This window comes from Paroedura picta, chromosome 3 (genome assembly GCF_049243985.1).
Source record: "Paroedura picta isolate Pp20150507F chromosome 3, Ppicta_v3.0, whole genome shotgun sequence".
NCBI classification, from domain to species: Eukaryota; Metazoa; Chordata; class Lepidosauria; order Squamata; family Gekkonidae; genus Paroedura; species Paroedura picta.
In genome coordinates, this window is record NC_135371.1 from 64175272 (window position 1) to 64308520 (window position 133249).

Consider the following 133249-nt stretch of genomic DNA (forward strand, 5'->3'; position numbering starts at 1 on the left):
ATTAACTTCATATAACTTGGTCTGAACAACTGTAATGAAATTTGAATCTTGAATTTGAATCTTCCGTTTCTACATGAAAACCCAGCAGCTGAGCAGCAATTCTTTACCATTAAGCTCACCACTACATGAGCTATTAGGGTCTTTCACTAGTCCCTAATGAAAACTCTCTTGACACTACCTATGTTTCGTTACAATGGTTATATAAGGTAAAAGGTCACAATCCAGGGTCCTGTAATAGTATTTTTAATAGCAGCGGGAAAATCCATGGCAATGTGAATTTTCAGTCACAAAACTTAACAAGCAGTTGCAAGTCAAATAAGACCAAAAGTGACAGACAAGACAGGGTGACAGAATGAAGAATATCTGTGACAATCAAGTGGGACGAACCCACAAAGACCATGTTCAATGCATAGCAAATTAAGCAAGCAGTGAATTGCTTGTTTGGTTGCCTCAGCAATGAGGACAACAACATCACAATGATGTACCTGGATGTCTAATAGCGGTCCTCCATGAGCCAACAAGCCAAATGTGCAGCCCACATTTAAGGCCAAACCAGTCATGAGGAGAAGGAGGAGATATCCTGGAGATGCTGACTTGGGTGAGGGAGAAGAGGCACAGCATGCAGTTGTAACCCTCTTCTGAGGTCTCCCTGAGTGGAGATGTGGTATCTATTGAGACACAGAAAAGGGCATAAAGAGCAGCCACAGCAGCAACCACTTTCATAGCACCAGTAAAAAGGCAGGATGCTTTTACTCAGTGAGGGGTTTTGGAGCCACAGACAAGCCCGCTGAATATCACATATCACATGAGTTGTACTCAAATTACAGCAAAGGAAGGACTGAGTATTGGATAAATGAAACACAGCATAACAAAAGAAGGTTTAAAATATTTCAGAACTGTACCATAATTTGTGGAAAATTCTCTAGGCTGTAGCCTCTTGTAGCTTCATAAGTTTATCCTGTACTGAGTTTTGAAGTGAAATTATTGCTGTAAGAGTTCCTAATGAATCCTTATGGAGAAAGGTGAAGGGAGAACAGGCATGGATTGTTCCATTAAACAAAAGAGAAGAGTTGTTTCTTATATGCCATTTTTCTCTACCTGAAGGAGTCTCAAAGTGGCTTACAGTCGCCTTCCCTTTCCTCTCCTCACAACAGGCATCCTGTGAGGGAGGTGAGGCTGAGAGAGCCTTGATATTATTGTTCGGTCAGAACAGCTTGATCAGTGCTGTGACGAACCCAAGGTCACCCAGCTGGTTGCATGTGGAGGAGCATGGAATCAAACCTGGCTCATCAGATTAGAAGTCCACACTCCTAACCACTACACCAAGCTGGCTCTTAGAGTTTAGGTGTGCTTAATTATCTTAGTTTGATAAATTCACTTGTTTCTGTTTAAAAAGTGGCATATCCCTAAAGAAATTCCTAAAGGGTAGTACTGACACACTTTGAACCTGTCTTAAAGCTAATGTTTTTTCTGGTTTAGTCTTCTAACCCAGTGGTCCCCAACCTTTTTATCACCGGGGACCACTCAACGCCGGGGACCACTCACCAGGGACCACTCAACACCTTTTACTGAGGCCCAGTGGGGGGGGGGGGTAGTTTACTCCTCTACTCTCAACCACTGCCCTAACGCTCTCTGATTGCTATGGTAATGTTTAAACATCCCTTCAAAATAAGATACAGACACGCCACAACAATGAACATAAGGAACATTTTATTTTCATGGAAATTTTAACTCATGACAATGACAAATAAATGGGAACCCTGAGCTTGTTTCTCTGCAACGAGATAGTCCCACCTGGGAGTGATGGGAGACAATGACACCCAAAGTGTGTTGTAAAGGGCCAGGGGGGATGAAGTAAAGGGCCGGGGGGGGGAAGTGTCCTTTGGGGCCCACCTCCAATTAGTCGAAGGACCACATGTGGTCCGCAGCCCACAGGTTGGGGATCGCTATTCTAACCTTATTTTGGTGCCTTTTCAGCCATAGACTAAACTGTTGATAATATGTTAAATGTTCCACTGTAAATGTTCACCTTCTTATCTATGCCTGTAGTTTTAGCTATAAACATACTATAGTTACTAAGCATGTATGAAATGACTCCTCAGAACTCAAATGGAGTCCTGTGGTTCTGTGCTCTAGCCTAGTGGTCCCCAACCACCGGGCCACAACCTGGTGCCGGGCCGTGAAGGCCCTGGCACTGGGCCGCGGCTTTCTCTCCCCGCCCCCCCCCCCCCGCAGTAAGAAACTTACCAGGCCACAAGCTTGTGGCCCGGCAAGCTCCTTACTGTGGGGGGAGGGAGAGGGAAGCAGGGCTGCGCACGCGCGGCCGAAAATGCGCATGGGCGGCCTGCGTGGCCAGGCAATCGCCCTCCTTGCTGCCGCCGGTCCCCAGCCTGAAAAAGTTTGGGGACCACTGCTCTAGCCAATAGCCTAGGTAGGTTATAATATGGCTCCCATAAAATATGCATGCAGAAAAAAGACACAGAGGACCATTCAGTGGGTGCTATATCTTGCTACAAATAGTCAATAAGAATTATGAACCATGTAACAAAAATATACCCTTAAAATGGTCAAAAGTTCATGACCACCATGCCTATCAACTAACACATGTATCTCACCCACATGCCCTGGGGTTTCTTGACAACCCTGGAAGGGTTTCCCAAAAGGATGGGAATTATTTATTTTTAAAATTATTAAACATTTATTGGGTGATATGACCATATATGATCATGTCGACCCAGCCCATAATGGCCAATAATGGACCAGGAGGGGTCTGGAAGGGGAGGGGCCCAGGTGGGTGTGTCCACAGTTATGCTTCCCACCCATATTCTGCACAATCACGCCACTTCTGGGGTTTCTCAAAGCCTGAAGAATGTTTCAGGGGTTTCTCAATTGTAATAAAATTGAGAATGGCTGCTCTAGATGCTCAAATACATTGATTTACCGTCTACATACAATTTGTTGTGTCCGGTTTGCTTGACTGGATTCTATTTCAAAAGCTTTCCTAAAGCATCCTAAATGGATGCAACACCACTCGTCCTAGCAGGACCTGTGACCCAGGCCTCCTGCTGCCTGCCCTTCCTTTTGCTGACTTGTAACCTGGATTCAGTCAGTATAAAGTCTTAACCATCTCAGTTTCTTTGAGTTACTGAGCTAATTACCAGCCTGGCCACACAGGCCAGGGATGCACACAGGTACTGTTTATATATCATCGTAACTACTGGAGAGATCCAACAAAGGGGTCATTGGCTAATATTAAAGCACAAGAAAGGGCAAGGGAGTTGATACAAGGACAATATCATTTATAACCCATAATACTAACTTAAGAATTTGGAAGGGGGATTCTGGAAATCACAGTTGAAAGTGTGTCACAGAATTATAGCAGCAGAAAGTACCTGACACCTTATCCCTCTTCAGAACAGGCAAGGTTTGTGAGTTGATCTGAGAGGATATTCCCCCCAAAACAAACAAACAAACAAACAAACAAGGATTGTGTTTAAAAGGAACAATGTGTATTTGGAATTACAGACCAATTTTGTAAACTCTTTTTAGGACCAACTTGAAGGAGAAAGAGAACTTCCCTTCCATGGACTGAAATTCCTGTCCCACACACATACACACATTTGCTATGACTCCCTGTGAGGGTGAAAGCTAATGGTCATGGCTAAGCTGCTGTTTGTAGATTGCTGTATGTCTTTAGCAGCAGTGGGAGAACAGTAAATACCTCACTAACTGCTTCCTGGAATGTTTTTTTTTAATTGGCAGTTTTTAATTCAGGAAAGTATTAAAATATGACCTCCCACTTGCAGTTGGAAATGGTGACTTCCTCAGCTGTTCCCTCAGAATTTTACTACCTCATTTGACTGCACATATAGTGTGGTCCTCAGGTATCAGGTGATGGGAAATAATGTTTTTCTGTGCTCAGCAGCGTGGAGAGCTGCTGCCAATCAAAATAGCCCATGTTGAACTAAATGGACCAGTGGCAGTTTCATATAATTAGAGTGTTTCCCCCTGAAGCATCAAATAGGTTCCATGCATCTTATGGACCTATCCCTGCAGTGTTTCCTGATATTTTGGACTCTGGTGAAGAAGGTGTGCTGCTTGCTTTTAAATTGTACCTTCCAGGAACAGAACATGGCTACCTTCATAGACTAACCCTTTTCATATAGTTACCTCTAAAACTTTGTTCAGTTTGTATTCGTGTTGCTTTTCTAGGGTTTTGACATTTAAACATCCAGCTTTGCTTGGAAGTTATCTTCTGTGAAACCATTCTCAAAAAAACACTATATAAATGATGCTAAATGTATCTCCTGAGAGTTTTTGCCCATTTCTTGTGAGGCAAGATAGAATAGTGATCTCATCATAGATTAAGTAACTCAATCAGAATCTATTACAGAATAAAAACCCTTTCCCCATATTAGACCATCAGGTTATAAGAGGCCTGGATATCCTTTTTAATCTGCAATAGAACAGACAGCTACTATTGCCTTTTTGCATTCGATCTATTCAAGCCTGATGCACGGGCAAGTTACCATCCGAGTGTGGCTGCTGCTTTCAAGGGCCAAGGAGTTAAGGTTTATTGTGCTCTCTGATCTAACAGGATGATCTATGTTAAGGAAGAAATAATACCTGGGAAGATACAAAGCACAGACGTCCATCGTTGTCTCCCTGAGCATCTGGAGGCTGAATCATTGAACAGAACTAGGGATGTGAAGATGGATAATCAAAATTTGACCCGAATCATAGCCATGGTTGAGTATAGTTAATATAGACCACTGCAGTAATGATTGGGAGGGAAGGCCCCATGGTTTAGCCCAGATCTCAGAAGATAGGTAGGATCAGTACTTGGATATCATCATCATCCATCATCATCATCATCATCATCATCATCATCATACTTTGATTTATTGCCCGCCATTCCCAGAGGCTCATGGTGGGTTACATCAGTCTGAATAAAACCCCATAGAAACTCCATTAAAACCCCAGACTTAAAACATCACAATCCGATGAACAGAGGGGTTAAGAGACCACTCTGCAGGGAAAGGCAATGGCAAACCACCTCTGCTTCTCACTTGATCATGAAATCCCCTTGCTGAATCACCATAAGTCTGTTGCAATTTGCCAGCAGATATGTACATACTGCAATAATTTCTGTCATTTAGTAACAATTGAATGTTTTGGGATCTGATAATTGGTCTGGTGCTTCCCTGTCCAGTTTTGGTTCCCTGGGCAGCGGGAAGAACAGTAGAGAAGAGAGCCAGCATGGTGTAATGGTTAGGAGTGCGGATTTCTAATCTGGTGAACCGGGTTCAATTCTGCATTCCCCCACATGCAGCCAACTGGATGACCTTGGGCTCACCACAGCACTGATAAAGCTGTTCTGACTGAGCAGTAATACCGGAAACACTATGCTTGTATCTGTTGGCTGCAGAGGAGAGGACACGCAGTAATGGGTTTAAACTACAAGTACAACGATATAGGCTAGATATCAGGAAAATATTTTTCACAGTCAGCAGTGGAATAGGCTGTCTAAGGAGGTGGTGAGCTCCCCCTCACTGGCAGTCTTCAAGCAAAGGTTGGATACACACTTTTCTAGGATGCTTTAGGATGTTTTGGGCTAATCCTGCGTTGAGCAGGGGGTATGGCCCCTTCCAACTCTATGATTCTATGATTCTATGATTCTATGATTCTATGATTCTATGATCTATTGTCAGACAGACAAAAAGGGGATAATAGAGTCTTTTTCCTGATATGCCTGATAAAGAAGATTACTATGGGTAAATACAAGCAACCTTTTTATTCCAGCCTGCATTGTATTTTGCAGTCACCTTACTATTGGCAGTGAAATTAAACAAGCTTTTCCGATAATGCCCAATAAGCAATTATCTTTACACCGCCCGTGGCGCCGCGGGCGCCACGGACTAAATAAAACAGTAAGCCCTTGGAAGGCGGGCTGTGTCCGGGATGAGGAAGGGTGCCGATTGGCCCCTTCCTCATGACAGACTATCGGAGGGACCAATCGGCAGGCGTGAAGCGCCTGCCGATTGGTCCCTCTGATTCCTTGCTGGAGCAACTGGGAGCCGCGCGTAGCGCGGCTCGCAGTTGCTCCTTGGCCGCCGGCCTGACGCCTCGGGAGGCGCAAAGCGCCTCCCGAGGCGTCAGGCCGCCGGTAAGGGAGCACCCGCTAGCCGCGCGTAGCGCGGCTGGTGGGTACTCCCTGCCCGGCGGCCTGACACGGTGGGAGGCGCGAAGCGCCTCCCGCCGCGTCAGGCCGCCGCCTATGGAGTCCCCGGCAGCCGCCCTGCGTAGCGCGGCTGGCGGGTGCTCCCTGCCCGGCGGCTGGACGCTGCGAGAGGCGCGAAGCGCCTCTCGCAGCGTCCAGCCGCCGGGCAGGGAGCACCCGACCTCTAAGAGCCTCTAAGCTGCCGGCACAAGAAGATGGCCGCCGGCAAGAAGACAGCGCGAGGGAGCCGCCCACCAAAGGAGCCGCCGCCGCCGCAAAGGAGCCGCCCGCTGCCGCGGCCTCCCTGCCTGGCGCCTTGACGCCGCTTTTTACAGCCGCTTCAACCCCCGGCCACGGAGCCCCCGCCCTCTACAAACGCATCGCCGGCACAAGAAGATGGCCGCCGGCAAGAAGACCGTGCCAGGGATCCGCCCGCCGAAGGACCTGCCCGCCGCAAAGGAGCCGCCCGCCGAGAAGGAGCCACCGAAGGAGCTGCCCGCCGCGAAGGAGCTGCCCGCCGAAGGACCCGCCTGCCGCGAACAAGACACACTGCCCGCCGCAAAGGAGCCGCCGGAGCCGCCCGCCGCGAAAGAACTGCCCGCCGAAGAACCCGCCCGCCGCGAACGACACACCCAAGGAGCTGCCCGCCGCGAAGGAGCTGCCCGCCGTCGCTACAGCCCTCTCACCGGTAAGCCACCTTTCCTCACCCTGCCCTCGCCAGTCCCTCGCTCTCCCCCCCCCTGCTAGGGCCCATTGTATTTGGAATGCAATGGGCTATTTTACTAGTATAAGCAATAAACTTCATTGAAATGCTGCAAGAATCTCTCTTTTTTCAATGAACATTGGTTGAAGAGACCATCGGGTACTGGACTTCTTCCAACAAGTTTAACCCACTTTCCACTATATTGTGACTATAAATAATACACAATAATACACAATCACATACTTGATTGTTGTTAGCATCCCACACTGACTATAAAATTTCTTAGAAAGAATTCTAAGAGACATACAAGATTACAGCCAACCCTATACACAGCAATAGAATCAAGCTGTTTGACGTATCCACTTGGTGATGAAGTTGCACGGCTTTTCATATTGGATGTCCTGGGAAAGCAAGCATACCTTCACTCTAGGTCTGCTCCCAGAGTATGTTGGAATATACAAGATCTGCAGCATGTATAACTAAGTAGAATATCGTGTCCATTTACTGGGCTTCCTATATGCCAACCACCACAGCGTCCCCTTGATGGCCCACCAAATCATCAATTTCTGGATGGTACAGGGTGGTGAATAATTGCTGGATGACTAAGGTGTAACACACTTGCCTCATGCAGGTGGATGTAAAGGACCCCTGATCAGTCAGTATCTCCTTCAGGAGACCCACCTGTGTGAATAACCTCATCAGGGCCTGAGGTACTTCCTCACTTTGCATGGTCCAAAGGGGAATTATTTCTGGGTAATGGGTACCATAGTCTACCAACAGATATCTGGCCCTTTGCAGGGTCCTGAGAAGAAGATCTACAAAGCCCATAGCAATGCTCTCAAAGGGTGTCTCAATGATAGGAAGGGGGGCCATAGGAGCTCAGGGAGGACCCCGTCCCTCCGTGTGCTGACAAACCTCACAGTAGTTCTTGTACTTCATAGGACTTGTTAGGTCAGAAGAATTGTCGCAGAATGCAGAATAGGGTTTCCTTGTCCCCTTGATGCCTGGCCCACCAGTGCTCATGAGCTATCTCTAGCACCTTCCACCAGTATGCTGCAGGTACTCAAAGCTGCTTTACTAATTCCCCTATAAGCCCCCCTTCAGATTACCTGTGGCAATCTCTGAGTCCTCTGCTGGTCTTCCACCACCCCATCTCTCCAGCTTGTTGGTGAAGGTCTTCTAATATGAGGTCACCCTCCTGAACTGTTTGCAAGTCCAGGTTATTTTGTAAATATTTCTGAAGATTGTCACTGAGCCTGGCCTCCTCTCCATCATCTGTCCTCACTCAGGTGATGCTCAGCTTCCACTCTCCATTGGTGGTAGGGGCTAGTCAGTGGGAGGCAGCATCCTTCAATTTGTTTACCAGGACTCATGGCCATACTCCCTGTTGGTATACAGTAGCTTGGATTGTCTAGCGGTAGGTCTCAACAAAATGTCAAATTGATCCAAGATAGCCTGCTTTAACACCTCATAGTCCTCTGAATTTTCTTTGGCCAACTCCTTCAAAGCCACCTGAAATAAGGCCACCCTGTTAGATAAGGACCTATGATAAAGGACCATTGGTCCCAGGGCCACCTGTCTGCCTCCACAATCCTTTCAAATGTGGCCAGGAAGACCTCTACATCATTCTTGGGACTCAACTTGGCTAGTGAGGGCCATGGAACATGCTCCAGGGGCCCTGGTCTCTCTAGAGGTACCTTGGTCAACCTGCAAGCCCTCTATTGTCCTTCTGAAGTCCTGGATGAGAGGCTCCTGGGCATCCACCACCTCTATCCAAATCTAGGATTGATTTTCTACTAACCAGCAACTGAACTGGGCAAAGTCCATATTGGGCCCCTTGAACATAGTTACTTCAATAACGGACCCTTCTGGAGAAATGTTAGAGTCTGTTCTGGGTGGGCCGCCATGGACCATTGTTGATGAGGACTTGCTAGGAGACTGAGGGATAGATTCTCTGATTGGGCCCTCCGATTGTCAGTCTGGCAGCAAGGGACCAATTGCAAGCCGTGCACAGCGCAGCTCGCAATTGGTCCCTTGCTACCGGACTGACTAATTGGGAGGCGCCAAGCACCGAGCCCTGAGGTACCCCGCTACTCACCTCCCTCCAGTCTGATGAAACACCACTGACAACAACTCTTTGAGTGCAGTTCTCTAACCAATTCCCTATCCACCTAACTATCTGAAAATCCAGATTGCAGTCCTTCAATTTATCCATCAGAACATCATGGGGAACCTTATCGAAAGCTTTACTAAAATCCAAGTAAACGACATAAACCGAATTTCCACGATCCAGCAAACCTGTTACTTGCTCAAAAAAGGAAACCAGGTTGGTCTGACAGGACCTGTTGGAGACAAATCCATGCTGACTTCCTTGGATCACCAAATTGTCCTCCAGATGTTTGCAGATCGCTCCCTTTAATATCTGCTCCATTATCTTCCCCACAACAGAGGTCAGACTCACTGGTCTGTAGTTTCCCAGGTCATCCTTCCTCCCTTTTTTGAAGATCGGAATAACGTTTGCTCTCTTCCAGTCCTCCGGGACATCTCCAGTCCTTAAAGAGGTCCCAAAGATGATGGACAAGGGTTCTGCAAGTTCTCTGGAAAATTCTTTGAGCACTCTCGGGTGTATTTCATCCAGCCCAGGGGATTTGAGCTTATCCAGTGCAGCTAAATGCCTCTCAACAACCTCTCTGTCCATGTCAACCTGCCACCCAGACACTATCTCTTGGCTACTGCCATCTCTAGATGTGCCTAAACCCTTTGACCTGTGGGAAAAAACAGATGTAAAATAGGCGCTAAACCTTTCTGCTTTCTCTGCATCTTCCATTAGAGTTTGTCCATCTGCACCCAACAGTGGGCCTATTGCCTCCTTTACTTTACGTTTGCTCCTCACATAACTGAAAAATCTTTTCTTGTTATAATGGGCTTCCCTGGCCAATCTTAGCTCACTCTCAGCTTTGACCTTTCTGATGATTGATCTACAGTGCCTAGTAACCTGTAGGTACTCTTCTTTAGAGCTCTGTCCTTCCCTCCATTTCCTGAACATTTCCCTTTTCTTTCTTAGTTCCTCTTGAAGTTCTCTGTTCATCCAAATAGGCTTCTTAGAGCTCCTGCAGGGTTTTTGTCTTTCTGGGATTGTCATTGATTGAGCATGCAATAGCTCTTGTTTGAGTAGCGTCCACCCTTCACATGCTCCCTTCCCTTCCAGCATTCTCATCCATGGTATGACACTTATCATGTCTCTGAGTTTATTAAAGTTTGCCCTACGGAAATCCAACATCCGTGTCTGGCTACAAACTTCCTTGGATCCCCATCTCCAAAGGAATTCTATAAGGAATCCATTCCTAGCGGAGCGGAAAAAATAATTTGTTAAGGGCACCAAAGGTGGGCCCTGTCTGTGATGAGGAAGGGTGCTCCTAGGCCCCTTCCCCCGGACTGACTATTCGGGAGGCGCAAAGTGCCTCCAGATCAGCCCCCCTTCCTGAAGAATCCAGGTATAGTTTCAAAGTCCAAAGTCCAAGAACAGGTATTCCAGCCATGTAAGACCAAACCAGTCAAAAGGATGATAAAAAGGTACAAATCAGAATGAATGAACACACTTTATGTGTGCCTGCAGTCGGCCTGATTCTGTTTGACCCATCAAATGTATTGCTAAGATGATACACTTGTGCAGCCAGTATATGCCCACAGTCAGACAAGCATTCATTCTTTGTGATAATGAGAGGGAATGTGAGTACAAAATTCCCTCTTGGTCTCAGCCTTGAAAGTCCCATGATCTCACTTGCACCTGTGTCCATTTCTTCCCTTTCTCTCCCTCTCTGAAATATCAAGTCACCATAAGATCCCAGAGAGGGGCCTTCTGTAAAGGTCTAGGTCTAAAAGCCTAGACCAAAGATTTGAAAGATCAAGGAACTGCTAAGCAAAGCCAGTTTCTTGACAACCCTAAGTGACAAAATTGAAGCATACAGGGCATTGTAATGGATGATAGTATGTGCACACATGCATACAAGAGAGAGAGAGAGAACTCCAGCCCTAAAGCAGAACTTCAGCCTTTTTAAATTGTGAATCTTCATGGTGTTAATACAGGCCTCAAAAGCAAAATAAATAAATAAATAAGCAACAAGCTAAATGCAGAGCTACTGCACCGTGATGGGACACTGCTATTCTGTTCCTGTAACCGATCAGAGAGAGAAGTTTGTGGAACATATGACTTGCTCACATCTGCTACCATATTAGAAGCAATAGCTCATAAACCATCCCTGCTCAGCTTCCTGCTGACACCCAGCAGTTGCTTTTTAGACTTCATTTTGTACCCTGTCCTTGGAAAAGCCACCTGCTGTGGCAAATCCCTGTGCCATAAATGTTTTAGAAGAATGACAAGAAGGTGTACACCATCAGCTTATTTGTGCAAGAAGAAAAACAAAAAGAGGACAAATAATACTCCCTCCTCCTGCAGCCTCCTCGATGCTTATGCAGCAGTTTAAAAAATGTTTTTGCTCACTGAAGGCTTTCAGTGCTGATCATGGAGTGTATACTGCTGTCCCAACTCTGAAGTGTCACGATGGATTTTGTATTCATGATACACAAGGGATTCTTCAAGTAGTTGGCTGAGATGATGTTGAAGATGCCTTTCGGACTTCAACATGGACTATTTCTTTAGGGCTAATTAACAGCTCCTCTGCCTCCATGGCAATGTTTGGTCAGTTCAAAGCTTGAAGGCAAACATAACACTGAATTCTGCCGTTTGTACTAACCATGAAAAGTGATGGGAGGGAATATTGAGAAGACATTGTACTCATGATCACAATTCCCCTCCCTCATAATTCAGGACCGCTTCACCTTCTGTGCTTATTTAAACAGGTGATTGAAGAATTTATTGTTGTTGTTGTTGTTAGGTGCAAAGTCATGTCCGACCCATCGCGACCCCATGGACAATGATCCTCCAGGCCTTCCTGTCCTCTACCATTCCCCAGAGTCCATTTAAGTTTGCACCTACTGCTTCAGTGACTCCATCCAGCCACCTCATTCTCTGACGTCCCCTTCTTCTTTTGCCCTCGATCGCTCCCAACATTAGGCTCTTCTCCAGGGAGTCCTTCCTTCTCATGAGGTGGCAGAAGTATTTGAGTTTCATCTTCAGGATCTGGCCTTCTAAGGAGCAGTCAGGGCTGATCTCCTCTAGGACTGACCGGTTTGTTGGCCTTGCAGTCAAAGGGACTCGCAAGAGTCTTCTCCAGCAGCAGAGTTCAAAAGCCTCAATTATTTGACACTCGGCCTTCCTTATGGTCCAACGTTCGCAGCCATACATTGCAACTGGGAATACCATAGCCTTGACTAAATACATCTATTTGCCAGGAATTGAGAGGGCTGGATGCCATGATCTTTGTTTTCTTGATGTTGAGTTTCAAGCCAACTTTTGCACTCTCCTCCTTTACCCGCATCAACGGGCTCTTTAATTCCTCTTCACTTTCTGCCATTAGAGTGGTATCATATGCATATCTGAGGTTGTTGATATTTCTCCCTGCAATCTTGATCCCAATTTGTGATTCCTCTAATCCCGCCTTTCTCATGATGTGCTCTGCATACAAGTTAAATAGGCAAGGCGACAGTATACAGCCTTGCCAAACTCCTTTCTCAATTTTAAACCAATCAGTGATTCCATGTTCAGTTCTCACTGTTGCTTCTGGACCTGAATATAAGTTTCTCAAGAGACAAATAAGATGCTCTGGTATTCCCATCTCTTTAAGAACTTGCCATAATTTGTTGTGCTCCACACAATCAAAGGCATTAGCATAGTCAATGAAGCAGAAGTAGATGTTCTTCTGGAACTCCCTAGCTTTCTCCATGATCCAGCATATGTTGGCAATTTGATCTCTAGTTCCTCTGCCTCTTCGAAATCCTGCCTGTACTTCTGGAAGTTCTTGGTCCACATATTGCAGGAGCCTAGCTTGTAAGATGTATACCACTGAGCTAATTATATACCACACCTCTCTGGGGAACATTGCCTTGATAATACCTCTGTTAAAGACCTGGGTGAAATCCCAAAGTCCAAATAATATACAGGTTAACTTTGTCCATTGATATGATAACCAATTCCCTGTCTCAGAGACAAGTTTTTCCCTTTGTTTTTATTTGCCTTTCCTGTCTGAGTTGCTTGTCTTCCTGTCTGAAGAACTCTGGCTGTCCCACCCTGTCACAGTACAATATTTTGGCTGTTGGCTCAGCACAGTTATTTGAGGGAAGGATTAGGAGACCGCTTTAACTTAAGCAACTGAAATGGCACTCAAGGCATTTTGAGATTCAAACACAACAAAATATTTTGTTTAACATAGAGGGGGAAGGTCAGGTGAAATCAGGAGTTGAAATTTCTAAGATAAAACCAGTACATGCATAGATTGAAACATAATTTTGTTGTTTCAGCCTAATAAGAGTTTCTTAAGCTTTCAGAATGATGTAAATCTTAATGTTGAGAGGTTTTTTAAAGTGTCTTCTTCAACACTTCAATACACTTCCTTTGAGTAATTTCTAATTCTTTTGTATTCCAGAAGGTAGGTACACTGTTTCCAGAAAACAGATCCCTTCTGTTGAAACATCAGTACTCTTTGTAAATTTTAACTGACTCTTAAGGTCCCTAAAAGGAGTTTCTAACCACACCAGGCCAGATCTCTCTGCACTCTTGAGAGATCTGTACATCTGCATGACCAGGTAGGAAAATTTCTTCTCTCTCTAGAAGATCTATCCCATTTCCTTGGCCTGAATGGGAGTCTCCACATAATCAAAGGCTTTAGCATAGTCAATGAAGCAGAAGTAGATGTTTTTCTGGAACTCCCTAGCTTTCTCCATGATTTGTTGGTAATTTGATCTCTAGTTCCTCTGCCTTTTCAAAATCCTGCCAGTACTTCTGGAAATTCTCGGTCCACATATTGCTGGAGCCTAGCTTGTAGGATGTTGAACATAACTTTGCTAGCATGAGAAATGAGTGTAATGGTGCGGTAGTTTGAACATTCTTTGGCATTGCCCTTCTTTGGGATTGGAATGTAAACTGACTTTTTCCTATCCTGTGGCCATTGTTGAGTTTTCCAAATTTGCTGGCATATTGAGTGTAGCACTTTTACTGCATCGCCTTTTAAGATTTTGAATAGTTCTACTGGAATGCTGTCACCACCACTAGCTTTATTGTTGCTCAGACTTCCTAAGTCCCATTTGACTTCACATTCCAGGATGTCTGGCTCCAGGTCAGTAACTACCCCATTGTGGTTATCAGGGATGTTAAGCTCGCTCTTGTATAATTCCTCTGTATTATTTTGCCACCTTTGTTTAATCTCTTCTGCTTCTGTGAGGTGCCTACCATTTTGGTCCTTCATCATACCCATCTTTGCATGAAATGTTCTCTTCATACCTCCAATTTTCTTGAAAAGATCTCTGGTCTTCCTCATTCTATTGTTTTCTTCTATTTGTTTGCACTGTTCATTTAAAAAGGCATTCCTATCTCTTCTAGCTATTCTCTGGAATTCAGCATTCAGTTGGGTGCATCTTTCTCTTTCTCCCTTGCTGTTCACTCCCCTTCTCTCCTCAGCTATTTGTAAAGCTACCTCAGACAGCCAATTTGCTTTCTTGCATTTCTTTTTCTTTGGGATGGTTTTAGTTGCTACCTCTTGTACAATGTTGCGAACCATTGCCCATAGTTCTTTAGGCACTAATTCCTTAAATCTATTTGTCACCTCTACTGTATATCCTTCTGGGATATGATTTAGTTCATACCTGAGTGGCCTAGTGCTTTTCCCTACTTTCTTCAATTCAAGCCTAAATTTTGCAACAAGAGGCTGATGATCTGAACCACAATCAGCTCCTGGTCTTGTTTTTACTGACTATATAGAACTTTTCCATCTTTGGCTGCAGAGCACATAGTCAATCTGATTTCTGCGTTTAGTTCATTTTGTACTCCAAGGCCAAACTTGCCTGTTATCCCGGTTATATTTTGGCTTCCTACTTTAGCATTCCAATCCCCCATGATGATAAGCACATCATTTTTTGGCGTTGCTTCTAGAAGGTGTTGTAGGGCTTCATAGAACTGGTCAACTTCATCCTCTTCAGCAGCAGTGGTTGGGGCATAGACCTTGATTACTGTGATGTTGAAAGGTTTGCCTTGGATTCGAACTGAGAACATTCTGTCATTTTGAGGATTGTATCCCAATACTGCTTTTCCTACTTTTTAAATTGATTATGAAGGCTACTCCATTTCTTCTGAGATATTCTTGCCCACAGTAGTATACCTAAAGGTCATCTGAATTAAATTCACCCATTACTGTCCATTTAAGTTCACTGATTCCTAAAATGTCAATATTCAGTCTTGTCATCTCTTGTTTGACCACGTCCAGCTTGCCTTGATTCATGGATCGGACGTTCCAGGTTCCCATGGAATAAAAATCTTTACAGCATCAGACTGTCTTTTCACCTCTAGTTACCTCCACAACTGAGTGTCCTTTTGGCTTTGGCCCAGTCGCTTCATTCATTCTGGAGCTACTCGTACTAGACATCTGCTCATCCCCAGTAGCATATTGGACACCTTCCGACCTGAGGGGCTCATTGTCCGGCGTCATATCGTTTTTCCTTTTGGTACTGTCCATTGGGTTTTCTAAGAGCCTCTTGTGGCGCAGAGTGGTAAGGCAGCCGCCTGAAAGCTTTGCCCATGAGGTTGGGAGTTCAATCCCAGCAGCCGGCTCAAGGTTGACTCAGCCTTCCATCCTTCCGAGGTCGGTAAAATGAGTACCCAGCTTGCTGGGGGGTAAACGGTAATGACTGGGGAAGGCACTGGCAAACCACCCCGTATTGAGTCTGCCAAGAAAACGCTAGAGGGCGTCACCCCAAGGGTCAGACATGACTCGGTGCTTGCACAGGGGATACCTTTACCTTTACCTTTTATTGGGTTTTCATGGCAAAGATACTGTCATGGTTTTCCATTTCCTTCTCCAGCGGATCACCTTTTGTCAGAGCTCTCCGCTATGATCTGTCCGTCTTGGGTGTCCCTGCATGGCATAGCTCATAGCTTCACTGAGCTACGCAAGCCCCCTTGCCCCTACAAGGCAGTGATCCATGAAGGGAGTCTGATAGAATACCTGCCAACAAAGGTGTTAAACAGGGCTGCGTTTTAGCCCCATATCTATTCAACCTTTATGTATCCAATCTGGCTGAAAATTTTACGGGAATCCATTGCCACATCCCAACGCTGGGAAGTTCTCCGGTCCCTCTCCTCTTTTACGTGGACGACGCAGTCCTCCTTTCTTGTATCAAGGTTGGCCTAAAACCCTTCTTCAAGCTGTCTCAAGCCATTGCAATCAAAATCAGCTCTGGATCAACTTCACCAAATCTAAAATAGTTGTATTTTCTAAATCTAGAAAGCTCACCAAGTGGAAAATAAATGAACACTCCTTCGAGCAAGTGCATTTTAAATACTTAGGAGTCCATTTCCACCACTCTTTGAAATGGACTCTACATTGGAATCAAACATCAACCTGCACAAATCTCAAGGCAAATGCAATAGCAAGATTTTATTTCTCTAATGGAGGCCAAAATCTCCCTTCCGCTATTAAGATTTCCCAAACTATGCTTATCCCAAAACTTTTCTGTGGCATACCAGTATGGAGTATAGACCTCCCTGTAGGAGTAGAGAGGCTGCAATCTGCCTTTCTTCGTTGATTATTGGGTCTCCCCAAATGCATTTCTTCCTCCACAATATACTTGGAGACTGGCGTCACCCAATTGGCCTCTCTAGCCTGGCTCCGTATCTTTAAATACTGACTCCACCTGAACTTTAGAGTCCAAGTTGGGAGCTTAGTCTATCTTATGTTGTCTGATAAGTTTCTATCACCCTGGTTCATGAAGATTAACATCAAACTACAGTCTTTAGGCCTGTCTATTGAACTCTTGGAAAACCTTGAAGAGAACCAAGCTTTGTAAGCAACACAACCATCTTAGAGAACGCTACATATATCCTCTCCTGGGGGCGAGCAAGATCCACAGTCCCTCGACAGTAGTGCACTCTCTTTTACTGGATCACAATCCTCAAGTAACTGAAGGCATTGCAAAATCCCTCCATGGAATTTTCTGCAAGTGAGCTGGGATTTGAATTGCTTTGATTTTCCCAGTTCGCATTTTTGAAAACACTATTCTAAAACCTTTATTGCCGAAGCAGCATACTAATCCCTTGATGAAATTGGGTAGTCACTCTGAAGAACCATCAACGGATGCTCGCCAGCAAGATTTGATACAGTGGACTGATCTACCCACTCAACCATGCTTGGATCCAACTCATTTTGAACCTGAAAACACAATAGAAGAAGACCTATTGAACTCCTACTCTGATCTTCCACCTACAGAGCAAAAAGAGATCACTACCAGATTGGAACATCTAAGGCTTAAGCTTTTGAGTACTTCAAAAGGCATGCACTCACAAAGCACAGAATCTCCTCATCAAAACAATGTACCGCCAGCAAGTACATCTGGGTCATCTCAGCCGCTGATCCCAACCTCAATTTTAACAAGTAGAGGGAAGCAAAACGAACCCACTACCAGCACCAATCGGGAGATCTTAGAGGGCACTCTGCCCAATGAAAAATCCAAAAAACCGAGAGAGGAAAGCACTACACTTGCACCATCATGTAATAATGGCTGTGTAGTCCTGGATCCGGAGGGAGATCTGAATAAGATCACAAATGAGCCCTGACAATTAAAGTGTCTGTCCTGGAATATTGGGGGGTGGAAGAACAAGCTCCACGACACTGATTTTTTAAAGTTTTTGCAAATTCATGACATTATTCTCCTGCAGGAAACATGGATCCAGGAACAGGATTTCCTTTCTATTCAGGGCTACAAGGCCTTCTCAGTCCCAGCAACCAAGATACATACAAAGGGACGGGGGCGTGGAGGCCTGGTTACCTTTGTTTCCGTTGATTTAACGGTTGATGTTTTAATCTTAGAAAATAGTCAGTACAATAACTTCCAGGTCCTATTAGTTAAGGGACTTTTCCCCAGAAGATTAATATGTATTAATGTATACATTCCACCTAATAGTAGTAAGAGCCAAGGAGACGATCTCTGGGACTCCCTGGCTGATACCATAGAATCCTTGCTCCTTCACTATCCAAATTCCTATATTATAATGGGTGGTGATTTCAAAGCAAGAATAGGCTCTGGGGCAGTTGATGTAGGAGGTAATAAGAGTACTTAAATAGCCACCCATGCCTATCTCTCGGATCGTTCCTCAAAGGACAGGATTGTCAACAAATTTGGCCTCAAACTTTTAAAACTGCTCTCTTTGGCCAATCTACACATTTTGCATGGTATCAGCTTGGATATATCAGGAGGTGCTTATACTTACCTATCAACTTATCGAGCTAGCACGATTGATTACATCACAGTCTCATCTGATTTACTTAACCTAGTAGCCAAGTTTGAGGTTGTTGATAGCTTGTTAAGTGACCACTGCCCACTGAGACTAACACTTAAAACTACTGGCAGTAAAATCTTGAAACCAGTTTCTGAATTAGCAGGTTTACCATGTTCTAGGAGACTCAAATGGTCTGACCAGCTTCAATCCAAATTCTCCCAATTTTTGCAAACCAAGAAACAGAATCTTTGAGGCATGCTATCCTTCAGTCAGATAATGATGCTATCCAAATCTGGGAAGCTATTACTACTCTCCTAAAGCCGTTTCTTGTTAATAACAGACAAATCAAACTTTCACCATATTCAAATAATGGTTGGTTTGACCAAGAGTGTAAAACTCTCAAAAAATATATAACCCACACCATGAGGAAAGCAAGGAGAAATACTAATGAGTTCTGGATGCCCCAACTTTTGTATTTAAGATCACAATACAAAAAATTAATTAAACAAAAAAAGCTCGAACATGCCAAATCCTTATGGAAAGAATTAGATCGGGCGGTTTCTGAGAAAAAAGACTCACGTTTTTGGGCACTAGTCTCCAATAGTTTAAACACCTGGTCCCATCATCTGGAGGCTCAAATACCAGCTAAAGATTGGGCCCTGCATTTTAGCAAGGTCTTTGGAGCCCATTTGGCTTCACCCCCAACAGCCATGTCACATTTACAACATATCCCTCCTGATCTAACAGATCTCCCAGTTTGGCCCACAGTTTCAGAGGCTGAAATCAAAGGCCTGATCTCCTCATTGACATCTGGTAAGTCCCCAGGGGAAGATCTGATCCCTACAGATCTTTATAAAGCCTTTCCATCATGGTGGTCTCCTATATTAGCAAAAACCTTCTCGCAAATTAACAATACAGGCCAAATCCCCCCTGGATGGAAACTTAGCATTGTTGTGCCCATTTACAAAAAAGGGGACAAATCAGCTCCAAATAACTATAGGCCTATTAGTTTGTTGGACATAGCAGCAAAACTGTACAGTAAGTACTTACTGATTAAGCTGGAGGAATGGGCAGATGAAAATCATATTTTATACCCACATCAAGCTGGATTCAGAAAGGGCTTTAGTACTATTGACCAATGTCAGTTACTTCAGCAACTGGTCTATTCAGGGATAAATGGCCCTAAGAAAGTGTTGTACATTGCATTCGTTGACTTGGCCGCAGCTTTTGATTCTATAGACAGGCAGCGCCTATGGCAAAAATTAGCAGACTTGAACATTGATAGGCGGCTCCTATTTCTGCTGCGGGAGTTGCACTTTGACACTTATGCTCAAATTAGAGTGGGAATTTCTGGCTCCCTAACCAACAAAATTCCAACATGCAAGGGTGTCAAGCAGGGATGTGTGTTGGCTCCCCTGCTGTTTAATTTATACATTAACAACATTGTAGAAAGACTCTCTGGCCCACAATTTGTTTCTCCCATACTAGGAGGTCAAAAAATATCTATTTTACTTTACGCAGATGACATGGCCCTAATTTCCCTCACAAAAATTGGGATGCAAAGACTACTACAACAACTTGGTGCTTATTGTAAAGAAGAAGGTCTTAAAATAAACTACGATAAGACAAAAGTTATGGTCTTTAGAAAAAGGGCCAAAAAGTTCTCTTGGAGCATATCTGGAAATTCTGTTAGCCAGTGTAACTCATTTAAATATCTGGGTATCACATTTAGTGAGAGGCTGAATTGGAAACTTCATCTGGACACCATTAGAGCCTCTGCAACACGCCTAGTGGGCACTATTCTGAAGTTTTATTATACAACAGGAGGCTTCCTCATCGATCCAGCCCTCAAATTATACAAGTGCAAGGTTATCCCCCATCTTTTGTATGGAGTAGAGGTCTGGGGATGGAAGGAAAACTTCATACCTAGGCTAGAATCTGTTCAAAATATATTCTTAAGGCGAATTCTAGCCCTACCTAGGGGAACTCCGGCTGTTTTGATGAGGGCAGAAACAGGTCTGCCTTCTCTTAGTGCCCGAGTACATTTGGCAATTTTAAAACAGTGGAAAAACCTCAGGTTAGCCAACATAAACAAATTTAGTCATCAGTCCTTTAATATAATGGTATCTAAGGATCCAGCACGGCATTGCCTTATTAATAGCCTTATTGCACGCTACTCCATCCCCGATGACCTCCTAAATCCTTCAGCTAATAACTCTCACCTTAGAGACTGGATCTTCAAAAGTGATGCCCAGTTAGACAGAATGCAAATTTTGGAAATTAAGACAGCAACATGGTTTAAGCGGTTTAAATATGACCATCGTAGATCCTCTTATCTAATGAAGATCAGTAACCATAATCTCAGAGTAGCTTTTACATCACTTCGATTCGAAACGATGCCTACAGAGGTACTGGCGGGTCGATTTAGCTGTACGCCAAAAAACCAGCGTTTCTGTATTTGTGGTGCACAAGCTCTGGAGGATTTACCCCACTACATCTTTGACTGCTTACTTTATGCTCAACCCAGAGCCAAATTCCTCAATGAGACCTTACGGGGTTCTAACCTTCACTCCGTTGCTGAAAAGATAATCTATCTTTTACCTGACCAGGTTGATGATGTAACATATAAAACCGCCCTATTTGCCTTGGCTGCAAGGAAAATAAGGGCCAATGTTACAACCACTAAGGCAGCCTCTTAACACTCTTGCACTTTGTATGCTGTTTCAGTTTTTTGGTCTTAAATTTTATATTTTTATACAGTTCCTTTTATTCTATTTTACTGTTTGTAAATTTGTATTTTATATTTTGTAAAGGCCTATGGCTATATACAAATAAATGTATCTACTACTTACAAATTAAGCCATAGTGGAAGGAGAATTCTTCTAAGGAAGAGAAGGAGGACTCCTTCCTAGTTTGTAAGGGGAAATCAGGGATGCATTTTCTAAGATATATGTGTGAGTAAGAGCTTCAGTTATCTGAAAAGACAGTCAGACATTAATTCATCCAAAAAGGGAGAAGGTGGTAGCACAAGTTAGACAGGATGTCTTTCTAGGAAGCAGAGAGAGTTCAGGAGAACTCCATAGATTAAAAGAACAAGAAAAGCCCAAACATGTTTAAGTAAACTTTAACATCTGAAAGAAAAGCCTAAGAAAATCTGAAAAGCCTGTAATTAAGAAGTAAAATGAAATAACTAACTGGTATAAAGAAAACAGATTCCTCAATTCCAGCTACTCTTTATACCTCTTTGTAAATAAAATCCTTTAAAACTCCTCAGTGCCATTCTGACACTCTTTTTTTAAAAGAAAGGACAGCTCTACATTTTCCCAAAAGGTTTCAGGGTTGAATAAAACCAAAAAATTCTAACTGACAAGGTGAGACAATGAGCTTCTTTATTATAACACAGAAAACCACACTACAAAGGCAGCTCTGTCTCTGAGAGAACAACACCCCATTTTGGAGGGAAAACTTACCTTATAGTGGGGAAGGTGTGTAGAGGCACTAAGCCATTGAACCAGTGTAGCTGGTCTGAAGAAGGTCTTGGAAAGAGGGTCTATCTAGCAATTTGATGGCAAGTTGATGTGTAAGTCTACTGATCAGTAAACACCCCTGTCATGTAAGTATCTGGTAAGTCACTTTCTCTTCACTACCTCCTTCCTCTCTCCTTCTAAGTCTGACAGCCAGTGCCAGGAAAAATGCCAGATCAAGGCCAGCATCCACATACACTAAGGTGAGACAGCTGACAGGGCTCAGGGATTCTGGCGGGGACCAGTGCTGCCAGTCTCTTCCTATTTAACTGCCTGCTCACTTGTGAATGCTTTGCCACCCATGCCATCAGGGAAATGGCTGTGGGCAGTACCACTGGATATGAGGATGGGCAGTGGAAGGGCTTGTGAGTCAGGTAGGGAGGAATGAACAGACAGGTAGTGAAACATGTGAGTGAATGGTTGGGACGGGTGCCCCTGGGAACTCTCTTCCCAGAACCCTAAAAAATCTGGAACCAGTCCTGGGCCAGAAACTAATGGTTCCTAATAGTACCAGGTGCTGTTAATTGTCTCACTCTGACTAATTATAACAATTTCATTAGAGAGGTGGATCGAGTTCAGGGGGCTTTTTGCACGGCTTCAAAATCGCACAATGGTTGCTAATTGGAAACGCTATTGATTTGCCTTAACGCACGACGTCGTAGACAATCTGCAACACTCCTGAAACCGATCAGCAAAAAGCGCTTCGTTGTAGCGCTTTCAGGGGAATCCCAAAAAGTGGATTCACCCTCCGGAAAGCGCTACACTCTTGCAAACAATCTGTAACACTAGCGATAAAGACCTGTGCGTTAACATTGTTGCGGTTTCTTCAAAGTCCCTCCTCCTGAGCCTGTCCTCCAAACTTCCGGTGAAGCGATCGCCATTTTTTTTTCTCCGAGCGAGCGGGGATAAACGCACCAGCGAGCCTCTTTCAGTTTAGAGGCTTCCCCGGCTTCAGTCCCTCCCCTTCAGTCACTAAGCACACACATTTAACACAGTCATTCAGCCGAAAATCGGCCCGTGAGAGGGGGGGAGGGGGGATTTTTTTCTTTTCACTCGAGGCAGCGTGCCAACGATCATACGATCAAACGACAGCTCAAACACATTAGGCAGCTGGATGGGTCTCTCCGTTGCAACGAATCTACACAGATTCGTTACAATGGGTGTGTTTTTTTTAAAAAAAAACCTTTCTTAAAGGGAAAGGGGCTGTTTGGGAGCATGCTAACGGCTGCCCATTGGCTGCTTGACGGCCAGGGGCGGGACGAGCTCGGCAATAGCGCTTCCTTTCTAGCGATTTCTGCCGAGACCGGAAGCCTGTGGGAAACGCTACAAAACGCAACTGGATACCACTACAAAGGCAGGTATGCATAACGACGAATTCCACTATTTTAAATGGCGATTTTTCATTCAGTGACCAATTTGCAACAAAGATCCCGGTGCGTAAAGCCCCCAGGTTTTGATTAAATATAGTCTGACTGACTGCCCCAAATATATAACTAATTTTCAGAGACTGGGTCTTGATTGGATTGCTTGAGTGTGAAGTCTCCTGAGGCCAAATTGGGGCTCACCTGCCAGAGCAGTCCTAACTCCAAAGTCACCATTTGCCAAGGGCACTTTTTGTGATCCAATTATACAGGAAACAAATGTAGCAGGAAAGCTCTAGTCTAGGGCAAATTGAGTACACACAACTCTGCATGTGCACACACTGCCTTTTTTTGTTTGCATGCCACAAGGAATTGTCATTTGGAGCCAGAAGAGACTAAGAAAGACACCCTTTTGTTCCTAGTAACAATATGCTAAATCTCACTGTAGTTATACTTGCCCTTTTCTTTTGACTTTCTTTTGTCTTTTCTTCCCAGAGTTACGGCAGAATAATGAGCCTAAAGAAGGAAAAAGGACACGGAAGGCCATCACTGGTCTAGGATCCATTTTGATATCATCTTATGCTACAGAGGAGTTTAAAAGATAAAATCCACAACCATGATACATAAATGGAATGCCCATATTTAGAGGCAATGTATCTGATGTGCCAGGAATAAACAGCAGGGAAGATAGGCCTTTATGTTTTGACCATTGCCTTTATGCTCTGCAGGTGTTTAGATGATCAGAGTGGGGCTCTTTGACCTGACCCTACTGCTGGATAAATAGGGGGCAGCCATAGCCATGGGTGCCTTTTACCAACTTTTACTGGTTAAACAGCCACTGCCTTTCCTTGGCAGAAATGATCTGGCCATTGTGGTGCATGCCCTGGTCACACATAAATTAAATTTCTTCAGTGCACTGTATGTAGGGCTGCTCTTGAGAAGTCTTCAACAACTTCACCTGTTTCAGAATGCTTTATCCTGGATTTTAATTGGAGTGGATCATAGGGCCCACAGCACTCCAGTCTTGGCCCATCTACACATGACTCTCAGTCTGTTTCACCATGATTCAAGGTGCTTATGCAGACCTTTAAAGCCCTATGTGGTTTGGACCCAGGAGACTTTAACCTGCCTGATAACCAAGTTCATCTTGGACACCCTGCTATAGGTACACCCCATCTTCTGAAATTAGGCAGGTGGCAACCTGGGAGAGGACTTTCTTGGTTTTACTACCAAAATTCAGGAATTCTCTCTCCAGGAAGATTTATCTGTCTTCTATTGCCAGTTTCTGCCAGCGGGTGGAGACTGTTGTTTGATTTGGCGTTCTCTCAGTGATTCCTCCTTCCTGGCCAATGTTTTAGTTGTTGTGATTTATATATTAATTTATTAGCCACGTTGGTAGCCCTTGTGAAGACAGAAATGGAATAGAAATTTTGTAAAATAAATATGGTCACTGATTTGAAACAGGATTCAATCTGTACTAGACAGACACATCGTCTGATCCAACAGTGCCTGTGTTCTTAAACATTTTCAAATTATGTTTTTATGCCCACTAGATTTTAATTCATACTATGCCTTTAGTAGACAATGCTCGATCATTTGCTGTGATGCTCTTTTACTTGTCCAGTGAGGAGGGCAGCATAACAGATGATAGTGGAGGATTTAGCAGGGTGCTGCTACAATTTCATGTACTTCCTCTCACAGCATTCCTACCTTCTTCTCCATCTCTCTTCTCATATGTTTAGATACCAACCCAGAGGTAACTATAAATATTTTTACAGTATAGAGACATTATAATATGAAAGTGCCCCACAAATCACTGCAGTAAATTAGAATGACAGTTGCACGGGATAGAAATCTGTAGAGATGAATTATGGGCTCACTTTCCACCCCACCCCATGACCTTACTGCATTCTGATGTTTGCATTACAGCACCTCTCATTTTCACAGACTGGCCCATGATCTGCATCCTTACACAAATGCTTGGATTAAGCCAGCACCTGCACAAGTGGCTCTTGTGAGTCAGCATAAGGCTCACTTATCTCTTGCTCCTTTCCCAGCTTCTTGGGCAGTACCTTGGGCTTCTGTTCAAGCGTGTAACTGACATTGGAGCTCATCAGTACAGAGGTTCAGTATAATGACATTTTACTATCTTGCTGAATGGGCAAGGGAATGCCAACAAGGTAGAAAGACAACACAGGAACCAAATATGGTCATATCACTATCACTGGCAAAAAAAAAAGAGTTTCAAACTGGTGATGGCAAATAACAATTTATTCCAATGGAAAACAAATTCTCAAACTTTCCAAATCATCAAAATTAACTAGGTATATTCCATTTTTGGTATCTTCATCAGTGATATGTAATACTCTTAATATTTTGTAAATGAATCCTCTTTAACAGCCTGACCATCCTATGCATGGCCAACAGCAATGGAAGCTGGAGGTTGGTGTTGGCTGGATGAGTAGCAGGCATAGCAGGGCACAGTAAAAAAATTAATTCGCAGGGCAGATGAGGGAAGTCTAGGGAAAGAAAATAATGTATATTAGAAGAGTTGTTTTTTTATACCCTGCTTTTCACTACTTGAACGAATAGAATTATAGAGTTGGAGGGCACCTCCAGGGTCATCTAGTCCAAACCCATGCACAGTGCAGGAACTCACAACTACCTGCACACCCACAGTGTTGCCAATTCCATGCTCAAGTTATCCCTCCACCAAAAATCTCCAGAATCCAGCCTTGCCTGGAGGAAATTCACCTACCATCCCACAGTGGCAATCAGCAATTCCCTGGGTATGCAAGTAAGGGCCACTGGAACATTCCTTCCTGCCCCCATCTACTCACAATCTGCCTAAGTTCATAAACAGCATTTCTGTCAGATGACTATCTAGTTCCTGCTTAAAATCTTCCAAAGAGGGAGAACTCACCACCTCCAGAGGAAACCGGTTCCACTGAGGAACTGCTCTGTTAGGAACTTCTCCCTAATGTTTACCTGGGAGTTCTTTTGAATTAATTTCAACCCATTGGTTCTTGTCTGACCCTCTGGGGCAACAGAAAACAATTCTGCTCCAACTTCTCTATGACAGCCCCTCAAGTTTTTGTAGATGGTTATCATATCACTTCTTAGTCATCTTCTCTCCAGGCTAAACAGACCAAGTTTCCTGAATGTTTCCTGTTTATGCCCCCCGCAGGGCTCTTTGCTCTACGGGTATGAATTTACTGGTTGTCCCGGGCCCCTGGAATATATGCCTGGTGGAATGAGCTCCTGGAAGTGCTAAGGGCCTTGTCGGAGTTGTCAGCTTTCCGCAATGCCTGCAAGACAGAGCTTTTCTACCAGGTGTATGGTCGAGGCCAGAGCAGTACCTGATGTCACCATCTGAGGATCTCTAAGTTGAGGTCAACTAGGTTCATCTTCGTGGGTTCTGTGCAGTCCCACATGGGGTCTGCGGAATCACAGGCCTGCTTTGGAGAAATAACTATCCAGCTTAAAGCTCAAAAGTCTCCCAAGAGTGCTCGCCCCTCCCCTCACACTTTCCCACCCAAAGTCACATGATATGGGAGGAGCCAGCACTCTCCCCTCAGTCCTTTTTTTGCCACTGGAAGGAGAAGGATGCTAGCCGACTAGCTCTATTTACCGCAGGTGAGGAATTTCACTATTCCAACTAGGATTGAAGACTTCTGTGAGGAGAATGGTGCTTTTTAAGAAGTGTGTTCAGTGTGGTGCCAAAATGGCACAAACCGATAACCATTCTTTATGTCTACTTTGCCTGTGAGAAGGCCTCTCTACCACCATATGCTCCTCCTGTAAGAAGCTTATGCCAATGACTCATGATGATAGAGCCAGGCATTTAAAGGCTGCCCTATGGGAGAAGTCTTTGATGGCTATAGACACTCCAGGGCCTTCTACTTCTACAGCCTCTTTACAACTGTAGGCTGCAGAGACTCAAGGGGCGGCCACTGAACCACCAAAAAAGAAGAAAAAGAAGGCTGTTCCTCCTTCTAGTTTGTCCCCCCTAACCTCTGTGACATCTAAAAGGGCCAGAAGGCAAATCTTCCCCTCGCCACAAATACCACATACGGGGTCGAGTGGTCCCGAAGGCAGGCCTGGAGGTGAGACAGGCAAGGGGGGTGGGGGCGCCTGGCAGGCCTTCCTCTCCAAGCTCAGGGTCAGGCACAACTGGCTGAGCAAGGACGTTGCGGGCGATGGGCCCACAGAGTCCCATGGGTGGGGCTGGGGGGGGTTGGCCTACTTTGCATCCGACAGGTCTGGCCTCCTTCAGGCACATCTGCATCCGCAGCAGGGACCCAGGGACCCCTTGCAGCCGAGGAGCAGGCCCCAAGAAGGGGATGGAGGACAGGGCGCGGAGTGAGGCCTCAAGGCTGAGAAAATGCTTCCTTGTCGGCTGCTGAACATGCTGCTAAGTCACCATCATGATAGTTGCACATCTTCACATGCAAGGGTTTTTACTCTATCCGTATCTTGATGATTGGTTACTAGTTGGCCATTCTCAAGAAGTTGTGTCTGCTGTTTCCACTTCAGTGGACCTGTTGTGTTTATTGGGGTTCATCATCAATTTAGACAAATCTCACCTAATGCCTACTTGATACCTAGAATTCATAGGAGCTCTTTTGGATGGTAATAAAAACATGGTGTTTTTACCAACTGACAGGGTTGTTTGGCTCTCTGCGTTAGCACAGAAAGCCGGAACATTGAGATACCAGTCTATCCTCCAGATTCTGCTGGGGCACATGACATCCACTACAGCAGTTACTCCACACGCCAGGCTCCATATGAGGCCTCTCCCCTATAAGCTTACTGAATATAACTGCTAAACTCTATAGTAAACATCTGTTGCATAAATTAGAGGATTGGGAATCATCTAACTGTGTTATTTAATCCAATCAGGCGGGGTTTAGAAAAGGACAAAGTACTATTGAACACTGTCAGACTCTTTTTCGATTTGTCACTTTAAGTATTAATGGTCCCACCAAAGCCTTTTTTGTAGCTTTCATGGATTTGGCCACAGCATTTGATACTATCAATAGAGCCCGCCTTTAGGAAAAGCTAGCCAAAACAAACATTGATAAACAATTGCTATTCCTCCTACAAGCACTACACACAGACATACATGCAAAAGTTAGAGTTGCTATTTCTGGCTCAGTGACTGACCCAATTCCAATTCAAAGAGGAGTTAAACAGGGCTGAGTCCTGGCTCCCATGCTATTTATTTATTTATTTATTTATTTATTTATTTAGATTTATATACTGCCCTCCCCGAAGGCTCAGGCTTTAATCTTTATCTTAATGAGATTGTTTTGAAGTTAACTGGACCAGAGTTTACTTCTCCCTCCTATCAATCCTATTATATGTGGATAATATGGTTTTAATTTCACGCACCTGCATTGGTTTAAAGAGATTGTTGGTCAAACTAGAGGACTACTATAATGAGGAGGCTCTTAAAATAAATTACAACAAGACCAAAATTATGATCTTTAGGAGAAGGCCAAAGAGATTTAAATGGAACATCCATAATATTCCCATTGAACAAAGCAGCTCATTCAAACACCTGGGATTGACTGTCACTGAGACACTGAGCTGGAACAGCCATTTAGCCCTAATTAAGGCCTCCAGTCTTAAAATAATCGGATTCTATGCATCTAAGGGTGGATTTCTTATTGATCCAGCAATAAAACTATTCGTAGCCAAGGCCTTACCCCTTTTCCTTAATGGTATCGAACTCTGGGGATGGAGGGATCACCTGATTTCTAGTTTGGAAGTGATTCAGAATAACTTCCTTAGACGTATTTTAAAGGTAAAGGTAAAGGTATCCCCTGTGCAAGCACCAGGTCATGTCTGACCCTTGGGGTGACGCCCTCTAGCGTTTTCATGGCAGACTCAATACGGGGTGGTTTGCCAGTGCCTTCCCCAGTCATTACCGTTTACCCCCCAGCAAGCTGGGTACTCATTTTACTGACCTTGAAAGGATGGAAGGCTGAGTCGACCTTGAGCCGGCTGCTGGGATCAAACTCCCAACCTCATGGGCAGACAGCTTCAGACAGCATGTCGCTGCCTTACCACTCTGCGCCACAAGAGGCTCTTGCGCCACAAGAGGCTCTAGACGTATTTTGGGCTTACCTAAAGGAATTCCTGCTGCACATATGTATACAGAGTTAGGGCTTCCATTGATTAGGGCTTGAGTCCACTAAGCTTTGTTAAAATTTTTGGACAAAACATAAGAAAAGCACTACCAATTTAATATTCAAGCAGTGTTTTGAGCTAACCTTGACTACTGATCCTTTTCGACTTGCCTGCTATGATAAAATGCGATCACAGTATTCCATATCCCAGATGATTTATTAAGAGCACAAGTTACTGGGTCTAATCTGAGAGACTGAATCTTTAATAGTGATGCCATATTGGATAGACAAACAATAATAAAATCTAATTTTCCCCCTTTGTTTAAACTATTCAAAAAAGTCCATCTCAGATCTGACTGTTTAGTAATCATTTCTGTACCAAAACTTCGAATGGCTTTTGTCCATTTACGCTTTCAAGCTACGCCATCAGCCCTACTCTCAGGCTGTTTTTCTGATGTACCTTTTCTCCTTCACCTATGTATTTGTGGAGAACCTGCTGTTGAAGACTTCTATCATTATGTTTTGGATTGTCCACTATACCTGGAGCCAAGAACCAAATATATTAAAAGATTTTTGAATGGCCAGAACTTCCCTGTGAATTTAGACAAAATGGTATTTTTATTATCGGATACCAACCCCCTAATCAGTTATAATGTCTCATTATCTGCACTAAAAAAGTAAAGGTAAAGGTATTCCCTGTGCAAGCACCGAGTCATGTCTGACCCTCGGGGTGATGCCCTCTAGCGTTTTCATGGCAGACTCAATACGGGGTGGTTTGCCAGTGCCTTCCCCAGTCATTACCATTATTGCAAGCTGGGCACTCATTTTACCAACCTCAGAAGGATGAAAGGCTGAGTCAACCTTGAGCCGGCTGCTGGGATTGAACTCCCAGCCTCATGGGCAAAGTTTCAGATGGCTGCCTTACCACTCTGTGCCACAAGAGGCTCTTCATCTGCACTAGCAGCAAGGAAAATTCGAGCCAAATTTATGCCACCAGAGAGCTAGAGACCCGAATTCTTATCGACTTTCATTATCTATGAACCACTGCATATATTGTTTTATTGCTATTTTGATATCAACTGCTATGTTATTGCTAACATTGTAATGGCCTATGGCTGGAAACAATAAAGTCTTATACATATATACATATGAGGCCTCTTCAATTATGGTTTCTATCCATATGAAAGCCTCATACCATCAGTAGATGGAGACGCTTTTCTGATCCACGATCAGTTTTGCGCTCCCTCTTATGGTGGTCCAATCCTGCTAACTTGTTGAGAGAAATACCATTAAGGATTCAGAGAGAGGATGTGGTGTTATATACAAATGCTTCCCTGCAAGGCCAGGGTGCACATTGCATGGCACATTCAATAACTAGTAGATGGAGAGATCACGAAAGGTCAGTGCATATTAATATTCTACAGCTAGGAGCAGTAAGATATGCTCTTCTCTCCTTTACATATACTCAAAAAGGGAAGTGGGTGATGATTACTACCAACAACATAGCTGCCGTTTACTACATTCGAAAACAAGGAGGCTGTGCTGAGAGGCCATCAAAATTTGGAATTGGGCAATCACCAATGACATGTTCTTGACAACAGTACACATTGCGGGAGACCATAACATATGGGCAGACGCTCTAAGCAGGGACATCAACCAGTAACAGGAGTGGTCCCTAGCCTCCCAATACCTCATTCTGATTTTCCAAAGTTGGGGAGAGCCCACAATAGACCCTTTTGCTATGGCAACCAACACAAAGTGTCAACAGTTCTGCTCAAGGAGTGGTGTGGATCCAGGATCTCTTCGAAGCACTTTCCTACTCTGTCGGGAAAACTCCCTTTTTTATGCCTTCCCTCCCTTTGGGTTGTTGGGCGAGTAGTGTCCAAGCTAATGATGGCGGGCACACAATGCATACTGATAAATCGGTTTTGGACCAAAAAAAATGTGGTTACCCTCGCTTTACCACCTGGCCTACAGGAGGTTCTTACACCTTCCGGATCAAGATGACCTGATGCATTGGGGAGTGTTTCTCAACCCCAACCCATGACCCCTGCATCTGACAGCTTGGCGAATAAGCCCCTAACTGACCTTTCAGTGAATTGCATATTGGAGTCTGCCAGGAGGCCTTTCACCCATCGCTCTTACTCTGCTAAGTGGAAGAGATTTTAAGAGTGGTCTTACTGTATAGGGCACAATTCACGCCCCTGTAAAATTACTGATGTCCCTTCTTATCTTACTATGTTAATGGTATCAGGACTTTCAAACTCATCAATTAAGGTCCACCTGCCTGCTATTTCAGCCTCACATGATTTTGTGGATGGCAAACCCATCTTTTCACACCCAATGTTGCGTATGTTCCTTAAAGGTTTAAAACATTTGTTCCCTCCTGTTACCTCTGTGATTCCCCAATGGAGTTTGTCACTCGTTCTTTCTTCCCTCACACATAAGCCCTTTGAACCGTTGGCTATGGCAGACTTGTGTCTTTTGTCTTATAAACTAAAGTAGTTTTTCTGACTGTGATTACTTCAGCACATCAAGTGGGGGAACTAGCAGCCTTGTCTATGGAGCCTCCCTTTCTACAGGTTTTCAGGGACAAAGTCATTTTACACCCTAGCATTGTTTTTTTACCTAAAATGGTTTCCGAGTTTCACTTGGGACAATCTTTGGCATTACCAGTTTTCTTTCTAAACCCAACTTCATTTTTTGAGAGACAAATGCACACCCTAGATGTACATAGATCAGTTCTTTTTTATTTGGACAGAACAAAGGAATTTATGAGAGACAAGGCATTTTTTGTTTGCTTTCGAGGTGCCAATAAAGGTAAAGCAGCATCCTCACAAACACTATCCAGATGGATTGTACAGGCAATCGTACATGCTTACAAACTATCAAAACTAGATTGCCCTTTGAAAGTTACTTCTGATGTCTGACATCTGCAGGGCAGCCACCTGGTCTACGCCAGGTTACCTTTGTGCACCATTATTCCCTGAACATCATTTCTACAAAGGAAACAGCGGTTGGGAAAGTGGTGTTGCAATCAATATTCCGCACATAGTCCACCCCATCTCCATGGTGATTAATCTTGCTAATCTCTCATGTGGAACTGCACAAGACCCACAAAAATGAAAACAGGGTGGCACTTACCTGTAACCCTCCCTCCATCCCCACTGGGCTGCTGGTTATTGATTGCCCACTTAGCAGCAAGGGGAAAGGACTGAGGGGAGAGTGCTGGCTCCTCCAATATCATGTGACTTTGGGCGGGAAAGTCATGCTGACTCATAGTAATTACAGCCATCCACTCTAGCTGCTCAAGGACTGATAGATGATTTGTTCTAAAATTTTGCCAAAGTGGCTTACAATCACCGTCCCTTCCTCTCCCCACAACAGATACCCTGTGAGGTAGGTGGGACTGAGAGAGCTCTGACAGGACTGCTTGGTCAGAACAGCACTAACAGGGCTGTGATGAGCCCACAGTCACACAACTGGCTGCATATGGAGGAGTGGGAAAATCAAACCACCATTTCATACCACTCAACCACTACTTCTGACTGAAGTCAGCTATTAATTTTTGTTTATTAAAAATGATGGTTATGGCTCCAAGGGAGAAAGCTAGTGGACAAAACTAAGTCTGAAAATTTATGAAGCAGCAAGCTGCATATAAGGAATCTTATCATTTCTCACAGTGCCACAGACAGGATACCAAGATGGCTACATTCCTATTCTATTTATCCTCCCTTCCCCAGCCGTACCCTTTGCCAAGTTTGGGTGCCAAATCACCTTTAAGAAATGCTTCCATACAGCCAAGGTCACTTTCCCTCTAGCAATATCCATAGTCCTGCCACAGTGGTATATTTCTGGAGGGTATTCCCTGTTTGTTACAACTTGACTTTCTCCTTGGCATTGCTGCCATTACTAGTAGTATATCTTCTTCCTTCTTTTGGCAACAGCAGTCCTGTTGATCCTCTTGTCTGACTTCTTTTTATAAGCTTCTGCCTAACTTTGGGTCACTGACGTTACTCTTTCTCCAAGAACATCTAAAGAGTAAATTCATTCTGGACAACATGGGTTCTGTGCATCTAAGAATCTAAATTCAGAGAAGTCTTGTGTGGGGAATAGCTGGCAGCTTGATATTACCTCTAAGGGATCCTGCTAAGTACTGACCACCCAACCACTCCCTTTCCTGGTTCTCATTGAAGTATGTAAATCTAGTTCTTGGCTATACGTCTTCAGGCTGCAGACTCACATGACTGAATGCTCCACCATATAAACATTTTCTTATTCTGACACATTTTCTATCTCAGTGGGAAATTGATTTCCCCCTCCCCCAAGTCACCCCAGCTAAGATTATATGAATTGACACAACAAGAAGTGTTAGTCCCAACATTGTGTCTTTTGCTTCTTCTCAGAATCATCTCTGCCACCACCTCTTTCCAGGAATGTTCTACAGTCCCTAAGCAGTTGTTTTGCCTAGTTAAAACCTCACTATCTAATAAAGAGATATGTATCCAGAATATGAAGATGACATCAGGCAAAATACCCCTCTGAGGTCTGTCTTTGCTTCTTGGGTACCTTCAGAGAAGATGTTGAATGAGAGACAAACTGACAGTGAAGACAATCACCATCCCAGATTTAAACATGCTGTTTCTAAAGCAGATGAGGTAATTGTGGGAGTTTTAGGGGTTCTTCTAAAAACCAAATGATATGCCTGAAAGAAGGAGAGAACCTCCAAGGGCTTGCTTTTTCAGAAGCAGAGATGTGTTTTGGAACATGTTTTCCATTCCCCTGCAAGCATGAATGTCCTTTGCCAACAACGAACAGAACAATGTGATTTCAGAGTGGGTTAAGCTGTCAAGGACTATTAGGGTTGCCGTAGCAACCTGTACCCAGCCCTCGCACCGCACATTCATTAAGTTCTGAATCAGAAATAGGAGGCGATTGCCTATATGGTTTCCTAGCAATGATTTCAAAATAATTGGGGGAAGGGAGTTTAAATTTTTTTTACAACATGGGTGCAGAGGCACCCTCATCCATAGATATGATGCTCCTGAGAGGAAATGATAAACTCAAATCTGGGAAGTCAATTAGCTGAAATTGGGAAGAGTCGTGAACATGATTTCAGAACTATTCACAAAGATCTAGAAGAAGGATGTCGGATGACTGGAAACCCACTCAAAAGAGACCAGTTCGGCTTCACCTAATATTTCTCAGAGGTTCACTTGACCAGTTCCACTGATAACAGAGAGCTAGAGAGAGAGAGGGAGAGAGAGAGAGGGAGAGAGAGAGAGAGAGAGAGGGGGGGGCATAGGTTTGCACACTGAGGCCAGGCAATCTGGGTTTGAATTCTTACTCAGCCATGAAGCTCCATGAGTGATTTTGGGCCAGTCACAAGCATGCACTCTCCTACAGATTTTGGTAGTACTATTCATAGATGAATGTATTTGATTTTTCTCCCAATTCATAAATCAGTAAACCTTTTTGGAGGTATTCACCTTGCGAAGACTGCCAGTCTAAGCTTATATATATGGGTCTGGAAGCCCATCTCTGTCAAACATCTGACCATCCTAGGAGGAAAGCACAATGTGGAAGGAAGAAGCAGTGGATGTTGGAAGGGTGATTTACCTTACCTCCTCCTCCCGATTCTCACCTTCACTCCTAACCTCAGCTTCTTTACTCCCAGCTACAGTGAACTCATGTCTAGGAGCCCTGGCTTAAGAAATTGATCTGGGGACAAACCAAGCCTGCAAGGATTAAGAGCACAAGTTTATCATGTACTTGTGACTATGCTGTCAGTCATAGGATTTATCTTTTGGTGGGAAAACCAGATCTCCGGAAATCCAAAGTTTCCTTTAGAAAACAGTCATAGTGCTAGTGACGCATATGCTGAAGGTTGTGTAAGGAATCTTAGTAGTGTTTTCACCCTTGGAAAACCGATTGCATCAACCCATTTAAAGAGCCCTTTGCGTAATTTGTTCTGTTTCTATGACGTACTGAAATCAAGGTGCTGTTAAGCACTCTCCACTTCCCCAGGTAGTGAAAAATCCACTAACAGCACTACAGGGTTTCGTTTTCTCTGGGTGGGAGACAGCACAAGAAGCTTAAGCTGTTTATTTACAAATACTAGCAGTCTCTGGGAAGCAAGTGGACTTCTAAAGGAGACAACAAGAGCACTGATTTTTTTGTTCCTGTTAGATTCTCTGAGAAAGCAGCATTGGACCCCCTACATTCACTAGGCTGCTTCCTTTTCTGTGAATGAAACTCAACCTTCTCTTTCTGCTTCACTGTGTTAGCCTTTAAATAGCTATGCCCTGATTTCACCCTAGCAGAGACACAAAGTGGCTTACAGCATCATTCTCCCCGCCCCCAATTTATTCTCACAACAACAGCCCTGTTGGGTAAGTTAGGCTGAGAGAGACTGACAGGCTCAGGGTCACCATGGCAGAGTGGAGATTGAAACTTGAGTTTCAGAGGATCCTAGCCCCAAAATTTTAACAACTACACAAAGCTGGCTCTCTGTGCCCAAATTCAAATGGGCAACTGCTTTCCTTGCTCCCTCATGGCCACGAATGAGGAAAACGCACAGAGATGCACATTTCCCTGGAAATCTATTGTCTCAGACTCCACCCCTGCAGGTTCATTGCACATCCAGGAGGGAAGGGATCTCCTATTCATTTCCATTGGGGAAATATCAGATGCTCTGCACCCACAATCAGTTGATTAGCTATTACAAAGAAGACTGCCACCCTCCAGTCATAACAGTATGTTCATAACTTTTATGAAAGCTGTTCAGTTGCTGGTAATCTATATTAAGCTTAGTTCTGCTCATTTTGCTGAACATTATAATAGTTAAAATACTCACTAACTATGGAGATTAAAAATGTTCTGATTTCTGGAATTCTGCTCCACAGATATCATGAATATTGTTCAATGGAATGTTGACCATTTCTAACCAACCTGGGATGCCTCCCTAGCTGACATGCCCATATTTCTAAGTGGGACAAAGCATTTCTTTTGCTTCTAGAGCCATTGGGACTATGTGAAATGTACTATAGCTGACAGCTTGGGCCAAGGTAACCAAGTGTGACACCTGCAATCATTGTTACTGAAAGCTCATGAGATGCTGGTTCCCATTTCTCCAAGGCTGATCATTATGACATTAATCTGTTTAAATTAGCTAGAAATGGGTTTCTCTTATGGTAGGTGCACACTTGGTTTCAAGCTCTTGCCTGGCCTATTTTATCATGATTCAATAGAACATAATAGATTGCACCTCATTTACCACAGAATTGCCAGGGAATTCACAGCAAGATGATTGCTGACAGTTCACAGAGTGCTCATTTGTAATTTGTTATCTGCATAGTAATTTGCAGGCAAGCTGCAGGCTTTGTGATCAACACATTCAGATGGAAAACATACCATATTTGAGAGTCATAGCAACTCATAAGCTGAGCTATAGATCTCATTGCCTTGCCACTGTCCAAGTCAAATAGTTGCTGAACAGCTTTTTGACTGTGCAGTAGATATGGTGGCAGAGTTCCATTTCCTTCTGCCTTGTGGGCACTTTTGCATCCATACAACATGTGAGAATGATCCTTCCTTAAGCTGAATTAATAACAATAACGATAACGATAACGATAACGATGTATGGTCTCATCAAGTAATTAAATGATGCTGAAGAGGAATCACACCTCCCATGAGTCTGTGCAAAAATATGCATGAAATAATTTTCATAACACCAACTTAAATTAACACCAAATAAAAAATAAAACAGAACTCCAATGGCTGACTGACTGATTTGCTCATTCAGTTTTTAAAGTATTAGCTGTTGAACTGTATGCAGCAGTGACAGGCCTATGAGGGAAGAGAGAACGTAAGATTCCCATGGGACAAGGTGAGAATGTGCATGCCTGAAATATTGCCAAATATGCTATACTGCACTAGACTGAAATGTAACCAAATAAATAGGCTTGAACTACTTGCAAAAATTTGCTCTCTGCTTGTGACTAGCAAGCAGAGCATGAGTTGAACCACATCAGGTTTGAGCATCCCTAGTGATCTCTAGTAACAAGGGGTTGGTGCCTCAGTCTGCAATCTTATGGACACTTTCCTTGGACTAAGCCCCACTGAATAACATGAAGCTTACTTCAAAGCAATAAAAGGACATTGAAATTCAGTAAAATTACGTTGAAACTAGTAAATAGAATGCACAGTTGACATACATATCTACTTTCCCATGTAATGTTCAAAGAGGGGGATTGTGGCCTTGTGGACAGATGAATCCCATGGCATAGGGCATAAGCATAGCCGTGCTCTTGGGAGGTTATACTGCAAGCACAAATGGTAGAAGTATGAGCCCCTCTTGAATCCACATTCTGTTTTCTTGCAACATCTGAATCCACCCTGTAATGTAAAGTTTTTAAAGGCTTTTTTCATTACTTACTTACCTCATGGCACATATAACATTTATCTGCAGTTCAATACAATATCCAATGATCTGGTTTTCTTCAAGAGTATTAGCCAGAGGATGAATAGATGTTGTTGTTATTATTATTTTATTTTGTTAATTTATTTATACCTTGACTTAGGTTTGTAACAGATCTTCAAGGTATGTTACAGCTAAAAAACAATGCTAGCATGGAAAGAAAGACTCTTTCTCAACTCTGACCATACTTTCAGATTGGGCTGACAGTCTGGAACATCTGTGGCTCAGGGACTTGGTGGGGAGGGGAGGCTTCCTGTTATATAAAAAACCTCTTGATAGAACTTAGGAAGAAATTTTGACTGCCCTGAAGTAGAATCATAGAGTTGGAAGGGGCCATACAGGCCATCTACTCTAAACCTCTGCTCAATGCAGGATCATCCTAAACCATCTGGGATAAATATCTGTCCAGCTGCTGTTACCAAAAATGCACACACATGTGTCCCAAGACATGTGTAGTTCTAGCAGTGGGGAATTGCTTTGTGAGAGGTTTGGTAATGTAGCAAAATGGATAGTTTCCCAGTGTATCAGGTGATTACACCATTTAAAAGGAAAATAACAAAAAGTAATAGGCAAAAATATATCTAGCACACTAGCATTCAAGTGGATAGGAAAATAAAGGAGGAAGAATGTTGTAGGTATATTAACTAGTCCTGGAGAGTAGTGAGGCAGATATATGGCACAGTCAGCCAACAGTGTGAAGTATGTTCTGAATGGATCAAAATCAGAAGATACTTTAGCTTGGTAGAGACAGAGGCCCATTCCACACAAGGACCAATGTTGCCAATTGCTTTCACAAAGCAATAATGCTATTTTAAATAGTGGAATCTCAGCGTTCCGCATGCCTTCATTTGTAGTGGAATCCAGTAGCGTTTCAGTCGTTCCCCACAGGTTTCCGGTCTCGCAGTGTCTTTTTTCTGTGCTTGTTCCCGCCCCTGGCCGTCAATCAAACGAACAGCCAATGGGCGGTTGTTATCATGCTCCCGAAAAGCCCCTTTCCCTTTAAGCACAGTTTTAAAAACACACACACACACGTTTCAACGAATATGCCTTGATTCTTCCTAACGGAGAGACCCATCTAGCTGGCGTGTGAGTTGGCAAGTCATCGTTACCATGTTTCCCCGAGTAAAAAGAAAAATCCCCCCCCATGGGCACGATTTTTGGCCGAAATTAAAGGGAACTGGCAAACAGGGGGCTGTGTTGTGCTTGGGGACTTAGGGGAGCTTTAAAGCACTTCTGTGGAGGGACTGTTGCCGGAGAAGCCTCGCTGGGTGAATGAAGCCTCGCTGGTTCGTTGCTTCCCCGCTCGCTCCGAGGGGGAAAAAATGGTGATCTCTTCGCCAGAAATTCGGAGGAGAGAGCCAGGGGGAGGGACTTTGTTGCAACCGCTACATTGAGAATGCACAGGTCTTTTTTGCAAGTGTTGCAGGTTGTTGGCAAGAGTGTAGCGATTTTCTGAGGGTGAATCCACTTTTCCCGATTCCCCGGAAATTGCTACAATGAAGCAATTTTTGCGCTAGTGTTGCAGGAGTGTTGCAGATTACTCACGACGTCATGCAGAACGTAGTTTTAGTGGCGAAAAGAAAATGCAAGACTAGTGCTATATTAAAGTCGTGTGGGATGGACCAGAGTTTTTATAGTTTTGGGGGAAGAGGGGGTCATGTTGAGCTTGTGATGGGAGCATGTTAGGAGCATGGTGGGTGCATGTGGAATTTTCTATGGGTAGGAAGTTGTGAAATGGCCTAGCCAGGTTCAGAGATAAACATTAATGGGTCTACATAAAAGGAAACATCATGTCAATGGGTCTATCTATGGAGGTGGGGGAAACGATTTCCCCTGGCAGATTGGCCAAGAGTGAGTCATAGGTGGGAGATAAAGGAAATTACCCAGGAGCCCCTAGGCAAACACAGTTCTGCCAGTCACTGAATCAGCAATACAATACAACATTGTGTGTTTCTGGCTGCAACTGTCATGTCAAACCTGAGGCTGAAAAAAAGAGTTTGGCCCAGCATGGTCTTGGCAGACTTTAACAGTACCTGGCTTGGACACAAGCCTGGACTACTGTGGGGTGCCACTGTTTTTGTTGAGGCCAGTATGCCATGCTGTAGGGCAGGGTCCTGCCATACATAACATATGCCCCACTTCTGGAGCAAATTACTTGAAACTTCAAGCTTGTTTGCTCCAAACCTTTGTAAGCTGGTCGCGACTGTGGTAGATCATAGAACTTATATCAGAACTACAAAGAGAGAAGTAGGGCCATCTACTGCCACTACCAAAGCTGATTTCTACAGATACTTATGCCAGTCAAAAGCAAAAGTAACCTCTGGAGGAGCATGGGGGACAGGGGTAGCTAGAGGTTGCCAGTTCTCTTTCCTCATACCACCCTATCTAATGTGGGTAAGATTTAACAAACAAAACTGCTACAAAGCAGCCAATAAATCCCGGTGAGAGAACCTGAAAGACTTTGGCATCTGGACTGAGCAAAGGCAAGCATACTATTGAAGAGGAGTTGGGATAAGAGACGTTCCTGGTGATCCAGAAAAATTCTAACTTCCCAAAGTCCTTGTTCAGTGCAATGAGCAGTGTAATAGGCAGTACATATACTTTCATTTGAAATCCGATAGAAAAGATGTTCGTTTAGGAGGAGACCCAGAGGCTTAGAACAGGGGCCATCAACCCCCGGTCCGAGGCCTGGTGCCGGGCCGCGAGAGCCTCAGCAGCATTTGCATGGGGGCCCAGATCGCCCTCTCCCCCCACCCCTTGGCAACGGGCCGCAACCTTAAAAAGGTTGCAGACCACTGGCTTAGAGCATCCATAGGGCTCAAGCCCTTGGGAAACCAGATTCAAGACAGGGGGATTCCAAGCATGGCAGTCCCAGTAGGGAAGGACAATTGCTTGCTGCAGAAGAGCAGCAGGAGCAGAAACTCTGAGAGAGAATTCGGAGAGAACTAGGAGGAAGAGCATACTTTACCTTGTTTAGTCTCCTTGCATTCCCATGGCTAACAAATGACTGACCTGAAAAGGAATGGGGGCTGTAGCAGGGGCTATTTGCACCAAAGATTCAAAAGCCTCAGGAAAGAAATCCCCCTTGCATCCAAGACAAGAGGAAGCTTTTTCTAAGCTGTCCTGACCCTTGGGATTTACCCAGGATCAAATGATAGGAAGGTCTCAGATAAGTCTTCCACAGGGTCTATCCCGGGGTTGCCTGGCAGTTGTGCTTGGCTCTCTGGGACAGGGTCACCTTTCCATTTTTTCAGTTGAGAGCTGTGGAAGCCAGACGTTCCCTTTCTTAGGCAGAGCGACCTGGTAAACAGCAGAGGAAATTCTTTTGGTAATGGGGACAGGACCCAACCATTTAGCAGACAAAGAATTATCTTTCTCAGAAAATTTCCAGTACATTACTAGTTGATCCTCTTCCCACTGCTTGGGATTGAGGACCCATCCTAGTCTTTTGTCTACTAATTGCTCACCTCTCCCCAGGTGTCTAGCTACTTCCTTGTGAACAACAGCAATCTCTGTAAGCAAATTCCTGACCCATTCACTTTTCACTGTAACAGCTTCTAGACTAGAAGGAAGCTGAGTATCAAGCCTAAGGGTCTCAGGAAGGACCATTTTTTCTGCAGGTCATGATCTGGTGTGGGCTGTACCTCGGATCACCATGGGAATGATAGGGAGTTTCTTATCCTAATCTTTCCCAAATGAACGAACCATCTTACACAGAGCCTCCTTAAGGGTACGATTAGTGCGCTCAGTTCTGCCCGATGCTTGGAGGTGACAAGCTATATGGAACCTTTGCTGAATGCCTAAGGCTTTATAAAGTTCCTTTTTTACTGAAATGGAAACCTAAATCTGAATCTATTTATCTCGGGGCTCCAAAACGGGAAAAGATGTTGTTAAAGCATGGCTTTTGTGGCCCACCTCCCTCTGCTCCCTCCAGTAATGTTTGGTTCAGCCTCCTCATAATTCCCATTGGTTCTGCCTGCCCTGTCTTTCGTGCTGCACTGCCATACAACCACACTGGAATTGAACGCTACAGAGGAATTGCCATGGATGGATTGCGTCAGCACCCAGCCACACTGTTGAGGTACCTTATTTCCAATTCAGCCACTGCATACCTATTCCCTTAGGGAAGGGACTAGGGGTACCATAGTGGAGGTACAACACAGGATAACTCTGTACATTTGTACATTTCACACACAGCCACACACCACAAACAAAGGAATGTATGTATACCCTAAGTTGTATTCCTCATGCTTAAAAAAGTACACCGTTATCACAGAGTGGGAGGAGGGATCCTGACACACTTTGCTTGATCTCTCTCAATACTATAGTGAGTAGGGCACTGCCCCACCTGAAGTATTTATTTTCCCTAAAAAATCCTTTTTACTTCTAATATGAGAACTTACATTTAAAGAAATAGAAATTTTGTGTTATTTTTAGTCTATAAACATTCCTGTATTTTTTAAATCTCTTTTGCATTCCTATGACTATGAGCAGATAGCAGGCTTAAAAATTATAAGTAGAAACTTCATTTTATTTTAAAAATATCTACCCAACTCAGGATACATAAAGCAATAAACATTTTAAACATTAAAACAACATTTTAAAAACATACACACATGCATATATACACACATCTTTAACCGCTCCTGTGGAGCGGATAAAATAAAGCCCTAAGGGCTAATGGGGAGAAGTTAGGGCGGGCCATGACTGTGATAAAAACTCAGAGGGGTGAATCAAGAGCCACGAAGCGGCTCCTGATCTGCCCCTTCGAGTGGCACTTGAGGGCCAAGTGGCCAATGGGGAGCCATGCAAAGCACGGCTCCCCATTGGCTGCTTGGCGTGGCCTCGCCTCATCTGCCAGGGGACTCACCGGGCAGAAGGACAAGCAGTCTTCCAACACGGTGAGTCCTCCCAGCAGCTTCCCCTAGCCCTAGGGAAAAGAGCAGGGATGCCATGTCGAAGATGTGGTGTCCCTGCTCCTTTACCTCCCCCCCAAAACGCACCCACCCACCGCCAACTACCTCCCCCTCACCCCCAGACCCCTTCCCGTGCCACCACTGCTTGCAACACAACACACATGCACACACACATGCGCCCACCCACCGCGAACTACCCCCCCTCGGCCCCAGACACCTTCCCATGACACCATGACGGCCACCAGACCCCTCTTGCCCTGCCGCCATCCACGTCCTTCCCACCCCCACCCTAACCGTCCCTTTCCACACCTGATCGCTGCTCACCCCGCACCTCCTTACCTTTCCCCCATCCTCCGCTTCGCCGCCCCTTTCCTACAGTTCCTCCAGCACCGCAGCTAGGCCGCGCGGCTCCCACCACGGCGCTAGACTGAACTAGTCATGTGCAGACTCCCGCGCATGCCTAGTTGCCCTTCCTAGCTCACCAATGCAGGCCCAGCCCCCCCTCCACCACACATGCGCTTCCTCCCACACATGCATTTTTGCCCTACCCGTCTCCCACGCCGGCCCCCCTCCCAGCAAAGCCACGCTGCTTTCCCCGCTTCCCCCGCCAGCCCCCCACCACCACGATTCTGCCTCCCGGCGCCTATGCACGGGGAGAGGACACCGACCGATGCCCCTACTTCGCCCATTTTAACAAATGGGCTTTATTCCTAGTACGTGTAATATTTAAACAATTAAAACTGCAACATCACAGATACACCAACAGGGAGGAAGGTTAATAAAACTCAGTAAAGAAATGCAAAACAAATCAAAAAAGTCCTCTGGCAGAAGAAAAACAGAGGAAGACAGAGTAATGTCCCTGGGAAGGGAATTCAGAGTTGTAGCACCATGACCAAGAAGACCCTTTCTCAGTTTGCCATCAATCTAGCCTCAGATGAAGGAAACACCCAAAGCACAGTCTTTGAAGAGGACTGATTTGGTAAGTTCATATAGGAGTAGCCAGTCCTTAAGGTATGCCAGCCCCAAACCGTATAGGTTTGAAGTAGATTCAGAAATAAATTGGGATCTAGTGGAGATGGAACAAGATTGGAGTAATACAAGTCCCTATGGCCAACACCAGTCAACTTTCTGGCTGCAGCATTCTGTACCAACAGTAGTTCCTGGAGAATCTCCAAGGGCAACCCCATATAGAGTGCTTTGCAGTAGTCTAATCTAGACCTTACCAAGGCATGTAGCACAGAGGCAAAATGGTTTTTGGCCAGGAAAATCTGCAGCTGGCTCACTAGCTGACACTGCTGAAAAGCATCCTGGGCAGCCGTTGACACCTCTGTATCCAACAGGATTCTTGGGTTCTGGATCAAACCAGAATACTCTGTAAGGAGCCAAGAGCAAGAGCTAAAGGACTCTTGGCTGTTGGCTTTTCGACAGAGGATCAAGCCGAAGGGTCCAGTGAAGTGTAGGACTGTTTGTGGAGCATTTCAGATTAATCAAACTGGCATGAAGACTGAAGAAGGTTGCATAGTGACATGTACCATCTGCAGAATGTTTGTCTTCTTACCTCAGGGGGACAATCTTTACAAATGCAGCAAGTGTTAATTAGTGGCTCTGCAGGAGGAGAAGGTCTGGGGATTAGAGAAACGATTGATTACACTGCAGGAGGGGGGAAATCTATCAAAACAAAACCAAGAGCGCCCAATATAGGAGGGTAATAAATAGAAGAATGTTACACATAGGAGTAGACGAATAAGGAGAAGGTTTTACCCACTGATGCTCAGCAATCGGTTCCAAGATCTGCCTGAAGAGGTTGATTCAGGAACCCAAGAGAATGTGCTATCCCCAATGTAGAGCAATTTGAAGAGCAAGCCCCAATGTAGACCAGAAAAAAGTCACAGGCCCCCACAGGTGGGAGTTTGAGGTCTCCCCTGCTAACCCCACAAAGCTCAAGAACCACCTCAAAGTTCCCCACAAGAGAGAGTTTTAGTTCTGCTCCCAAGGATATGAAGAAACGGGTACAGGCATTCCCTGCTAAGAGTTGTAGAGGCTGAAGTGTGTAGACCAGACTTGTTGTCTTGAGAGGTCTGCTGCCTACTTGGTGCATGCATCCAGGATGTCACAGAATGGCTGGACAGACTCATCAACCCCACAGATCATTATCCCTTCCTTCTCATCCATGTAGGAACAAATAATACTGCCCAGCAGAGCATGGAACATATTAAGAAAGACTTTGTGGATATGGGGGGGAAAGGTAAAGGACCTGGGAGCACAGGTTGTGTTTTCATCAGTCCTTCCTGTAAGTGACTGTGGTTTAGGAAGAGAGAGAGAAATTATGCAAGTAAATGACTGGCTACGTCAATGGTGTCGATGGGAACAATTTGGATTTCTGGATCATGGCAAATGATGTCAATATGAGGGGCTATTATCAGGAGACGGTGTGCATCTCACAAGGGATGGGGAAAGTATTTTTGGGAGAACCCTTGCACACCTAGTGAAGAGGGCTTTAAACTAGACACAAAGGGGGAGCGAGACGTAAATTCAGAACTTGGTATGATGGCAAAATCTGAAGATGAGAAGATCACAAATCTACGGGGAATGTTACATAAGCAGGGAACTACTAGCTTACAAGGAAGTTCAAAAACGAAAACCATGAGGCACACAAAGGATGGATTGCGTTGTCTCAACATTAATGCACAGAGTATGGGAAACAAGCAGGAGGAACTAGTTGTCCTAATAGAGGAAGGGGGCTGTGACCTAATAGGAATATGCTGCCCTAGCTGGCCACACCCGGGCTCATTCCAGTCCAGGTCTTGTGCCACGATCTGGAATTCCGCAGCATTGTCCCTCACGGATCGGGTCCCTTGGCAAAGCTCCCACAGACACCAGCTGGCCCGAATCACCTTCTGAGCATCCCCAAATGCTTCATCCATTTTGGACACAAAAGCCTGGAAGTTGGCCAGCTCGAGAGCATCTGCAATGAGCAGTGGTGTAGCCCACCGGGCAGCTGGCCCTTTAAGCAGGCTGATAGTGAAACTGACCTTAGCCTGCTCTGTGGGGAAACATTTTCACCTGGGCCAGGAACGTGGTAAAGTCCTCCCGGCATCCCTCATATTTCTCTGGAGCCTTGAGAGGGCAGGAGGGCAGAGCACCTTGGGTAGCGGCTCCAGCTGCTTACTGCAGCCCCAACACAGCATTGGTGATCTGGTGCACTCGTGTTTCCAAGGCTTGGTTCTGCAGGGTCAAATCACCCACCTGTTGTTCCAGCAACTGGTTGCAGGCAGCCAAGTTAGTTGCTGTGGCTTGGTCCATCCTGGCTGGAGCTGCTGGCTCTGAGTCCCAGCCGCAAGGATGGGACGGGGTGGAAGCAAGGTATGCTGCCCTAGCTGGCCACACCTGGTAGCAGCTGCTTCGGTGAGGCCTGGGCGGCCAGCCCAGACAGAGATAACGTTCAGTCCAAGTCACCGGGAGCTAATAAGAACAACGTAGAGCCAGGCAAAGAGTAGTCAAACAGTCCGAAGGTCTGAGTCCAGAAAGTCTGAGAGTTCACCAAGCCAAATCACTTTACCAAAATCCGTCATCAGGTCCGAAGCCAGGGGGTCAAGGATTACGCAGCAAGTCACGATAGCAGAGCCGGTCCAGGGGATAGTCACATAGATTGCTTCCACGCTGGCTAGCTGTTTCTGTCTCCCTAAATGCAGCCCATCTAATGAGCTGCACCTGCAGGATGACTCAGCCCTCCTCTCCCAGCGTGAGTCCAGCTGAACCCCATCGCTTCTGACAGCTCGCCTGCAATCTCTGACTCCTTCTTCGTTCTGTCAGCCCCACCCTGTGGCTCTGTCTCAAACGTACAGCCATGTCTTCTGTGTCCGATGTCTCCTCCTGTTGAGGTCTGTTATCTGCCAGCTGCCAGGAACATCCCTCCCCCGGGTCCATCTCATTCCTCAGATCTGGCTGGGCTGTTGACCCTGGTTGCTCCGGCAACCCCGGGGAGCCGGGAGGCAGCAGCAGGGGTGTGACAAGGAATCACAGAAGCTTGGTGGGATAATACTCACAATTGGAATACTAGAATCTATCTTCAAGAAAGGGGAAAAGGAAGATCCAGGTAACTAGTGACCCATCAGCTTGACATCTGTAGCTCGCAAAATTTTGGAACAAATGATCAAACAATCGGTCCTTGAGCAGCTGGAACTGAGAGCTGTGATTTCTAAGACTCAGAATGGGTTTCGCAAGAACAAATCATGTCAGACCAACCTTATCTCTTTCTTCGAGAAAGTGACTACCTAGAATCATAGAATCATAGAGTTGGAAGGGGCCATACAGGCCATCTAGTCCAACCCCCTGCTCAACGCAGGATCAGCCCTAAGCATCCTAAAGCATCCAAGAAAAGTGTGTATCCAACCTTTGCTTGAAGACTGCCAGTGAGGGGGAGTTCACCACCTCCTTAGGCAGCCTATTCCACTGCTGAACTACTCTGACTATGAAAATTTTTTTCCTGATATCTAGCCTATATCATTATACTTGGTGCCATCTGCAAACTTGATGAGTAGTCCCTCCACCCCCTTGTCTAGATCATTAATAAATATGTTAAAAAGTACCAGGCCGAGCACCGAGCCCTGAGGTACCCCGCTACTCACCTCCCTCCAGTCTGATGAAACACCATTGACAACGACTCTTTGACTGTGGTTCTCTAACCAATTCCCTATCCACTTAACTATCTGAAAATCCAGATTGCAGTCCTTCAACTTATCCATCAGAACATCATGGGGAACCTTATCAAAAGCTTTACAAAAATCCAAGTAAACAACATCAACCTAATTTCCACGATTCAGCAAACCTGTTACTTGGTCAAAAAAGGAAACCAGGTTGGTCTGACAGGACCTGTTGGAGACAAATCCATGCTGACTTCCTTGAATCACCAAACTGTCCTCCAGATGTTTGCAGATCGCTCCCTTTAATATCTGCTCCATTATCTTCCCCACAACAGAGGTCAGACTCACTGGTCTGTAGTTTCCCGGGTCTTCCTTCCTCCCTTTTTTGAAGATTGGAATAACGTTTGCTCTCTTCCAGTCCTCCGGGACATCTCCAGTCCTTAAAGAGGTCCCAAAGATGATGGTCAAGAGTTTGCGCAAGTTCTCTGGAAAGTTCTTTGAGCACTCTCGGGTGCATTTCATCCGGCCCAGGGGATTTGAACTCATCCAGTACAGCTAAATGTCTCTTGACAACCTCTCTATCCATGTCTAACAGTGGGCTTATTGCCTCCTTTACTTTACGTTTGCTCCTCACATAACTGAAAAATCTTTTCTTGTTACAATGGGTTTCCCTGGCCAATCTTAGCTCACACTCAGCTTTGGCCTTTCTGAGGGCCATTTCCCACGGCGATCTTTGTTGCAAATTGTTTGCGGAATGAAAAATCGCCATTTAAAATAGTGGAATTCGTCGTTTTGCACACCTGGCTTTGTAGTGGAATCAGTTGCGTTTTTTAGCGTTTCCCACAGGCTTCCGGTCTCGGCAGAAATCGCTAGAAAGGAAGCGCTATTGCCAAGCTTGTCCCGCCCCTGGCCGTCAAGCAGCCAATGGGCAGCCGTTAGTATGCTCCCAAACAGCCCCTTTCCCTTTAAGAAAGCTTTTTTTAAAAAAAAAACAGACCCATAGCAACGAATCTACGTAGATTCCTTGCACTGGAGAGACCCATCCAGCTGCCTAATGTGATCTATCGTTTGATTGTATGATCGTTGGCACGCTGGCTCGAGTGATAAAAAAAAATTCCCCCCCCCCCTTCTCACGGGCTCGATTTTCGGCTGAATTTATGTGTAAAAAATAAAGGGACTTTATTTCAGCAAACGGGCTTTTATGTGGTTTGTGCTTAGTGACTAAAGGTGAAGGACTGAAGCCAGGGAAGCCTCTAAACAGAAAGAGGCTCGCCGGTGCGTTTATCCCCGCTCGCTCCGAGAAAAAAAAATGGCGATCGCTTCGCCGGAAGTTTGGAGGAGAGATCCAGGGGGAGGGACTTTGAAGAACCAGCTACAATGGTAACGCACAGGTCTTTAGCGCTACTGTTGCAGATTGGTTGCAGGAGTGTATCGCTATCCGGAGGGTGAATCCAGTTTTCTGGATTCCCCTGAAAGCGCCACAACGAAGCGCTTATTGCTGATCGGTTTCAGGATTGTTGCAGATTGTTGACGACGTCGTGCGTTATGGCAAATTAGTAGCGTTTTCAATCGGCAACCATTGTGCTATTTTTAAGCCGTGGGAAATGCCCCTGATGATTGATCTACAGTGCTTAGTAACCTGTAGGTACTCTTCTTTAGAGCTCTGTCCATCCCTCCATTTCCTGAACATTTTCCTTTTCTTTCTTAGTTCCTCTTTAAGTTCTCTGTTCATCCAAATAGGCTTCTTAGAGCTCCTGCTGTGTTTTCGTCTTTCTGGGATAGTCATTGATTGAGCATGCAATAGCTCTTGTTTGAGTAGCGCCCACCCTTCACATGCTCCCTTCTCTTCCAGCATTCTCGTCAATGGTATGACACTCATCATGTCTCTGAGTTTATTAAAGTTTACCCTACGGAAATCCAACATCCACGTCTGGCTACAAGCTTCCTGGGCTCCCCATCTCCAAAGGAATTCTAAAAAGCAGAGACATCACCCTGCCAACAAAAGTGCGTCTAGTCAAGGCTATGGTATTCCCAGTTGCAATGTATGGCTGTGAAAGTTGTACCATAAGGAAGGCCGAGCGTCAAAGAATTGAGGCTTTCAATGCTGGAGAAGACTCTTGCGAGTCCCTTGGACTGCAAGGCGAACCAACCGAACAAACCGGTGAGTCCTAGAGGAGATCAGCCCTGCCTGCTCCTTAGAAGGCCAGATCCTGAAGATGAAACTCAAATACTTTGGCCACCTCATGGGAAGGAAGGATTCTCTGGAGAAGAGCCTAATACTGGGAGCGATCGAGGGCAAAAGAAGAAGGGGATGTCAGAGAATGAGGTGGCTGGATGGAGTCACTGAAGCAGTAGGTGCAAACTTAAATGGACTCCGGGGAATGGTGGAGGACAGGAAGGCCTGGAGGATCATTGTCCATGGGGTCGCGTGGGTCGGACACGACTTCGCACCTAACAACAACAAGACCTTATGGCTTCTGTCCCATGGAGAATTTCTGTAAAAATTGCACTCTGTAGGTAATTCTTCTATCCATGCAAATACACAGAAGCCTTTGGACTGGCAACAGGATTAAAGAAGTCCCTGTTGTTCATGAGGAAATTCCTGGTTTTGTACTGATTTCTTTGAGGTGATGCACTCCCACTACGTGAGGAAGGCTGCCCGTTTTCTTACCCTGCTTGTTTAGATTGTCGAAGACAGCTCTCAGAGACTTGCAAATAGTAAGGCAGGCTGGTGTGTGTCACTAAGGTGAGAGAACAACTTAATTAGGCAATAAAAGGGATAGCTTTCTTAGTGCAATCAAAGTCAAGTCATTAGCTTCATCTGCTGATCACTCCATGCCTAGCTACAGCCCAGTTCATTAGGCAGTTACTGACAGACAAAGGCTGTAATTTATTCTGTCGGAAACAAGGCTGGCAGAGATGGAGGGGTGAGAGATGCCATGTTCAAGCAAAGTAGCACATAAAGGGCCTCTTTTGTCAGGGAAGGTTTTTGTACATGGCCTACATGCACACTTTGTACGTGTTTCCATGTGCATATGCTTATGCATATACACACACTGCTATCAGACCAGGATGATACATTCATCCCCACAGTCATCCATTTCATAATGCTATGGATAACTGGATAAAGAACAGTACTACCTCAGCCAGTGCAGTGAAGGCACTTTCTACTGCAAAACACACAAAGTAAAATCCTATACAAATGCAATCTTTTATTTAAAGTTCAATAACCATCAGACCTTCAGCCAGAACTCAAAGAGGCCTCTGACTGTTTGTGTTTTGATTTTAAAATGTCTAAAATATGTTAAAATGAGACTTCTATTGTTTAAAGTTCTCTTCAAACCCATGTACAGCCATTCTAGGATGCAGCCTTCATTACACAACAATGGATAATTGAAAATTGTTTGCTGGCAAAATTAGGTTGCAACTGAAAATGAAAGGGTTAATTTAACTCAAATTCAATGAAATTAAGAGAAGAAGAGCTGGGATTTTGTACCCTGATTATCACTATCTAAAGGGGTCTGAAACAGCATAAAAACACCTTTTCCTTCCTCTTCTCACAGCAGATACACTGTGAGGCAGTTAGGGCTGAGAGAGCCCTAAGAGAACTGTAAATTACCCACGGTGGCTGCATGTGGAGGAATGGGAATTAAACCAGTTCTCCAAATTAGAGTTTGCTGCTCTTAACCACTACACGATTCTGGCTTTCAAAAACCTAAAGGCTCAGCAAAACTTGAAAAAGGCCCAAATCACTGCTGATTCAGGGTTCCCCCCCCCCCAAGTTTTCAGCTGAGCTGTGAACCCTTAGTGCAATTTGGAACCCAATTTGCAAAACTTGAATATATTCAGTTTTTGATTCAGAATCACTGCCCCTAAAACAGCTGATTCCCAGAGACAAGCCTCTCTGGAGATCAGCTATCTGTCAGGATGTGGAGGGGGGCATTCAGACTGCCCCCACCCACAGCCAAAGTTGATCCAGTGAAAAGACATCCGCTACCAGGTGTGGTCCAGAGTGCTGCTACCATAGCACAATGCCGGGTCAAGAGAAAAGTGTGGAACAAGAACAGCGGCTGGGCACACTCTTTACTGAAGCTGGAGCTTCTTGTAGCCAAAAGCAACTGCATCGAAAGGAATTTCTAAGGCCACAATTGTAAACATCCAGACAAGGGAAAAAACAGAATTACCAAATCAGAGAAATTCCAAAACAAAATGGAGAGTCAAGCTGAGAAATCAAGATGCCAACAGGGAATATCCAGAATCAAGGTCAGTGCTACTGGTCTGGGATCATCAGGGAGTACAGCAACAAGGGTGTGGAGTCAGGCTGCAACAGAAGCTAAGTACAGCAGGGGTAGTCAACCTGTGGTCCTCCAGATGTCCATGGACTACAGTTCCCATGTATTAGAAAAGCTAAAGCTCAATATGAGCATAGGCTAGCAAGAAATACTAAATATAACAAAAAAATGCTTCTTTAGTTATATTTCAAGCAAGAAAAATAATAGGGACACCAAAGGACCACTGCGAGGACAAGAAAGTGAAATTATAACAGATGATGAAGAGAGGGCTGAACTGCTTAACTCCTATTTCTCCTTGGTCTTCTCTTGTGAGGGAAATAGTGATCAATATGGCAAAAACATAACACAACACGGGGGACAAGAATGGTGGCCTAGGATCACTGTTGGAACAGTCCACAAACATGTAGTTTCTTTAAATGAAACAAAGTCTTCTGGGCCAGATGAACTGCATCCAAGGGTACTAAAAAGACTCATTTTTCCTTTCTCCAGAATTGTAGACAGAAGGTAGCATTAGGAGAAAGCTCATCAAGCCACCACCAACTGGCTTGCGGAGTCCCCCAAGGGGCAATTCTCTCTCCAACCCTATTTAACATCTTTATGCGCCCTCTTGCCCAGCTGGTGCGGAAGTTTGCTGATGACACCCAGCTCTTCCTCCTCATGGATGGCCCTCCTGACTCTCCCCCAGAAACATTAGCCAACTGCCTGGATGCGGTGACGGGGTGGCTCAAGCAGAGTCGTCTGAAGCTCAAACCTTCAAAGACGGAGGTCCTGTGGCTGGGAAGGAAAGGTCCAAGTGAGGAAGCCCGCCTACCCAATATGGATGGAGTGCAGCTAAAAGTGGCCCACTCCGCCAGGAACCTGGGAGTGATACTTGAAGCCTCCCTCTCAAAGGAGGCTCAGATCACGACAGTAGCACGGCTGGCATTTTACCACCTTTGCCAATCCAAGCTACTAGTGCCTTACTTGGAACACCTTGCCACAGTGACCCACGCGATGGTCACCTCTAGGCTGGACTTCTGTAACTCGCTCTACACTGGCCTGCCCTTATCCTTGATCTGGAAATGGCAACTGGTCCAGAACGTGGCTGCCAGGGTCCTCACAGCAACACCTCAGAGGTCCCACATCCGGCCCATCCTCCAGCAGCTGTGCTGCCTCCCAGTTGAATTCCGGATCAGGCTTAAGGTGTTGGTTATCACCTTTAAGGCCATACATGGTCTGGGCCCAGTATACTTGATCGACCGCCTCTCCTATACACTCCTCAGAGCCTTGTGCTCTACTACATCCAACCTCCTGGTGGTCCCTGGCCCCAAGGAAGCCTGGTTGACCTCAACCAGGGCCAGAATTTCTCCATTATGGCCCCCACCTGGTGGAACGAGCTCCCAGAGGAGATCAGGCCCCTGACAGAACCTAAACATTTCCACAGGTCCTGCAAAAGGGAGCTCCTCTACCAGGCATTTGGTTGAGGTTGACCAAACCACTGCTTCCAGTTGGCCCCCGAGCTCCCCCCCTACGACCAACACTAATCAGTTTTACCCACTGGGTCCAGTAAGAGTTGAGCTGAGGCTCTCGCAGTTTCTATTTTAAAATATTATTGTTATGATCTTGTTAAGTTATTATTGTTATAATGTTATTACTGTTACTATTACCTGTTACCATATGTTAAATGTATCTTTTCCTGTTTTCTGTAAACTGCTCTGACCCCCCGGGGAGGGCGGTATATAGATATAGATATAGATATAGATATAGATATAGATATAGATATAGATATAGATATAGATATAGATATAGATATAGATATAGATATAGATATAGATATAGATATAGATATAGATATGGTGGTGGGTATATATAAAGGTGGTGGGTTCTCCATCTTTGGAAATTTTTAAACAGAGGCTAGATAGCCATCTGACGGAGAGGCTAATTCTGTGAAGGCAAAGGGGTGGCAGGTTACAGTAGATGAGCGATTGGAATGTGAGTGTCCTGCACAGTGCAGGGGGTTGGACTAGATGACCCAGGAGGTCCCTTCCAACTCTATGATTCTATGTTTCTATGATTCTGACTGGTTTGGGCAAATCTGATAAGCTGCTTGCTTCAGGTGTTGTAACTCTAGCAGGAGCACAGCTCAAATTTTCTGTATAGTGCTGCTATTCACCAGCCTTTGTTGATACAGCTGGCTGATACTGCATTCCTTCATCTGATGAGCTCACAGCTGTTTCAGCTTCTTTAGAGGGCACCTCAACAATTTATCAGACAAACTATCATTGCTGGGAGGGGACTATTCTAAGACTTCTGTCTGTAGATCAGCTGTTTGTCAGGTTGTAGGGGAGGGGTCATTTTGAACCACCACCATCCCAGCCTGCAAGCAGCTGATCCTGCAGAGAGTTGGCTTTTTCCATGGAATGAGGTCTGCTGGGCTGCTTGCCAAACTATTGATACTGTGGAAAGTTTCTCTCCACAACATAGCCTGGAGAAAAGGAGGTTGAGAGGGGACATGATAGCCCTCTTTAAGTATTTGAAAGGTTGTCACTTGGAGGAGGGCAGGATGCTGTTTCCGTTGGCTGCAGAGGAAAGGACACGCAGTAATGGGTTTGAACTACAAGTACAATGATATAGGCTAGATATCAGGAAAAAAATGTTCACAGTCAGAGTAGTTCAGCAGTGGAATAGGCTGCCTAAGGAGGTGGTGAGCTCCCCCTCACTGCAAGTCTTCAAGCAAAGGTTGGATACACACTTTTCTTGGATGCTTTAGGATGCTTAGGGCTGATCCTGTGTTGAGCAGGGGGTTGGACTAGATGGCCTGTATGGCCCCTTCCAACTCTATGATTCTGTGATAAGATGGGCTCTGCTGGGCTACCTGGCTCTAGCCTGACAGCCCAGCACACCCTGCTAAACAAGTGATGCTGCAGAAATCCTCTCTCTATGGATGAGCTGTTTAGTGGCTCTGGAGATATTTAAATGGATCTAGGTCCTTTTAAATGTCTGAACTGGAAATTTGGTATTTCTTGAATAAAAACTGTTCCCGAATCCCAGTATCGAACCTGGAGTTCAGATGATTCAGGAAATGCCAAACTGGGTTGGGGTCAATTCAACCCAAACCCAAAATTGACCAGATTTTTTTTTTTTTGCAGACCCCTAATCTGAATGTATAGGCCCCATAATTAGTCAAATTAAAAACATTAAATATTGACAGGTATAGGAAAATATACATGTCTTTGTTACAAGTTAAATTTAAAAATAGATATTGGCCCTGGTGATAGCCTCTTTTAAGAATCAAATTGTCCAGTAACCACCCAAAATGACCATTATTGACCCAGAACATACAGGTTTCAGCATATTGGCCTTAGTCTGTGGTTAAAGAAATGATATTGCAGAATGGCTCCTGACATTACAATTAGCAAATAATTTCTTATAAACTAACCAAGATGTTTTTTTTTTTACTGATTATTGTCTGTGAACAAAGACAAAGATATTAATTCTTGATAATTTGCGACCACAGTCAGGTATTCTTTCCAATAGTAATGTTTCAATTGTGTACCTTTTCTTGGTTGGAAAATTCAATAAAACCAGGAGCCTTTGATCACAGACAATAATCAATTTTTTAAAAATCATCTTGGTCAATTTATATGATAAATAATTTGTGAATAGTAATGTTGGGAGCCATTCTTAATATCATTTGTTTAACCATGGAGTAAGGCCAATATGCTGAAACCTGTATGTTCTGGGTCAATAATGGTCATTTTTGGCTGTCACTATACAATTTGATTCTTAACTGAAGAAAAAGAAGAGCTGAGGTGTTTTGTAGCCTGCTTTTTACTACCACAAGGAGCTTGCAATTGTCTACCCTTCCTCTCTCCAAAACAGACACCCTTTGAGGTAGGTGAGGCAGAGCTCTGAGAGAACTGTAACTGGCCCAAGGTAACCCAGCTGGCTGCATGTGGAGGGGAAGTGGGGAATCAAATCCAGTTCTCCAAATTAGAGGCTGCCACTCTTAACCACTACACCAAGCTGGATTAGAGGCTGCCACTCTTAACTACTACACCAGGGTTATTATCTTTGTAATAAATACATGGATATTTCTGTATATTTATCAATACTTAATGTTTTTAATTTGACTAACATAATAATTGGGCCTATGCATTCAAAGTTAGTTTTACCGTGGCACAAAGAGATTCAAATCCATTCTGATACCAAAGTAGAGTCATTTTGCTTTCTCTCATCTCCCTGTGTCAATAATAGCATGCCTCAGTAGAAAGCAAGTGGTATTGTTTCTATTTTTTACTTTAGGTTCCGTATTAGTCTATCAGGCTGCTAATCTGGATGTCTTGTTATCGGAAAAGGTGACATTGTCTTCTAATGACTATAAACATTTTTTTCACACAGGACTAAATGATTTGTAGGTTCACTAAGTTTAGTCCTCTTCATCCTGTTTCTACATTTCCTGCTGTTTTATCGTGGAGAAATGGGTCACCAATGCAGCAATCTAGTTAATAAGGTCATGGTGACACCCTCAACCTAAAGGTGTGATCCAGTTTTGAGTCATGATCCACCATTTGAAGACTACTGTCAGAGGGAATCCCTCCACCAAGCTGGGGGACTTTCAAACGTTGGAGTAGGGGGGTTCACAACACAAAATCTGACCATGTTTTAAACAAGTGAATTGGAGCCAAATGGGTTGAAAAGTTTAAGGACAACTGTCTCCTCTGACACAGTACCACTGTTTCATGTTTATTCATGCTTATATCATTAGAATAAATTTTTGAATATGTATTATTCTGACTTATTCTTATCCCTTCTTGCCTATAACCTAGAAAAACATAGTTCTAATATTTAATCAAAGAATAAATGAATAAGGAAAAACTGTTTTCTGTTTGCATTCCAGACACACACTTCCAGGGAATGTTTAACTGCCTGAGGTAAATACATTCCAGGATGAGGTCAATATTTCCATTTGGTTATGAGGTATCTGCAAACAAGCCATAGGCATAATCTGCTTGGGGTCCATTTAAATTCATGTCCTAATTGTGCCAGAGAGAAAGGAGAGACATTTATTCCCTTTGAGAAGTAGCCTGACTCTGTGACACAAAATAAATAAATATGCTGAACTGCCACAGGCAGGAATCTGCTCAGAACCATTGCTGAAGAACCATGGCAAAATGCAAAGAGTGAAGATGACAATTCTGAGGTGAGTCTCAACAAATACAGAATCAGTGATGTTAAGAGATGAGAAACAGAAAGCACCACAGTCAAAATCAAGTTTCTTTCTAAAGTGTACTTTATTATAAGCACTTAATTATTATCATCATAATTATTGCTCCCATTTCTAATGAAAAGAGGAAAAGGGCTATAACTCCAAAATAGCATGCATGTTTTATATCTTTGATGTATATATGTGACATAGGCAAATCAATCCATGTATATCTTCATAAAGTTTAAATGTACTTACCAGATGCACTGACCCATAAGTATGCAGGATTTAACTCTGCTTAGGATAGCATTGCATTTCCCCATGACTCATGTCATGTAAAAATTATGTTTCAGGTCTCTGGAATGTCCAGTTTATCATCCTTTAACTAGAAACCTAAGAAAATCCTCAGTACCTTGAAAATCCTGAGTACCTTGAAAACTGGGTTCGGCTGCAGTTTGATTCAACACTGAGCTGATATCAGTTGATCAGTACGAAACAACAGGTATGCGTACTCTGACCATTTCTGCATTAGGAGACATACCTTGTTTCAGCCTCGCTTTGGATTTCCTTTGGATGCTGCAAGTTGACTCTTGTCTTTCCACATTTGGGTTTTCTTCCCTTCATTTACCAGGCTGAAATTTGTGATATGCTTCCCAACAGCACCAGCAGAGGATGGGACAAGTAGCCCCAGGCAAATAGACTTTGCTCAATGAGCCAAAGACCAAACAAAAAACCCAAACAGATCCAGACAAAAACACAACTCTCCAACAGCCTACAAAGCCCCACTCATACTCAAACTCTGTTCTTTCCAAACCGTAACCTGAACCTCAAAACCTTCTCTCATTGACAGTAGTCAGGCCAGTAGGTATGGACACTGGCACCTATTCCTGATCTTTTGTTTGTTCTTTTTTGAACCCAAGTGCAGAAGAAAGTGTCATTATATGTCACCAACCTGAACAGTCACCTTTCACTTGTGAGGTATTGTCAAGTTCCTCCAGTGCCTCCACTTGCCTTTTTAATATTTCAAGCAAAAACTTTCCAAATTAATTCATGATAATGGATCATGGCTCTTTTTTTAATAGAATTCTTTCTCTATTTTGTGTCTGTCCCTCATCATTTGAATAAAACTTTTATGTGCCATCATTTCATCCACGCCCTCCAAAAGAGCAGTTTGCATTGCATCCATTTTTTCTTAGTGACAGGTGTATAATTAATATATATAAAACAATATTTCTGTGACTCTCCCTTGTTATATTTTTGTGTGCTACTCTTGAGGATGACATGTTACATTTATTTCTGAAATATGGGTGATTTTTTTTCCTAGAGTACTTCTCTCTCTTTTATTTCTGGGCTTTCATTTTCAGTTTTATCAATATTAAAGAGAGCCAGTTTGGTGTAGTGGTTAGGAGTGTGGACTTCTAATCTGGCATGCCGGGTTCGATTCTGCGCTCCCCCACATGCAACCAGCTGGGTGACCTTGGGCTCGCCACGGCACTGATAAAACTGTTCTCACCGAGCAGTGATATCAGGGCTCTCTCAGCCTCACCCACCCCACAGGGTGTCTGTTGTGGGGAGAGGAATGGGAAGGCGACTGTAAGCCGCTTTGAGCCTCCTTTGGGTAGGGAAAAGCGGCATATAAGAACCAACTCTTCTTCTTCTTCTTCTTCTAAATAATGCACATTTCTTTTATTTTTCTTTGTCTTTATGCTCACACAAGTTTAGATTACTTTTCATGTTTTCCCTTTGTGCCTCATTTGCTACACTTTCCTTGTTTTCTATTGCCTGTCACCATCCATTTTATACCAATTTTAAATACTGCTCTCTATTTAAAAAATTGTTTTCCTCTATTTAATCTTGATTTCTTTCAAAAGCAAAGACAAAGGCTAACCTTTTTTTCTTTCACTTGTCCTTACTGAGCCTCCAGTATTATAAATATCTCTCAGATGTGTGGTCAGAAGATATTTATCCCTTTTGATTTCACTTTAGTTTCTAGTTATCCAATTTGTTTTCATAAAATGTGCCATGTATTATGGAAAGCAAGGGCTTAAGGGCTCTTAGATTCCAGAAGGCAATGTACATCAAAAAATATGCATAAATTGAGAATTATAGATTTCTGTCCAATAAGGATCAGGGATTCTGCAAACTTCATCATGAGTATGACAGACATTCAAATTTGTCTTGATGAAACTACTTTTTTTACATGGAGTGGATGTTCTCATTTTGATGGTTTGCTCAACATTCAGATGTGATGTCATGTTGTCATGCCTCAGTGTGCCACTAGAGAAGCCTTACTGTGGCTCTTTATGAGTGTTGTCCTCCATTTAATTAATGATCTTAAGGTAGCAAATCAGAGGAACTCTTTGTCATGTCAAAAGATGCAAGCCACTAGGTTGCCTAAGAAATGATAAGTCTCCCCATGTCCCAAATATATACAGCTCCCTTGATACAGAGCAAGATCCAAACAATTTACCTGCCTTTGCCATTAATGAATACTGAGTAAGGCAGCCACAATACACAGGGAGAGAAAGGACCACTCCACACCTGATAAACATAGTGAAATACTCACCTTATGCAGATGCCATATTTTTGACATTTTGCACAATGTCACCAACATCCAGTATCCAAACAGCAAACAGGTTGCTACATCTTCCATTTTAAAGCGCTAGCAGGGGAATCGCATAGAGTGGATTTCCCCATCTAAAAAGTGAAAGCTAGAGGAGAGCAACCAGCAAGCCACATGCTAAGGAAACGTGTGGAGCCAAAGTAGCGCCATCTCTGCCTCCAATTCCCACCCTCACTTCTCCCGGGGACATTTTTTTAAAGTAAGCTGCCTGAAGCAACAAATAGGCATTAAACCGTGCAGGCAAAGCAAAAAAAAATTCCCCCAGTTAAAACACAAAGCATGCCTCTCTAAAGTCCTCCCTGAAAAAAATCAGGAACTAGATTAATTTTTAAAAGATTCAAGGTTCATGATTCCATAAGGTATGGCATTAGCACTATGCATCTATGATTAGATGCACAGGCATTTCAATGAAGTTTTACTTTTAAAAAATTAGCTGGCATTGTGGGCCCTTTAAAACATGGGTAAAGCCTCTTTGCTCTCAGATGCCTCCAAGCCTGGAGCCAGCAGCAGGTAAGGGGAGAGGGCCCTGGGCAAAGGGTCGTGGTGGAGGGCTTGCTAACAAGGGCCTCCCGGCCTCCTGACTGCCTGCTAAGAAGCTCTGTCCCGGCCCTGATAACGAGCTGCACAGCCCCCACCCGCCCCACTTGATTTGGCTGTGAGCTGCAGCCCAAAGCCACCTTAAGCTGCCTGGCCAGGGGAGGGGGCCCTTTCAAGGCCTGTTCTTAGGAACGGACTTTGAAGCTAATATGACATAATATCTCTCATGCTTGTTTCCCGGTAGGTTTCTTTTGCTTTGCACTTTCCACAATCCTTAAATGGACTTTTAAAAAACCCAAATTCTATACTTGGTTGTCTGTTCACCATTGATTTTCTACTATCCTTCCCTTCTCTCCCCTTCATTTAGAAGTAACTATTGTAGTACATTTCCACTGTGATTCTAAGCCCATGGAAATAACTGGCCATAGAAGGGTATACCTCTATTTAGGATTTCACAGTTCTGTGTATAGCACATGTAAGAAAATAATGTTTCCAAACTTTATGGAAACAGTTGCTTGAATAGATCTTTACCCAGATGTCTCTGATGCCATTTTGATTTCTGCACAAGTCTCTGTATTTGCTGTGAGAGTTCTCAGTACTATCAGTGTCTCTTATACTTTTGTTCATGCTCAGAAATGTACACATAGATCCTGCTGATTATCTCAATGAATCATTTCCCCCACCATATATTTAATATAAGAAGATTCTATCAGAACAGGGTGGCCTGGTCTACAGTTCCTAAAATATGCTGGTTTTGCATTAATATTTCCCGTATAGTCATTCAGTGTCCCAACCCTATTGCTTTTTTAAGGATTGCGTGCACACCTGAAGATTGTCAGCAATTTTGAAGGTTCTAGATTCTATCATTTCTCTGCAAACCTTAGAGGTCTGACCCTTTCTCTGTATCTGCATGGGTTTTCAATATACCCATCTGTCCTGTTCTCATATTACCAAATAGGAGAGAGATCATCACATCAAAACACATGCATGCACCATTCTGGTTTCTAGCAGATCAATCCTGTTCAGAGTTACTCCAGTCTAGGCCTATTGGTTTTAATGGGCTTAGGCTGGAGAAGCTCTGCCCAGGATTGCACTCCCCAATGACTTTACATGTTCCTGACCACTTAATCTTATCAGATGCTTCTGTTATTTCTGAAATGAACTAGAACACCATGCCTCCCTTCAAAATATAGATTAAAATGGGTAGCTGTGTTGGTCTGACATCACAAACCACAGAACTGAAAAACCTGTAGGGGAAAACCTCAACCTTCCAGGACATTCAGTAAGGCAGTGGTCCCCAACCTTTTTATCACTGGGGACCAGTCAACGCTTGACAATTTTACTGAGGCCCGGGGGGGGGGTAGTCTTTTGCCGAGGGAAGTCATCGCCGTCGCCGCCACTGCCACCACCTGAGCCCCTGCTCCACTTGCTTTCCCACTAGCGCCCCTGACTTCCCACCGCCCGCTGGGGGGTGCTGCCAGCAGCAGCTGCACAGTGCCACACCCAGGGGGAGCTGCTGGAGAGCACCAATGGTGAGCCGGCGGCAGAGTGGCAGGGCAGCCCCCGAGGCAGCCCCCCGGGGAGGAGGACGAGGAGGAGCGCAGCCCGGTACTGACTGATCCACGGACCAGTACCGGTCCCCGGACCGCGGTTGGGGACCACTGCAGTAAGGGACCTGAAAGTAGCTGTTTTATTGCAAAGGGACTTCAAGAACAGGATAGAAAGGGAGATTGCAGAAATGCAAGTTATTACAGCACTCAAAACTATGACATACCCTGGACTCAACAAGGACATAGGTTTTTTATCTCACTATGCATGCTAACCTTGTTCAACTCATGTAACCACATTCCTCACAATGTGACTGTAAGGGGACTGTAAGGGGACGGTAGGGATATGTAATGGAATTTTGAGTTTACTCCCTGGTCTTGGGATGAGATGTTGCCAGCGCAGCATTTCACTTGCAGGAATGTTTCACACTTGGATGGAGACAGATGGGGACAGCAGCAAATGGTGGGGTGGGAGCTGTTGATCACTGACATAGACAGTTTTATGTCTCCTATGTTTTTGTGAACTGCAACTGAATTCAAGGGGACTGATTCGCTGTTTTGGCAAAGAATTGTCATATGGCTGTATTTGGATGTGTGACACAGTTTACTAATTTAATAGAATTAACTTTTGTTTTATATTCTCACTGTCATGATGGTAGTTCATAGCCTGAGGAAGAGTGCTTGCACTCAAAAGCTCACCCTTCGAATAAATCTTTGTTGTTCTTAAAGGTGCTACTGGACTCTGATTTTGTTGTGTCCCTTCAAAATATGTTTGGATAGAAGTAGCATAGAACAATTTGGCACTTACATCCTCTTGAAATACATAAATCTTTCCAGGAAATTTCTCTAGCTCAGCCTTTCTCAACTATTTTACTGCTGAGAAATCCCTGAAACATTCTTTAGGCTTTGAGAAACACCAGAAGTGGCATGATCATGCAGAATATGTTTGGGAAGCATAGCTGTGTATATGCTCCCCCAGGGCCCCTCCCCTTCCCACCCCCTCCAGGGCCATCATTGGCCATTTTGAGAGGGGGTGGCAGGTTGATGACCATATATAGTCATATCACCCAATGAATGAAAGCCTGCTCTAGCTACTTGTTAGATGTCAGTCTTTTTCAGGAGGACTATTACCAGCTATGCCCAGCCAAAGGCATGATCCAGCCAAACAAAAGCATTTTAGAGTACAACCCTAAGCAGAGTTGCACCTTTCCAAACTCACTGACTTTAGCTGGTTTAGGTTCGCACTGCCAAAGCCCCATTCACTTCAGTAAGCAAGAGTCAAGTGTGCTTAATATTCTTAACATTTCAATAGGATGTTTTGGTTGCACCATACTGCGGGCCATTCCGCACCGGGATCCATGTAGCAAATTGTTTGCTGAACGAAAAATCGCCATTTTAAATAGTGGAATTCGTCGTTATGCATACCTGCCTTTGTAGTGGAATCCAGTTGCGTTTCTATCGTTTCCCACAGGGTTCCGGTCTCGGCAAAAATCGCTAGAAAGGAAGCGCTATTGCTGAGCTGTGTCCCACCCCTGGCCCTCAAGCAGCCAATGGGCAGTCGTTATCATTCTCCCAAACAGCCCCTTTCCCTTTAAGGAAGGTTTTTTTAAAAAAAAAAAAACACCCGTTGCAACGAATATGCGTTGATTCGTTGCAATGGAGAGACCCATCCAGCTAGCAGGTGATGTTTGAGCTGCCGTTTCATCGTTGCCATGCTCCCCCCCCGAGTGAAACCCCCCCCCCCTCACGGGCGCGATTTTCGGCTGAAAACAGTGTGAAAAATAAAGTGAAAATAAACCAGCAAACGGGCCTCTGCGATGCTTGCGCTTGGTGACTTTAAACAGAGGGACTGCAGCCGGGGAAGCCTCACTGGGTAAACGAAGGCTTGCCGGTGCGTTGATCTCCGCTCGCTCGGAGAAAAAAAATGCCGATCAGAGGAGAGAGCCAGGGGGAGGGACTTTGCAGAAACTGCAACAATGGTAATGCACAGAACTTTCCCGCTAGTGTTGCAGATTGGTTGCAGGAGTGTAGCGCTTTCCGGAGGACGAATCCACTTTTTGGGATTTCCCTGAAAGCGCTACAACGAAGCGCTTTTTGCGGATTGTTTCAGGAGTGTTGCAGATTGTCAACGACATTGTGCATAACGGCAAAACTGTAGCGATTTCAATTAGTAACCATTGTGCTATTTTGGACGAATGCGGAACGGCCCTGAATGTTTCTTGTGCCGCCTATTCTAATGTAGCATGCTAGGAAGGAATATATGATATAAGAGTGTAGCAACGTTCTTATTTATACAATAATCAGTAAGAACTATTATGGCCACTCTACACCTTTCTCATTTGATTTCTTTTTATTGATTTTATTAAGATTTTTATTTCCAGCCACTCCCAGAACCGGCTCGTGGCAAGTTATAAATAGTCCATAAACTAAAACCCCATTAAAATATCAATATAAGGACATAAAAATTACAGCATCGAGTAAAAGCATGGCAGTATAACTCAACTATCCTTCACCCCAACAACACCCAACAGAGGAAGTGGCAGAGAGAGCCATACCCCAATGCCATAAGATGATACAAGGTGTAGCTGCTTCTTGTTGATTTCTTAATTCAATATGGCATTTCCAGGCTGCTAAAGTATATAAAGTGTTTGTGGGAGCTGGTGGGGATATAGCTTATTGCTAAATTCAATGAAAAAGTGATTGTGGCCATGTATGTATGTGGAATTTTAAACAAGAGAATTGGGTCTAAATAGAAGCTGTCTAGTTTCACTTGTGCGAGATGAATGCCTGATTTTATCCATGTGGCAGTCCGTTTCAAAGACAATATTATTTCAATAGTCTCCCAAATGTAATTTAGAGGTTAAGAGAATGAGCAGTGAACTGACAAGCCCCTGATGCAAACATAATCTCTGCCACAGTCTTCCTACTTGGGGAGCAGATTGCTTGTTAAAGTTACAGCCTTACAAAAACATCCTAGGGAGCAAGTCACAGTTGCTTAAGGGAGGGGCTATGGCTCTGCAATAGAGTATCTGCTGACCATGCAGAAAACCACTAGTTCAATCTCTGGCACCTCCAGTTAAAGCTATCAAGTAGTAGGTAATGAGAAAAACCTCAGAAAAGATTGATCTCAAATTTCTCACTATGAGGCTGATCATCTGGTATGCTTTGGTTATTAATTTGATGTCAAATATTGTATTATTTGCATGTTGTTCTGTAGGGATAGGTATGTAGAGCATGACCCCTCAGCTCTCTCAGGAAATGTTTAAGTGTAGTTGCTTCTGACTTACAGCAACCCAAGAATTAATGACCATCAAACTGCCCTATCATTGACAGCCTTGATCACACCTTGCAAACTGAATGCCATGGCTTCTTTGATGAAATCAATCCATCTTTTATTAGGTCTTCCACTTTTATTTTCCCTAATGTTATTGTCTTTTCCAGTGATTCTTGTCTTCTCGTGGTGTAAAATGCCTCAATTTAGGTCTTTTGGTTGACCTACTGTACCTGTACAACTCCTTTAACATCATATTTCAAATGAATCAATTTTCTTCCTGTCATACACAGTAATGAATTAACTTAATCTTCCTCTTCAGTGACACTTCCTTCCACATCCTTATTTTTTCTAGTTCTTTCATTGCTGCCCTTCTGAATCTCAGCCTCCTCTGATATTTTGGTTCCAGTCTTCCTGTTGGTTGAGCCAAGGAATAGAAAACCTTGAACCACTCCAATTTCTTCACTGTCAACCTTAAAGTTGTGTAATTTTCACAACTGGGATGACTGGTGACTATAGCAGACAACTTATTTGGAATGAGTAGACCATGAACACTGGAAAGCTTTGGTTGTCACCATGATGTTCATGATGCACTGGAAGAATCTTTCATATGTTTGTACAATGGTTTCATGAGTCACCTTTTACAAGCAATCCAAACCATTGAACCAGTGATGAGAACAAGCATTTTTCAACCACTTAGCTAAGAATAATAAGTGCTGCACTTCCATAAGTATGTAGTATTTTTAAAATATATATCCTTAACTATTTTTACAGATACCCTGTAAGCTAGGTCACTGTTACTATCCAAAGATTTTAGACATGGTTTGGGGGCAGAAGCTGAGACACAGTGATTTGCCAAAGTGAGTTCATTATTGTTGCAAAATGTGAACCGTGAATTTCATAGTTCATACTCACACTTAAGACATTTTGCTCCATCCACTGACAAAAATATCTTATTACTTGTTGCCTGAGCTAGCTTCCATCCTGTTCTCTGCTCTTGGCTTCCATCCTTAGAAGTAGGTGACACTCATGTTACTTTCGTTTTCAGCATACTCTGTGGATGCTCACTCTGGAGTATGAGTCTTCTGAGGCTAATTAATTCCGGGTCTTTGATTCCTTTCTGAGTTGGACAGAGGTGCTAGCAGGGGCATGTGTGATCTTTTTGAATGTTTGCTTGCAAAGCATTAATCTACTGAGTTTCTAATTATTTCAGGATGGATCAAGCAATTACAATGAACTACATTATCAGCTCTCTGCTTTTTGACTTCTCTTTCTCTCTTACATTTTGCTTGCAAAAGATTACAGATTTCATTCTAATACACATTTTTCCTGTCCTAATTATGCAGCCAAAGACATGAGGCAGGTGGCCTAGATTTAGAGTAATAGGGCAGTTATAATATGAAGTTCATCATGTTGGTTATCTCATTTGCTGTCACATCTCCCCATGCATAAGCCTTGTATTTGGGAATTCCTTGAAGTGTGGCCATACATTAACAGGCAAACACTTCTAGGGTGGCCTGTAACAGTCAAGTGTTGGACAGTGTGCAAATACAGATGAAAGCTAGAAAGATCAATAGGTCATCCTACCCTGCAGAAATACATCCATTAGCTGCATACACTAATCTCCCAAATGAGGGGAGGGGGCAAAATTGCAGGCAGTGCAACACTAGAACCTCACTTCACATTGTGGCTATTTTTCATGTGCCAAGCCAATGATATTGAGAGTTTCTGTGCAGGCATACAAACCATGCTCGCTCGCTTTCTTTCTCTCTCTCTCTCAAGACAAGCCTACCCAGGAGCCCTGTGTAACAGCAAGAATACCCTTGATGATCTGGTCAGGTGTCTGGAGGCTGTGGTAGATTGGCTCAAGTGGAGTTGGCTCAATTTAAATCCAGCCAAGACAGAGGTCCTCAGGATGGGCCAGCATGCAGAGAGACTGGTGATACAACTCCCAATAGTTGACAGGGTGCAGTTAATACCAGTGCCTTCCATGAAGTTTGGGTGTGCTCTTGAATCCCTCCTTATCAATGGAGGCCCTAATAATGAAGCCAGCCTGCCTGGCATTTTTCCACCTGTGCCATGAAGCATCTGGCATATTATCTCTCAGAGCTGGGCCTAAACAGAGTGAGCCATGTGACGGTCATCTCTAGATTAGACTTCTGCAACTCACTTTACCCAAGGCTGTCCTTGAGACTACTCCACAAATTCCAACTGCTCCAAAACACAGTGGCTTGAGGCTTGACAGAAACTCAGGAGACAGTACATATAATACCAGTGCTTTCCCAGCTGCGTTGGCTCCAGATTGGAGGCTGAATCCAGTTCCAGGTGCTGATGCTTACCTTTAACCCTAAACAGTCTGGGACCAGTCCGGGACCCAAGAACATTAAGATCTTCAGATCAACACCTGCTTTGGATCCCCCAGCCCAAAGGAGGTAAAACTGGCTCAACCAGGGCCAGGGCCTTTTCGGCTCCGGTCCCAGCCCAGAGGAATGCACTCCTGAGGGAGATCAGAGCCTTGCGGGACCTTAATTAGTTCCACAAGAGCTTATGGCCCAAAATAACATACATCAAAAAAGGTTGGCCTCACCACTGGGAGGGGGACAAATAGAAAGACCAGGTCCTGATACCAAAAACCCCTGTCTGGAAATTTTTGTTGGGGGCATTAGTTAGTTAATAACATTTTTAACTTTTATATGATGTTTTCTAATGCTGTTACCTACCATGTGCCACACTGGAAGGGTGGGGTAAAAAATATTATTGTATATCAAAGAAGGCAAAAAGTCAAGTAAGCTAGAAAACATTAGGAGACAACTCCCCAACAGAAGTGATATGGGTGGAAACACTGGGCCCTAAAGACTACTTAAAAGTGGAGATGTGCTATTGCTCTCCTGATCAAACCCTTGAGTTGGAGAAGGAAATACGGGACTAAAGCAGATAATGTTGTGATGTTAGCTGCCTTCAGCTGCCATCACCTTGACTGGGTAAACATGTGCTTGAGCCATGCTGTAGAACTGATATTCCTAGAGGTCATAAATAACTGCAATTCAACAGCTGGTCAAAGAGCCAAGCACAGGAATAGTGACCTTATACTTGGTTCTGAATAGAGCTCACATCTGGCCAGGGATGTAGACGTTGTTGCATGACCTGTGAACAGTGATTACACCACTATTGTTCAGTATTCATGTTAGTGAAAAGTTACTGCTAAAGTTCAAAACAGTAAAAGAAAAACATGAACTTACCTCACAGGGCTGTTGTGAAGATAAGATGAAGGAAAGGAGAAGGATATAAGCCACTGAGTCCCCAGTGGGGAGCAGGGGAGAAAGAGGATATAAAATAAAGGAATAAATCATTTGATTTCAAAATGATTTATACAAAAATAAGGAGACTATTTAGAAAGAAGTTGAAAGGGCATCACAAAAGAGTCAGATTCTTAGGGGCTTTTTGCACGCCTTCAAAATAGCACAATGGTTGCCAATTGAAAACGCTACTGATTTGCTGTTTTGCACAACGTCGTCGACAATCTGCCACACACCTGAAACCAATCTGCAAAAAGCGCTTCCTTGTAGCGCTTTCAGGGAAATCCCCAAAAGTGGATTCACCCTCCGGAAAGCGATACACTCCTGCAACCAATCTGCAACACTAGCGAAAAAGACCTGTGCGTTAACATTGTTGCGGTTTCTACAAAGTCCCTCCCCCTGGCTCTCTTCTCTGATCTTCCGGCGAAGCGATCGCCATTTTTTTTTCTCCGAGCGAGCGGGGATAAACGCACCAGCGAGCCTCTTTCTGTTTAGAGGCTTCCCTGGCTTCAGTCCCTCCCCTTTAGTCACTAAGCACAAACCACAGAAAAGCCCGTTTGCTGATGTATTTTCCCTTTAATTTTTACACATTCATTCAGCCGAAAATCGGGCCCGTGAGAGGGGGGGGGGATTTTTTTTTTCACTCAGAGGAAGCGTGGCAACGATCAAACAACAGCTCAAACACATTAGGCAGCTGGATGGGTCTCTCCGTTGCAACGAATCTACACAAATTCGTTGCAATGGGTCTGTTTGTTTTTTTTTTAAACCTTTCTTAAAGGGAAAGGGGCTGTTTGGGAGCATGCTAACGGCTGCCCATTGGCTGCTTGACGGCCAGGGGCGGGACGAGCTTGGCAATAGCGCTTCCTTTCTAGCGATTTCTGCCGAGACCGGAAGCCTGAGGGAAACGCTACAAAACGCAACTGGATTCCACTACAAAGGCAGGTATGCATAATGACGAATTCCACTATTTTAAATGGCGATTTTTCATTCCGCAAACAATTTGCTACAAAGATCCCGGTGCGTAAAGCCCCTTAGAGCATGAGTCCCAAAACTGTTTGATCCTGTGAGTGCCTTTGAAGTTCTGACAGTGGGTGGTGGGTGCAAATACAAAATGGCTCCCATAGAAGACAGAGTCTACTGCAAAATGACCACTATAGAAGGAAGAGCTCTCCCAGAGAGAGAGAAGAAGAACCCCGAGGCCAGAAGACAAAAAGAGAATTTTATATATATATATTGGGAAATTGTAGTGAGAGAAAAAACAAAACCAACACTGTGGTGACTGTCATCAAAAACAGTGTTCAAGGAAGCTAGGACCACTGGGAGTTCAATCAGCTCTTTATAGTGATCTCAGCATGATACAAGCAGAGGCAAAACTGAATTGAGAAAAACCCAACAACAGTCCCAACTTATAGACAAATACATACCAAAAAGAATCTTGCCATCCAATAACCTTATTGGTCTTAAGCAGAGACCTCTCATTGGCCTTTCTGGCATTTTATTGGTTACATGACAGCTGTAGTCCTTGTTCCTCATTGGATGCTCTTACAATTTCCAGCTGGAATCTCAAGCTCCTGATTGGATGCTTTATTTTTATTTTTATTTTTTTATACTTTATTGATAATACATTTCCAAGTTAACAAATCTTGTAGTCTTTCAATATAACAAATTTAAACTTCCAGTAACATTTTATACAACATACTGTATAATTTTCACACACTGAGACAAATACAACTACACAAATTTTGAACCACCTGTTTAAATCTCAACTGTTTTCCCAATATAATTCCAAAATGATCTCCATTGATTTTTATAATTTTCTAAGTCCCTGTCCTTAAACAATGCTGTGAGTCTTGCCATTTTTGAAAAAATCCAATAGTTTCATTATCCAGTCCTCCAGCAATGGGGTCTCCTTTGTTTTCCAAACTTTTGCTACCACCATTCTGGCTGCTGTTAAGGCATACAATAACAAGACATTGAATTCTTTAGGCATTTCATCACTCATAATGCCTAATAGAAATAGTTCTGATTTCTTTTTGAAGTTAACTTCCAACATTTTCTTAAGTTCTACATATATTTTATTCCAAAATTTAACCATTTTTGGGCACCTCCACCACATATGGAAAACGTTACCTTCATGTATTCTATACTTCCAACATCTCTTGTCACATCCTGAGACCATTTTGCCAATTTTGACAGAGTTAAGTACTACCTAAAGTACATTTTATAAAAATTTTCCCTCAAATCATTACTATCCGAAAACTTAATTTGTTTCTTCCATAAGCGTTCCCACATCTCCATATCTATTGGATGGCCTAGATCTTTGGCCCACTTAACCATAACTAATTTAATGCTTTCCATTTCAGTATCCCATTCTAATAGCGTTTTATAAGCCTTTGCTGTAAGTTTCTCTTCCTTGTCTATTATATCTATCTCAAATCTGGATTTATTTATAGTAAAACCCGTTGCTTTGTCTCTCTTAAAACATTCATATACCTGTTGGTACTGAAACCATCTGTTCACTACCTCAGACATTTCTTTCCACCTCAACATTTTGATGCCTTCTTTTAGTTAGTCAAAATATCTCTATATCTAATCCACTGATGTCTCATATTCATTTCTGGTGTTTTAACTATCTCTTTAGGAGAAATCAAAAGTGGGGTACCCCTCTCTAACCTAACTTTATATCTATTCAAAGTCTGAAGTAAGGCTCTTCTTACAAAATGATTCTTAAAATCTTTATGTATCCTCTCTTTATCATGCCACATGTAAGCATGCCATCCAAATCACCTATCAACCCTCAAAATCTAATAATCTGGTATCATTCAATGTCATCCAATCTTTAATCCAAACTAATTTGACAGCTTCATGATATAAATATAAATTTAGAAGAGATAGACCACCTCTTTCCTTTAGATCTGATAAGATTCTAAAACTAATTCTTGGTCTTTTCCCTGCCCAAACAAAATTTTGAATATCCTTCTGCCATTTCAAAAAGTAATTTTTCTTAATTATAATCGGGATTGATTGAAATAGATGCATCATCCTTGGAAGTACATTCATTTTTATAACTGATATCCTTCCTAACAAAGAGAGGTGGAGTTTATTCCATAAAGTTAGATCTTTCTTAATATCCTCCCATACTTTCTCATAATTATTACGGAATAGTGTTATATTTTGATTAGTCAACCAAATACCCAAATATTTTACCTTTCTTTCACATCTCAAACCACTCATCTCCTGTAAATTTTCCACTTCTTCATACTTCATATTTTTAACCAATAATTTTGTTTTACTTTTATTCATCTTAAATCCTGCTACCTGACCAAAGTCCTTAATAACTTCTAACATCTAATTCATATTGCTTAGAGGATCTTCTAAGAAAAAGACCACATCATCAGCAAATGCTCTCAGTTTATATTCTTGCTGACCAATTTTAGTGCCCTTAATCCCTTGTTCAGATATAACTTTATTAAATAATACCTCAAGAACTAATATAAAAAGTAGGGGTGAGAGTGGACACCCTTGCCTCGCTCCTCTATATATACTAAATTCTTCTGATAAATCACTATCTGTAACCGCTCCCGTGGTATTAAATAAAAAGGTAAGGGCAATGTGGGAGGAGAAAGAGCGGGCTCTGTCCGGGATAAAAACTCGGAGGGCCCAACCAGGAGCTGCAAAGCCATCCAGGGCCAAGCAGCTAATGGGGAGCTGCGCAGAGCGCGGCTCCCCATTGGCTGCTTGGCCCAGCCTCGCCTGGCCCGGCCGGGGAGTCACCGCGCAGACACAGAAGGATGGTGGCGCAGTGAGTCCTCTGCACGGGTTCTTCTCCCACTGGGGAAAGGAGCAGGGACGCCGCATCGAGGACGTGCCCTTCCTGCTCCTTTCCCGCCCCAGGACCCTTGTTTGAAGCCTTCTGCCGGCCCCAGGCCACCTTCGCAGCATCCAGGATGCTGCGAGGGTGCCCCTGGAACCGCCAGAAGGCCGCGCTGCCCCCCCGCCCAAGAGCTTTCTCCCGCCCCTCCCCCACTCCCTTCCCATATCGCTCCCCCTCATGATTCCCACCCCCCACAGACCCTTCAAATACCCCCCTTCTTTTCCCCCACTCCCCTCAAAGTCCATATACCTCCCTGGCTGCCTTCCTTCCTCCCTTGCTTCCTCTATCTCTCTCTCTCTTCCCCCCCAACTCCCCCTTCCAATTCCCCCCTCTCACGACTCCCCCCCACAGGCCCTTCAAATACCCCCCTCCATTTACCCTACTCCCCTCCAAGTCCACATATCTCCCTGGCTGCCTTCCTTCCTTCTCCCTTGCTTCCTCTATCTCTCTATCTCTTCCCCCCAACTCTCCCTCCCAATTTGCCCCCCTCGTGACTCCCCCCCTTCACACACACCCCTGTCCCCTCCAAGTCCACCTACCTCCCTGCCTGCTTTCCTTCTTCCTTCTTTCCTTCCTTCTTTCCTTCCGGACTTCCTCTACTTTTCCATCTACTTTCTACCTATCTCTTTCTCCCTCTCACTTGCTCTTTTTCCCCCTTCCTCTCTAACACACTTCCTGCCTTCCTTCCTCTTCCTTCTATTCATCCCTTCACCCACCCCTTTCCCTCCTTTCTCGATCCCATCCTTCCCTCTTCAACCTTCCTTTCCTCCCTTATTCTTTCCTATGCTCTCGCGCATGGGTAGTCAACCTGTGGTCCTCCACATGCCCATGGACTAAAATTCCCATGAGCCTCCGCAAGCATTTGCTGGCGGGGGCTCATGAAAGTTGTAGTCCATGAACATCTGGAGAACCACAGGTTGACTACCCCTGCTCTAGCGCTCACTGTATTTCAGCTACAGCGGGCTTAATTTCTAGTTTATAATTATTGCCTTTTGCTCTAAATAAATTGAACTTATACTCCTCAAAAAGTGTTCCCCCATCTGCATCTTTTCACAAACTTGCATCATAAAATACCAAGAAATATTGTCGAATGCTTTTTCAGCATCAACAAGAATTAAGGGCATCTTCTTTTCGCAATGTTTCTCGTAATATTCAAGGATATCTAGTACTACTCTCATATTATCTTTAACATTTCTCTTTGGTAAGAAACCCACCTGATCTTTGTGGATATACTCACCCAGAACCCCTTTCAATCTTTGTGCCAGTATACTCATGAAAATTTTGTAGTCATTATTTAAAAGAGATATAGGCCTAAAATTTGCTATTTCCTCTTGATCCACATTCCCTTTGGGTATGAGCGTTATATTTGCCTCCTTCCATGAGTTCGGTATTTCATCAACTTTCAATACATAGTTTATCACTTCAAGTAGAGGTTTTACCAATTCTTGTTTAAACATCTTATAGTAAACAGCTGACAAACCATTGGGTCCTGGTTATTTCTGTCGTTTTTGCTTACTAATGTGTGTCTCCTTTGCTTACTATTGCTTACTAATGTTTCTCTACTAATGCTTGTGCAGATTTGGCTTGGAAACACCCAAATCAGACAAATCGGGGCCGTTTCAGGCACTTCCAAGCCTAAAACGGTCCTAAATGGACCGTCCGCCATCTTTAAAAGGCCGAAACCATGAGATTCTGCCCAATTGACCCCATATCGATTCGGGTCAATTAGCCAGCCATTTTGCAGCCTCGTGGCTATTACAGCGTCCTGGCTCCCTTTTTTATCTTTTTTTTTTTGTGCCTAAAATGTCCGCCGGGGGGGAGGAGTGAGTGGCCAATCAGCATGCCTGTAGCTTTTCAGCTACAGACATTTGGCCACTCATAGCAGCTTTTTTATTTTTAAATCCCTGGCTTTGTGTAGCCTCTGCCTATGAGGCTACTTAAGCCAGAGACTCTGCCTGGCAGAGCTCAGTCTGCTGCTGAGCTTTGACTGGGTGCTCCTGTGGTAGAGAGCTGCAGTGACCCATAGGTCTGCTGCCTGCCTGCCTGCTGCCCCTGCTGTACTTCTGCCTGAGGATCGTCGCTGGAGAAAACATCAAGGGTTTGATTTAGGGTTTTTTTCCTGTCCTTTTTTCTCTTTTTTGCCCCCCCCTTCTCCCTCTTCTAACTGTGTCCTTCCTCTTTTAAAAACACTTGGGTGCCTTAGAGTTTCAGTGGGTGGGGGTGCCTTTGTTTGGGGGGGGAATATTGTGTTTTAGTTATTCTTTTTTGTTGTAGTTGTTTTAAAGTTACTATTTTAAAGTTAGTGTTTACTGTTTTTAAAAGTTACGGTTTTTAAAAGTTACTGTTCTGTTGTTTTGTTTTGGGGTGTTTGCTGCTATTTTGTTTTTTTTTTTGGGGGGGGGGTTATTTCATTGTTTTTATTTTCTTTTGGCCTGTTTTGCCCAGGTGCCACCTTTGGGGTAGTGCCCTGGGTGGTAGTTCTTAGTTTCCTGTTGCTAGTGTTCTTTTTGGGGTGCAGGTTGATTTTTGGTACTGGTTAGTTGTTTGCATTTGTTGGTAAGGCTTTGCAGGGCTAGTTTTGCTCAGGTGCCACCTTTGGGGTAGTGCCCTGGGTAGCTGGCAGTTGGTTGGTTTTCAGAAGGAATTTAACCAGGAAATTCGCAATTAACCTATTGTTGTTGTTAGGTGCGAAGTCGTGTCCGACCCATCGCGACCACATAGAAAATGATCTTCCAGGCCTTCCTGTCCTCTACCATTCCCCGGAGTCCATTTAAGTTTGCACCTACTGCTTCAGTGACTCCATCCAGCCATCTCATTCTCTGTCGTCCCCTTTTTCTTTTGCCCTCGATCACTCCCAGCATTAGGCTCTTCTCCAGGGAGTCCTTCCTTCTCATGAGCTGGCCAAAGTATTTGAGTTTCATCTTCAGGATCTGGCCTGACCGGTTTGTTCACCTTGCAGTCCAAGGAACTCGCAAGAGTCTTCTCCAATACCAGAGTTCAAAAGCTTCAATTGTTTGACGCTCAGCCTTCCTTAAGGTCCTACTTTTGCAGCCATACATTGTATCTGGGAAGACCATAGCCTTGACTAGATGCACTTTTGTTGGCAGGGTGATGTCTCTGCTTTTTAGGATGCTGTCTAGATTTGCCATAGCTTTCCTCCCCAGGAGTAAGTGTCTTTTAATTTCTTTGTGGCAGTCCCCATGTGCAGTGATCTTGGAGCCCAGGAAAATAAAATCTATCACTATCTCCACTTCTTCCCCATCTATTTGCCAGGAATTTAGAGGGCCAGATGCCATGATCTTCGTTTTCTTGATGTTGAGTTTCAAGCCAACTTTTGCACTCTCCTCCTTTACCCGCATCAACAGGCTCTTTAGTTCCTCTTCGCTTTCTGCCATTAGAGTGGTATTATCTGCATATCTGAGGTTGTTGATATTTCTCCCTGCAATCCTGATCCAAATTTGTGACTCCTCTAATCCCGCCTTTCTCATGACGTGCTCCGCATACAAGTTAAATAGACAAGGCGACAGTATACAGCCTTGCTGAACTCCTTTCTCAATTTTGAACCAATCAGTGATTCCATGTTCAGTTATTTCTGTTGCTTCTTGACCGGCATATAAGTTTCTCAGAAGACAAATAAGATGCTCTAGTATTCCCATCTCTTTAAGAATTTGCCACATTTTGTTGTGCTCCACACTATCAAAGGCTTTAGCATAGTCAATGAAGCAGAAGTAGATGTTCTTCTGGAACTCCCTAGCTTTCTCCATGGTCCAGCGTATGTTGGCAATTTGATCTCTAGTTCCTCTGCCTCTTCAAAATCCTGCCTGTACTTCTGGAAGTTCACAGTCCACATATTGCTGGATCCTAGGTTGTAGGATTTTGAGCATAACTTTGCTAGCATGAGAAATGAGTGCAATAGTGCGGTAGTTTGAACATTCTTTGGCATTGCCCTTCTTTGGGATTGGAATGTAAACTGACCTTTTCCAATCCTGTGGCCATTGTTGAGTTTTCCAAATTTGCTGGCATATCGAGTATAGCACTTTTACGGCATCATCCTTTAAGATTTTGAATAGTTAACTGGAATACTGTCACCACCACTAGCTTTATTGTTGCTCAGACTTCCTAAGGCCCATTTGACTTCACATTCCAGGATGTCTGGCTCCAGGTCAGTAACTACCCCATTGTGGTTATCAGCACCTCCCATACGTCTGTATAATGTTGCCACCTTTTTTAAATCTCTTCTGCTTCTGTGAGGTTCCTACCATTTTGGTCCCTTATCATACCGGTCTTTGCATGAAACAAATAGATGGGGAAGAAGTGGAGATAGTAACAGATTTTATTTTCCTGGGCTCCAAGATCACATGAAATATCTCCAATTTTCATGAAAAGATCTCTGGTCCTCCCCATTCTATTGTTCTCTTCTATTTGTTTGCACTATTCATTTAAGAAGGCATTCTTATCTCTTCTAGCTTTTATCTGGAATTCTGCATACAATTGGGTGTATCTTTCTCTTTCTCCCTTGCCTTTCACTTCCCTTCTCTCCTCAGCTATTTGTAAAGTTTCCTCAGACAGCCATTTTGATTTTTTACATTTCTTTTTCTTTGGGATGGTTTTAGTTGCTACCTCTTGTACAATGTTGCGAACCTCTGTCCATAGTTCTTCAGGCACTCTGTCTATCAGATCTAATTCCTTAAATCTATTTGTCACCTCTACTGTATATTCGTCGGGGATATGATTTAGTTCATACCTGAGTGGCCTAGTGCTTTTCCCTACTTTCTTCAATTTAAGCCTAAATTTTGCAACAAGAAGCTGATGATCTGAACCACAATCAGCTCCTGGTCTTGTTTTTACAGACTGTATAGAACTTTTCCATCTTTGGCTGCAGGGCACATAGTTAATCTGATTTCTGTGTTGACCGTCTGGTGATGTCCATGTGCAGAGTCATCTCTTGGGTTGTTGGAAAAGAGTGTTTGCTATGACCATTTTATTCTCTTGACAAAATTCTACCAGCCTGTGCCCTGCTTCATTTTGTACTCCAAGGCCAAACTTGCCTGTTATCCCAGTTATCTTTTGGTTTCCTACTTTAGCATTCCAATCCCCCATGATGATAAGCACATCATTTTTTTGCATTGCTTCTAGAAGGTGTTGTAGAGCTTCATAGATCTGGTCAACTTCATCCTCTTCAGCAGCAGTGGTTGGGGCATAGACCTGGATTATGGTGATGTTGAATGGTTTGCCTTGGATTCGAACTGAGATCATTCTGTCATTTATTCAATTAACCTGCTGGAATTAATTTCCCCCACCTTTAAAGTCTATGGGGAATGGTGTCAGCCTCTTCGGGAGCCTCTAGGATGGGACCGCTTGGTCCAATCTTCTTGAAACTTGCAGGGGAGCTCAGGGAGGGTCTCACCTGAGTCACCTGCAAGTTGCAGGAAGATTATACCAGGGGGTCCCATCCTAGAGGCTCCCAAATACCTTTTCCCATAGAAGTCTATGAAAAATCAAGTTAAAACCAGAGATTTCCGAACCTTCATTCCATCTAATGGAGCGGATAGGGGTACCCTCTTTGGGAGCCCCTAGGATGAGATCCCTTGGTCCAATCTTCTTGAAACGTGCAGGGGACTCAGCGAAGACCCTCCCTGAGCTCCCCAAGAAGTTTCATGGGTGTAACATATACCCCCTCCCCCCCAGCCCCCAGGAAACGCAGGGGAAGGATTTCCAATGCATGTCAATGGCCCCATTGATTTGCATTGGCTCTGAATCGATTCGGACAATTCCGAATCGATTCAGATCGATCCAAATCGGCTAGATTCGGATCCGAAACAGTTCGAATCAGCTCCCTTGCACATGCCTAGTCTCCAACTCTTCTAAACTAATTTCACTATTTAATATTTCCCTCTGTTCTTCAGTTAAACTTATTTTTTGTTGTTCAATGTAATTCCTAATCTGATCTGTTTTGGGTTCTTCCTGTTTATAAAGATTGGAGAAAAAATGTACAAACTCTTAATTTTACTTGGATCAAATATTAATTCATTCCCAAACCTAATTTTGTCAATAATTCTGCTTTCTTTAGGTTTTTTAAATTTCCAGGCTAAAAATTTCCCAGGTTGGTTCGAGGTCTCAAATGTTCTTTGTTTGAGACACTCCACTCTAATTCTTTATCTGTAATTGCTTCCAATTCCTTTTTGATGATATTAATCTTTTTAACAATAGATCTAAATATCTGTACTTGGAAGTTATTTTTCCTTATGCTGAATTAGTTCTAATAATTCTTTTTGTCTCTTTTCCCTCTTCTTTCTAATAATTGCACATTGGTTGATGAAGAAACCCCTCATGAATGCTTTCCCAGCATCCCACACATTGCCTATACTTGTATCATTATTCCAGTTAATTTCCATGTATTCTCTATTTTTTTCTTTACCTTTTTCTATCACCTCCATGTTTTTAATGATCTCTCATTCAATCTCCATCCCCTCATGTTCCTTCTGCCCTCTTTATAGACAATTTCTATCTCTTTATGATCAGAAAGGAAACTAGGATGAAATTCCATATCAATAGCTTCGTTCATAACTCTCTTTTTTGCCCAAATCATATAAATTCTGGAATTGGAGTAAAATCTATTTGAGTAGTATGTATACTCTCTCTGACTTGGATTTTGCTCTCTCCATATATCCTTCAAAGCTAATTGACTCACCATCTCGTAAAAGTTTTGGGGAAGTGATCCATCCCTTTTGTCTTTTCCCTTAACTTTTTTGGTACTGTCTCTATCTAATCCTTTATCTATTACTCCATTAAAATCACCCATCAAGATCATATCCTCATTGGGTAATTCTAGTAATTTCTTTTCCAATTTTTTATAGAAGCACACTTTCTTGTCATTCAGTGCATATATCCCAACACAAGTCAGCTGAACTCCATCAACCACAATCTCAATTATTAAGATCCTACCTTCATTATCACTATAAATCATTTTGGGTTTAGTTTCTCTTTGACATAAAAAATTACTCCCCTCTTTTTCTTCCCATAACATGAAGCAAATTCAAGATCTAAATTTCTCCTTATCAACAATCTTCTATCATTCTTACGTATATGTGTCTTCTGTATGCAAATTAAATCGACTTTTTGTTTATACAAAAAATGGAAGACCCTTCCACGTTTGCATTTCCCATTCAACCCATTGACATTCCATGAAGACCCATTTGTAGAAATTAAAAAAATCAAAAACTTATAAAAGTTATTAACCACCTATTTATCTAAATCTGGATCAAGTTCTTTCTTGTATTTTCGCCAGAAAGCTTGTGTCTTGATCTGTTCTGTAAACTTTTTTTCCCCTCTGTAATTGAAGGATATTCCCTCTGGTAGCTCCCATCTGTATTTTATTCCTTTGTTCTTTAAGGCTGTGGACAAAAAAATGTAATCTTTTCTTTTCTCCAGAAGCTTTGCTGGAATCTCTTTTAAAATTTTAATACATTCTCCCGCAACACAAAAAGGTGTTTTATAATGCTCCTGCAGAATTTGATATTTAATATTCCTTGTGGTAAATTGGACAAGACAATCTCTAGGAAGTTTATGTTGTTTTGCATATACAGAGTTAACCCAAAATAATATGTCAATTTGGTCTTCAGTATATTCTGCATTAACATCTATTAATTTGGCCAGTCCATCTATCACAAATCCCCTAATATCAATATCATCCTTATCTGGTAAACCCCTAAGTCTTAGGGTACGCTCTCTTTGTCTATATTTCACCATGGCCATTTAGTCCTCAAGTTTCTCCCGTTCTTGTCTTATAGTTTCCACAGTTTGTTCATTATTACCCATTCTCCTTTTTATTTCTTTCAAATCTTCCACTATTTTTTTTCTTGTTTATTCCAGTCTTCCTTGTTTTTTGGTTAACTTTTTTATATTCAAACTCAGTTGGTTAATTGCCTCCGTATTTGTTCGCAAGATCTGCTTTATTGTTGTTAATGATTCATTTAGTTCCACATTCATCTTGTCACTTCTTGTCTGAGAGGCTTGGGAGGCTGCGTCTCCTTTACCGGCAAACGAAAACCTTCTCAGGGATGTCTGGTAATTCTGTTGGTTTTTGCCTTTATTCATTTGTTTATTCACAGTCTTCTTAATCTCCAAGTGACCTTGACATATATTCCTTTTAGCCGCACTTCTCTATCATCAAATTTTATTAGGAGAAACCAATACTGTATTCCCTCTTAAAGAGGCCGCACATATTAATTTAATTTAATTTGTCCAAAGGTATCCAAATCAAGACACAAAGCCAAAAATATTTACGTTAGCTGCCACACATTCCTATGCATGGAGGATATTTTCTCAACAATCATGCTGTTTCAATGTCCTTGAATTCTTTTCTTCACCTCCCACAGCCTTAAACAAACTCAGTTGGAAGATAAAACTCCTCCCCTCCAGTGATTCTTTTACTCACACAGTTCTTATCTCTTTGTTGTATTCAGTGGTACTTCATATTTTCACCTTTCTCTTAATTGTCCATACTAAATGAAGCTGCAAGGTTCCGGTGAGGTGATTATATCTTGTAAAGCGAACGGCCAAACTTTCAGAGCTGTGCCGCTCTTCTGTTGCGGAGAAGGAATTCCCCTTCGTCTCCGCTTCCTCTGAACAGCTAAGCTTACAGCAGGTACCTACTTTTGTTCCCCTTTCTCCAGGAACAAAAGACCGGACTCAATGCCTTCAGCAAAAGAAAAAAAAATCCCTTTAGCAGTCTTGAGCTCTAGAGAGCAAGGAAGGTCGTCTCACCTCTCCCCCATGCAACCGGAAGTCCCCCTGATTGGATGCTTTATGATCCCAGCTCAGATCTCAAGCTCTGATCTTCTGGAGAACTGCATATACAACAGAAGCTGTTTCAAACCATGTTAATAGAATAGATAGACTGCATTCCCCAAATTACATAGGTAAGGTGCTGCCAATACTAAAATGATGTCTGCATGGTTAATCACAAGAAAGACATAAATGGCAGAAAGGCTACTTTTGAAAAGTGTAAGATCTGCCCAAATAAATTGAAGGGAGCCCAGAATCTGGCAAAAGGAGCATAAGCATAATTACATACACAAAAAGGGAACTTGAGGAGTGGATTGCTGAAAGCATCAAGACAAACAATAAGCATTTCTTTCAATACAAACAGGGACTCACAAGAAACTTGGGGGTGGCATCGCTTCACCTTTGCTTCCTTCCCTCTTCCCCATTCTCTTTCAACATTCATCCTCTTTCAGCTCCCACCCTTTCTCTGGGAATCTTCTCTGGCACGCTGCTTTCTTCCGTCACCCCTTGTATGTCAGTCGTACCTTTCTGTCTCTCTCCCACCCCACCCATGCTCAGGCAATCTCTTCACTCCCTTCTCAATCTTCCCCCTTTTTCCCACCCACCCACTCCTGCTCAAACCATTTCCCCTCATTTTTCTCATACATTCTTCCCCTTCCTATTCTTTCCCCACCATGGGAACCATGATGGCTGCAGTCAGGTCCCTAGGACCCACAATGTTGACCACAATGTCCCTGTCATGAACCCCGATTCATGCACCCTCCTTCTCCAGGCCGGGTGTAATAAAACCATAAATCCTTGGGTTGGTTCCTGTCCGCCTTTCCATACCAAAGCTGCCCTCAGCGGGGTGTCCTTATCTATTCTGCTATTCTATCTATTCTGACCTTGCTTGTCTCGCTGGAGTCTCAACAGACTGTTAGGGCCATTTCGCACAGAGCTCAAAGTTGCTATTTGGTTGCTGTTAGCGAAATCGCTACTTCAACTAGCGAAATGTAACTAGCTGTGCCCGTAACGCACAGCTGCGGTTTTTGCGGAATTTAGCACTTTCACTTCTCGTCACTTTCGTAACCCACAGGCTTCCGGTTCTCCGTCTTCTCGCTACAAAGGAGGTCCCTTTTTAGCGCTTCTGGCCTCCCGTGCCCGTCAATCAAACTGCGGGCACACCTTTGACCTCGACCCTAAAGCCGGACTTGTCAGGGTTCCCTTTTTTTAAAAAAAAACCAGGAAAACCCGTAGCAACGCGTTATCGTCAAATCATTGGCGCCCTTGGAACGTGTTTTCTATTGTTTTCTATGAACCAGAGGTTGATGCATTGATATGTTTGATAGGTTAATCCCCGCCCACAGTACACGCCCACAGGTTACCTGCTTATATGCACCTGGGCAGACACGCGGTCGGCCTCTCTTTGTTTGCGTAGCCTACTGCCCGCAGCACAGGTTAACGTTGCAATGGAGAGGATTATTTTTCAATTGTTGGCTCAGATGCTTGCGGTGGTCCAGCGTCTCCGCACCACTGTGCAGCATAGGAGGGCTGCTTCAGAGGAATACCGAGAACGTATTGCCAGAGCGATGACCAGCAGTACAAGACGTTCTCAACGGGCAACCATGGCGGCAAAGAGGCACTGGCAAGCTCTGGCAGAGGTCCGGTTCCCCCCACGGTTCTGGGTGGACGAAAGATCCTCTGACTGGTGGGAAAATTTTGTGTGGGCTCGCTGGGATGATGACCACTGGATTGCCAAATTTAGAATGTCTAGGGGGACATTTTTTGAACTCGTGGAGGCTCTACGTGGACGCATGGAGAGGCAAGTCACTGGCATGCGGCGCCCCGTGCCAGTGGAAAAAAGGGTGGCGGTCGCATTGTGGTACTTGGCCACCCCTCAGTACTTCCGGACAGTAGCCCAGCAATTCGGACTCGGAGTCACTACGGTTGGCGATATCCTTAAGGAGTTCTGCCTCGCCATGGAGGCGGAATTGTTCAGCAAAGTCGTGTGCCTCGGAGACCGGCTTGGAGCGGTGAGTGTCATTCTATCCCCTTTGCCCTTTAAATTTTTTTTCTTGTTTGACAGGTCAGCAACGAAGACGCGATACACCCCACGCTGACATGCCATGGCTTATATTCTTTTCTTTCCCTTATTCCAGAGTATGGACGGGTTTGCCAGGCTTGGATTCCCGCATTGTTTTGCGGCCGTCGATGGAAGCCACATCCCTATCCGTGCCCCCGGGGGAAGCATAAAGGAGTACGGGAACAGGAAGGACTTTTGTTCTGTTCTCCTGCAAGGAACTGTGGACTTCTCCGGCCGGTTTATCGATGCCGAGGTGGGGTGGAGTGGCAGGAGGCATGATGCCCTTGTTTTCAGGGAATCCAACCTCAGGAAAGCCATGGACGAAGGGGTCTTTGTTCCAGGAAACCCCACCGCCACCATTGAGGGCGTGCGTGTGCCGGCGTTGGTCCTCGGGGACGGAGCCTACCCATTACGACGCTGGCTCATGACTCCCTACAAGCGGCCAAGGACAGACGTGCAGAGCCACTACAACCTCAGTCACTCCCGGGCAAGGAATGTAGTGGAGCGTGCCTTTGGACGTTTGAAGTCCCGGTTCCGTTGCCTGATGTCCCGACTCCATGTGCATATAGACAATGTGACTCCGCTGATCATCGCGTGTGTCATTTTGCACAACATATGCGAGGACAAGGGACATAACATCCCCTTCCCTGTGGATGAACCTGATCCTGTAGTCCTTGAGGACACACAAGACATCCCTGAAGCAAGGAGAAAAAGGATCTATGCTGAGGGGTGCAAGGTTCGGGACGCCATAGCCACCCACATCTACAGAAACAGGAGGCGTGTTTAATTGTTTTTCCTACTCTGTTGTTGAATAAAGTTTTGTGTTCTTTGTTTAACCTTGTCTTGTGCGGTTTGTGTACTTAGCCAGCAAAAAAAAGGGGATTCTCTGGTCCAAAAGCACTTTGACAGCCCTAAATGCTAACTCCCCACTGAAATTGACAAACACAATACGGAAGCGCTGAACGGGGAGGCGGGTAGCCAGGAAGTATTGGCGACCCCTGTCAAACCGGAGGATCAATCCACTTATGTTCCAAGGAATAATTTTATTGGTGGGCAGCTTTGATACATTTAAAATAGGGGTGGTTGATCGGAGCAACGCACGTTCGTTCCCTAACCGTCATTCCGAAGATGCCGAAGCCACGGAAGGGCTCCTTCTGGCAGCGCGCCGAGGCTGAGGCACTTCTGGAGCTTGTGCTCCAATCGAAAAGTGTTGGCCGCCTTATGGCCAGCACCCACTGCCACACCAAGGGTGCTTACCTGGTGTTGGCATCAAAGCTGAGGGAGAGGGGCTATGTCCGGACCTGGGAGCAGGTCCGGACAAAATTTAAGCGAGTGAAGCTGGACTTCCTCAACAGTCTGGAACAGTGGGGGGGGATCCCGCAGCCAAGTGGGAGAACGGTCTTCCACGACCAGATGGTGAAAATATGGGAGAAGGCTGGGAAGCCCCCCCTGGAAATGAGGAGGCATATGGGTGAGTGCTGCCCTCGTTGTGTTTTGCCCTTAAACATGCATGGAATGACTAGCTGCCTCTTTCCCCTACTGTCCCCAATGAAATTCGAGAAAGTATTTAGATGCTGTCAACCCCCTCTGACTTAGCCCGCCAGTACTGTAGAACCACTTTGGTTATGCGCTTAGACTCTAACTGTGGTGTGTCCACCAGCTGTGTTTCATCTCTGGTTTGTGTGCTTTTACTTATGATTTGTCTTTTTCTTTGCCCAGCCACACAATCACCATCCAAGCTGGCAAAAGCACCTGAGCGTGAGGAGGGGGAGGAAGAGGGACCTTCCACCTCAGGACAGGCTGCAGGTGAGAGTTTTATGTCTGTGAGGGAGACCCATTTGTGTGTACCCCCATGGAGCCATATGGGAGCCTGATGTGATGCTTCCATTTGAAGTGTGATCAAATTCTTTGTTTGATTTCTATAGCAGAAACTATGGAGGCAAGGCTGCGTGCCATGGAGGCCAGGGTTACTTCCTTAGAGGCTGAAGTGGCAGAGCTGAAAGGGGAGATTGAGCAGCAAAGGCAGCAGAGGGAGGCGGAAGAACGTAGGTTATGTTCCCCACTGCCCAACTCTTCTCACACTGTGGCTAAGGCCACTAAAAAGTGTATGCATGTAAACTAAAAAAATTGGAAGATATGTGTGGCACTAATGTGTACTTTTTCTCCCTCCCCACACAGTTAAGAAGAAGGAGGACGAAGACCTCTTCCGCCGCAAAGTCAGGGGGACCATGGGACGGTTGTGCAGGAGAGTGAGGGAGATGGAAGGGGCTGGGGAGGGGAGCAGTGGGACCTGAGTTTTGTTTTCTGTTTGTGTTTTGGGGTGGGGGGTTTGGGGGGGTTCCTAGTTACATTGCCCATTTTTCTATCCCTGTTAAATATATGAATTTGTTAAAAAAAAGTTGGCTTTCTTGGAGGGTGGGGGTGGGGGGGGGGTCCAAGTTACATTCCCTTGTTTTTTTCCCCTGTTGAACTGTTTTTGAAAATAAAATGTTGTTGTAAATTTCCTGAAAAAGACTCCAGTGTGACTCCTTACACTCGCACACCTTTCACCCCAAACTCCTAAAACACCTTTAACCTTTAAAACACCCTCCAACCTCCAACCCACACAATGGTGCCAGAATAGGCACAATCACTAGAGAGGGTACACAGAGACAGAGTCAAAAATATAAACTTTATTTAACAGACAACAGCAAACACAGATAACTAGACAAACTGGCCCAAACTAGGAGGGGGAGAACTTGTCCGCGGGTTTAACGACTCTCTTCCCGAGAACAGTCCTCCTTCTCGTTTGGGTCGAGGCATTCTGAGACGGGGTGGGTGGGGTGGGTGCTGGAGGTGGTGGGGGAGGTGTGGGTGGGGTGGGGGGGACGTGCACTGTGATCTGAGGAGGGGTGGCCGCCTCCATAACCGCGACCGCCCTCTCCATCAGCCTCCTTATCATTCGAACCTCCTCCACGCTTTCGCGTAGTGATTGGTTCGAGTCTCTAAGGATGGCACGGAATTTTTTGCCCTCCTGGGCCACGAGGGAGAGCATCGCCTGGTCTGTTGCAGCGGCACGCCTGGACTCCTCCTGGCAGTGCTCCAGGATCCTTTCTCCCACACTAGTCAGGACGGAGACGCGCCGCAGCCTGCCGCGTTCCCTCGCCAGCCTCTCCTCAGCTTGGAGAGCACCCCTAGGTGGTGAGCCGGCTGGCTCGTCGTCTTCTGAAAGGACCTCTGTTGGCAAAAAAAAAAGAGAAACAGAACTGTTAGTAACATCGAGACAGTCAAAACCCACCCTGGTGCACATGTTGGCCTTTCTTGGTTACATATTGTTAAACCAAGACTCAGAACAATGCCAGGGGAGCACATGGTTATTGTTTGTTTGCCCATGGTGGCCTTTCTTGGTTACATGTTAAATCAAGACTCAGAACAATGCCAGGGGAGTACAAAAATGAAAAGGAAGCACACAGTTATTGCACACAGACATTGTCCTGCAGCCATGGCTTGAAAGGAACAGTTCATGCACGCTCACCATCTTGTATCTGTATACGCCTGCGCACGGCAGGAGGTCCAGCCACCCCACGCTCCTCCTCCTCCTGCGTCCCGGGTATGAAATCTGAAAAAAGGGGAAAAAAACATGATTTAGGACCAAAGTGTGGCAAAGCAAGCTTCACACCCTAAAGCAGCAACGTTGAGGGACTCTCTTCTGTCTCTTAGCAGTGCTGCTGCCCTGCACAAACAGAAAAGCACAAAGCAGTTAAACCCCCCCCCCCTTATTGCAACTGATACTTACCAACATTTGTTGACGCCCCGGAATCACTGTCCTCTGCCACCGCTGCAGGGGACTCGAGGACCACCGTCCCAGGCATCTGTGTCTCTGTGGACAAGAGCAGAAAATAGTGAAAAAGGAGCAAGCATACAACCTGAACCACACAGCAAGGTCCCAAAGTAGTGGCTAGAGCACTGCAGAAGGCCTATGGCTGAGGCATGCTGCAAAACTGTTTGGGTTGTTGGTTAAACACAACCGTTTTAAAAAGCCACCCAAAGCAAGCCACAAACAACCTAGCATAGCATGCGTTGCAACGAACAAAAGGCATACAATAGTGAAAAAGGAGCAAGCATACAACCTGAACCACACAGCAAGCTCCCAAAGTAGTGGCTAGAGCACTGCAGAAGGCCTATGGCTGAGGCATGCTGCAAAACTGTTTGGGTTGTTGGTTAAACACAACCGTTTTAAAAAGCCACCCAAAGCAAGCCACAAACATCCTAGCATAGCATGCGTTGCAACGAACACACGAGAAAACGATGCCCAAACGTCAGAACACACATTTGCTCAAAATGAAATATAAAATAAAAAGAAAATTACTTACCGGAGGCAAGGGGCGTTTGCTCAGGAACCTCCTCTGGCTCCCCAGGAGCGATGGCCATCAGGTCCAGCGTGACCGATTCCGCGGCTCGTTGCTGGACGGGGGGTGGAGGCCGAAAGCTGGACGAGGTGCCCTCGCCGGGATCCTCCTCAGCGGGTGGTTCCTCGACCGGGGCAGCCGGCTTCCGAACCACCTTAAGGCTCCTCCCGACGCGCTTCGGCCTGCCGGCTCCTTCCCCGTCTCCGTACAGCGTGCGCTGCTCCTCAAAGTAGGGGCAGGTCACCTTTTCGTTGCCGGAACCCTTATTATGGTTCACGGCACGCATGTACTCCGCCCTCATTGTTTTAGTTTTGGACCGGCATTCCAGGCCGGTCCTGTTGTGGCCCAGGGCACGCATCTTTATGGCCACTTGCTCGAAGACCTCCCTATTCCTGTGCGAGGACTGGAAGGCGTCCTGGATTTTCTCTTCCGAGAAAATCGCGATCAGGTCCCTGATCTCCGCGTCCCTCCAAGTTGGCCCACGGCCGGTTGCAGGGACGGACGAGGCTTGCGAAGAGGATTCCATGGTGCTTTCGCTAGTAGCTGAGCAAAATGGAGGTGCGAGGTGCAGGGTGCAACGGATCATATACCTTCCCGCACACAAAGACAAAGGGACTAGCCGGCTCCTGATTGGTGGAGGGCAGTAGGGGACACGCACATTGGCCACATGAGGTCACATGTCACGTTCAAAACTCCTCGCGCGGGAACAGGATCTGCTCCTAATGGCCAGATTGGCGCCTTTTGTTTGACTTCTCGCATGCGCTGATTCGTCCACATGCGGGAAGAGCAGTTTGAACATGCAGCGGGAGCCATTTTAGTGAAATGTCCGAGAGCAAGTGCAGCGGTACGCGACAGTTCCCCAATAATATTCACCAACCAAAGCATAAATCAATGACATGTAACTGGTGAACGTTCGTTGGCATGGTCAGCGCACAGTTTTTTAAAATGAACGGTGGACGGCGACTCCGCTTGCCGGAGGTCTAGCCGCCGATGGAAGGGGTTGTCCGCACCCAAGCACAACCACGCACCCGGAACCACACAAAGACCCACTACACATAAACCGCCCCTCATGCTAGAATCATTTGTATTGAACCCCTCTAAGGTTAACAGGAGACTGCGAGCGGCAAACGTTCGTTGGCACGCTCAGAGGAAAGTTTTTAAAAATGAACGGCGGACGGCGACTCCGCTTGCCGGAGGTCTAGCCGCCGATGGAAGGGGTTGTCCGCACCCAAGCACAACCACGCACCCGGAACCACACAAAGACCCACTACACATAAACCGCCCCTCATGGTATCACCTCGAATCATATCTATTGAACCCCACTAATCTAAACAGGAGACTGCGAGCGGCGAACGTTCGTTGGCACGCTCAGAGGAAAGTTTTTAAAAATGCTCCCCGTACGTTGACTCCGCTAGTACTGGCCGAAGGTAGACGGGGTTTTAAGCTTTGGGCAAATGTTTGGAACGTGACGGTGTGTGCCACTGTGCTTTTGAAAAACTATTGTGGTGTCCGGGCAGAATTTCAGAAAGTGATCGTGCTTGAAAGCCAGTCGCTGTCTCATTGCCTCGTAGATCCCCGCTCGCTCGGAGAAAAAAAATGGCGGACAGTTCGCCGGAAGTTAGGAGGAAAGGCTCGGGAGGAGGGACTTTGAAGAAACCGCAACAATGGTAACGCACAAGTCTGTGGCGCTATTGTCGCAGATTGGTTGCAGGAGTGTATCGCTATCCGGAGGGTGAATCCACTTTTCTGGATTCCCCTAGAAGCGCTACAACGAAGCGCTTTTTGCGGTTCGGTTGCAGGACTGTTGCAGATTGTGTACGACGTCGTGGGTTATGCCAAATTTGTAGCGTTTCCAATTGGCAACCATCCTGCTACTTTGAAGCCATGCGAAATGGCCCTTAGTTTAGATCAAACGCTGGGCCATCTGGCTCGCCTGGGAATCTTTGTTACTTCTACAAATGTACCTTTCCCGCCATGTCAAGTCCTCATCCCCCCTCCCATGTTTGGTCCCCCCTATAAGTACACCACAATGTTCAATGTGACTTTGTCTCTGCCAAGACGATTGCTCAATGAGTCTTGGCCCACATTAGCTGCTGTAGTAGTTCTGTTCAATAAAGCCTTTCTTTTGGATCCTTACTCTGTCTGGACCTTGGAAGTTCCTTTATCACAGACTCTACTCGCAAACTTCTGCCTGATTCCTGACAATCCCTGGGAGCTCCTGCATCAAAAGCTTGGTCATTATAAACTGTGGCAGCTGCCTATGGACCCCTTGGTCATTGGAAGATGCAGAATTGTCCTCAGGGCCCTCAGGACACACTGCCCAGGCACAGGGCAACCAGAAGTTGCCATACCAACTGTAGGGAGCTGTAGTGTCAGTAGCAGAACCTCCAGGAGACACTACACTGCCCCCAGGGCCTCCAGGAGCTCCCAGCTACATGGCCCCAGGAGTGATAGTGATCGTGGAAGCCTTATCACCAGGAGCTGTGACCACAGTTGTTATCCAGGAATCTGTTTGGAAGCCAATTTCTTCTGGTGTAAGTGCACACAGTGTTTTTTTTTTTTTGGGGGGGGGGGTTCAAATCTCCAAGTGTATTTTTTAGACGTTTTTAGATTTTTCTGCAAATCTGGAGATCCCCCAAGTTCAGAGAAAAATCTTTTTTCTGTCATTATGGGCCTGACCTCTGGATTTAAAAATCTGCACATTGGTCCACATTTTGGATATTAGACACAAGGGTATTCAAAGTAGGGAAATGGGAAATTTAACAAAAAGTGTTAATGGAATACACCCAAATATTCATAGTGAACTCATATGTGAGACTGTAGATCTGCTACCCAGTATATGTAAGTTGTTACTAAAATCAGCCACTGTACTAGAAGAATGTATAGTAGCAAATGTTTTACCAATTTTTTTTTAAGGAGGGGAACCAGAAAATTACTGGCCAGTTCACACATCTATCCAAGGCAAATTAGTAGAAACTGTAATCTAAGATAGAATTATTAAGATAGAACTATTAAGAACACTGAGGAACAAAAAATCAAAAAAATCAAACAAAATCTGTGAAGTCTTGCCTCACCAAATTTTGGAGCTCTTTGAGAAAATGAATAGATGTTATTATATGTATTATATGTACAACTTCATGTTGCTTTGTAAAAATATATGGAGAAAAAAATAGGGGAAAAACAATCCAGAATCTGCTACACGATGGAGACAGGGGGCAGTTCCGCACATTGAAAAAAAAAAGCGTTACTCCAGTGAAATGGCGTAACGCTAAAAATAACGCACCTCTGGCTATTCTTCACCTAGCTCTCTCACTTTCATCTGCTGCCTTCTTGCACTTCTTAGCACTCCACATGCGTGCTTGAAATGGTGGAAGAGAGCAATGCGCTTTACACGTGACTCTTCTCCATCTGTCAATCAAGCCAGGCAGCCAATCACCTTCCTTCATGTTTTAAAGGGCCTGCAATAGCAGCTAATTTTTTTTAAGTAAAACTTCTCCATTGCAACGCCTGTGCATCTAATCATAGATGCATAGTGCTATTTATAATGCCACTCCTTATGGAATCATGAGCATTCAATCTTTAAAAATTAATCTCATTCCCAATTTGGGGGGTTCTTTAGAGAGGCAAGTTTTTTGTTTTAACTCGGGAGGAAAAAAACTTATGCTTTGCCAATTTACCAATTATTGCCAATTTATCATTATTTTCTCATGCTTTTGGGAGCCCCTAGGATGGGATCCCTTGGTCCAATCTTCTTGAAATTTGCAGGGGAGCTCAGGGAGGTTCCCAAGGAACATTCCCCATAGAAGTCTATGGGGAAACATGTTCAGACTAAAGAACCTGACACTCCATTGTAACCAATGGAGCAGATAGGGATACCCTCTTTGGGAGCCCTTAGGATGGGACCCCTTGGTCCAATCTTCTTGAAACTTTCAGGGGACACAGGGAAGACCCTCCCTGAGCTCCCCAAGAAGTTCCAGGGGTGCAACTTACACCCACTCCACACCAGCCCCCGGGGAAGGCAGAGGAAGGATTTCCAATGCAAGTCAATGGCTACATTGGCTTGCATTGGCTCCAAACAGAGCAGGCCAGGAAGGGACTCTCTCTCTCCCAGGTGCAGGGGAACCTGTGTCTGGCAGCCTAAGCAACCTCCAGGTGAGAACTGCAGAACCAATAACGTCCACTGAGTTCTCACCTGGGTTCCCCAGCAGAGAAGAGGGGGGCCCTGCACCACTAGGAACACTAGTGGCTCAGTGATGTCAACCTCCAGGGGAGACCTGGAGATCCCCCCCCAAAACCCCCTGTGAAGCTTTAAAGCTTCACGGCGCCTACGCACTAACCCGGGAGAGCCTCAGAAAGCAAATGGAGGAGCTCAGAGGAGAATCTGGGTGCTCCATCCATGCTGTGGACTCATCACTGGCTCTCCCATCCAGCCTCCCCCCTCTAACAAATACAGAACAAGAGGAAGACTTGCTTTTCACAACCCAAAGGTGTATCAACGCAGCTTCCAGTCACCTTTCCCTTCCTACACTTGGGCCACCGCCCTCACACACCAGAAATCCAACCGCTCTACTCAGGCCACATCCTGAGAGAGCCCTGACAGAGCTGTTCTGGGAGAACAGCCCTGGCAGCAGCAGAAATACAAATCGGCGCGCGCACAACAAACCCCGCCTGGGCACCCTCTGAGAAATGCTCAGTTACTTCTTGGGTTTAACATGAGCTCTAAGGCTCACTTTGGGACTGGGAAAAGTTTTCCAAATGGACGGCATGACTGGGGGACCCAGATTTAATCTCTGGCCCTCTGGTGATTGTAGAATTTCTGTGTGTGGGGGGTTGGGGGGGCAATTTTGATTGGCCAGGGCACTGCTCTTGTCTGAATTTTTACCTTGGGTGAGTGTTTTTCATCCCCGCCACCCAGAACAGACTCAGAGGGGATGCAGTCACAGCAATTCTGTGCTCACCTCAGTCCTCCAAAAATAGTTCTGGATGGCCAAGAGCCGGCAAGTTGACCCTGAGGAAGACCAATTGCTCAGGATGCTCATTGGCGGGCACGAAAGGTAGACACGGGCCAGGCGGGAGAGGGCCGGCCAGACCACCTCCATCCTGACCCAGTATCTCAAGGGACAGGCGTTCTCGGACTCCTGGGGCTCACCGAGGTAAGCCCTCACCATCCCAGACGCACTGTCCACCCTTGGGCACCTGCTGCCCTCAGGAGTGGGCTGGAGGAACCCCAGCAAGAAGTTGCCCTGCTCAGCCTTCTTGCTGGGGTGGCCCACAGAGGCTGGAGGGGAGGAGCAGTGGACATGCTGGCTCCTTCCTCCCCTGCCTGTCCTGCCACCTCAGCCCTCACCCTGCCTAACAGGCTCAACCCCACCCAGCACCTCCCATACGTCCCACCAATGCGCTGTCAGCAAGATGTATGCATCCTGCACATGACATGACATCCATATGTCTGACGTGAAGTGTACGGTCCCTGAAGCTCAGGACATCTCTACCTCCACGCGGCACCTGGCTGCCCTATAGCGAGGGCAACACTGACCTGCTAATTGTGGTACGACTAGGAGGCGTGTACCAAGTGGATATGCGACGGCATAGTCGGCGGTAGTATACGTCGTTGGCTAGACGAAAGGGGTACCCACCCACGGCCATGAGTGCAGCTAGGTCATGGTTCGCGGCCCTACACCCTGCCTCACACACCCCTTTTGGCATGCCGCTGCCAGCCCAGGCAAGCATTTCCACCATGGTCGCTTGCCTCCCTCTAACTCCACCCGCCCCCTGAGCAGAACTCTTAGGGAGAGCTCTCGAGGTGGAGGTCCCAGGGAGACTCTTCAGCCCCGTGCTGGTAGGTTGTGCCTGCGCAGGCACCCCACTGCCAGCCTGTCTCTCCCCCTGAAGCAGGACAGCCTGGTGGTGCCTCTTCAGGTGGTTCATGAGGCCGCTAGTCATGTAGTGACGCTCTTGCCTTCCACGACTAACCCTCTGCCTACAGAGCTGGCACTCTGCTAGGTGGGTTCCCTCCACTGTCTGGAAGTAATTCCAGACTTTGGAGCCTTTGGACGACGCAGGCTGGCTTGCAGCCTGCGAAGTCCTCTGAGCTGCCTCCTGTGTGGAGCTCGGGCCGGACACACCGTGTCCTGAGGTGGGGACAGAAAGAGGTGAGAGAGGGGGAAGGGGTCAAGGTAGCGGGGCGGGGGCTGCCACCTCCATCTCTCCCGCTTTTACCACCTCTACCATCTGCTCCTGTCCCCCCCCCCCAACTGAAGCCTGCTGGATCCTGGAGGAGAAAGGGGAGTAGACTGGCGGGCCAGTCCCTCACCCATCTCCTCCAGGGCTCTCTACAGCCCCAAGGACAAGCCACTCATATCCCCAAGGCTCACCCCGAGGGAGAGGTCAGGCAACTCCTCCTGACGCCCCCATGCCTCACTAGCAAAAGGAGCGGCACGAGCGGCTGTCTGATCAGCAGGCTCCGCAGAAGTGCCAGCAAAGACCCCTGCCTGACGCACCTTAGAAGGGGGCGCACTGGCAGCCGCCTCACTAAAGAGACCCTTTCGGATGCTCTTTATTGCACCACTCTGGCCAGAGGTCGGAGTGGTGGAAGGTCAACCCAAGACAGGCCTCTTCTCAGGTGGGGGGAAGGACGCTTCGTTCCCCCTCTCACTCCCCTCCACCCCTCTAGTTTTCTGTTGGGCCTTTCCCCCAGGGCCCCTAGCCTGACCTTCCTTCTTGCCACTCATGTTCCCTTGGACAAACTGTTTCTTCTAATCTAAGACACAGGGAAATTTGAGGCCCTACCACTAACTGCCCTAACACCTGTTTCTAAGGAAACCTTGCAACTTATAAAACCTCCCACCAGCTACCTGTTTTTTTCTTCTTCTTTTTTAGATAGCTGACCTGACTTCTATGGAGTTTTCCCTGTTCTCTCTCTTTTTGTTTTTTTGTTTTTTTAACTTAAGGAACGTGTCTGGGCCTAGCTAAGTTTAACTGGCCCTACCTAACCTACAGCAGGGAAAAATTAGAAAGAAAAAAAAACCTTTTTACACTTTTAAAGTGTTTTAAGCTACCTGAGTGTTACTAGCTAGAAGGAAGGCTGGAGCAGATTTGTGCACCAAGCCCCCACCTGATCTGCTAAGAAGAACCCCTAAACCTGTTGGCCTCTAAATCAATTCCTGTCTCTACCAGGAAAGCAGGCCTTCAATAAGGCACAGCCCCTGCTGGTTTAAAGTTTTTTAAACTAATAAGAAAGTTCTTTTTAGCCTAGATCCCAAATCTTATCTTATAAAAATGCAATCCTATCTAGCTACTTAGGAAAGAAACTATCTATTCTAAAAAAATTAGTAGCACTTTAAAAATTTCCCTGAAACTATGGATTTTACTGCCTATTTAAAGGGTCACTAATTGGGCACCCCAAGAAGAACGCAGCAATTCCCCCCAGGAAACAATCTCTAAAACACACCAGGACAGAAAATCCCATCTTCAAGCATAGGCTAATGGGGTCTGAACTTACTGAGGCTGAGATGGGAAAATACCTTGGGATTGAGAGCTCAATGAAAGTGTCAACCCAGTGTGCTGCAGCAGTTTAAAGGGCAAACTTTATTAGTAATTATTATTGAAATTATTAGGAAAGAGATTGAGAATAAAACAGCCAATATTGTAATACCCCTCTATAGAAGTATGGTATAGCCTTATTTGAAATACTGTGTACACTTCTTGTCATCATATCTCAAAAATGACATTCTTATTTGATTTATGTTTGGGATTCACTTTCTGGTGGTCTGGATTCATTTTTGTTTATCAGTTTTCCACCCAGCAGCACTCTCTAATTGGCTGACCACCAGTCCACACCCCAACCACACCCCAGGTGACTTAAAGCACCCTTCCACCATTTTCCTTTGTTCCAAGAACAAGGGCGTTGAGAGCCTCCTGGACCTTCTCATCAGCAAATATGGCCAGGAGGTCTCTCACTGATCTTCTGAAGCCCAAAGCCAGGAGGCAACATCAGAGGTAGGCTTTGGCCTCTATGCCCTGTTGTTGGCCATTCAGAGAATGATAGCAACTCGAACTATCTATGCAGCAAAATGTAAATGTAATGTTTGCCTAAGCTTAGAAGAATGGGATAATAAATTCGCCAGTTTGAGGAAATATGGAGACTTTACTATGAAAGCAGAAGATAAATGTAGAATGTGAAACAATTTAAAATAGTATATAAATGTATTTATTTATTTATTATTTCAATTTATATGCTGCCGCATTTCCTAGGAACCTGCAGCAGTTCATGGAATCAAACATTAAAATACAATAAAACCCCATAAACCGCAATTACAATAAAACAAGCAAGTGGTCAAAACACCAATAATCTATCCCATCCCCCTTCGTTCAGACGGAGGCCGAGCCACTAGGAGTGAGTGGGTGCAGTCTAGTAGACTCTAATAGACTTTAATAGATTTTGGAAAGTGGTCCTTGGTGGAAACAACTGGGGTCTTCCCTGGCTTCAATCAAATTTGAATGCTATTTCAAGTTTTTTCTTCGATATGTGATATATGATTTTTTTATTCATTTATTTTACATTTATATACTGCCCTCCCCTGGGGCTCAGGGCAGTTTACATAAAACTTGGTGGAACAGGAACAATGCAAAGGAATCAGTGACTATAAATAACAATAACAGTAAACAGTAATAACAATAGAACATTATTGTAGTAGAACAATGGAACAGTAGTGAACAGAAAATCATTACAGCATACTGAGGCCCCAAGATTGGATGGTACAGATGATGATTTACATGAGAGGGAGATTCAGGAGGGCCAGAGGAAGGAGTGATTCTGGTCAACTTCAACCAAATGCCTGGCAAAGGAGCTCTCATTTGCAGACCCTGCAGAATTATTCTAATTCTTCATCAATGATGAACATTGGATTATGGCATATTAATGGTAATATGTTAAAGTTGATGTTTAGAGATGATTAATATGGAATATATACTTATTTATTTTATTTACTTTATTAATTGGACTTGAAAAATAATAATATAGTGGTAGATTAGTTATAAAATATTTGAAGTAAGAACATTGTTAAGATTATGATGAGGAGATAGGGAGAAATTTCACTTTTTGCTTGTCTTTTTATGTATTTTACAATGTATAGTAATTTCAGAATGTTATGACTTTTATGTACCTTTCTTCTGTACCTATCTTCTTTTCTGTAACTTTCTGATGTGTTTATCTTTTTTCTTTTAAAATGAAAATATCTATTTAAAAAATCTGGGCCTGGTGCCTTTTCATATTTTTTATTGCCTGGGAAATTTCTTGAATTGATATTGTTTGATTTTAAATGTTTCTGTGCTCTGGCATATGCTTTATAACGGATATATCTTCTGGATATTCTCTTATACCGTTCTTCAAAATTAATTTTTTTCATAGAGTCCTGAGTGAGCATTGGAAAATAGTTTGTGTGTGTGTGTGTATTACTCTTTTCTCTTTCTCCTTCCTAAGACAATATGCCAAATGTCTGCCAGGTTTATTCACATGTTCAAAATGTCTTAGTTTTAATTATTTATTTATTTTTCTGTATCTCTTCCATTTCTAACATATTCAATTGATTGTTAAATTGCCTTAATTTCTGCTAATAATATTTGTTGGCATTTTTTTAATGCTCCTGCTCTAGTCTCTGAATTTTTCTATTAAACCTTTGTTCTGTTTTCTCCTTTTTCTTGTTGGTAGCAACTGCTATTAATATTTCTCTGATGAAAGCTTAACTTGCTTCCCAAATTTTAGCTAAATTAATTCCTTCTGTATTATTTATTTTAAGATTCTTCAAGATCTTTTTTACATTTATTTATCACATCATATTGTAACAAAAGGGGATTGTTTAATCTCCATCTTCCTCTTAATTTTCTGTTCCATTGCCAAACTACTTCTATTGGGTTATGGTCTGCTATTTTTTGGTAGAGTTAATCTCTGCTTTACCTAAATTCATTGTTAGATTATTATTTTTTAATACCCAACACATATCAATTCTTGAATATATTTGATAATATCGGGGGGATATAATTCTATTGCAAATGGTATTTTCCAGTAGTATATTATTTTTTGTCTTGTAAAATCCATCTCAGAAAGTAAAAATCTTTCATTTTCCTTAACATACTTGTTGATAAATCCTAAAAGATCTGCAGTTCTGCTATTTAAATAAGGATTATCTTTCCTTCTTTAGTATTACATCTAATATTTTCTTAAGGGTAAACCAAACCACTATTTCTTGAAGAAATTTATTCCTGAAAACAAATCTTGAATTCACTCTAAATATCTGGTCAATGTCAGAAAAATCTTTTTGTATCTTCAGATAATCTTAGAGTAATTCTCAAAATCTTTCTTCCAAGTTTAGCCTCTCAAAATTTTCTGATATGCCTCTAAAATGCAGATTATTACATCTGCATAAGGTTTTGAGGATTCCAGTTCTTTGTTCTACTTTCTCAGGTTGTTTTTGCATGGGTGGTAAAGACTGGGGTAGCATCTATATGGACCTGGGGCTAATCCCCATGTCCACATGAAACTGTTGCAAGACTGCCTCCTTCCCAGGCCTGGCACAATTGGGCCCCAGAAGCCCATACTAAGGGAGTATGGATTCTTCTGTGTTCCCTTTAGGCACTCTGGGAGCCAACAGGGCCTATCCCACAGCAGGCCCATCTGGACGGGAAGAGATGGGCCTTTCAGGCCTGGCTTTTCCCAGCCCTATGGAGGCCTGCAGGGGACAACAAAATGCCCTGGACAGCTTCATGGCACCACAAGGGGAACCAGGGCATTTTTTGTATATTTTGCAGGAAGGTGGGATTGTATGAAATGCAGTCCTTCCTTCCAGCAAAATAAAACACCCACACCGCCCATACACACACACACAGCAGAACCTCCTTGCCACCACTGTGTTTCCCAAGGGGACACATTTCAGTGTGACATATTTCAGCACGAGCGATGCAGGATACATGTCAGCACAAGAGATGCAGGACACATTTCAGCACTGGAGATGATTCGGTGCTGCAATGTGTCCCCCATGAGGACACAGTAGGCTGCAAAGCATGCAGCTCTGCAGCAATGCACCAGCGGCAGCCCTGAGTAGCACCCCTGGTGCAGAATTGACCTGTCTAGGAAATTTGTTTTTCTAAATGATATTTTATTTTATTTTCTATGCTTAATATTTCTTGTGCTTGGTCTTGAAGATTTCCACTAATCTCTGACAATCCAGCCAATAATTCTTGACAAGCTTTTTGAATGTTCTCTTGTGTTTTTCCTTCCAATTCTTGGATGTTTTTATGAATACTCTAAACTTTCTTCTTTCCTCAGATTCTTGGATATTTACTGGATACTCTGAATATTTTTCTGAGTTCTTTCTTCAAATTATTGCATTTGATTCCCCAATATTTGTGATAACTTTTTAATTTCTTCAAGGGGGGGTGTTGTCTTCATCAGTTCCTTTTATTTTTTGACATTACGGTATCAATTATTCTTTTGCCCTGTTTTTAAAAACATTCTACAAATCTTCTATATACCATTTCTATATACCTTTTCCTATGCAAATATCGGAGTTACAGTTATCACATTTTATATTGTTAAAATAGTCAAAGTATAGTGAATACATTCTATGATAGGAAGAGATGTTATCTCATATCTTTATATAAAAACTATTCTTCATATATAGTAAACATTCCAAATATAAATAAAAGATATGAAAATGAGAAATATAGTATATCTCCTAATTCATAATCTCAATTATATCACCAGTTTTTATGTCTACTATTGTCTACTGTTGAAGTTTGGATTTAGCAAGGAAGGAGTAGAGACACAATTTTTGAAAAAAAGAGTTCCTGCCTTTAATAAATCTATTGAGGGTGTTCAATCTGCTTTCTATAGGCAAATTGCAGGGGTTCCCAATTGTGTCTCCTACCATGCCATTTGCGCAGAATTTGGCCAAATTAGGGTAGAGACAAGGGCCTGGATAGCTACTTTTAAATTTTGGGTCAGACTATTTTTTTAGAATAGAAACTGGCAGCCTTTTAACTTGTCTGAAAAGTGACCCTCTTAAATTTCGATGGTTCCAGGCTATTGAACAAAAATTAGTCTCCATTGGCTCCATCTGAACTCCCTACTACCTCTGGAAGAAAAATGTATCTTCTGGATTATTAAACAGAAAATACTAGACCATTATTATTATTATTATTATTATTATTATTATTATTATTATTATTATTATTATTATTATTATTATTATTATTTGATTTATTGCCCGCCACTCCCTTGCGGCTCGTGGTGGGTTACAACATTCTAAAACCCCATAAAATCCATTAAAATCCAGTTAACACAACTACAGACCAGCAATTATTAGTTAGCAAGCTAACCCGGCAAGATTGGCTAATCCACTAACCTTTTCCCCTACTAGCAGGTGGAGAGGGGGTATTGGTGGTACCCATCTCTAATCCCAATCCCAAGTCCCAAGTCCCGAGTCCCGGGGGGGCATAGATGTTAGCCTTGGCCTCAACTGTAAACCTGGCAGAAGAGCTCCGTCTTGCAGGACCTGCGGAACGATGGAAGATCCCGCAGGGCCCGCAGCTCACCCGGGAGCTCATTCCACCAGGCAGGGGCCAGGACTGAAAAGGCCCTGGCCCTGGTCAAGGCCAGGCGTGCTTCCCTAGGGCCGGGAACAACCAACAAATTTTCTCCCACAGAGCGTAAGGCTCTGTGGGAGGCATAGGGTGATAGGCGATCCCTCAGGTATGTGGGTCCCAACTCGCGTATAGCCTTAAAGGTTAGAACCAGAACATTGAACCAGATCCGGGCAGCAATTGGCAACCAGTACAGCTGCCTCAGCACCGGCTGGATGTGGGCCCTCGACGGTGTACCAGTTAGGACCCTAGCAGCTGCATTTTGCACTAGCTGAAGTTTCCGGATCAAGGACAAGGGAAGGCCCACGTAGAGCGAGTTACAGAAATCTATGCTGGAGGTGACCGTTGCATGGATCACCGTGGCCAGGTGTTCGGGGGACAGGTAGGGCGCTAGTAGACGGGCTTGGTGAAGCTGGAAAAATGCCTGGCCCACTACTCTTTTGACCTGTGCCTCCAAGGTCAGGGAGGTATCAATGATCACGCCCAAGTTCCTGGCCTGGGATGCGATGGTAAGGTGGGCAAGCGCGCTTCCTGCTCCCGCCCCCTACGTCCCAGTCACAGGACCTCCGTCTTGGAGCGGTTGAGTTTCAGGCGACTCTCCTCGAACCATTCTGTCACCGCTTCCAAACATCTGGCAAATGGTTCTGGGGGAGAGTCCGGGCGGCCGTCCATGAGGAGATAGAGCTGGGTGTCATCAGCGTACTGCTGGCAACCCAGCCCAAAGCTCCGCACCAGCTGGGCCAGAGGGCGCATAAAGACATTAAACAATGTGGGGGAGAGGACCGCGCCCTGTGGGACTCCACACGGAAGTCTGTAGGAGCGCGAGAGCTCATCCCCCACAGCTACCCTCTGGGTCCGGTCCTGGAGAAAGGAGCGTATCCAGCGTAAAGCTGTGCCCCGTATCCCCGTTTCGGCGAGGCGGTGGACCAATAATTCATGGTCCACGGTGTCAAAAGCAGCCGACAGGTCCAGACGGACCAGCACTGCCGCCCCTATCTAGCTGGCGGCAGAGATCATCCAACAGGGCGACCAGCACTGTCTCCACCCCATGGCCAGGTCGGAAGCCAGACTGATATGGATCGAGTGCCGAAGATGTGGTTCTGCTGAGTGCACATTCACAGTGGAATGATATTATGGACATATCAGGTTACAGTTGGCCTTCAAGCAATAACCAGTAAACAGTTTCTGTCCAGTCTGTTCCTCTACAAACTGTGAAGCTTCATGTACTAACATGAATCAGTTCGTAGTGGTAAAATCTTCAGCAGGATGATTACCAATAAAAGTACCTTATTCATAACTCTGGACATATTTGCATTTGTATATTTTCTGAATTCTTTTTTTTCCCCTCACCTAAAGCAGCTGCCTGGAAATAAATCTAAGAACACATTCACAGAGCAAATCCTTTGGGTTGAAGTTGTTAAGCAGCTGGGCAAATGAAATACAACTATGACTAGGATAGTTGAACTGACCCAGTTTCACCTAAAGAAAAATCCCTCACAGAACAAGAGAAGAGCTGAATCAGACACCAGAGCCAGTTTGGTGTAGTGGTTAGGAGTGCGGACTTCTAATCTGGCATGCCAGGTTCGATTCTGCGCTCCCCCACATGCAACCAGCTGGGTGACTTTGGGCTCGCCACGGCACTGATAAAACTGTTCTGACCGGGCAGTGATATCAGTGCTCTCTCAGCCTCACCCACCCCACAGGGTGTCTGTTGTGGGGAGAGGAATGGGAAGGCGACTGTAAGCAGCTTTGAGCCTCCTTCGGGTAGGGAAAAGCAGCATATAAGAACCAACTCTTCTTCTTCTTCTTCTTGTCAAATTGTTCCTATTAAAAGGTGATAATTCAGCAGCATGGCCATGCTGTCAGTCCCCTGGTGACAAGCATTTTCTAAACACACATGCGTGTATATATGTGTGTGTGTGTGTTGTATGGGGGAGGGGATAGTTCAAACAAGAATTTTAGACCCCATTCTAGTTCTTCTCAGAAAAGTTCTAGCAGGACCATCTGTTTGAGATCTGGAGACAGACATTCATTTTAAAAGTACATTTTACACATTCATTTTAGAAATTAAGAGCATCTATGAATTATACTCTGAAGCATATTTGAGGTTCTTATGTTCATTTGCTTTTGAGGGTTGCTCAGTTTCCATAGCATAAGCCAGACCTAAAAGACCCTTGCTTCCTGTCCATCCCCCCCCCACACACACACACACACCCATGATGGTGACCACTATCTGGTATTAGAGAACCTTCTGACTTGGAGGGATTTAGTTCAATAAAGATAATTTGACTGTATGTTCAGGTGTTGGGGAAATCCTACAGAACAGTTGCCTCTTCAACTGGCAGGAAGGATGAAGCCTCAAAAACAGCCAAGCTGGTTCTTATATATGAAGAAGAGTTGGTTCTTATATGCCGCTTTTTTCTACCAGGAGTCTCAAAGTGGCTTACAGTCGCCTTCCCTTTCCTCTCCCCAGAACAGACACCCTGTAAGGTAGGCGAGGCTGAGAGAGCCCTGATACCACTGCTTGGTCAGAACAGCTTTATCAGCACTGTGGTGACTATCTGACACAAATATTATGAACTTGGCCTTCTGTACATGTCTAGTCAACAGAACAATTATATATACCTGTTTTGTTTCCAGCTTTTCCAGTTCCAGCCTTCAGTCCTACCCTCCTGCTCCAGCAACTGACCTGAGCACTATGAACTGGAGAAGTCCACTACAGCTTAGGTTTGAGAATATCTGTGCAGGGCCTTTAAGTAACTTTGAAAGATTTATTTGACTGAATGTGAGGCAGCATTCCCTGGCTTTCTTGTAAAGTAGTCTCTCATGGTACTATCATTCATGTCTTCTTTTCCTCCCCCCTCGATGCCTTCTCTGTGTTTTGGTATCAGAGTATTCTACTGGTCCTTTTAAGAGTTCAATATGGGGGAAAGGATTTGTTTCCTTTTTAATTGAATCTGATGTCAAATCTAAAATTATAAAATAAAGTGTACCTTTACAGGGACACTGTTTAAAATCTCTGCATTTCAATGATATCTTAATTGTGAACCATAAGCTCCACCCCCCCCACCCAAGGATATCATGGAAATTTATAGATTGCCACACTGGATAAGAGGGTGTTGAAAAAAGCAGAGATCAGGCTCAAAATTATCCCACTGAACCATATGGTATCCTTATTAGTTCTTGACTGTATTCGATATTTATTTAGGTATTTATACCCTATTTTTCTCATCAGTGGGGTTCCCCAAGCTTCTTACAACATCATTCACCCCTCTTTCATTTTATCCTAACAACAACTGTGAGTTAAGTTAGGCTGACAGAGAGCAGCCGGCCCAAGGTCACAGAGCAAACTTCCCTGGAAGAGCGGGGATTTGAAAGTGTGTCTTCTAGATCTAGTCCATCACTATACTATGTTGACTATAGGTAGGAAGTATACACTTGCACATTGGAAAGCTTATTCCCAGACTGTGTTTCTCTCCCCTTGATCAAGGCCTTCCTTAGTCTATTTGTTTGCCAAGGAAGCCCACAGATCATGGATTAATAGCATCAGCCTTAGCAGTTGCACCTCTCACCCTGTTTGTCACCAGAATTAGTTTTCTGACTATGATTTGTGCCTAAGCCTTCATACCTGGCTCCCTGACTTCAAATGGCACAAGGAAAACAAAATGGCAAATCATAAATTTCATGCTGCACCAAATTCTACCAATGTTCTTTCTGGGTTGCTAAGACAATCCCTAGACTCAAAAAATATTAGAATTCAGACATTCGTATGGAAGAACTCAATGTAGCTTGCCAACAGGGAACATAATGGTCACATGGCCTTCTATTATCACTGAATACTGCCACCCACCCTGCCAATCAGCCCACAGGAACAGAAAGGATGTCACCAGAAGAAACACTGTTGTTCAGAAGAGCAATGGCTTCCCCATTGAATATAGAATAGGAGGGGGACTCCAAAAGGCAAATATCTGCTCATACTGCTCATAGAACAGTGGGCTTTTGGAGCACTGTCAGTTAAAAACGATCCCAAAAATGAGGGCAAAAATAAACTTGTGAGGGAATGGCAACTGGGAACCCCAGTTTTCCTGCAGTCTTTGAATTGACACAATGACCAATCAGCAACAGACTACCATGCTACATCAGCTTTGGAGGCACATAGAAGGGGAAGGACGTTAATCCATTCTTGGATATTGTGGAGAAAAGGTAGCGTCACCACAAAGTGCCCAAAATCAAAATGGAAATTCAATGAAGTCCAGAACGGAGATGTTTATTTGGGCTGGGAGAGAATAAAAAGCCCAGTACAGACTCATCCTAGGATAAAGCAATGAAGAGATGTTCCTAGTATTTTTGTTTGTCCCATGAGAGAACTGCTGTGCTGTGATTGGTGGCTGGCTGTGATTTTTATTTCAAATGTGCATACAAACACACATCTGTTTCATGCAACCAAGCTGAGTAATTCACCATAATATGACCCTGTCAATATCAAAGGGATTGCTTGCAGTTGAATGTGTACACACACATACACAATTTGCAACCACGGGATGTGTTTGTGAATGTTCCAGGCAGAGCTCAGTTAAGCTGGGGGGGGGGGGGTTGCATGCTGCATAACCTCTCCAAAAGATACTCTTGCTGTGGCCTGCAGTAAGTCCACCTCACTATCTTCTGTTTACCTAGCCTTTGTGTTAAAAAAATAATACTGAAGATGGCTTCTATAATAAAATTACAGAACTCATACAAAACAAATACAATTCAAAACATATGTGGCTGAAACTGTTGATCTTAAAGGTGCCACTAAACTCAAACTTTATTCTACTGCTTCAGACCAGGGCTGAATCTGCACTTACTTTGTTTATTCCTGTTGAATTCAGATCGATTTGAGCTCGGGTCTTCTTCATTGCTTTCCCCCGACTTGAAACAGAAAGTTCTCTGCACCATTCAGGGAGCTGAGAGAGGGAAGGGCGGAGGATTTCTCCTCTTTTGAAGCAGCACGAGGGGAGGGAGCTGGGGAGGGAGCTGAGCAGCCAGCCAGCCAGCCAGCCTCTCAGAGAAGAGACAAAACTCTGCTGGTTCTGGAACACAGATTCCAGAGGGAAACAAAGAAAAAATAAATCTTGGCAGGAAAGTTTCGCAACCAGGAAGCATTTGAACTGATGAACCGACCAAGCAGGGCTTTTGTACAATGTTGGAGGCTCGGCAGCAAGTTACTTTGGGAAAAGCAGAGAGTTGCACCTTTAGTCGTGCGATTTTAAAAATATCAAGGGTTAAAAGCACTCCAGTATATCGCGAGGAAAAGGTAGGGTCACTCCAGATCAATCATGTTTGTTGCAGAGGGAAAATTTTAACTGCCCAATATCAAAATGGAAATCGCCTTCTGTGTAGACAGCAGGGACTGAATTGACTTGGGATTGCAATAAAAACTCTGTGGAGACTCCAGACAACATGGCTGCCCACCTGAACCTAAAACATAGCCAGTGTTATGTGGTGGTTACATTGTAAGGCTAGGAAGTAGGAGATCCAAGTGCAGATCTCTAGTCTGACACAGGAACCCACTGCGTGATTTGGACCAGTCACATGCTCACAGATGTATTTACTTCTATAGGTTTCTGTGATGGCTAAATGAGAAAAGGAGAAAACCATGAACACCATTAACCACTATTTGGGAAAAGAAAAGATGAAAATATGTACTATCTTCTATTTAAGACATAAATAGAAACAACCATAAAAATGTAGAAAACAGCACATTGATCACACTGTCACATACAAAACAGATTGTGAGAAGAGGTCACCACTTTTTCTATGATTCTGCTTAATCGATTTTCAGTAACTTTGTAGTATCTTAAGTTTAGCTAATATATATCAGAGATGTCCAGGAGCCTATTCACCACAGTCTAATATCACATTGTTCTGATCATGTCTTGGTGGGCAAACCCAGTGGACAAGCTGGCATGGAAGGAACCATATGATTTACCCCACATGGTTCTTTGAACCATACCATGGAACCAGACTGCAGGGAAATGGTCACTAATCCTGCAGTGGCAACATGAGAATCAGGTCACCATCAAATCTTCACTATAATCCTTGCATCTCTATATTACATATTTTGGAGAGGGTCCTGATGCTCAGGAAACATGGCCACCTGCTAAGCTTATGACAGAGGAAAGAAACTCAACCAGGAACTTCCAAATTCACAGCCTAGTCTCTGACAGTGCTACCCTAAGCAGAGTTACTCAACAAACTGGAGTAACCCTGCATAGGATTGTACTGAAGTCATTCAGCAACACTAACAAGTCAGCCATACACCAAATCATATACATTGGTCCACACTTTCATTGATGTGGAACATCTTCCGGTGAGCCTTCTCCAATGGATATGAATACGGAAGTGATGTCCATAGTTCCACCCAAAGGAGTGTGCCATAAGTGTCCAAGGAAACTGAGGAGGCCGAGGCAGCACCGTACTGTGCTGCTGCCGGAGGACCTGCTAGCGGCCACACCACCCCCGGGAGCCCAGCCAGTGTCTTTGCCGCTGCCAAGGCTGAGGCAGCGGCAATGCTGCTCCTGAGTTGCCAGCAGGGGCCAAGGCAGCAGCACAGGGTAAACAGGAAAAGGGAGGGGGAAGGAAAGGGATGGGAGTCTGTGTGTCTGTTTCCTTGGGAGGGAGGGATTTGGGGAAACCAACAGGCAAGGAGGGAAATAGGAGGGGGAAGGGAGTCTCTGTGTGTGTCTCTGTGTGTGTTTGCTTGGGAGGGATGGGGGGAGGTTGGGAAACCAACAAACATGGGAGAAATGGGAGAGGGGAAGTAAAGGGGGTCTGAGTGTGTGTATGTGTATGTGTGTTTGCAGGGGGGGGGGCTGACCAAGTAGCCCCAGAGCAGGTATGTTCCATATACCCTCAAACGGTCAGTAGATTTTTTAAAATCTTGCTATACTACCACATACATATGTGTTCTGTGTGCAGAGCACATGAACCTCTTCGACTGGGAGGTCCAAGCATTGCCCTGTTGAGCTTTTAGACTCCTGGCTAGATATTCCATCAGGTATTTGGCCCTATCTAATCAACTATTTGTTTTCCTGGCTATCTTTGTCCCTCTGCTGGCCCTTAAGATTTGTTTGAGTATTGCTGTAATATCATTAATCACTGTTATTGCATTTTAGATTATTGTCTTTATGTGCTATAATTGTTAGTGGTTTTATGGACAGACCAAAAATCAAGATATACATCTTTAAATATATAAAATAACATTTCCCTGTCTTTGCCATACTGAGATGATTTCTTTTCTTTTTTTTAATGAAGTCACTTTGTTCTCATTTGCCTTACACAAAGTGCGACTAAATTGAGACATTGTGGCTTGAACATTGAGGTACTGGGGGGGGGGGGGTACAGTAAAGTTCAGAATCACATGCATGAACAGGAATGACATTTAAAGATCACACATCCCAGTAGTGCTAGCATACACACCCAATCAGAGAAGAAGAGACAAACACTTTGGCATATCAAGCCAATCACAGTAAAGAACACATTTCAGCACAAGGAATCAAGGTCTCTAAGATTCAAAGTGTTATTCCCTGAATAAATGAGAACAGGAGACACATGCCAGGAAAATGTCACTGGCTATCAGAGATGTCAGGACAAAGATAAACCCAAGAAAGTATTTGTGGATCCTTCTCTATCTTAATTCTGTGCATTAACAAAACATAAGAAAAGCACCAGAAAAACCATTAAGTTTAAGCCTTAGTTAATAGACACTGCATATTTCTGAGAACAAGAGATTAGATACTCTCCCCAACACTATTCAATGTCTTCATGCTCCCTCTTGCCCAGCTGGTCCAAAGCTATGGCTTGGTTTGTCACCAATAAGCTGATGACAGTTCTACCTCCTAATGGACAGTCAGCCTGATAACACCCCCTAATTCCTTGATCAGATGCCTGGAGGCTATAGCAAAATGGTTTCAGCATAATCCCTTGACAATGAAGGTCCTTTGGATAGGTGGGAAAGGGTCAGATCAGGAAGCGCATTTCCCCAGCCTGAACAGTGCTAAGCTTACAAAAATGCAACCATTTTTGCCAGGAATCTGGGCATGATACTTGACTCTTCCTTAACAATGGAAGCCCAAGTCATAAGAGTTGTGCAGCTGGCTTTCTTCCATCTCTGCCAAGCAAAACTACTAGTACCCTGTAATATGATACCAGAACACCTCACCACAGTGATCCATGTAGCAGTTACCTCTAGACTAGATTACTGCAATTTACTCTAAGCAGGCCTTCCCTTATCCCTGCTCTGGAAACTACAATTGGTCCAAAATGCAGCTGCTCGTGTTCTCTCCCAAACACCGTGGAAAGCCCATATTACTCTGATCCTCCAGCAGCTGCACTGGCTACCAATTGAATACCAGATCAGGTTTACGGTGCTGGTTCTCACCTTCAAGGCCACACACGGTCAGGGTCCTGTGTACCTTAAGGACTGTCTGCTTGTCTATACTCCTTGAAGAGTGACTTGCTCCATCCATTCCAAGAATCTGGTACTTCCTGGCCCCAAAGAAATCCTCCTGGCCTCTACCAGAGCCAGAGCCCATGACTCCAAACTGGTGGAATGAGCTCTCCAATGACTGTTTATGCACTGGAGGTTTCATGGCAGGCTGCAGGCTGGAGTTTTAGTCATGGCTGGTTGCCCCACCTCTTCCTGCACCCCCACGGGGGAGCATTTGGCTTGGTGCACCTCATCCGCCCCGGAATTGTGCTCCTACACGGAAGATGGGACAGTGAATTTCCCAGTGCATAAACGGTCAATGAGATGACGGCCCTATCAGAACTCAAACAGTTCCGTAGGGCCTGCAAAATAGAGCTCATCTGCCAGAATTTTGGATAAGGCCAACAATGAGTACCCCATAATCAACCCAATTGTCAGGAAACTGTAACACCAACACCCAATATGTCCTACTCATATGTTATACCATTCTTTGTTATATGCTATATATTGATTATCTATGACCATTCTACTTCTTGTTTCTTGCAGATGTTTAATATATGTTCTCATTTCTCTGTTCTATGTACACCGCCCTGAGACATCACAGTGAAGGCTATGAGAGAGAGAGAGAGAGAGAGAGAGAGAGAGAGAGAGAGAGAGAGAGAGAGAGAGAGAGAGAGAGAGAGGCGCAGGCAGGCAGGCAGAAATACATTTCATTTTAAAGGAGGACTCTCACCAGAACCTGGTAGTACAGAACAGATGACAGCTCCTTGAGCTTTATATTGAGTTATATAGTAGAAGACAGCATCTAACAGCTGCTTTGATTCCCATTGACCCATTACTCTCTTTCTAGGCAGTCCAATTGCACAAGACAAAATTGGCATGGAGCATTTCCCATTACTCCATAGAATACCTATAGCAACAAGTAATGAGAACATGGGTAGAGGTGTAGACAAATTTCTTTCATAGTCCTCACTGGGGACTAATGGGGATGGCAGATTGACTTGCTCTGTGACAGAGAAGAATGCTTGTACAGCAGCTTAAGAGGCCATCTCACTATTATTCTTTTTTGTGAAGGCATTTTTACATCTCCTCCTAGTCTATACCTTCCTGTATCAGTCTAGTCACACTTCCACAGATAGAACCTCTCTGGATGACAATAAGGAGGTTGGTGGGACAAGGCTGCAAGATGTGAACCTCCTCCATTCTGTTCATACTTGCTGTACTTACCAAAAGTAAAAGACAAGGGTTTGTTCATTTCTTGAATAAGAAGAAAGGCACTTCTGTAAATTATGCTGAGCTATTTAACTAATATGTCAGTTTTATGCAGCAGAAGGAGATAGATATGAGGTGGTAGAGATTTATTGCGGTAGAATATAATGACCATTTCTGCCCAAGGAATCTGTTCCTGGACAGCCTTCAAATGTTGGTGGCTTTTAGAGCCCCTTCCACATGACATCGCCTGCATCCTGAGGCTGTCCAGTAGCTGAGTCAAGTTTGGGCCATTTTTAAATCGAGATGTGGGGAATCGCCAAAACTGGGAAACGGGGGAGGGTGATCCCGATCATACAGGGGTCTGAGCGTTCTGTTTTTAAGCCAACCATTAACACAAATTTTTGGGCTCCAGGGACCATATTCAGTGTCTCAGAAATCCACCCAGACAGAAATAAAGTGCACAAGAAGACAAATCCCAAAAGGGAGAGGGGAATGCTGTATCATTCTGGTGTTTCTCCATAGCAACACGGCAGTGTTGATTTTTATCAAAAATTCATCTGTGTTCTGGCATTACTGCATAGCAATGCGGAAGTGCCTTTTTTAAAAAAAATTAATTTTGGGAGTCAGGGGGCGGGAGAGAAAGTTTCAGTCCATGAGAGAACTGCTGTGCTGTGATTGGTGGCTTGCTATGATTGACAAGCCAAGGAGCAGAGGGAGAAGTTTGTTTTGCTTTCCCTTGCAGCCTCATCAGGAAGCAAAAAGCTTCAGTGGGGTAGAGGGAAAACATGAGAGGGGCCTCCCCAAGATTTACCATCCCGAGTTTGCAAGCAGGAAGCCACTCGCGTTTTACCCCTGCATGGAGAAATGGTCAATGTATCTTTTTCAGGCTGCAGATGGCACATTGAATGCCCTTTTGTAAAATAGAAACCATGCACTTTGAGGCCTGAGAACATGTCCAGGCTTCTGACTTCCATGCCAGCTTTATACTAGCAGAGGGGGCTGTAGGTTCCAAGGGCACTTGGAGGACCAATAGTACACCTGGTCAGAGGCCTTGCTTCCATGTCTGTACTAGCAGAAAGACCACAGACACTGAAGGCTTTGAAGTAACTCTTTTATTGTAGTTTGGGGATACCTTTTGTAAAACATGTGGGTTCGTAGGAAGAACCCCAGGCTACTGGGCAAATGAACAGATCTTTATTAGTAATTTCAGCAGTGTGTACATGTCGTAGCAGGAGACAATAAGAATGAGAAACCCTTCAGAAAACCCCACCTTATATGCACAAAGCAGATAATAGGTCTCCTTGCCTGTACCTGCTATTGGCCATATAAGCATTTATTGGTGTAAACTGATTGGCTAGATTAGTACGGATTGGTTTAAACTGAGTGGTCAGTTACATGTCTGCTTGGATCCTGCCTCAGACCTTGGCAGACCCACATACACAATACCTTCACCATCCCAGTGCCACGAGGTGATGGTTGTCTTTGCCCCTCCTGACCTGCAGACCTCCCTGAAGAAGAGTTGTTTTTGTACCCCACTTTTCTCTACCTTAAGGAATATCAAAGCTGTTTACAATTACCTTCCCTTCCTCTCCTCACAACAGCCACTTTGTGAGGTAAGTGAGGCTGAGAGAGTTCTGAAAGGACTATAACAAGCTCAAAGTCACTCAGCAGGCTTCACATAGAATCAAGCCCAGTCCTCCCGATTAGAGACTGCTGCTCTTAACCACTACACAAGACTGCCCTCACTTACCCACCTCGGGATATGGCTGATCACTGTTGCTAAGGCTCTCCCAACCATGTGAATTCTCCCCATACCTCCTGGCACTACCCTGCCAAGCTCCCCTTAATCCTAAAGGCACACCCTCTCCTCAAGAGCTGCCAAGGCTATCACCCATTCTTTACCACACCATGTGTATCTGTCCACACCCTGCCTGTGGTGTGACCACTAGAGCTCACATGTCACAGTAGTGGTTTTGCCTGCTTCTCTCCATGTGTCCTCCCACCTGAGAGGCCTGGGCTGCCGTCTACCCAAGCCCTGTGTCACGGAAGTATATAAAAACTTCAAGGAGAGCATGCAAAACTTTGATAGGCCCTCATCAGCCACCTGCAGCAATATAGGAATTTCTAAACTTAAGACTTTTATCATCTCAATTCCATTTTCCTATATGCCAGATTCAGATCTTAGGCAAGAAATTCTAGATTCAGTCTTACATTTGTCTTTGAATTATGCAGACTGAGAAGGTAAATGAGGTTGACAGAATTCACCTCCTTAGATTTCAAGGGGACTGTCAGATTATTAAAAATATTATTATGAATAAAATGTGTAAGTTATTTAAAAATCTTATTGATTATTATTATACCCTGTGCCATTGTGTCACTCGTAATAAAAATAATTAATCAAAGAAACCCCGCTTTTAAAAATAAAGGCACTGGCAAAAAAACAAAAGAACACCACTCGTTCTGCTTCTCTTATATTTCTTTTCCCAGATAACTGGTACTGTCAACAGGGCATCAAGCTCATATTCAGGGGCCTCAGTGGTAGGGCTCCTTTTCTTAGGGAATGGCATTTTGCAGAACAGGCTACCTGAATATGAGCCAGTTTGGTGTATGAGAGCCAGTTTGGTGTAGTGGTTAAGATTGCGGACTTCTAATCTGGCATGCCAGATTAGAAAAACCAACATGAATTAACTATACCACAATTTCTGCATCTTTACAGGCCTGGATTCCTACAAGACAACAACACAGCCACTGCTGTACCCTTCCTTCCCATGCTACCTGGTTAATAAGAGAAAGCTCAGCCATATGGAAGCTCACACTGCACCTGCTCCCCATAACAAGAGCAACCGTGGTGATTCTAGTATGGGAATCAGTTTCTCCCAAATGGCCTGCAGCTTTTCACATTACCCTGGCAGTTCAGAAAGGAAAGGCAACCCAGTGGCTCCCACACCACACCAAAATCCAAATTTAGATATGTTGTCCACACTGGAAATGTATGCTGGGTGTTCTTTTTTGATGTCTTCCATTTAATTGCTGCAATCTAGGCCCCTGTTACTCTTATGAAAATAAGAGGACTACATGCTAAAAGGTAATAAAGGAAACCGGTAAAGGCAAAAGTTATTACAATGTACATTAAAAATAAAATTGTAACAGAATACACACGGAATGCAGTGCTTCCAAATGAAAACCCCAGGTGGATATGCTGGGAGACAAACTGTGAGCATGAGACTGCAGGAATCTAGTTGCTCATTCAGGGTATTTTCCCATAATACTAAACTTGGTGTAGGTGTGTTCAGGAGGAAAAATGTGCTGGGATTGCCTTGCAGCTTCACTAAGCATCTGCAAATTAGCAAAAATTATATATGGGCACTTCCCTCCTCTATGTTTATTTATTTAGAGCAGTGGTCCCCAACCTTTTTATTACCAGAGACCAGTCAACGCTTGACAATTTTACTGAGGCCCGGGGCGGGGGGGAGTAGTCTTTGCCGAGGGACGCCGCCGCCTGAGCCCCTGCTCCACTTGCTTTCCCGCCAGCACCCCTGACTTCCCACCGCCCGCTGGGAGGCACTGCTAGCAATGCCACACCAAGGGGGAGCCCCAGCCATGACGGCCACCGGAGAGCACCAAAGGTGAGCCAGTGGCAGAGTGGCTGGGCAGCCCCCGAGGCAGCAGCTGGGGAGGAGGGCGAGGAGGAGCCGCAGCCCGCTACCGACTGATCTACGGACCGGTCACCAGACCGGGGGTTACAGACTGCTGCTTTAGAGCATTATCACCTGAATTTTCTACCCATATTGGCACCGAGGTGGATTGCACAGCTACAAAAACACATAAAACAAATTAGCGTTAAAATGATAATATACATTGCAGTGAACCCAAACTTCTTGTTTTCATCCTTACCACAGTTCTGGGAGTTGGTGGCAATGCTGCTAAGAGGCCCTTGCTACTTCTGCTGCTGTGGCTCTTTGCTTGGGTTCATGAGCCCATTTCCACTCATTATACTGTTGCAATATTAGGCATGCTTAAAAGGAAGCCACAGGCAAACACAATGCAAGCCACTAGCAGAGAACTCTGGTAAGCTAAAGGAAAACAACTTGGAACCTCAGTGATTCAATATGTTTCATAGCTTTCACTTCATTGCCTCTCTTTAAGAAGAAGACCTGGGGGGAGGGGATGTACCCTATTTTTTACTACCTGAAGGAATCTCAAAGAGACTTACAGGGGCTTTTCGCACACCTTCAAAATCGCTCAATGGTTGCCAATTGAAAACGCTACTGATTTGCCATTATGCACAACATCGTTGACAATCTGCCACACACCTGAAACCGATCCGCAAAAAGCGCTTCCTTGTAGCGCTTTCAGGGAAATCCCCAAAAGTGGATTCACCCTCCGGAAAGCGCTACACTCCTGCAACCAATCTGCAACACTAGCGGGAAAGTTCTGTGCGTTACCATTGTTGTGGTTTCTACAAAGTCCCTCCCCCTGGCTCTCTCCTCTGATCTTCCGGCGAAGTGATCGCCATTTTTTTTTCTCCGAGCGAGCGAAGTTCAACCCACCAGCAAGCCTGTTTAGAGGCTTCCCCGGCTTCAGTCCCTCCCCAGAGCTGTTTATTCACTAAGCACAAACAACAGACAAGCCCGTTTGCTGATGTATTTTCCCTTTATTTTTTACACTGTTTTCGGCCGAAAATCGGGCCCGTGAGGGGGGGGGATTTTTTTTTTCACTTGGGGGGAGCGTGGCAACGATGAAACGACAGCTCAAACACACCTGCCAGCTGATGGGTCTCTCTGTTGCAACGAATCAACACATATTCGTTGCAATGGGTGTGTGTTTTTTTTTTTAAACCTTTCTTAAAGGGAAAGGGGCTGTTTGGGAGCATGCTAACGGCTGCCCATTGGCTGCTTGACGGCCAGGGGCGGGACGAGCTCGGCAATAGCGCTTCCTTTCTAGCGACTTTTGCTGAGACCGGAAGCTTGTGGGAAACAATAGAAACGCAACTGGATTCCACTACAAAGTCAGGTATGCATAATGACGAATTGCACTATTTTAAATGGCGATTTTTCGTTCAGCAAACAATTTGCTACAAGGATCCCGGTGCGGAAAGCCCCACAATCACCCTCCCTTCCTCATTCCACAATAGACACCCCATGAACTAGATGGGACTGAGAGAGCTCTGAGAGAACTGTGACTGGCCCAAGGCCACCCAACTGGCTGCATGTGGAGGAATACCAGGGAATCAAACCCAGTTTTGGAGATTAGAGGCCGCCACACTTAACCACTACACGAAGCTGATGCAACTGGTATGCAGCACAGCATAGTTGCTGGATATCTCAGCTGTACATGACATGGCTTTTAAGAACAGCTGTCATTCCACTGTCCTGGCTTTGAATAATCCTAGACTTCTGAACATGCAACAAGTTCTCTGAGAAAACTATAGTGGACGCTTGCAGGACAGACAAAAAATCATTGCGCAGTCCAGACCAATGGCTCCCATAACTGATAGCGATTGTGTTCAAATCCTTCCACCCCTATTTAGTGCTGACAAAATGTCCTGAATCCCAATGTCTTTAGGTCATTGCAGGTAGTATGTTCTGTTTGCCCCTATCTGTGATGAAAGTTCATCAGGCATGTAGCAGGATTCCCCTTGACTACCAAATGCTATATAGTACACTAAGCAAGTTCAGCTGGTGGGCATAGAAAGAACACACTGCTGCCCCCCAGCTTTGCCACCAGTTTGAATGGGCTCCCCTGCTTAGGTTTGTCTCTCTGAGGCCGACCCTCCAGCACTGGAATTAGTTGCCTTAATGACAATGCTGACTGAATGCGGGAAGAACAGTGCTGCTTCTCTGCCAGTCAGAAGGAATTAAGCACATCTGCAGGCAGATTAGCCACACAGATTTTTTTTTAAGTCAATTCCCTGTAGATAGCAAAAAAGAGCTCCTTTAGTCAGGGAGAATGAATTGCATTGCTCTTGATTGGTGACTCTTCTTATTCTAAACCTTTGCCCAGTACCTTGAGGAACTGAGCCAGGAAACTATACCCTTAAGACAATTACAAGATCCTGTCTCCAAGGGGGACAGGGAGATCGAAGGGGAAGGAGCATGCCCAGGCCAAAGACAAATTACCTCTTATACATACATGGAACCATGTAAACAGCACAAATTCCACCACAGAAACCCATACACTATTCTGTCTTCTAAAAGCTTCCAACTACTGCCACAGGTATAATCAACAAAAGATCAACATCTGATTTGGCAGGTAGGACTATCAGAATGCCCAGAATTCAGGGTTTTCCTGGCATCTCACTAGAGATCACCCCTCCGAGCTGCATGCAGGGGAGGATGATGGAAGTGACACTCGGGGGAGGGTGGGCCCCAAATGGGGATGGTCCAGCTTTTCTCCTTCCAAACAGCCTTTCCCTGACTTCCACCTTGTTGAGTTCTGTGACAAAAACGGTTAGGCCAGGCATGGGACAGCACTGGACCAGCCCCAATGTGATGTCGTCAGGAAGCAGGAATTTGGCCTGATCCAAAATGAGTGCTGTGGCAGGTCAAATTTTTCATCTGGAAGCAGTCTTATCAGATAATCTGCTGACCAGGCTTTTTGGTGATCTATTTCAACAAGTCCTAAATACATCTGAGAAACAGGTAAGGAAAGAGAGAGAAATGTACAGCTGGTCAAATACCAGAAGGAAGATTCTGGAAAGACAAATGAAAGTAGCAGTGACAGTTCACTCCAGAGTGTAGCATTGCCTCTGTGCTCTTTGCCCTGCAGAGACTTGTGTTTGCTTTCCCAGAGGTAGCCAACACTGGAGTTGTGCTGTGAAACAGGAGTGTACTACTGCTTACCGGGCAACCTTATATATATATTTACTCATAAGAAAGCTGTGTTTAGTGGGACTTTCATTCCAAAAGCATGCATTGCACCCTTAGCCAAAGGTCTTTTTTATTGTCAGAATACAGAGAAAAACTAATAGAAGCAAGATCTGCCATGGAATCCTATGTGAGGTTGGCCAAGTTCCTTATCTTCATTGTGTCTCATGATCTTCATGTGTGAAGACAGACTAGCTCTATTCTGTCCTTCAGCCTATATAGTTCTGGGGTGATAAGCATAAGAAGGATGACAGCATGTTTATACCATGGAGCTCATGCAGGCTCTTGAAGAAGAAAGTGTCACCAGGCAAACTCGTTTTAGCTTCATTTCTGCATCTTCCATAGAATAAGAATGTATCTAAGGAGATCCATCTTGCCTACCATTGTTATGATGTAATTGCATTCTGGCTTTGTCATGGACAATTGCCATGGTAACATGACACCTGCCTTCTTACTGATACAAAGATTCTCTCTTTCACGTGGAGGCTGCCAAACTGGTGCCAAGTCTGGCAACAGTGTCAGAGCTAAGTAGGATAGCCTCACAAAAGATCCATCTTGCAATGAGCCACTCTAAGAAACCAAAGAGTCCCGGTCCTTCTCCTGCAAGCCACAAGCCTACTTCAAGGAGCCATCCCTCAGCCTCCATATCAGGATCAGCAGAGAAGTATAAGGACTACGCTGCTGTTGTAATAGACACAGGCACTGGATACACCAAGAGTGGGCTAGCTGGGGATGAAAAGCCAAGATCTGTTGTGCCAAGTGTAGTAGGGGTGCCCAGGTACAGAAGCAAGGACAGCCCTTTGTACTACATTGGAAAGAGCATTCCACAGAAGAAAACAGAGGTGAGTACACATGTAGTAATGACTCATGGTGTGGTGACAGATTGGGATGCCCTGGAGATGCTATGGCACCATGTCTTCTATACAGAGCTCAGTGTGTGCCCTGAAGAACTAGCTGTCTTGGTCACTGATGCTCCCATGTCCCCAACCACCAATCGAGAGAAAATGGCTGAGCTACTCTTTGAGAACTTTGAAGTGCCAGCCATGTTTGTTGCTCACCAATCCCTTCTGTCAGTGTATTCCTATGGGCGCACAGGTGGGCTGGTGATTGGCTCTGGCTATGGGACATCCTACACTGCTCCTGTCCATGATGGATACATCTTGCCTCATGCCACCTATCGACTTGACATAGCAGGCAATGCCCTGACAGAATATCTAGCCAAGTTAATGGGAGAATGTGGGAATCCTTTTCAAAATGATGAAATGGATGTGGTGTGTCAGATCAAGGAGAAATGTTGTTATATCCCTGAGGATTATGAGTCTGAACTGAATGCAGATGAGAAGAAATACCTCATGGACTACACTCTTCCTGACAGGCAAGTCATTTCCATTGGCAATGAACGCTTTCGCTGTACAGAAGTCCTCTTCAATCCTACCATGCTAGGTTTCCCAGAGGTGGGGCTTCATGTCCAAGCCATGAATAGCATCAAGAAATGTAAGCCAGAGAGACAAGCAGATCTGCTTTCGAATGTGCTGCTGGCTGGTGGTACCACTATGCTCCGTGGCTTCTCTGAGAGGATTAAAAGGGAACTTCAAAAGATGGAGCCAACAGGCAAAGTGGGAATCCTGGCTTCCCCCAACAGAATCTTTTCTGCCTGGCTGGGTGGCTCCATTGTAGCTTCACTCAACTCCTTCCAGAATGTGTGGATTAACCGTCAGGCCTATAATGAGAAAGGGCCCTTCATTGTCCACCGGCACTGCTTCTGACTGAGGAGGAAAGCCAAAGTGATAGTGCTTGTGGATGACACAGGGATGTCACAGAGGGATTTTTTTTGTTTGTTTCCTGAGTCAGCTCAATTCATCCCCACCCTTGGAGAAGGAGTCGAGACCTCAGAATAACCTGGAATTTACCGAATCCCGTGGATGTGTAAGAGATGTTTAACAGGGCCATAGATATTAAAGTGTGGTTATTACAGAAAATTATCATCTTTTAATTATGAGGGAAAAGTTATGATATTTTTCACATAAAGGTAAAGGTAAAGGTATCCCCTGTGCAAGCACCGAGTCATGTCTGACCCTTGGGGTGAAGCCCTCTAATGTTTTCATGGCAGACTCAATACGGGATTTATATATACACACCAAAAATGTCTTTCCTCACACAGGTAGCTCCCTGCTCTTTTGCCCTATCCCCCCAAGTCAACACATTCTTCTCCTGAATCCAAGGCTTTTGATTCATGTTCTCAGAGAGTTTCTCTTTCCCTCACATAATCTTCACATTAGATAGATAGCCAGTGTTCATTATCTGAGAGAATAACGCAGTGAGCCCTGCTCAGAAACCCTGTAGATGTTGGGAGCAGAGCTGTGAGTTGGGACTTTGTATAAAGTAACACAGGAATGAAGACATAGCCATTGTAGATTGCATGTGTGCTCTTGCTCATGAATGCCACTACTAATTTATACAACTACTAGTAAAAAAGCCCGCTGCAGTCAGGAATGCAGTGGGTGCTAGTGGGGTATTGGAGAGGGGATACAGACAGACAGAAAGAAAGAATGACAGAAATAAAGAGAGGCAGGCAGGCAGGCAGGCAGGCAGGCAGGCAGGCAGGCAGGCAGGCAGGCAGGCAGAAAGAAAGAAAGAAAGAAAGAAAGAAAGAAAGAAAGAAAGAAAGAAAGAAAGAAAGAAAGAAAGAAAGAAAGAAAGAAAGAAATGGGGCAGCAGCCATTTTAAATTGACAGGGAAGGCCGAGGGGACGGGGGAGGCTTCCCTCCTCCCTCCCGGCCCCCCCAAGAACCAGGGGAGGGGAGGAGGGAGGCCTTTCAGAACTATGGCCCAATGATTGGGCCAAAGTCCTGAGTGGGCATGGCCTGTCCGAGGCAAAGCGCATCCCGATTGGGCCCTGCCTCAGACAGGACAGACCGAGTTTCCACCCACCCACTCACCCACCCCTTAGGCTTTTATTTTAACAGTGAAGTGCTGTTAAAGATTGCTAATCTGTAACCATGAGCATCTAAATAAAAGGGGTAAGGGGTCCTGTGGGGAATTTGGTGTTAAGGGTTATAGGCCAATCAGGTCCATCACTGATGCCTGTATGCCTCTTATTGGCTGTTCACCCAGTGGCTGCCCAATCAGATTAGAACTGCCGCCCCTAACTGTCCTCCCACAATTTTGCCACTTCTTTGTTGGCCCTCAGACACCTCTCTTGAGGTGAGTGATCTGCTGGGGTGCATGGGGGCTTTTAAGCTTCACCCTCCTGAGGCAGTGGCTTCTGCCTACAGAACTTAGGGAAGCCACCCTGTGTCTTCTCTGAGGTGGAATGCCCACCCCATCACCACCCCAACCGCTTGCTTCCCATTCTTAAGGACCCTGGGGCACACTAGCTGCTAGGACATCCCTCCTGCCCACCTGACATGGAGGCTGCCAGCACATGCCTCCACGCCACCCCCCACTAACCCTGTGGCATGCCTGCAAGCCAAGAAAAGCCTGACGGCCCGGCCTAAACTGCAAACTGAGGGGAGAGTCAGGGTAAACGCCAGGGAGAGGCCCCCCCTAGAATTTCACCTCCAGACTACAGAGATCAGTTCCCAAAGAGAAAATGGATGCTTTGAAGGGTGAACTCTCTGGTACTGTAATTGGGGACGCCAGTCCCCAGGTGGGAACTGGGAATGCCCTAGAATTATAGCTCCGGACTAAAGAGATCAGTTCCCCTAGAGCAAATAGATGTTTTAAAGGGTGCACTCTCTGGCACTATAACTGGGAATGCCAGCCTGCTGCTTACCTAGTGAAGCATAATACCAAAGTTACCCAAAGCAAAACACATGAGCAAAGATGTACCAAATTGAGGTGTCCTTATGGCAAAGGGTGAGATTTCTCCAAAATGATCAAATCTGAGGGAAAGGTTGTAGGACTAGTGTCATATAGACTATGTATCCATTCTATGTAGCTCAGTACCAGTTTATCCCTGTAGTAGCACGTGCTATGGGCCCCACCCCTGCCTTGTCAGCAAAGCCCCTGAACTGAGTGACAGAGAGCTTTCCAGAGAACACACAAGTAGAGAGTTTACATACATACTTCTAGTGCTCTTCTGCCCCACTAACTTCACCTGAGGCATGAGCCTCATTGCCTGAACTGTCAAGCTGCAGAGGAGGAGTTGGAAAGTGATAGTTGTGCTGGAGAAGAGGCGGCAGTGGCAGGGTGGGTGAGTCAGCTGGCCGAATTTGGGGCAGGTTTTGGATTCCATCCCATTAAACACTTTGAAATTATTTGTTCATTGCAATGTTACAGAAGATGGGCTTTGCAGCCTTCCTCTTGCAAGAAGTCTTCCCACCCACCCACCACCCACTGTCCCTTTCCCCTCAGCCCTGCAGGACAGTCTGGTTTCAGCTAAGATCCCAGAAGAATCCCAGAGGTTCACTTTGGTAATGGGGGGGGGGGATGAATCTATGTACTCACAGGAGCTGCAGAACACAGCACTTTATTGCAACCCAACTCCGATTAACAAATTCAGGGGGTGGAGTTCACTCTGAATCAGGGCAGAGTCTGTACTTACTTTGTTTATTCCATTGTCAATCCTATTGAATTCAGATCGCTTTGAACTCAGGTCTTCCTCTCCCCCCCTCTCCCCATTGAAACGGGAAAGTGTTCTGCACGTAGTTAGGGTAGTTCAGAAGGGGGGGAGCCAAGCCTCTTTCTTTTCTTGAAGGGGGGGAGGAGGCAAGCAGGGAGCCTCTTTCTTTTCTTGGAGTGGGGGGGAGAGGATCGAAAAAGGCAGAGGAGGGAGAAAAAAATCCAAGACCGACAGAAGTTGAGAGAAATTAGGGGCTTCTCCTTTAAGGCAAGCTTGTCACATGAGCAGTTTTGGCCAATCAGGGGTTCTCTACCATGGAGCAAAGTCCAGATTCAAAACAGCCTGCTTTCTCAATTCGATCCTTTAAATATTGAGCATTAAAAGCACTCTAAGATATCGCACAATAAAGGTAGGGTCACTCTGGATCCATCCTTCTTGATGCAGAAGGAAAATTTAAATCACCCAAAATCAAAACGGAAATTGCATTCTGTGTAGATGGCAGGGACTGAATCGACCTGGGATTGGAATAAAAGCTCCATGCAGTTTACACCCAGGTTTCAGTTAACTCTTTGCTATTCGTTTTACTACTTTCACGCACACAGGCACAAAGCGCAACAGGAGAAAAGGGCAGGTAATGCTGTGGAGGCAGCCTGCCAAGTTACAAGGCAACCCACTCCCAAAGAAACAGACTCCCCCACAAGAAAACCCTTGGAGGAAATTCCATACCCAACCCACCCCCTGCCAACTGTGGAATACCCACAGAAGGGTAAAAGCTGAAGGCAGCGGGGCGGGGGGGGGACTGTGGGCACCCTCTGAACTGCAGTGAGTAGCTGGCACATGTAAAACTATATCTGGGAGAGACATTAATGCTCTGGAACTGGAATTACAGCCTTCTCAAATTAAAAAATAGGTTGTTTTCTTTTTTATGCTAAAGAAGTTTAGAGTTCAGGATAATACTAGTAAACATTTTCAGAAAAGTGAAGGTATCAGTTGCTTCCAAAGTTCCAAACTATCCCTGGGAAGGGAGCCCCGCTGTTACTTGTGCAGCACAAATAACAGCACCAGTTGTGCTCTGCTAGGGCCCCCAAGTCCTTAAACCAGGCCTGATGTAGCTTCATGGCTATGTGCAACTGGGGAGGGGGGCAGCAACAGGCTCCCCTGCTATGCCTAAATGTATCCTTTTCCTTCTGAACAACATCAAAGTTGATAAGCATTTATGGCTTTCTCATAGAGATGACACTGCAGCAGGTCAGATATCTGTGTGAGAGCAGCTCTTCAAGGCTGTTGGTACAAAAATATCTTCTTGTCCTTGCAGATACTATACCAGCATTTTGAGGATGCTCTCTCTCTCTCTCTCTCTCTCTCTCTCTCTCTCTCTCCACTAATTCTGTTTCTTTTGCCCTGTCTCCATGACAATCTATGTAATTACTGCTGGTGGACTATTTGTTGCCATGGCAAATTTAAATACACACTGATCCTCATGTGTTGTGCTATGAGTCATTGCCTAAGCTGCCACCCAGCTGGGTCTGAGCACTCACTCTCTTTAGTTCCCTCAAAGAGGCTGATCAGCTGGCTGATCACATGGAACTGCCTCACGCTGAAGGAATGCTGAGCATCTAGAAGCACCCCAGGACACTGACAGTGCGATCCTAACCAAAGTTACATTATCCTAAATCCAGGGGCCTTTAAAAAAGGCCCAGAACTCCACTATGTATCTCTTATACAGGCTTCTCCTAAAAATGAGAATTCAATCCATGGTCCATTCGAAAGGCTAGGCTTACTAAGAATTTCAATATGAACAACAATCTTGATTGATCTCCCTTTCCTTACATACAAGAGAAACACCTGAGTGGATCACCTCAACGTTCTATGTTGAAATTCATCTCAAAACATCAAGCAGAACAACTATATATAGCGGCATGGGGCCATTTTTTTTGCACTTGCTCAGCTCTTGCAAGAGCCAAATCTTCTCACTTTCCAAGGAAGAGGCATTTATCTAATGGGGTCACGGCTGGGCCATACAAAGGACCATTTTTGTCAAGCACAGAATAACTCAGTTGCCCAGACAGTGGGGAATTTGATTGAGCACAGTTGGACATACTCTTTGAACACATGCATACATTGCCTGCACAGTCAGTAGAATCAATTGGGAAGTGAATCCAAAGAAATGTTTATGAAATTAGTTAGGTTCACGGGCAAAGGCACACAGAGACACCTAAGCAGCAGCCCTCAACACAGAAGTCTCAGGTGTTTTTCTTCTTTCCTATGTGACTTGTAACACTTGGAAGTGACTGTAGCAACAGAAGGGTAGGGGGAGAGCAACTGGGAGAAAGCTTATATAATCATGTAGATGTCAGAGATTAATTTGTTCAGACATGTCTAAACAGCTCAGTAAATTATCAGCCTCCTGATTGCAGACTGCAAGAAAAGGTTTTCAAACATTCCTGAACCAGACTAGGGAGCATACACTCCTTTCTTCCCAGCATGCCCTCCCTGGGTAAGCTTTACTAGCTGTACTAGACACCCAAGATTCATCCACTCCAGTGAGTATCAGAAATAAATGGCAGCCCAAAAATCAATACTTTAAGGTAGGTAGGAAAAAAGAAAGGAAACAACTTGTAGTGATAGAAGATAGAAAGACAGAAGATAGAAATACTACTGTTAAAACTGCTCCCAACAATCCCACCCCTCCCCCCAAAAAATTCATTCCTTGGAAATATGTACAAATATTTTCCAGACTGGAGTGCTCATACCCTTTGGGTACACAAGAGAAGACCTGCCCTGATGACTATTGCCACCAGCTGTATTCCCACCAACCCAGACACAATGGGCAGCAAGAATAGTAGAAGAGGCAGAGGAAGCTGTAGAAGAAAATTGCTACAGGCCACAACAGAGAAGCCAGAAGCAGTGCAAGCACCTCCTTGTTCATTCATTCATTATAATTATTCATTCATTATTATGAATTTGTACCGCAGAGCGGTACAAATAAAACTGTCCGGGATGGGGAAGGGCACCCATTGGCCCCTTCCTCCCAGAGTGACAAGCGGGGTGCCCAATTGGCAGGGGCTTTGCACCTGCCGATTGGGCCCTCCGCGTGTCACTTGGCCACCGGGCCCTGATCTGACAAGTTGGGAGGTGTGAAGCCGCTCCCGCCCACTCCCTGCTGTGGGCCGCCTTCAGCCCACTGCTGCCATTGGCCACTGGCCCACCAACAAGCCAGGTCGGTGGTGGCCCTTGCCCGAGAGGCGGCAGGGGGGGTCTTTGGGGCTGGCAATAAGCTTCTTTCTTTGGGGCTGGGAAAGCTTCTTTGGGGCCAGGAAAGAAGCTTCTGCTTGTTTTCCTCCAAAGCTTCTGCTTCTTTCCTGCCCCCCAAGCCCCAGCCTGGTAAGGGGGGGGGAATACATGGCAGGGGAGTGCCCTTCTCTGCTACCCAGCCAGCGCCGGCACCGGCTCAAAGAACTGGAGACCGTGCTGCCCAGGCAGCAGGGAATGGCTGGCAAGGGGGAATCCCTTCCCCTCTGCCCAGGTAGCGCAGCCGCCAGCTCAAAGAGCCGGCGATCGCGTTGCCCAGACAGTGGGGAATGGCTGGAGCCCAGGGGGAAGCCCTCGCAGCTCCTCCACACACACCCGCACTGCGGACCCTTCCCTCCCTCCTTCTCCCCTGCTCCGTCCCCTTTCACGGCACCCACCTGCCTTCCTTCCGTCCTGCCTCCCTCCATTACTCTCTCTCCTTCCTGCCTCTCTCTCTCTGCCTCTTGCACTCCCTCTCGCTTGCTCTCTTTCTCTCTTTCTGCCTTTCTTTCTAACTTCACTCCCACTCGCTTGCTCTCTTTCTCTCTTTCTGCCTTTCTTTCTAACTTCCTTTCTTTCTTCCTTCTATCCATCCATCTACCCACCCCTTAATCCTCTTTCTCCCTCCCATCCATCCATTTCTCTTCTGCCTTTCTTACTTCCATTCTTTCTCCCATTGCTTACTCTCCTTCCTCCCCTTCTCTCTCTCTCTCTCTCTTTCTCTCTCTCCCTTTCTCTACGCCTGCCTGCCTGCCTGCCTGCCTGCCTGCCTGCCTGCCTGCCTTCCTTCCTTCCTTCCCTCCCTCGCTAGCACCTGCTGTATTTTTACAGTGGGCTTAATTTCTAGTTATTACTATGTTATTGTTGTTGTTGGATTTATTGCCTGCTGCTATCAGCAAAGTCATCTTGCAGCAGGTTATATAAAATAAATCCTCACAATATAAGTTTAAAAACTTTAAAATACCAACCAAGAGGCAAAGTCCTGACCCCCACCCCCTAAATCCCATGGCCTCCCTCCACACTTCAGGGGAAAGCTAAGGGGGTGCTGACAATCCAGGTACCCTAGTCTGGAGAGCCCCCTCTGACCTTCTTAGCCCTGGCTTCAACCTGGCAGAAGAGCTCTGTCTGGGGACCCGTAAAAGCTCCTGCAGGGCCCTCAGCTCTTCTGGGAGCTCATTCCATCATGTTTTCTGTGAAAACTCCATAAAAGCCAATCATCTCACCAAAGCTAATTTTCTTCCTCTTTCTACCTGCTAGAGAAAATGAGTTGAGAGAAGCCACTGTAGATCAACAAGAGCAAGTCACTTAGGGGCTTCTCTTTCCTGCAGGCATGACTTCGATCCACCAAATTCCCATGCAGTCAGGCAAAAGCCTTTGTAGTTCTGCATTAACAGAGCTGGGATTCTTTCCACACAGTAAGTGTAGCATGTAAATCAGCTTTAAGAAATAGCTGGGCAAAATCAGACTGCAGTTACCGCTTGCTGTTTCTGTTGTAGTGCGCAAGGACTCATGTTCCCACCAGCACGGGGGCTTCTGGGTGGCCTGAAGAACAGAATCCAGGCTCAGTTGACCCTTATAAGTGATACCTCTATAATCACATTAACTCTGAAAATTACTAGACCTCTTGTAAATATTGAGTTGCGCCTACCTCCCACTGATTAATTGGGAATTGAGGTTACTGCGCTGTGCAAAGATTAATAACTGTGTATCTTGCTGTTTGCAGGCTGTATGATTAAACTCCTGATTAGAGTCTGCAGTGCAGTGCTAATTCCCCCATGCTTACCCAGCAGTTAATTACAGACATAGGTGGTCGGCAGTTACTGTGATCATAGCTGCTGCCTGTGTGAAGGGCAGCCCCTCGCAGCACTGGCTGAAGTGCCCCCAGCTTTCAGCCAAAAATGCTCTGGTGGAAGTTTTGGTTTGCAGGCAAATGTAAGAGGCTGAAGGAGACTGAGACTGGGAGCAAATCTGATGAGCTGCTAGACTGTGCATGCTCAGGCCTCCCTTGGCAATCCTTTTTCAGGTGCAGATGGCACTAGGGTGTTTAACTATGGCCCCTGTGATTAGAAGGCAGAATGAAGCCTCTACACTGGCTCAACCTGGAATAAATACCCAGAGCCTGGTCTTCTGGATGTAAACTGCACAGAGCTTTTATTCCAATCCCAGGTCGATTCAGTCCCTGCCGTCTACACAGAATGTGATTTCCGTTTGGATTTTGGGCGATTTACATTTTCCTTCTGCAGCAAGAAGGATTTATCCCTACCTTTATTGTGCAATATCTTAAAGGTAAAGGTAAAGGTATCCCCTGTGCGAGCACCAAGTCATGTCTGACCCTTGGGGTGACGCCCTCCAGCGTTTTCATGGCAGAATCAATACAGGGTGTCCTTGCCAGTGCCTTCCCCAGTCATTACCGTTTTACCCCCAGCAAGCTGGGTACTCATTTTACCTACCTCGGAAGGATGGAAGGCTGAGTCAACCTTGAGCCAGCTGCTGGGATCGAACTCCCAACCTCATGGGCATAGCTTTCAGACAGCTTTTCAGCTGCTTACCACTCTGCGCCACAAAAGGCTCAGTCCGATATCTTAGAGTGCTTTTAATGCTCAATATTTTTAAAATCTAATTGAGAAAGCAGGCTGTTTTGAATCTGGGCTTTGCTCCGTGGTAAAGAACTTCTGATTGGCCAAAGCTGCTCATGTGACAAGCTTGCCTTAAAGGAAAAGCCCCTAATTTCTCTCAACTTCTGTCGGTCTTGGATTTTTTTCTCCCTCCTCTGCCTTCTTTGATCCTCTCCCCCCCCTCTCCAAGAAAAGAAAGAGGCTCCCCGCTTGGCTCTTCCCCCCCCCCCTTCAAGAAAAGAAAGAAAGAGGCTTGACTCCCCCCCCCTTCTGAACTACCGTAACCACATGCAGAACACTTTCCTGTTTCAATGGGGAGGGGGGAAGAGGAAGACCTGAGTTCAAATAGATCTGAATTCAACAGGATTGACAATGGAATAAACAAAGTAAGTGCAGACTCTGCTCTGCCTCCTGCCTGGCTGCAGTGTCTCCAGTCCGAGTGCCAGCTCCAGAAAGAACTATGCACCCAGAGTTGTGAAGTACTCCATCCTGCTCTCAATCTTGGCTTGATCTAGAGCTCAAGTGGCCAAACTATGGCTCTGCAGATGTCCATGCTGGCAGGGGCTCATGAGAATTGTAGTCCATGGACATCTGCAGAGCCACTTTTGGGGTACCCCTGATCTAGAGTAAAGATCATCATCACAAACACCAAGTGCCTCAGCTCAAGAGAATGCCACTAAAATAGAACAACTTGTCCCATACAGTCAGAATTTTGATCAGTATGTTCAGCCCACCAATAAATAGAGATAATTTCTGTCGGAAGGGAAAGGAACAACACTGAATGCATTCCCAGGCTCCTTGCAGCTGCTTTATGCATTAGTTTTTTTTCCAGCCTAGAGGAAATTAATGTATACCATGAAAAGCAAAAATACATGTACACACTTCATACTTTACAATGAGCATTTGTTTCCTCTCTATATGTGGGGGGAAACATTCACATAACACATGATTGTGAACCTTTTAATGAAATGTCAACTTAGTACACTTAATGCATTAAGCAGGCAAATCTACAAAACCCCAAGCTCTTGTAGGAAGTGCTGGAGTCACATGTTGAAGTCACTACAATGTGCTGTTAAGCGAGCAGTAGTGGGCCATAGATGTTTGCAGCTTTCAAAGACACACAATGCACTGCACCCTAGAAGACTTCTGTGTTTCTTTCTTCTTACAACAGTCAGGGTTACCTGCAATAAGGAATTAATTCCTCCCAGCAGAATACAACTTCTGTTGCTGGCTTCTGCTCAGGATTTTGATAGAGCAACTTATTTTAACATATTCTTGTATTATATGGCCTTATTGTTATATTTATGTATATAAAAGGAAATCTAACCTGATGTAATACAAATCACACAGCTGCTAACTCTCATCATTTTACAAGTATGGATGATTGCTGATAGTGACATGTGCCTCAAGTTTCATGGCCCAAACTAACATCCAGATATTGACTTGGAAGAAAGTATTGTCATATCCCTGGGCCTTGATTGTGATCTCAGCATGAACATGGAAGATAACAATAGACAGAGAGTTTGCTTCAGGGACTTGAAATCCCATCCTGGCTGCTGATGAACAGATTCCAGTATCCTCTTGGACATCCTGAATTCTGTGGATCCATCCCATCAATTGTTCGAGGTCCAAATTCTGTTCCTCCTCACTTGGGATGTCAATATACATACCAGGAGAAGTGCTGAACTCCAGGTTAAAGACCTGACATATCTATCTATAGGGCTGAAGACCAAACATGACACAGGAGATGTATGATTAGCACTTACTATGTTTCTTTTAAAAACTTATTAATCCCTGAACAGGAGGAGAATCAATTCAGAGTTACAGTGCTTTAGGGGAGGTCATTCTTTTATTTGCCCTACTAGTAATAGAGCCCGCTGTATGAGGAATACAGCGGGCGCTAGCAACTTACAGTTAGACGTGTCCCCCGGCGGCGGCTCTGTGGAGCATCGGCTCTGTGTGGCGGCGGCCTGACGCGGCGAGAGGCGCTTTGCGCCTCTCGCCGTGTCAGGCCGCCAGGCAGGGAGCCCCCGGCAGCCGCGCTCTGCGCGACTGCCGGGGGCTCCCTTGGGCGGCGGCCCGACACGGCGAGAGGCGCAAAGCGCCTCTCGCCGCGTCAGGCTGGGAGCAACTGCGAGCCGCACTGCGCACGGCTCGCAGTTGCTGGGGCTGGGATAAAAAACCCACAAACTGCATATGCTGCATAAAAAACCCACAAACCCTTCAACCACATGGCTCTCATTTCTACTCTGTAGGTTATCAGAGCAGGTTGTCTGTCTGGATGCTGACCAACTTTTGCAGCTCTTGTTCCTGGAAGGATTATGCACCTTCCCTGGCAGAACTGCATCAGCTGTAACCTGAGTCTCTGGCTGATTCTCCCATTCTCTCTTATGTTAGGAATGATAGCTGGGGCCATTCCGCACAATGGGCAATATTGCTAAATCTGTGCGCTATTGAAAAGCGCTGCAATCAATAGCGGCAGGTCTTGGTAACGCACACAACCGTTTCTATCGAAAAAAAGGCTCTCCCACTAGCACTGTTCTCATAATGCACAAGTTTCCGGTCTTGTCGAAATCGCAACAAAGGAGGCGATATTTTTCCGCGCTTCATCTCGCCCCCTGGCTGTCAATCAAACAGAACAACCAATTAACTGTTGTGTTCCTGCTTCCCTTTAAAAACTTTTTTTTAAACCCAAAAACACCTGTAGCAACGCATATTTGTTCATTCGATGTATCAGAAAGTCCTTTTTCACTGGCGTAGGAGCTGGCGTTTAATCGTTTACACGCTCTTAACGTTTAACCCCCTCCCCATGCAATTTCTGGCCAAAATTACGGGCAGTGTCAAACAGGGGGATGTATTGTGCTCGGAAACTTTACAGACAATTGCTTGTGGAGGGATTTCAGCCAAAGAAGCATCCCGTATTTGTTGCTTTTGCCAGTTTAAAGAGGAAAAAATGCTACTGCTATATTGAGAACGCACATGTCTTTTTCAAATGTGTTGCAGGTTGTTCTCAAGAGTCTAGAGTCTAGTAGCAAAAAGCGCTACAATGAAGCGATTTTTGTGGGAGTGTTGCAGGAGTGTTGCAGATTGTGTACAGTATCATGCGTAATGTTAAAAAAATAGCGTTACACAATGGTAAGACTTTAGCAACATTAACGCTGTGTGGAATGGCCCCTGTAATTTACATAACTTGTTGCTGTTCATTTCTTTAGGTTTTAAGAACTCTGTTTAACATCAAGGAAAAATTCTTATTTCTAGGTATTTTCTAAGTGTGGACAAATGAAATTCAGCACATCCACATTGAGAGTGACAGTGAAAACAAAGTCCTCATCACTTCCCATATAGAACTCACTGAAAGCATATCCATGTTGCTAAAATATGAGGAATAGAAGGGATCCCTCTAAATTATGTCAACGAACATACTACACTTGTAGTTCAATCATCTTTGTGTATTTCTTATCCCCTTTCTGATGGTAGCATCATCTCTAACCTAATGCCATTTCAGCTGTCTCCTGGGACTTTTCCTCAGCAGTTTTATGAGATAACTTTTATACTCTCTGATCACCCAAATAAAGTAATTTTTTCCCCTACTTGTCCTTCTGAATATTTGAAGCATCGGAGGGGGGGGGGAGTCGGTTCATTTTTACAATGGATACACAGTGTACCTCCTGGACACAAAGAGGACTTTGGTCCTCTCACTTCTCATTTCTAGCCAATACTGCTCAGTGAACTCAGTGAAAATTCACATGGATTTTGTACATGAAGCCACTGTGGGCCAACACTTTTAAAACCAATTCAGATTCTCTCTGGAAACAGTGCGGGGGGGGGATTATTTTCTCATTTTTACTACTCCACATGGAGTAATCCATACTTGTGGAATAGCAAAAACTGGGAAGTAATCCCCCCATGACCCATTATGCACGGGCTTCGGGGAAAATCCCAGATTATGCCCGACGTCACCGCAATCCCAGGCCCAGCCTGGAAACGCGGGAACTTGCACAGCTTCCTGATACTGCGGGCGCCTGCAGGGGCTGGGGCGGGCTGGCCCTGTGCATAATTGTCAGCACCAGGCCTTTCAGCCCGTCCGGCCACAACCTACAGGGTCCCTGTAGGGACATTGTACGCCCCTGCGGGCTCTGCGGAGCCACGGAGCCGGCAGGAGTGTCCCCCTCCCCCCACCAAAGCATCTGTAGTGGGCCCCTCCCCACGTCCCCCCCAACCACTGCCGTTTACCCTGCTGTCCCCAGCGCAAAGTGCATCTGCGTGCACTACGCCGGGGCAGCCCCGCACACCCTGCCCCCATGTGTTCACAGGGAACGGTGGGACATCCTGCCCCACCGCAACGGCACAGTGGCAGTGCAGAATAGCTGCCGCCATGCATAAAGGGTCTATGTGTTGTTTTCTATGTGGAAAAATGGCTTGGGGGCTGGGGCAGGAACCCTTCATCTTTCTCATAGCTATCCTGTTCCACACCTGGCCCATGCCAGCTTGGACATTTCTCCTGTCCTGGAGTTGAACCAGCCTATCCGAGGCTTCTTCAAAGCTGCTTTACACTACAGAGAGACTGTTATCTGTGTTCCCTTGTGATATGCATAATAATCCTCTAGCAGAGCTAGCACCTGGGTGTAAGATAGGCAGACTGTCTCTTATTTTTGCATCCTATTAAATCAAATGTGGTTACTGTGGGAAAGTGGATTTCCTGCCTGAATTTGGATTCAGGGGGTACAGGGTCCAATGATATAACTAGCCATGCTTTCTTTAGTTCTTTGTCTTCCACAATGGCTATTTGTTGATGCTGATTTCCTGTAGATTCTTCCTTGTCTAAAAAAGACTGCATTGGGTTATATCAATTATTGGGGCTCCTGTGTGTTTGTTTTGAGGGACTTTTGGGACTGCACACCAGAGTTGTGACAGTAGCCCCAGGCCCCTTTAGGCTCTCCTTTATTTTAAAAAAAAGCCATTCCCTGCATCTATCTGCTGCACTGCTGTTGGGAACCCAGACCCAGCATGTTAAAAACTTGAATGGGTGGTTTAACCCTGTGAAGAACCCCTAATGGAACTTTCTTTCTGATCAAAAATATATTGGATTCTTTTGCTAGCCTCTACAAGGGTACCAAAAATCTCTTGATTTATATTGCAACATGACAGAATCTTTATATGCTGATCAATCCTTTAAGTCATCACAAAGGAGTATCAATTACGTTGCTATCTATCATCTTTATTTGCTACATCCTGCATCAGTCACTGTATTGCTGAGCCACATGTACTCACATAAACTGTCTAATTAAGCTTTCTAAAAACTTTTTTTTTTAAGTAGAAAAGGAAATGTTAGAAATTGGGACCTGGATTTAATTAAAAGTTCATGCTGCAAGAGGTACAAAAATTAAAACAGAGAAGCATGGGCTCAAAAATCAAAATGAAGACCCAAATCCTGGATTTTTTGTGGCCAAAATCTAGCATTGGCTTTAAGGTATCATGCATGAGAGGAAGGTAACCAGTGCTGCTGGATGCATCCCTATGGTCAGCCAACAGGAGAAAAGCAGATGTTGTGGGTGGAACTGCTTGAAGCCCATTTGAGATGGGGGGGGGGAAAGGAAAACAGCTTCTTCCGGCTGAATGCCTGGCTGAATGTCTGCCTGGTTATACCGTCAGGATGGGCAGTAGCTCAGTGGAAGGGCACAGGATATACATGTATAAGTCTCCAGGTTCAACTCTAGGCACCCCCAGTTAATATCACCTTAAACAGCAGGTGTTAGAAAACACTTTCCTTTGCCTTTTTTATTGCTGACCATTTGCATTCCATTTTTCTCCCCAAGGGTGACCCAAAATTGAAAAATACCAAAATACAGTTTAAATTAACAATTTAAACATATTACATTTTCAATAAGCAGAAAACAAGCTACATGAATACATAAAACCACACTTTGTCTTGGATTCAGCTGATTGGGTCATGCAAAACTTGGGAAGTGAATCATTGACTAAAAACAATGGGCAAGATCTCTTTAACTCTTTTAGTTTAACTTGAGCTACAAAGCTTATGTTTCTGGCCATGCTAAGGTCTACATATCTGCAAAAAGAGAGAAAAACCCAGCTGTGGTGTCTTTTGCCTTGACCTGAATAGCCCATACTAGCCCAGTCTTGTCCCATCTCAGAAGTGAAGTGGGGATTGCCCTGCTTATTATTTGGATGGGAGACCACCAAGGAATACCAGGAGGCAGGCAATGGCAAACCACCTCTGATCATCTTTTGTCTTGAAAGCTCTATGTGGTCTCCACAAGTTGACTGCAACTTGACAGCAAAAAATATTCAGCTGTTGCTAGCTAGATGTGCCCGCCTTTGTCCCTTTAGACTCAGGAGATAATTAGACTCT

At 44.8% G+C, this 133249-nt stretch overlaps 2 protein-coding genes and 2 long non-coding RNA genes across 4 annotated transcripts; 2 read left to right on the forward strand and 2 right to left on the reverse strand.

The window, feature by feature from the left end:
* Positions 1–233: 233 nt before the first annotated feature.
* Positions 234–104891, reverse strand: LOC143832138 (uncharacterized). Its single transcript, XR_013229110.1, has 3 exons — positions 104709–104891; positions 4627–4698; positions 234–668 (listed from the first exon to the last, which is right to left on the reverse strand). It is a non-coding gene; the product is annotated as an uncharacterized LOC143832138 (long non-coding RNA).
* On the forward strand, positions 84240–85123 carry LOC143831134 (uncharacterized). The gene is made up of 3 exons (XR_013228743.1): positions 84240–84643; positions 84763–84882; positions 85016–85123. It is a non-coding gene; the product is annotated as an uncharacterized LOC143831134 (long non-coding RNA).
* Positions 85533–88137, reverse strand: LOC143831135 (uncharacterized). The gene is made up of 4 exons (XM_077324222.1): positions 87190–88137; positions 86613–86696; positions 86352–86435; positions 85533–86053 (listed from the first exon to the last, which is right to left on the reverse strand). Exons 1-4 carry the CDS (start codon positions 87809–87811, stop codon positions 85560–85562), a joined length of 1284 nt encoding a protein of 427 aa, XP_077180337.1. The 5' UTR covers positions 87812–88137; the 3' UTR covers positions 85533–85559.
* An 11962-nt stretch (positions 104892–116853) lies between the features above and the next one.
* Positions 116854–118388, forward strand: LOC143832139 (actin, cytoplasmic-like). The gene has a single exon (XM_077326040.1). It carries the CDS (start codon positions 116970–116972, stop codon positions 118173–118175), a length of 1206 nt encoding a protein of 401 aa, XP_077182155.1. The 5' UTR covers positions 116854–116969; the 3' UTR covers positions 118176–118388.
* The last annotated feature ends 14861 nt before the right edge of the window (positions 118389–133249 follow it).

What these genes read in the sequence shown, in the direction of transcription:
- LOC143831135 (XM_077324222.1), bottom strand. Translation starts at nt 87,811, where the DNA reads ATGATCCGTTGCACCCTGCACCTCGCACCTCCATTTTGCTCAGCTACT. An exon ending in CGGGGCGTCAACAAATGTTG is followed by an intron (nt 86,436 to 86,612) that starts GTAAGTATCAGT and finishes CCCTTTTTTCAG; the next exon opens with ATTTCATACCCGGGACGCAG. An exon ending in GCGTATACAGATACAAGATG is followed by an intron (nt 86,054 to 86,351) that starts GTGAGCGTGCAT and finishes TTTTGCCAACAG; the next exon opens with AGGTCCTTTCAGAAGACGAC.
- LOC143832139 (XM_077326040.1), top strand. Translation starts at nt 116,970, where the DNA reads ATGAGCCACTCTAAGAAACCAAAGAGTCCCGGTCCTTCTCCTGCAAGC.